A 109277-nucleotide genomic window follows, 5' to 3' on the forward strand; every position below is an offset into this window, starting at 1 on the left:
TGTTGAATCATCATCTCTAAAAAAAATCCTCCAGGCCAATTACCAATTCCTTTGGATGTCATTATGCTTGTGAAAATTAGATAAAATTATATACGACAAAAAATATAAAATGAAAACTCATTATAAAATCATTTTTTGTAAGAAATTGTTTAACAACGAGTGTTTCTGATTTTTTCCAGGCCAATTACCAATTTCTTTGATGTCATTATTCTTGTGAAAATTAGATAAGACAAAAATTATAAAATAAAAACTCATTATAAAATCATTTTTTTGTAAGAAATTGTTTAACTGCGAGTATTTTTTATTTTTTCCAGGTACCAATCCCTTTATGCTTGTGAAAATTATATAAAATTAGATAAGACAAAAATTATAAAATGAAAACTCATTATAAAATCTTTTTATGTAAGATTGTTTAACAGCCAGTGTTTCTGATTTTTTTTCAGTTGGGGCTACCATAGGATGACAGAGAAAATGTTGGAGTGAGAGAGATGAAAGAGAAATGGTTGAGAGGAATGAGGGAGGTGAGCAAGGGTTTGGCGGTTTTTTTTTTTAAGTTTTGATAATGAAAATTATTAAAATACCCTTAACCTTAAAACTTAGAATCCATAATATATAAGGGTATTTTTGTCTACTAAAACCCGGTACACATTGCTAAAATGTACCAACTGAAAAACAGGCATACGCACGTTAGCAAACCCCCCCCCCCCCCCCACACACACACACACACACACACACACACACACATATATATATATATATATATATATATATATATATATATATATATATTGAGGGAAGATGTATGAGAAGATACGATAAGTTAGTTGGTGGTGATAGTGGCGATGGTGACAATGGAAGCATGACGACACATGATGATACGACAGGCCAGACAACAATGATATTCAACGTCGAAGGAGGAGAAATAATAAGAAGAAGAGGAAAATGATAAAAAATAATAAGAAAAGGAGAAAGAGGAGGGAGAATAGGAAGAGGAAGAGAAAGATGAAGAGTTAGAGGTGACAACTGAAAGGACCTAGAAAATAGAAGTAATGGAGTAAATAGATGTATTAAAATAATAGAACCGAGCTTTTGGTGGTAAAATACACCAATAGTATAAAATAGGAAATTTTAACAAACGGTTCATTATCTTAAAATTGTCTATCTCTCTAAAACCTTCATTTCTTACCTTTGCTCTCCCTTCTCTCTAGATTTCTTCAATCTTAGTTCATCTTTTCAACAATTAGGCAGTGTACAATCAATCTTGGCACCAAGAGCTTCCATTCCACCGATCAATTTCGTGTTTATAGCCGATAAGTTTGTCTCTCTTTGATTCTTGAAATTTCTACAAATTCTGGTACATGCAAGCACTGTCCGATTTGCATGTGTTCTTCGACTCTTCATCTGAGTCCTGATTATGTTTTTGGTTCAATGGTTGGTTTTCTTTCACCGATCCAAAGTCTGTAGGTTGTCCTAGAATCACTTGCGGGTTAACAAGACTGTGAAGAAGGTTAAATCTGTCAAGTAGTGCAGTTTGGTTAAGAGGTAAGGGAAGTTAGTTAATTTAATTGATTGGTTTATGATGTATGGAAATGTTGTTTGATGATGTTGCATGTATGAAAAATTGAATGTTTGTGTGTTCGGCAATGTTCGTGTAGGCTGTTGAATGCTATGGTCATGTTATTTTCATTTCTGCAGAATTTTGGGTACTTGCCGAGAGAACTGTGAGGAAGTGAAATGGTAAAAATGGGGAATTTGTGTTCAATGTGGTTTTGGTCTGTAGGGAGAATATGGGCAAGTTTTTTAGAATTGGTTAGAGCCTTTGAATTACTCAAAATTGTACCAAGAGTAGAAAATCAGATTTTTGGCCTTTGAGTTGATGATTCTACAGAATTGACTCTCAAATATGAGATGAAACTCTCTAAATAATGTGAGGAATGTTAGATGTTCTTAGAGAAGTGTATAGGTTTGTAAAATATAAATTAGGGATTAGAAGTTGGGAAGAATGAAGGAAATAGGTTAAGATTGGTCTTGATCATAATTCTACAATCATTATGCAGAATTATGCAGTTTGCTGAAGGTACTTCGTTGACCGTTCGGCCTAGTTGTGTTCGGTCTTAACTGAGTTCTGATTCCGTGGAGCTTCAGTTAATGACCGACCGGTCTCATACTAGTATTCGATTTAACTATAGAGTTCGATCTTGTGCTGGTGTTGTCTTAACTATGTTCGGCTCGCTCGGTCATGCGCTGATTGGCCGCTCGGCCAAGTTCAGGTACTTGGTCATTAACTAGGTTTGGTCTCTTTAGTCTTACCCGTTCATGACCATTCGGTCTTAGGTGGGTAGTCGGTCTCTTAGTGATCGGTCTTGTACTATCACTCGGTCTTTGTAGTGCTCGATTTTGTATTGGTGTTCGGTCTTAACTACGTTCGGTCTCTCTTCCTTCAACATCATTGTTCGCCCCTTTTCCTTCCTACTACTGTTCGACATCTTCTATTTTATTCCTAACAAACTGTATTAGGCTTATGCTTGAGCCTTAAATGACCGTTCGATCATGTTCGTGTGTTGTAAGTATTTTCCCGTTCGATTTTGTTCATAGGTTATGTTGATCTTTTCCGCTAGGTCAGATTCATGGGTGGTAGTCGTCATCGTTCGGTTCGATATTACTAATAAGTTTTCCGTCTGTAAAGGATTATGGTTATATTGTATTGTGAGTGTTTATTTCAGTGTTTAAATGTGTTATGCATGAGAAATAATGTTGATATTGTAATTGGGCATGAGATTTCTAAAGTTTGATATGAAAGAGAATTCCAAGGAGGAATGTCTCAATGATTGGTTTTCAAGGTAATAGTATGGTATGAATATGGATAGTGGAATCCACGGCGTTCATCCTGACATTCTAATGGTTACCAAATCTCAAGTAGAGATGAGTAATTAATGTCGTGAGAGTAGCAGGAGGTCCTAGTCTAAGGGAGAAGACCTTAGGTGAGGTATAAAGGGCTAACCTCGTGTAGCAACTGATGGGTTTCCAGTTACTACACCCACGAATGCACGAACGGTCAAAGCTATATATTCATACCAGTCCGGACAGTCAAAGTAGAGTGGTCGGTCAATATGTGTGTATGTGTTTTATGCACATGTATGAGTGTTTTTATTTGTTTATTGAATTGTATGTTAACCTGATTGTTAAATTATACTAGCTTACCCTGCTTTTTTTGTTTTGCCATGTTTACCCATTCAGTTTATCCTTTGCAATGATCATCCGGTGGATGTGAGCAGAAGAAGAAGAGGTCTCGGTGGAGCAAACTCTAGAAGGAGAAAATCCACTAGTTTAGTACAGACTGTTCGGTCTTGTACACAATTTTGTGTAGAATAGGTATCTATTTCAAAGTTTTAATTTTATAGTTATTTAGGGATAACTGTATTATTAACTCTTTATTACTAAGTGGATAACTGGTCTAACATATCAATTTATGTAAATATTCTACTATGTAGTTTATGCTATATTTTGGGATGTTACAACAACAAGGGTGATACATATATAATGGAGAATGAGAAAAATAACAAAATGAAAGAAAAAAGTAAGAGCAAGTAGAAGAACACAATCACAACTTTTACTCTTTTACTAACAAACATAACCAATGGATAATTAACATATATACCAATAAAATTGTGATCATCGATAATTAGTGATGAATTTATTGATGTATGGAAGAAAGTTATAGATATTATTTTAATATTTTGAGTATTATGTTTCAAAATGTAATTCCTAAAAAAAACTACTCTTCATAGAAATTGTCACATTAAAAATTGCTAACAAATAAATAGAAAAATTGAAATATATATAGATTAAATATATTTTTAATTCTTTTTTAATTTTGATGTGAAATTGAAATTCGTTTTTATCTCTCAAAATGAAAAGACATAGTTCTTCTAACATAAAATCATCAACATTATTATTTTTTTCCTAACTACTCAATAATGTAATATGTTTCTAAATATATAACAATATTTATGATTTTATTTCTTTAAACATATATAACAAATATCTTTTTACCAAAATATACTTTTAGTTAATTAGATTTGATGATTTAGAAAATAATATAATAATATTTCATTCAAAAGTTATCATTTATTTGATATATTAAAATTTAGTGTTAAATATGTTTTTAGTCCCTAAACTATTGGTTGTTTCTGGTTTTCGTCCCTCTTTCAAAATAAGGTACAATTTAGTCCTCATTATTTTCGAAACGTTCGTTTTAGTCCTTAAAAACTAACACCGTTAAAAATTTGGTCCTCGTTTAGTCAACAAAACGAGGACTAAAACCAAAGTTTCGAGGACTAAAACGAACGTTTCGAAAAGAATGAGGAACAAATTGTACCTTATTTTGAAAGAGGGACGAAAACCAGAAACAGCCAATAGTTTAGGGACTAAAAACATATTTAACCCTAAAATTTATAATTTAACAATTAAATATAAACTCTCTTTTTTTTTCTAGCGAATAATATAACATTTGTTTATGTGTAAGTTCATGTATTCAAAACTAAGTTAATATACACGCGCGCGCACGTTCTCAAATTTCGAATATAATACGGATTGTCAAATTTACAACATATTTTGATTTAGTTAACATACTAAATTTTACAATTCATAATCTGTTTTCGAATTCACAATACTATCACATTGTATAATCCTTAATATCAAAGAAGGTGTTCCCTTCGAGCAATGGAGGTGCAAAATCTATATGGAAATACGGTGATGAATTCTGTTAGGTGTTTTTAATATTAAGATTTTTAATATTTTATTAAAAATAAAGGTTACTTAGGTCATTTTAAATTAGGCTATGACGTGCTGGTAGAAAAAGAAAATATGGGGTAAAGGAAGAACCAGCCTTAGAAAAATAAGAGAGGCATGAATGAGAAAGGAAAGAGAGTTGCTCCCTCCACCACCCAATAGCTCATGCACCTCTTCCAACTTTTTTTTTTAATTACAAAACTATTCATTTTACTTTAATTTTTTACATTTTTACCTTTTTATCAAAATCCTAAATCCCAACTTCATTTTCAGTCACAGTGTCGCAACTTCGTGTATGAGTATATTATGCACATTTTTTCTTTGATCCACCAGAGAGGTTGGTCATGATAGATATTTGATTTTAATTTTAATGTATTGGAATATGTTGTGTGTTGGATGTTTGATCTTTGTCTGTACGTTTTCTATGTTTGCTAGCTGTGCGTTTGGCCTTGAACAGATGTTGATATTCGTTTACGGATGTTGACATCCGTTTAAGACTCCAGCGAATACCTACATCATTCTCCAGCGAATACCCACATCCATTACAGTGATAGGTTTATATATTCAAAAAATCTGTGAAGAACGCGTACCACCTTCAACTACAAGAACCTTCTTGCACCTTTTTTCTCTTGCACCACTCCAAAGCTTTTTTTGCTACTTCCTCTAATTACCGGAGAACCTTCTTGCACAATCAATTCTATCTCTAACCAAAGACACCACAATATCCTACGCTACACCACCACATTTTCAGCAACAAAAATTAGAGGGAGAAAAAGATCAATGTTGTGGAGGTGCATTGATACAGAGACATTAACGAAAGTGGATAGTTGTTAAATAAAAAATTAAAAACATAAATTAAATATTACTGAGGGCAAAAAGGGAATGGGGAGATGGAGGGCAAAAAGGAAATGGGGAGGTGGAGGGAGTGATGCGTGGTGGTGGAGGGAGCAACTCCCAAAAGGAAAATGATTATATAAAGGGTGTTGTTCCCTCCACCACCACAACTTTTTCCCTCCACCTCCCCTTTATTATTTTGTTCCTCAGTAAAATTTTATTTTTAGGGTTATTATTTTTTAATTTTACCCATTCACAACCTATTTCACTAATAACCTATTCTAGTCTCGTACATGAGTAAAATACTTTTCTTTTATTTTAACATTATACTTATTCCTCTCTTTCTTTCGTCGTTGTGAGATACTACGAGTTGCAAAGGTTGGTAGTGGTGGAAAGAATTATCAAGCAGTCTCCCTCTCGTGGTGCAGTGTCGCTCTCGTGGTGCAGTGCGTGGAGTGGTGCAATGTGTGTCGTGCTTCCTCGTATTCGAATAAACCTTGAAATAAAACCCTAAAATAACAAACGTAATCTTTAAACGGAGGTGACATCCTTCAACGGATGTCAACATCCTTCAACGGATGTCAACATCCTTCAACGGATGTCAACATCCTTCAACGGATGTCAACATCCTTCAACGGATGTCAACATCCTTCAACGGATGTCAACATCCGTTTAAGGAAAAACGGATGTCGACATCCGTTTTACCTTAAACGGATGTTGACATCCGTTGAAGATGTCACTTCCGTTTAAAGGTTACTTTTTTTTTTATTTTAGAGTTTGTTTTATTAGGGTTGATGTATACTTCCTCACGCTGGTTGATGCTCTGGACGCTCCTCGATGTTCCTCCACACCACGGTGGCGACGCTCCTTCATACCACGACAACAATGGAAGCTTTCAAACCAAAAAAAAAACTGGGAAGAAAAAAGAATGGAAGTGCGGGAGGTGGGGAGGTGAAACGAAAATGGAGAAAAGGAAAGAGAGTTCTGTAGGTGGGTGCTGGGAAAGTAAAATTAGGGTTTCAAATTATTTAAAATAAGGTAAAAGTAAAAATCTTTTTAACTTAAGTATATAATTGTATTTAAAATAATGTGGGGAGGTGGAAGAAGTATAGGGTGGTGGTGGAGGGAGCAACACCCTTATATAAAGGGCCTTAAGGTTGTGTAGCCCAGCAATATACATTAAGTGTTAGTTTCTACTTACTGCACTCCCACAATTTCGTTGTGCACCAACGAAATATTTGAAAATGATCATTTTACTATACACCTTCGACTACATGTTTTGAAAATCTTTTGAACAAACTTTTCAGAATTTTCAAAATAAGATTTCTGAAACAATTTTCTAACTGCATGAAATACATACTGGAAAAGAAATTCTTAAATAGGATTTTTGGAACAAGTTTTCATTACGAAATACATTCCGAAAAAGAGTTTTCTGTAACGAGCTATCGTTTGCATTTTCTTTCTTCTTCCTGTACGACAATGGAAACGATAACGGGGTGGTTGAAGCAACGGTGAAAGATAATTTGATCTTTTTCTGTTAGTAATTGTGGGAGTGCATGAAGCAATAACCTAAGCTGTTTGTTTAGTTATTAAAACACAATTAAGTTTGCTTTATATGTTCATAAATCCTTTGTTCAAACCTAAACTAGACTTAATGACTATAAATTAATGATTAACCAAATTATTACATATTTGAGATGAATAACAATCAAGAAAAATTCCTTTCATATATAAATGTATATACATACTTCTATAACTTCTGAAGTTGAAATATACCATAAACATCTCTATCATTTATAGCAAATTATCCTATGGCTCATGAATCCCTTTTTCATCACGCCAAGAACAAGTTATATCTTAAAAGATGGAAATGATACTATATATATTACACAACCTTATTTACCTCATGAGATTTAACTTTGTTATCAGAATTAAGAAAATAGGAGACAAAAACAAACTCAGGATCACCATTTAAACTGTTTTTGTTACATGTCAATAATGAAGTTTCCAAAAGTTTCCAAAATTTATGAATGATATTATATCTAATATTCCAACCATCTTCTTTTAAGATATACACTTAAATAATGTCCAATTTCAATGATAAAAAATAATTAATTAATAATTAATTTAAATACTAATTTATAAATTAAAATTTATTTATGATTAAAATAGTTTCTATTATGAATAATAAATTATAATTGATTTGTGAATTAATTTTTAAATTATTAACAAATAGCAAAGTTTTGACTACCAAAGAATTTGTTTTTAAATTGGTCACTAAATTAATTATGTAGAGACCAATTATAAATCTTTAGTAGCCATTGATAATTAATATTAATGACCAATTTAAAGACTCATTCATTAATCAATTATAAATTTTTATTTATAATAAAAATTATTTTAGTTACTAATAATTTTTAATTTATAAATTAATATCTAAAATTGATCATTATAATAATTAATTACTTTTTTATCACTAAAATTAATAATTATTTAAATATTTTACAGTGAGAATCAACGTAGAAAAGATATAGATACACCTCAAGAACTCGCTATATATAGTTGGTTTTTCCAGAAAAATCACCCATGATAGGAACTTCATGATAATATTCTCTAATTGGTTTAATGAAGTTGTAATTAAGTATATTTAGAGAATCTGATAGCTGGCTCTTCTGTCACCATTTCTGAAAAAAGTCCTTCTCAAAGCAAAACTTACACTCATCGTTCATTCGACTTGGAGTAATATGAGTTAATTACTAGTGTGGTTGTCCAACTGTTTAAATACACAATTGGTTAATTAAAATGTTAGAACCCAGAAAATTCCAACCAATTATACGACCCAATTTTGGGCAATCTTAATTAAAATCTATATTTAGACACAAGGAAGCTTAACCTTTGGTTAAATAGTTTTATAATTTATAGGAAATTCAAATACACATTTAATTTCAAATATCAAATTTATTAAATTTTATAGTTTTTTTTTTCATAAAGTATTTCAATTACCATCGACCATAGAAAATATTCAATCCAACATCGATAACAAAAATGACGAATACAAACTTCAACAAAGAAATTTTGATTAATATTCACCGAAAAACAATATCATTAACAACGATTAAGAAAACTAAAATAAACATCAATTAAAAAATAATGATGATGTCTTATCTAATGATATATCTATCAAGGCGTGATTAGAAATAAAGTTTAGAATTTTTATTGCATTTTTTTCGTTGTCTTTTACTGAATATTAAAAGTATACTATGTTAATATATTATAATTCTTTTAAATATATTTAAAACACCAAAATGAGTGTAAAGTCGGTATATTTTGAAAATAGTGAAAGTATAAAAAAATTTAAAAAAAATATAAGAAAAAATATATACAAATTTAAACTGAAAAGAGAGACTCAAAGTTATTACTTATGGAAAAAAAATTAAAAATGATCGAATTTAAATATTAAAATTAGACTATAAATTTATAGAGTTTCAATCTCTTAACATTCTTTATATGTATGCTTTCATGAGAAAACATAAAGTTGTTTATAAAAAGAATTGCCCTAAAAACATTGTTGATTGAAATATAAGGTGAAAGTGAGATGACGATGTTATTAAGAGAAGATGATTGAGAGGATTATTAAGGGTGAAAATGAAAGTGAAGGAATCCAAGTTGCCACCTGGTCATAGGGTACCCCCACCTTTTTGAAAGAAACATATATATATATATATATATATATATATATATATATATATATATATATATATATATATATATATATATATATATATATATATATATATTTGATGGAAGTGTTTGTCCCGAAATGAAAAAGAGAAACAAGTTATAAAAGAAAGGGTTAGAAGACATAGGTGAAGACAGAATATATGTTTAGTCTTCCATAACTAGTTATGATTGCTTTCCTGGTTTGTCCTCAACTTAGCTTTACAGTTTTGGACTATGCGTGTGTGGTGCATGTTATCCTTTTCCGATCATATATGGAACCTTTTGTTTCACCCATTTCACATCAAACCCTACCTACCCCACATCATTAACCATTCAAGAAAAGGTCAAGTACCTTACTGTGTGGACGAAACCAATGGAAAACAAGATAACCAGTTTCAGACTTCTTCTTTTTCTCGAGGACCACAATTCCTTTATTTCCAATTAACCCTATAGTACTACTGCATTTTCCCACTCACATTTATTATGTACTACTATCAAAATACGTATACTATACACTATGTATATACTTCTGCAGGTACAAAGAAATTTTCATATGGGCTGGTGTTTGTGATGTTAAGTATAGAGTATAGAAATCGATAACGCCAATGCGCAGCATTTGGGTTGGACAACTCATGCAGCTCTGAAACACTGGATTCTTGCTCAGAAGGGAAAATGGCTAGGTTAAACCTGCAAATAAGTTGACACTTCTTGTCATTACACAGTTCACACGAGTTTTCCTTTTTTGTTTTTGGTGCACATTAAAGTTCAAATACAGAGGAAAATTGAGTTAGAACAGCTGCCTCCACTGTGCCTGAATGCATTGTTAAATGAACTGGCTAGGGTTTTCACATTTTCATTCACAGACTTAGGTAAAACCCAATAGAAAATTTATAGTAAATAATGTATGATTCATGTAATAATGATAAGATGAAAAAAAATAGAAAGATTTCACATCTATTTTATAAATTGATTTTGTAAGAATTAAACTTAGAATCTATTTTTTAAAATCATAGCTATCAGAAACTTATCCTATAATAAGATTTGTGTGGTTTATTTAGGTCTATCGTATTATCATTATGGGAGCATCTATTTATTTTATGTTTAAGATATATATATTTCTTTACATAAATAATTACGAATATCATTTTAAAAATAGGATTAATTAGACTTTTGTTACTATTTATAAGAGTAAAAATCACCAAAATGGTTAGTGCATATTTTCTTATACTCACCACCTAAAATAATTCTCATGATGATAATGCTAAAAGGATATCCATCAATTCCTAGTTATGGATTTTGTTGGTATAGTTGGGAAGTAAAAGATGATGTATGATGTTCTCATAATCTAAGAATAAATCAAGGCTATGCTATTTCAGGAATGACGAGTGAATTAGAGTGCTAATACAATGAAAACTAAACTACTAATTGGTGAAAAAAAAAAGGTAAAAATAGAAAATAATGATTAGCAACGAGGTTGAAGCATTAGGTAAGAATGCATAAATTCACAAAAGCTTGAGTTTAGACGCACTTTATGGAATAGAGAGCAGCGTCAAGTGTCACCATCGTGATTTATGAATGTGGACCAATGTTCAGTGATTGAAGTAAATGAAGGGAACATTATTCATGTGAACGTCGTTAACTTACAACTACCAAATTCAGATACTATACTGTACTGCTTTTAATGTCAAACTCAAAAACAACATACAAATGTGAATGAATTTCCACCTCACATGATTCTCTGTCGTTAACAGCAACAGGTAAATGAAAGTTACTACAGTTAAATTTGGTAGCATTTTTGTTTGAGGTAAAACTTATGTATGACTTTTGAATATCAAATCATGTCATTAATGGAAGACAAAGATATAATTAATGATTTGTGGCTTGTCCGACCCATCCACTTCTTCTCACATTGTAATCATGTGTAGAATTATGTCTCGGGAACCACGAATCTATATTGATGGACTCTGCATATGATCAACCACTCGTTATCCGTCGCAGCGAATCCATTAAAATCTGTAGAAAATGATAAGATGATGGAAACACATGTGGAAGATTAACAAACGGTGGTCAACCAGACATTTCAAAAGGCTCCACCTTTCCTTTTCTCCTTTAAATCATCAAACCAAAATTTTCCACTGCACTCTATTTTTTTATCTCTTCTTTCTCATCGTTTGGTACCATCCAAGTAAGTTTGGCAATGTTTCCAAAAAATTTACATCAACAAGAGTTCAGAATAATTAATGCCGATTTATTAGTATACTCTTTACTTAATATATATACTTACTAATATTTAAAAAACAAATTTGGCATGAGTAAATTTATTTATGATAACTCTGTTTAGACATAAAGTTCAAAATTTAAGTCTGATACAAGGATATAAGTGATCGATTTAGATTATTTACAAAATCATCATGAGTTATTTTTTTATATTTGGTCTTTATGGATTAAAAGTAAATTTAGTGATGTGATAGGTGAATTATGTGTTAGTGATGATTACATATGATAAAGTTTAATTAAAAATATTTATCTTGATATGGATTTTTTCAAATAAAATATACTGACAGACTTTTAATTATTTTATCAGTTTATTGTTGTCGAGAGATTATACTTTTCAGCAATATACGATTTTTTTTACCGTGATACTTCTATCACTTAAAAATTGATTTGAATACTATGTATACATCATTCCATAACAAACTGAGTATGAAAAGGAATATTATTTTCCCAAAGAACATCTTTTTGGGTTTGATTAGAGTTTCAAAAGCATATATACATGAATTCCTTCTGATCTGCATCTTTTACTATTTTCCCAAAGAATTTTTTAGGGGTTTGATTTGAGTTTAGGGCACAAATTTTGCAGATGATGTGCAATGGTGTGCAGAAAACTGAGATTTGTTTATATAAGAACATGATAATGATGTAATGGTTATGATGATTAAATAAAAACAAAGGAAAGCATATATATCACGTAATATAGATGGCCCCCACAATGCTAATTCAATATCTGAAAAGATGCCCCCATTGTGGTCCATTCCCTCTAGTTTCAGAAAACAATGATATCATACCCATCAAGCTTTTTAAGTCGAGGAATTCAAAGAACTATCCATTTATTTGACAGTTAAGGGTCTTGCTTGTAGAAAAAAACCACATTGCATCATGATCACTATGTTAGGTCCATGCATATACATGTTATTACCTTGTTTTTGTGAGTGATGGTGCTATCTATCTATAACTTTTATCCTTCAAGTCCACAAATGGTGGGTTCTCATGTTTTCTCTGCCACACGCATCACTTTTCTATCATCCACATTCTTCCATTCTGTTTTCTTCTACGATAAAATATCCAATAATCAGTTTTATTTTTATTTTTTTCTTAATTCCAAAAATTTTATTAGTGTAAAATAGATATATTAGATGGTTATGGAGTGCATATTATATTAGTTCTAGAGTACATATTAAATCAAGTTTCACAATCCATCTAATGTGTCGAAGTAATATATCCAAGAGATATTAGATTTATTATGAAACATCTAATCTAATACCTTTAATTGTAAAAAATATCAAAAGTGATTTATGCGTACATTATTGGCATATCTGTTATAATGGTTCGCGGTGGCTGATGATAATGCTCGTGTCTGCTTTGATATAGGTTGACGATGGCATGATGCTAGTTTGTTGCCTTCTGATTCCAGGTTTGTTGTTGGCGAGGTGACGTTCGCGGTGATGAGACACTTTGACTGATAGGTAGCATTAGTGTTGAGGACGAAGCTAACGTTGTCGCGGTGGTGGAGATCTAACATACCAACATTGGTGACAAACGAGAACGGGCTACACTGAAAGAGAATATTACAAGAAAAACAGGTATTACCGATGACTAATATTCATCGAAAAAGTGAAAAATCTGTCGATAATGACTTTTTCTAACAAATTTCTGACAAGTCAAAATCTGTCGATGATAGTGTTGTCGAAAAATTTATTGATAGAATTTTCTATCCGTCGATAATTATCGAAAGAAAAATTCATCGAAAATTACAGGAAAAATTCGGTAGCAATTATTGAATCAAAAATGCGTCATAAATTTCATTGGTAAATATTGCAACAGTAGTGTTAGTTGAAATAGGAAATCGAGGAAGATGGGGGCTGCCTCACAGGAAAGAAAAGAAGATAAAGACCTCACGAGAGAAAAATAGGTTAGACTTAGTCTGACCAAGACTAAATCAAGTGAAGTCTAAGTCAAGCTGAGTTAGCTTTATTCCTAGTCGAGTTGAGCCACAACAAGTCTAAATCGAATCAAATTGGTCTGAACCTAAGTCAAATTCAGTCAACTCGAACCCTAATCAAGTCGAGTAAACATGGACTCAGATTAAATCAAGTCAATCAAAGTCAAACTAGTATTAATAAGTAGTTAAAACCTTTATAACTAATGTTGGATAGCAACTTAAATTCTATGCACACACTGATTATAATTTTTATTAATAATATAAACTATTTTAGTTATAAAAATTTTTAATTTATAAAATAGAGTCTAAGTCAATATAATATCTAATTACTTTTATTTTTAAATTAATTACTATTGAATAATTTTCTTATAATAGTGTAGCTTCCGTTACTATTTAGCTTGGCAAATTATTAAACCAATTAAAGTGATTATTCATGCCACCTTCAATACTTACATCTCTCCCTATGGTAGATGTACACTTGTAAGAAAGTCAAACCATTTTTCAATGCTTCTAATATTGAACACCAAATATAATTTGTGTAATGATACATGTTCCATGATCATTTAGCTAACAATGCCTTATTAAAATGGCTTACATCCTTCCAAACGGTCTCTTTTTTAAGACCACATAAATATCCTTTTTCCTTACCCATATTTATTTATGCCCTTTTACTTCTCATGAGAAACCAATCTATATGCTCTTAATCTTTCTCATCACTTCACTTGGAATTTTATAAAAAAGCAAAATAAGTAAAGAGAAAAGACATCGTAAAACGGAATTGTTTGTAATTCTTAAAGATTTTTTTTCCTTATAATTTCAAGACAATTGGGTTCCATGTTACCTTCTTTTCATAATTATTAGTTCCAATAGGAATTCCCAATTTTTTTGTTAAAGGTTAAAATCTTATAATTTAATACAACTTTGGCACTTACACTAATTTTCTTTTTATCTTCACCACAATAGTATCACATCTTTCTTAGAAAAAAATACTTTTGACATCTACACTAGTGCAAAAACAACATATAATGTTACGCGTTCAACGTCCAACCACTGAATAGCCAACATTAAAAATGACCGGTGACATTTTTGTAAATAAATGAAATCATTAAACATCATTTAGAATTGTAATTCGACGTAAACGGATATAAAATGTCGAATGTCCCAGCGTTTGACGTCAAAAGGTTAGTGAATTCAATAAAAATTTGAGTAGGGGATTGAAAATTCATTCAGTTTATCTTAGCGCACGAGACTCTCTTCTCTTCTCAAACTTTTCTCAAACGAAGTTTGACGACCATCACATGTAATCTTTCTTTCATTTGATACAAATGCATGTTAATTAACTACTTTATGTATGATTTTCGTTTGTTTTGACCGATTATTTTTTAGCTCTTGTCCTTCATAGACACATTCTGTTTTTTCTTACTGGTGACAACACTTTATTCCGACGAATCCACCTTTTGAAGGTTACTTTTGTTAGAATAAACAATAAACATTTCAGTTTTCAATTACATTCAGTTCATTTCATGTGTATAAAAGCTGTAAACACATACTGTTACTGCTAATGAAATTTTGAGAAGTTATTCAGTACCTTGAGTGCCTTCATTTACTCTCTGTCTCATTCTCTGTGTGCTCCGGTGTGTGGTGGCTCTGGCCGTCGCTGGTGGAAGAGGGAAACCCAAGCAGAGCGTCTCACTCTACCCTCTCTCTCTCAAACTCTCGATTTACTTTCTCTCTCTTGTCACGTGGTTGCATTACTTTTATCATCAGAGATATCTGAGTTGGTGTTTTCTCGCTTTTGCCCCTAAGTCTAATAAGTTTCCGTTTTCGTTTTGAAGAACTTATTTGTTGAACATGTTTGTTGTTTGTTGTTGATACTACACTACACGTTCATAGTTCATGCTTTATAAAATACCAAAAACTGAAATTTGTTATTTTTCTACTTTGTCTCGTAAAGTTGTAAAAAAGGATCACAATTAATTAAAAAAACAAAAAAATTGATTAACGTCGTATATTGACAAAATTCGATGTTAAACTAGCGTTGAATTTTTTAAGTTTGACGTCAATTTAACGTCTCATAATATGACGTCGTTCGCGAATTCGCCGTTAAAAACCCAAAATATTCAACGTTATACGCGATTTTTATAGTAGTGCCGAAACTAATTTAAAGATTTTCATCAAACTTTTAATCACAATAACGTTATATGTACACACATCTACTAGAAAAAAATATGTATCATAGTGAATTGAAATAGTCTATCTTATACAGGTAAAAATCCCTTTTTTAGCTTACTTCCTTTATCTAGCCAAAACTCTTGGTATGACTAAGGAGGATGGAGACATAGTGAAAAACAAAATTAGAATAAAAGTAAAAGGAATTGGGCTGCAATGAAAACAAGCATTCGTTCTACAACTACCTCTTTACTGTTGTTTTTCTTTTGGATAAAAGTTCTGAATTCAAATTTAACCTCTATCACTTTCTTTAGGAGTTTTCTTCTTCTAAAGGTTTTAGCCTCTCATAGTTTACCTTCAGTGGTTGCCAGCAAATATTACTCTTAGAATGATGAATGTCATCTAAGAACAGAAAATTTGCTTTATTCAAGTAATGAGATTGGAACCACAATGCAGTTTTCTTCCCTGTAAGGAACTTCTATTTAGTATTTAACAAAAGTCCTAAAGATAACTTTTTCATAAATTAAAATTATTCATACGTAATTTTAAAATAAAATTAAGATATTAATGAGAAATTGTTTATAAATTGACATATATAATTTAATTTGCACTCATAATTTTTTTTTCTTTATCAGAAATATTTCTAGATAAGTTTTCCAACTGTAGAAAAAGGTTTTGACATCGATTATTTTACACATTGTGTTTTGGTTGTAGAACCGAAGCATATCAAAGCAAGATAAAATTGGTGACTTTTTGGCTTTGATTATAAACCAAAGCATAAAGGTTTCTATTATACTTTGACTTCTTTATAATCGAAACATAAGACCATAAATAAATAATAGAAAATTAAAACAATGTGGATTTGGCTACGGTTCGCATAGTAACCTAAGCCTAAACTCTTTTTGATTAAAAAAAAATAATTTTAAAGGTATCACTGACAACCGTGTGTAAACTTAGTTGAACCGACATATAATGGAGTCTCTACATAAGTAGACATCGCCTCATACACATACACTTGGGAAAAGCTTTTGTGCCAACATAACATATAATGTCCTCTAATTTGTCTTCTTCTAGTTGATCTTCCATGATGAAATCAACATGTTCAATTCGGAAGACAATTGAGAAGTCTATTAATTCACTGTATCATGTCCATGTTGTATAACATCGAAGGAAACCATCATTGATAAGATGTTCCTTAATTTTGGTTGCATTCAACTTTCTTCCATTCAAACAATTGACACATGAACATATAAACTTCACTTCATCATCACTTATACCCTTATTAAGTTGCGCAAATTGTATAAATTATTCTACTCTTCTCTCATACTCAGCATCGATGCATGATGAATTAATATAATCTCGATCCATATGTATATATACTAAACTTGTATGAAAAATTTCAGTAATCTTTAAATAAATAATTACCTCAATTTTTGTATTCAATGTGTGACCCTATCCATTCAACAAAATTCACCTATTTTAGTTTATTGGAACATTTTGTGAGTATTTCACGTTAGTCTTCAAGTTACAAGAAATGAAAGTGTTTCAGTAGGAATTTGTGTAAGACCGAGAGACTAACCTTTATGACGTGGCTTTGCTGCTTTCCGATGCTTGAGTTGCGTGTGCTGCTCGGTTGGGCTCTGGATGTCGTTCGGCTGGACTCTGGATGCCATTCGGTTGTACTCTTGATGGGGAAGGTACCTGCAAAAGGCACTCTGACGCTCAAGTTAGGAGCGGTTTTATGAACTATTTATCACAATTTAATATTTAAGTCCTGATTAGACGTAAGTAGAACATAGTGGAGTGTCAGTTAAATGTCCTTAGCTTTTGGCTCTGTCATTGTATTTATAAGTGCTTCATAGACGAAATAATAACAAACTTACTTGAAGATTCGGTTAATTATTCATCAACAGCTTTATCAATATCTCTAATCAGATATCTTTGGTTATTTTAACCGTCTGCTGGTCCCATTATGACCCAACACATTTAAGCTGGTTGAACTTAGTTGGTGTACATAGCGTCTGGATCGAACAGTCCTGAATGGTAACTGTTCGGCCCATACTCTATAGGTACAGAAAGTATTATCAACCATAATCAAATATGCATTCAAAGATCAATACAAGAGTTGAAAAATATTCATAAATTTTAAGACATGTATATTAAAAATATATATGCACTAATAAACTATGAAAAAGTAATTAATCTTCTTAAGCGGTCCAACTGGACAATTCAAGATTCAATGCATATAAATTATTAGCATTGTCTCCGTTTATATTAATTTTTTAAAAAAAAACTTTTCAAAAAACTAGAAGTGTAACTCAATATGACAATAATCTTAAATAAACAAAATAAATTAATATATTTAAACATATATTTAATCACACATTTAACATACAGCAAATAGACAACATATTTTTTTGGTCTTTTGTAATTATTTTTACATAATCATATTATTCTTTTTAATATTAACCTTAACATTTATACAATTACTTATAGTATTAAGTGCAACTTTGATTTAAATCTTAAAATTATTAGAAAAACATTTTAATAAATACACATTCATCCTAGTAAAAGGAAAATAATTTTTGGGTTTAAATTTTGAATATGATAATATAGGAACTTGGAAGCGTGAACACGAGCAACAATTGAGAAGATGCAACACCACAATGCAATGTACCTACACATAAATGGTAGCAAAAAGGCAAATTTTTACCAACAATAAACTCGAGAAAGACAAGAGCATCACAAAAAACACAAAAATTAAGATGAATTCGAATAATATCTACGTAGGTTATTTTCATCCCAAACATGTCTCACATATTGTTCAAATTAATATCTATCAATATTTGATCCGAAAATGCATAAAACTAATATTCAATTTTATCACAATGAGATTATAGTTGAAAGCTAGCTAAGTGAAAAAATATTATGTACCTTTATCAAAATAACAAGAGAAATAGATAAACCTTCGTCATCAATATACCCAGGTATTGGTGTTTGACAATACTTTATTGCAAAGGCAAAGTTTAGAAACAAATTTTGAGCACACACAAATATTATATACACACACAACTAAAATATATATTTTTAGCTCATACATATTTTGGACAGTTTTAATATCTCTAAGCGTTGAGCGTAAAGAAATAAATAAAGAGAGAAATTCTATTTATTCTTTACTAAATACTTGTTATGCACGTTATCATAAAAATTAAATTTATGTTATCCACATCGTTACTTGAATTTTATATATATTGATTGTAAAATATTCTAAGTAATTCGTTTTCCATTCTCTTTTGAAAAAAAAAATGTTATACACGTATTACATGTCTCAAACCTTTTGTGAGGTTCATTTTTAATATAGAGAGAAAGTGAGAGACTAAAAATGGACAAAATAAAAAAAAAATTCCAAAGGTAAGTATTAAATTATGTAGTTGATTTCAGGTTTATTAAGAAAAATCTCTTGAATATTTTTTGTTCTCTTCATATCAGTATTGAAATGAGAGAGAAAGAGATAGAAAGATAACACAATGAAAGGTAAAACAAGAAGATTGGGAGGTTCGAAGTTGTAGTTATGGGAAAGCAATGTGACAGTGATGAGAAAAAGAGATAAGAATGAACAAATAGACAGTGACCCTTATTGTTGTTTTTCCATTAAGCGTACACAGAAGAAGAAACAATTAACCTAAGTATGGATGCTAGCCAGAAAATAGAGAATTAAAGTATATATATATATATATATAATAAGCCAACGACGAAGAAAACACCAAAATTCTGACCCAACCCAGACCAACATGCTTATTCTCTGAAAGAGAACTATACTGACCTATATATATATATATATATATCTAGGGTTTGGTTTATTTTTTGTTTTCTTCAATGTTTCTCTAATAATTATATAAAAATTATTCCATTTTCACCTTGCTTTTAATTTTTAAGATGCTGTTTATTTGTTAGTATAATATATAATATATACAATGTTTTCATTATTTTAAATGCTTGAATTATGTTTTTCTCGTAGTGTTAGTAAATGACAATTTTTGGAAGTGATTTTCTATTAAAATAATTACAAAAACAAAGATGATATCTCCACTGTGTGTTTAAATGGTGAACAGATTAATTTTATTATTGAAATAAAATTCTAACCAAAGCTAATAGAGACTGTAACAAATGTATAACACTTTTGTTTGCGGTTATTGCCAAAAGTATAGACAAAATATATGCCAAAAGACCATGTTAGGTTTTTGATTTTGTTGTCGATTATTCTGTGTTCTGACTCTGACCCTTGTCTGGAGGGTACATTGTGTGGATGAGTGCCAAATTTGGACACATACATGGTCACAACTCACATGTCTTCGAGTAATTATTCCCAATAAGGACGTGGAGAATTTATGACATTTGGCTTTTAGGTTGTATTCATTGTAGACATCTTTAACTAGGATATTAGTTTAGTATTAGGCTTAAATATATATATATTAGACTTTAAATAGATTCAAGAGAGTGACTTCTTTCAAGTGAAATTGTTTGATTTTATTGTTATATTTAAAGAGTGTGACTTTAAATAGATCCAAACCTACATTATTTTAAATTTAAAACTTTTTAAAATGAATCAACTTACATGGTTAGCTCAAAACAAATTTAATTAAAAACAAGTAAGTTTTGTCTAATTTATTTTTAGACGAACTATTGTAACTTGATTCAATCCATTACAGGTTGTTGAATTAAGTGAATTGATTTATTTAAATATATTTAGGTCTTCCAATTTGTTTCATATATATGTTACAATTTAATAAAAAAGAATTGACTCAAATTATTTATTTATAACATTATCATGTAAGTATTCGTTTATTTCATTAAGTATTAACCACAACTAAGAAGTAATATTATATAAATATAATAAATAAAAATCACAGTTGTTAACTTAAATAATTGGAAAAATAAATAGATTAGCATTCAAACCATTCAAATATTGTTAAACAATATTGGAGGTTTAAACATACAACTATAAGACTCAATCTCACTTTATCAATCATGAGCTCTCCAATAGGCTTCAAATATGGACGCTGGCTAAGACGCGGGCGGAGACGCAACTTGAGAGGGCGGTAGGGGAGAGAACGAAGATGGTGAGGGAGATTGAGGAGCTCAGGCGCCAGAGAGATGTGCTTAACCGAAGGATCGAGTTCTCACTACCATCGCACATCTTCGAGAAAAAGGAGAAGAGGAGGGGTGCTAGGTTTTTGGGGAAAAGTTTTCTCTTTCACTACTGAGAGGCTAGGTTTTACTGGCTTTAAGTCCCATTAGAAAGACTTATATGCCTCGGTCCATCTGCCAAATGAGGTAGTATCTTTGCCACGTGAGGTTTATGCCTCGGTTCACCCTACCAACTGAGGCAGTATTCTCTTTAGACACCGGTTACTTTAGAATCGAGGTATATAGTGTTTTCCAAATTAAGAGACTGCCACCACGTTTTGATACGCTTCGGTTCCAGAAAAACCGAAGCATAATGTGCGAGTTAAAAATGCAATTTTTTACCAGTGAAGGTATAGTCGCTTACTCAATGCCCTTGATATTTAATTTGTTATGTAAAAAACATTCTATGATGAAAGTAATGAGCTACGAGTGCTTGTTTTGAATCAAAGAACATCCAATACAAAATAAAATAGTAGAACATTTACTGAATATTAGAGTTGGTTGAGAATTTTTTAGGGAATTGGACCAATGTAAAAAAGTAGTCATGAAAAACCATGATGATGTGCAGTCATATAAGAAGTCAATAATCAATTGAAAAATTAAGGGTGCAATATTTATGATTGGATTGGATAATAGTTTTGTGTAAGTTTAAGGACAATTATTGAGAAAGGAAGTGATGCCCCTGATATAGAAGAATGTTATGCTTTCATCAAGAGAGAAACCGTGTGATGAACAATTTTGAAAACAAAAGATATGATTTTTAATTCCATAAGTTTGAAAGCAAAAGGATATGATTTATGATTCCAAAGCAATAAAAATATTTCAAAAATGGTACACTAGGGAACCAATGTAATGAAATCATAAGATACTCTAAGTCGTAGGATCACAGTCTCCTAAGAATTCTAAAAGAAATTCAACTACTACAATAACTACCAATGAAAGAGGATGTCAAAGATATCATGTTTGTTACAACTGTAGCTAGTGGTGATTCTAATGGTAAGACCTTAATAAGCATATCTAATAATGCATGGAAAATTCATCTTGTGTGTTTTATTGTGACTTTTGATCCTAAACAAGTTGTTTTGCACAGTGGGATCGAGAATTATTCCTTCAGTTATATGATGTGCTTCTCTGCTCTATCTGAGGTTATTCTTATAAGGTCTTTTTGTTTCTTACTTCTTCAAAGTCTAAACTGAGCGGGTGGGTACCTGTCAAAGACACTCTGACGCTCAAGTTAGTTAATTATACCAATCAGTTATCACAGGTAAGTTTTAAATGTTTAATAAATGCAATCACCTACATTTTTACCTTACCTCTGTATTTATAGGTTTTTGAATGAGCTTTTGGTTAGGATTGACCCAATTATGTGCTTTATTTTTTTAATCCTATTGAGCTTTTGTTGATGCTTCTAATCAGTTTGTGACCAAGCAGTCATCTGCGAAAATGAGACCGATTGGTCGACGGTGCCTCTAAGGTCCTAAAAAACATTTTGGTGAAGATTGACTGACCGATCATGTGGTGGATGCATTGACCAAACGGTTTATATGGTCCACACAAGTAAAAAAAAAAACCTTAAACTTTCTTTAAAAAAAGTATTTTAATTGTCAATGTATGGAAGTAAATTCACAATTATTGGAGAAGAAATTGTCTTTGTTTCAAACAATTTGACTATTGGTAATTGCCCTTGTTGTTTATTCTCTAAACCATAACTTATTGTCAATCTCTTAAACAAACAAATATCTCCTACATTTTATAACTTTTGGATTCGATTTTTATGTTTTTAAGGACATCCATAAAGATTATGTTTATCTTTCATGTGTGCATGCATGTGGTGTAGAAGATAAATTTACTTAAAAGTTGTTTGAAATTTTTTAAGAAATATTCTCTAAAATATGTTTTTATGGTATATAATACCTACCGAACGTTTAGCATCCATGACCGTTCGGTCCATCCGCTACATCAACAATGTTGGGCCATAATTGGGCCAGCGTTTAAGTTATTATTGGGTCAATAGTCCAACAGACGATAAAATAATCAAAGATATCTGATTAGAGATATTGATAATCTGTTTATTAGTAACTAACAGAATCTCAAGGTAAATTTGTTTTTATTTGATCTATGAAACACTTATAAATATAATGACAGGGCCAAAAGTCAGGTACGTTCAACCAGAACTCAAATACTCAATTGTGATAAACAATTCACTAAACCACTCCTAACTTGAGCGTCAGAGTGTCTTTTGCAAATACCTCCCCCCTTGGTCAAGAATACAAGCGAGCGGAGCAGGCGACTCAAGCACTGGAAAACAGGAAAGTCACATCAGAAAGGTACGTCTCTCGGTCCTACATATTTTATGCAAGAACAATGTTGATTCATAGATAACTTAGTTTTATTATCATCGGAAGATATATGATGTAAAACTCTTGTTATTGTACAAAGCTATATATAAATTTATATGTTGTCTTTGTTATATATTTTAAATAACTATAGACATGTAAAATGTTAAGATGCACATATATGTCTAAGATTATGTTATGATTAAAAAAAATTTATAACAAAATCTCCCTGAATTCTTTTTCTCTAAATATCCTAAGTGCACTTTATGAATTTAAATTAACCAGTAAAGAAACATAGATTTACCATAAGAAAAGTAAATTTATTGACAACCAAAATTTGTCGATACATCAAAATCATTAATAACAACAATTTGTCGGTAAAATGATCAATGATAAATTTTACCAACAAAAAGGAAAATTTGTTGGTAAAACTCTATCTCAATGACTAAAATTCATCATTAATTACCTATAAAAAAATTTTTGTTGGTAAAACCTTAAAATATCGTGATTTATTCTTTTTCCTGTTTCTCATCTTTTTTTTTTCTTTCTTCTTGTTTTTTCTTCCTCTTTCTTCTCGTCTGTCACATCCACCATTGTTACCACTAGAACATTTATGTTATAGTCATCGCATCTAACTCCTCCTTCTCATTTTCTTCTCCTTCTTTCCCCTCTTTCTACATGTTATTGTGTCACATTTGCCTCTACTGTCACCGCCTATTCTTCCTCTTTCCTTCCTCATTCCCCTTATTTTCCTTTTTCTTCTTCTCTCATTCTCATCCATCTCCATTTAATTTATAACAAATATTTCATCAAATATTTGATGAAAAATTAACATCCATTTTATTGATGAATTTATTAACAAAATATTAACAAATTTAAGAAAAAATATAATTATCAATAGATTTATCGATAGATTTAAAAAAAAGTTGAATTATTATTAATTTATCAATAATTGTTAAAATAACAATTATTAATATTTTTTTAAAAGAAATCATTACTTATAAATTTATCGACATATATAAAAAATGTTCATTGCTAATTTATTGGTGAAGTTTAAAAAGAATTTATTATCGACAAATTTTATTAGGACAAGATCAATATTCAAAAATGAAAATTTCAATATCTATTTTATCAATAAAATTTATAAATGGTCGATGTAAATATCCTTCGGCAATAAACCTTATAATTTATCAATGTATATTTTATCATATATTTTGATCAGTAACAAAAGTGTTAATTTAGTGAAAAATTTTACATACAAATCTATTACTTGACAAAAGTAAATGTTTGATAATTAAAATTCTATAATTTATCAATAAAATTTATTGATAAAATTGTTTTTAAAAAAATCGATAACTTAGTATTTTCTTATAGAAAGTAGTTATTGTGATATACGCAAATATATGTATTGTAACTATTTTTTCTTAAAATATATTGGAGAAAGTTGTCTATATAAAATATATACGTCACCATAAGATATATTACATCACTTTCGATTTAATTCCAACGTATTTTTTCAGAATGATAAAATAAAACTTTGAACTTATACTTATTTATTTATAATAATAATAATAATAATAATAATAATAATAATAATAATAATAATAATAATAATAATAATAATAATAATAATAATAATAATAATAATAATAATAATAATAATAATAATAATAATAATAATAATAATAATAATAATAATAATAATAATAATAATAATAATAATAATAATAATAATAATAATAATAATAATAATAATAATAATAATAATAATAATAATAATAATAATAATAATAATAATAATAATAATAATAATAATAATAATAATAATAATAATAATAATAATAATAATAATAATAATAATAATAATAATAATAATAATAATAATAATAATAATAATAATAATAATAATAATAATAATAATAATAATAATAATAATAATAATAATAATAATAATAATAATAATAATAATAATAATAATAATAATAATAATAATAATAATAATAATAATAATAATAATAATAATAATAATAATAATAATAATAATAATAATAATAATAATAATAATAATAATAATAATAATAATAATAATAATAATAATAATAATAATAATAATAATAATAATAATAATAATAATAATAATAATAATAATAATAATAATAATAATAATATAATAATAATAATAATAATAATAATAATAATAATAATAATAATAATAATAATAATAATAATAATAATAATAATAATAATAATAATAATAATAATAATAATAATAATAATAATAATAATAATAATAATAATAATAATACTAATAATAATAATAATATAATAATAATAATAATAATAATAATAATAATAATAATAATAATAATAATAATAATAATAATAATAATAATAATAATAATAATAATAATAATAATAATAATAATAATAATAATAATAATAATAATAATAATAATAATAATAATAATAATAATAATAATAATAATAATAATATAATAATAATAATAATAATAATAATAATAATAATAATATATAATATATAATAATAATAATAATAATAATAATAATAATAATAATCATAATAATAATAATAATAATAATAATAATAATAATAATAATAATAATAATAATAATAATAATAATAATAATAATAATAATAATAATAATAATAATAATAATAATAATAATAATAATAATAATAATAATATAATAATAATAATAATAATAATAATAATTAATAACTAATAATAATAATAATAATAATAATAATAATAAATAATAATAATAATAGTTGGGCAGAAAAAAAGTACATCTGCGCTCTGCTACAGAAAAAGCCGGTAAGTTGATGTACAGTGGATCCAAGATGCAAAGCTCATGTTCTGCAATCAAATGTGCATGTGCATTTAACGATCCCTGTTGCTGCAAAGCTATTCTGTTTTCTTCGATGGAGCTCATCCAAAGACAACCTCATGTGTAATCTCAACCTTGGCCTATGCCAAGATGGGTTTCTCAATTTTTTATTATTTTCATTTCTTTTCAAATCTAAATTCAACAGATCAGTGGTACTACCCTCTGTGTGTCGTACAATAGGTAGGGTACTTTAGCATTCAATCCTGTGTTTTCGCATTGAATCCTGTGTTGAGAGGATCATCACCATTTCCAACATACCTTGCATTTAGGTTTTAGGTTTTGTGGCCTTTTCTATAACGGTCGAGACATCCTGGTATCTCTTTGTCCATTAAAAAAAGTTTAATTTTTTTTATATCTAATTAATTATGTAGTATGAATTTTATCGTGCCCAACACTTTGAGCAAAATCAGGTTTTAATTTTATTAAATAAAAACAATAGAAAAGGTGAAAAACTATACACCCATCCCATGATTGAATTTGAAGGGTGGATTTTTAGTTTACTAAGTTTAGGAATTCGGTCATTGCTAAAAAAAGTGATATTTTAAAATAATATGCAAATAATTGGATAAAGCCTCTTACTATTAAAGAGGTGTTTACGTAATAACTTAATTAAAAGAATGGTGAAGATATATATAAATATAAAAATAATTGAAGTAAAGTGGTGTCGTTTTCTAAGATTGATGAAACGTCGCTGATGATGTTGCCATATGAAGAGGCAAAGCAAATAGGCAACTGGTGATCTGGTAATTTTCTACTTTATTAGGACATGAAAGTGGCGCAATTGCATTGAAACCCCATATGTTAAGAATGGTCCCCTCTCTCGTGAATGTGACCTTATTGCCAAAGCCCTTTGCATCACTTCTTGTTCCTATTAAGGGAGGGGATGTCATGTGACCTTTCAACCCCTTCTTGCTAATCACTCCTCAAAACCTCCACTTTCAAAAATGTTTCTTCAAATAAAACAACACAATAACACCTTCTCTTCATTCATTATTCATTATATAAGTATATTTACAGCCTTATAAACATCGCATACCCAAATATACTACAAATCGAATTATAAGATGAAGTTTACGTTATGATACAAACAAAAGATGGACATAGGTTCATATATACATAAGATATCTTTCTTTATAAGAGGCCTTTTGAAGGGATACCAAAAGCAAATCAGTAAGGGCTTGACCTAGAGTGAACAATAGCTTACCAGTGTGAAAATTTATGTGTGTTGAACATCTCTACAGTTAAGATTATATTTTCATGGACAGTCTGATAAAATATTATAAACTCAACAAACAACAAATTTTGCTAGAAAATATTTTTATATAATTCTGATATCATCTTAAGAGGTGAATTGTAAACATAATATAACTCTATAAAATATCTTAAGAGGTGAAGTGTAAACCTAATATAACTCTATAAAATAAAGGTTTGTATTTATATATATAGTATACATTTTTCTTAATGTCTAGAGAAGAGATAAGTAATTTAGATATTGATGAAATAAATAGTAAAATATTTAAAAACTCTAGACCTAAAAGAAAGTTGGTAGTTAGATAGATTGATTAGATCTTTAGTATGAGAAGTAGAACATCAAGTATATGCTAGAAAAAAGGGTTATGAGGAGGATGGATTGATGATGATGATAACGAAGAGAGGGAAGAGTGAGAGAGAAAATGAATATTTTGTAGAGAAAGAAAGTGTGGATGGTGACATGTCTTGAATATGGGGAAGAAAGGGTTAGAATTATGCAAGAGTGAGAGAAAGTTGGGTTGGGGCAAATGTATATGGCAAAGCGAGTCAAACATTGATGAATAAAGACTGTTCTGTTTTATGCACAAAAGAAAGGAAAACAAAAAGTGAAGAAAAATATCATTAAATTACCATTTCAGATTAATTGTGTGAAAAAACTCACTGACAAATCAATGAATCCTCTCTCTCTCTCTTTTTCAATTAAGAGTGATTTTTAAGCAAACAAAAGATAAAAGTGGACATGGTCACTGCAGTTATTGAAAGAATTGAAAGAAAAACAGGTTGACATCTTTAACTCTTCTCTTTTTGTATATGGCACAGTATATATTTATGGAACAAATTCAAATACAGAAAAGTTGAATACGACTAATCGATCCACCCCTATAAATAAATAAATATATATTTAAATGAGTGTACTTAAAATTAGCACTAGCCAACAAATATATATATATATATATATCTTCTGCATTGCAACCATATTTTTATGTCAAGTAAATAAAAAAATTTAAATATTTTTTATGTACTTTTTACATTTTACATAATTTAAAACTCATTTAAATTTCAAACATTTATACTTTGACCTTTCTCTTCTGATTTTCTCAGCTAAATATATATGCATGTCAATATTGTATAATTTTAAATATTTTTATGCCTACATTTTAAACTTCTGAACGAGTCAATTATCTTGGCCTCATCTGTAATTTTTTTTTCACGATTCTCATAAAATGTTTTTATTTTATGGTTCTTTTAAAATTCAAATTTATATAATTAGTTCGTGTACAATGTATAATAAGAATACTTGCTTATTTTTTGTGAGTAAAGTATTTTTTTAATCTATAATCAAATTACAAAATTTTCGAGTAAACATGAAGCACTGCCTGATTTGTTTTAAACCTTGTCGAATATCTAACTTTATTCAAATCTATAATATCATCAAAATTAAAAGAAAAACCTGCAGACCAAAACATAATTCAAATAATCATACCGTAATAATTAAAAAGACAAAAAAACTTGCACATATTTTATTCATATAAGTTGTATTAATTAATTAATTAATTAATTATTTGTTCTTAATTAGTACCCCTCTTAAATTCCCCCTCCCCCTAGATTTATTTGTTCTGATTACTATAATTTTTAATTGAAAATATATTTTCTCTTTTAACTTTTCCAGTTTGCGTGCTAAATTATCCCATAGTGTATATTTTTTTTTTTAATTTTCAATGCTTCGTCAATATAGAAGTTGAGATTTGGAAACTAAGACATGTCTTTTTGTACGTATATCAGAAACAATGATATAATCTTTTCAACTTTGAAAGTGCTCCTGTAAGAAAAAAAAAAAGCTTTGAAAGTACCAAATTGCTTCTCATTTCTGGCACCGTAGTGTTTCCTTTTTTTCGTCGAAATGAAAGAAAAAATATCTATTTTGCTATTCAATATTATAAATATATATATGAAAACAATAATTAATCTAAAATCATAACTACCTTAGTTCTTAAACTTAAATCTAAAATTGAATTTTTTTTCTAATATAAACTTTAATACTTTATCCTTAAACATAAACGTACATCAAACTTTTGTTTACATGTTAAACATTATTATATTTAACATTTGAGTTAAAATACATTAAATAGTATAAATAAATGTTAATTTAAAACGTTTGATACATTAAATTTTTTTGACTGTATTAAATTAAAATAATTATATTTATTGATTTTTTAAGTTTAAAGATGAAATTATATAAAAATTTAAAAGATTAAAAATATATTTAGTGATTTAAGTGTGAGGAGGAAGATGATGATGATTTTTGATGGAGGACCACGTCTGGAAAAACCTGCAATAGATATAAAATGAGGGAAGAAAGAAATAAAGAAGGGACACCAACTAGTAGTACCATGCACACAAAACATGGTCCTAGAAAGAGAGAGCAACCTCATTTCTTAGTCATTCTAAACTTAGAATTCATTATCCAACTCAATCGCTGCTTTCTCATCAATACACGTACATATTATAACACCACCGATTGACGTGTGCAAACCAAAACCAAGTACTGCTAAATCTCTCTCTTACCATATACTTCTGCAGCAAACTCAGAAAGCTGGATCCAATCACCAACATCAATCTCTTTTTTTTCCACATAGAGGGATATTTTAATATTAGGGTTCTTCACAATGCTTAGATTTCATACCCATTTTTGTTATCACAAACAACAAGAAAATTAAAAAGCTACAAAACATAACATTCACATAAGACTAAACTATAAATTACATTTACTTTTAAATGAGTTTTGATGTTTTTTCTTTTCAAATAAAAGAAGTTAGGAAGAGATTATTTATATCATTACAACAATCTAAAGTAATCAATAAGACAAATCTGATACTGCTAATAATTTTTTTTAAAAATATTTACTAGAAAGATTATATATGTGTCTTTATTTCAATTCACATTACTTTTAATCCAAAACTATAAAGTATTTGGTTTATGATTTTTTTTTCTTTTATGGTATTTAATTTTGTGATTTCTACTCAACTTGATATTTAAACTCATACTTCAATTATTTCTAATAAGTCCCAATAACATATTCAAAAGTAGACCATTCATATATATATGTATGTATTCAAATAGTTACAGGATTTAGAAGTCAAATTTCATTTTCATCTAGTGTGGAATTTATAACTTACCACTAGTAGGTTTCTCCAGGAGAGACGCACGTGAAAAAAACAATAAAAAGTTAAGATATTTCTAATCCGAAATCTCAAGATAATAGATTTATGGATCTTTTTATTTATATATTGTTTATTTTACTTATTTTTATTCTGAAAGATTTTCTGCTCACTTTGAATTTTAAACATTAAACTCTAGACAAATTTTCACAAACTTCACAAATCAAATTATCCTGATGAATTTTATACTATAAAATATTCAGTTTTGTATTCAATTGTTTTTTTAAGAGTCTTATCTATATTGTATATTTCCCTTTAAATAAGAACTTTTTGGAGTGTGGAATATGAAAATAATATCTTTTATAATGTATTTGATGAATTTGAAATTATTTAGAGTAAAATAAGTTGTTTTCATTTGAAAGTTAAAATTTAAAATTTAAAATTCCCAAAAACAAATTGAAATTTTATAACTAATCACTCCTCATTATAAACAATAACACAATATACACATGTATATTGAAAATTTTAAATTGTTAAATATTGTTAAAGGAAACCTTAAGGTTGGATCACCAAAACATAATTGAGTCATAAGAAGGAAGAAGAAACCTCAAAGGTGAGTACCCAAGAGCTGATTATTAGTTTATTTTTTTAGAGAGACTATATTCATATTGTAAATACTATGTATAGATGTTGTTAAATTTGTATTGTAACATTCTATTCCATGGATAGTTGATTTCTGTGATGTGATATCATTGAAACAATAAATTTCTTATGTTTTCCTTTATACAATTATCTTTAGATGTTTATGCTTCCATTGTTTGGATTTATGCTTAATGTTTGAATCTAAATATATGAATTAATCTTTAGTCTCTACTTCACTCAACCTATACCATATATATTATTATCCATAAAAAAAACTAAAAATCAATTACCAATATCTTTGCTATTTTATGTGGATACCATAACTTCCGTTTGACTGTATTAAAACAAATTTTGTGCACTTGTTAATAGATCAGATAATTGAATGACTCTATTAAAACTTATTATCTCATGGACACAATCTTCCAACAAATTTGTGTCCCATGAATAAGCTAGTGAAACTCATTTAATGCATCCATCAGCACATTAAAAACATGCAAAATGGAGAAGAGAAAAAAACAAGAAGAGGAAAACAGAACACTCTTTTGCAAATCATAATTTGTATCTTTTTTTCAAGCACACAAGTTTTTCTCTTTTGTATAAATATCTCTTATATCATTTTAGTGCCTTGAGATAAGACTTAGCGAATAAACCTTCAAACTCTTCTACTAATCTGAGTAATACACTTATATCAAGAAATAGATAGCTGAATTAAAGTTCAAACAAAAATGAGTTAAAGAACTGCTTTAAAATCGTAAGTATATGCAAATAGGATCCAAATGGAATAACCTACCTTCATGGACCATTTACGAGATAAAAATAAATACATATTCATGTCACTAACATATATGATCCCACTCAATTTATTCCTTTGAATCGTTTTTGGTTGTTACCCTCTTCAGCTTTAGCTCTGTATCTGAAAATTTGACCATCTTTTAAACTCTTTTTGTCTATTTGTTTTTCCTCTAAATATCGATCGATATGCTTACAACCTCTTTGGCATCCTTCAAATGATATCTGTTTCAACTTGTTTTATCGTATTTCATTCCTAAATGTCATAACAGTCTAGCAAAATCTAAAACTGCTTATGTAATCATGGCACTCATTCTCACGTCTACAAAAAAGACAATAACACATGAATACTCCAAAACATATCCCAAAAAAAAACCTTAAAACAAATATTGATGTTTCTTACTATTAAAACAACTTCCAATACCGTTTTGACATATTTATCACATTGGATGAAATTTAAGTAGATTTTTCCGTTAAAATTTTTGCATTTACTCTCCAATCAAACAAAAAAAAAATTGGACTTTTCTTATCCCCGATTTCTTTTATTTTATATTTTATCTCTTCCTATACATAATGTGATGTCATTATATGGCAGAAGTATACGAATTATCATGATAGAAAAATATCAAATATTTTAAGAATAACTTAAAAGGACAAAAATTATGTTTTTTATTTACCAAATGAAAATTATTTTTTTAGGAAATAAATAAAACATTATTACAAATTAAATGTAAAAATTTTAAATTTTCTAAGATCCAAAACGTATATAAACCATATAAAAGTTATATTTTATGTTGGTTTAATCGTTGATACACAGAATAAAATGGTTGTACTGATTAGGGATGGCAACGGATCGGGTTGGACACGGATAGTGTCTACCCACAATCCGATCCGGCAAAAAAAATTCACCCACTACCCGATCCGCTACTCGCACGGATATCCGCAGATAGTAAATATCTACGGATAACAACTATCTGTCGCAATTTTATCCATCCCTATTATTGATAATGGATGAAAATGAAAATAAACGTCTATTTTTTAATTTTTTATTTACTTTTAGAATGTGAATAAAAAAGTGTATTATTATTCATCATATTTATATAAAATTAACCTTTTATATACCACCGCCTCTTTGAAAAATGACCTGTGCACAAACATCCAGTAGTATCAACATCTCTAGAGAGAGGACCAAATTGTTTAAACTCAAACATTCCTATTTCTTAACTTTTTTTCATATAGGGTGTCAAAAAAAATAAATATTTCTTCTACAATAAACAAAAGAAGAAAATCTTAAAATTAATGTTGTATCATGCACAAAATATGTAAAGAAAATATATAAAAAGTATATATATTTTAATACACACAAAATTTTATATTTATTTTAATTTTTATATTTAAAAAAATAAATATTTTTTTACTATTTTATCTTTATAATATATGTCAAATAAATATAAATGTGTTAGTTTATCATTGTTTAAAAATATAAAAAAATTCAATATTATATATATATATATAGATATTTATGTATCAGAGGAAAAGTCTTGAAAAAAGAGAGAGTCTTAAAGAATAAGAAAAAAAAGAAATCAACGACATAAGAATATAAGAATTTAATGTGGTGATTGAGTATACAAATGTTTAGTTCGCAGTTACACTAATAAGAAATATATTTATATTTTTAGTATATTTCTGGAACTTTACGGAAGATCTTATATAGCTAAATAGATAAAATATGGCATAATAATAATAATAATAATAATAATAATAATAATAATAATAATAATAATGTAAGATTAAATTATATTATTTTTTTATAGTGTTAAAAAAACAGAGACTTTGGTGGTGTTGGTGATGGTATGGAAAAAAAAGGTGGCTAAATGCATATAGATGTATATAGATGGATGTGGATCCAAAATGAAGTGAAAGGGAGTGAAGGTGGTACTTTGAGAAGGCGAAGGCAGTCTGAGAGTTTGTGGCCTTGTCAGGCTTCACTCTGAGATGGATCAGACCCAATTGTCCTCAGATCAGTCCCCACTCTCCCTCTGTTTATAGGACCCACCACACCCCTTCTTCTCCTTCTACACACACTCTCACCACAACGCAACAACACCTTCACTCTCCTACTTTTCTCTTTCTCTTTCTCTGCCTCTCTACTCTTCTACTCTCTTCTCTCTCTCTCTTCTTATGGACAAGACAACGTCAACAACAACAACCTCAGACAGAGAAGTCCACGACTTCATGAACGTGGACTCCTTCTCCCAACTACCCTTCATCCGTCCTGCTCCTCTCGCCAAGGAGAAGTCCGCCATTCGTCTCTTCGGCATAGAATTCGCCGGCGGAAACAACACTGCTGTTTCGCCGGAGGACTCTGACTCTGCAGAAACGTTAACCAACACCAACAGTAACAGTAACAACCTTAACTCCTTCGAACTCGATGCTACCAAGGACGATACCACTACCACCACTGTCACCGTTACTGATAACAACGGCGAAACCAGTCGCAGGTTCGAGTGTCACTACTGCTGCCGGAACTTCCCCACCTCCCAAGCCCTCGGCGGTCACCAAAACGCGCACAAACGGGAACGCCAACACGCCAAACGCGCCCACCTTCAGTCAACGATGGTGCACGGAAGCACCTTCTCTGACGCTCACCATGTCTACAATCTCATGAACTACCGCTTTGGTTCCGCTCCGACACCGCCAATGCCGTATCCAACGTGGAACAACGCCCCCGCGTCCACCGCCACCAACACGAGGTTCTACGGAACGACACCGTTTTCTCACAGCCACCACCAGCACCAGCAGCCTATTAACGGAAACCCTTTGGCTCTGTGGCGAATTCCGAGCAATAACCCTAGTTTCAGCCACGAACGGTCGTCGTTGCCGCCTTTGTTCGCGTCGCAGGAGATAACGAACGTGAGAGCCTCGCAGGTTGTGGGATCGTCGGGGTCGCAAAATCGCTACGCGTATGACTCCAAACGCGGAAGTGTGCACGACCATGTGAGTTTGGATCTTCATCTGTAGTAACATGTTTCCATAGTTTTCGTACATAGTATTATCGTGAGCCAGTAATAACCTATGGTGGCACTACGAGAATCGAGGGATTCGGCAGCGACTCTTTCTAGAGCGACTTTGGGGACAGAATCCATAAAATATGAGAAATTTCTACCCGTGAGGGAGGAATTGTTTCCATTTCTAATTCTTTCCTTCTTTCTTTTTTATTTCATTTCACATTAACAGTTGAATTTTAGATCATATATATGTGGTTTCATCATCACAAATCAAACCTTAATTTATGTTCAAATCATGATTATCTGATCTCGTCTTTCTACTGTTTTGCTTTTTGTTCTGTAACCGGAAAACAATCGTTAGAGACCACAATTAACAAAACATTTGTTCTGTGATTATGACCACGGTGGTGCGTGTGTCTGTCATAGGTTCACTGAAAGAAACTGTATATATATATATATGTGTGTGTGTGTGTGTGAAGTCACGTCGTCGTTTCATGGTGAGACCTGCGAGAACTGTTTCACACGTGTGGGATTATGGAAAGGGTAAGAGACAGTGTGAGCGCATGAACAATTTGTGGAGACACACGTGTGCCGAAATCCATCATGTTGTCCAGGCAGGTGGGGTGATGAGAGAGGTGGGTTCTGATTCAATGTAATGTAATTGTGAGAAGGCAATGATGATAAGGTTTGATGGGTCTGCTCAAGTTTTTGCAGAAAGAAAGTGATATTTCCATGCCATTAGCAGGCACCATTGCTCCCATATACAATTAATTAATTGCAAAATTACGTGTGTGGCGGATGCTTCTTCTTTTTTTTTTTCATTCACTTATTTACACCAGTGCAAAGTATGCAGAGAGAGAATTAATGAGTGACAGGTATATGAAGATGAAGAATTGAAGATTCACAGATATGTTTCTATATATGTGTGTGCCTGTATTGATTTGTGCACATATGGATGAGTTTAATAATGTTATCATGTGTGTCTAATATGTATATGCATGGGAACCTAGCCAACTCCCACCTAGGGCTTAAGACACAAAGTGAGCAAAATCAAGGTAGCAAAAACATGGTATATTTTTGTGTTCTCTCAATAAATGGTGAAGGAATATATCTTGGTTGAGAGCATGTGTTGGTTCTTGAAGAACATGTTGGAGCTTTTTCTGTGTTGTGTGGCTAGCTAGGTTGACCCCAGATGACTGAAGTGGGTATAGAGGTTGAAGAAAGTGGTCCTGGTGTTTGGAAAAATTGATAACGGTTTGGGAGGATGTAGAGAGTAGAATTAGAGTTGATGCATATATGTAATGAGTATTAATGATTCAAAAAAATTGAAGTGACAAAAGGGTGAATAATTTAGCAAGTTGATGAGTAGTGTTGACCCACAAGATGGGTTACTTCTTTTATGCCCTTGTTTCCAAAACACAGATCTGATGATTCAAAGGAAGTGGTACCAAAGGGTTTTTGATATATGGGTTTAAAATGGCAAAACCAACCCTCAGAAAAGGATGTGTCTTCCTTTTGGTCTCAGGACTTTATGGAACATATGAACATGGTAGTTACACTGCCATCTTTATTTTTCCATCTTCTGTACCCATTGCTTTTATGTCTGATATACATAGAAAGATAGAGAGAGAAAGAGATGTTAGGTGGGTTAGTTTTGGTGTTGTGAGTGGAAATATAGGACTTGGAGATTCCTTCTCTAGGGAAAGAGGGAGGAGGACATGTTCTCCTTAACAATAATAGACTGATAGTTAGTACTCATGCTTCTGTCTACTTTAATCGTCTGTTATTTTGGCAGCACAAAGGGTCAGAGATTTATTTGCCACAATGCCCACTACCCAATCTATTACCATACCTATCAAATTCAGACACTCACACTCACACACACATGCCATTTTTACCACCATTTCAGATTTTCTTTTCTGCTGTGTCTTTTTGCTCATGTTGGTATATCAAAATCCTTTAAGAAAACATCATGGTTCTTAATAATGCTTATTTTATGGTTATTTTATAAACAGTGTAACCAGAGACAAAACCACTTTAATGTGAGCGAAAACTTAAACCAGTTGTGAGGTGACTGGTAAACAATAAATGTGATTGCATTATCAATATATTGGTCTCCTGAATTAACTAGGTGAACATGTTTAATCAGTTCCCACACTAATGGTCAACACTTAATTAGGTAGGATATACGATCCTTTGTCTTGTCACATATTTCCTCCTTCTATAACCCTCTGATGTTTCTTAAAAAAAGTTAAAACAAAAAAAAACAGCAAACAGTGTTATAATGAGCAATAATGCTTAGTATTTGAAACATCGATCAGTTACAGAATGTTTGAAAGGTCGTCAGAGAGTATATAATATATAAGCCTTGTTTACAATGTAAATACTATAGTTATATGCTTGAAATTATATCTGACATACAAAAGTCACATTAATTATAAGAGGTGGAACAAAAAACATCATTAATCACATGCTAAACATTAACAATTGTTGTTCGAATTCAGATGAAACAAAAAAAAAGTTCATTCAACTCAGGATATTTAAAACTACTTGTTTGACTCAAGTACTTTTCCACCATTCCATTTCTTACAAGTATGGAGAACCTCTGCAATCTTCTAAGGGTGATGAATATTTAATTTGGCTACAGTTCGTGTTGGCCATTTCATCTGCTTCTCAAGGCAATTGTACAAGCAACTCTTCAATGCCGTGATGAATCAGATTTGAGGTACACATGCATACATCATATCCTGACAATAAGACTTCAGAAAAAATACATATCATAAGTAATTACTCATTAATTGCCTCAATGTGCTGCTGTATGATTCGGTTTTATGTGCTAGAAAATACAAATAATGCAAGTATGAAAGATATTTTAGTGACAGTCCATTCCCATGAAAAAGTATTTAGCTGTATATTTTTTTTAATATTTAGATTAACTGTTTGCATTATATTATAAATAACATATCACAAAAATTATTATAAACAATTAATATGTAAGAAAATCATTTAAGAAAAAATCAAAACAATCATTTTGTTTATGTTGTCTATATGTTAAACACGATCTTTTTTGTTATCGACAATAAAAAAATATATTAGTGAAACAATAAGATATTCTAGTTCAAAAGGGTTACATACAATAGCATAAAATACAAAAAATATAAACACAAACTTATTACATCTTAGTGGAATTAGTTGAACTTGAATTCTTAATATGATTATAATTTTTATATATACATATATTTGACCAATATATAATCATGCATATTCGATGCTCTCGTAAAAATATGTTTTTGGATTTTAAAAATAAATATTGAAAGATTAAAATCAAATTCGTATTTACAAAGATGAAAATAATGTCTAAGACTTTTTATGTTTATAAAGCTTATCTATGGATCAAATACTGTTTGGAATATTTATTCTAAAATAAATCAAATTACCTTTCTCCTTTGTTGTATATCTTAGTTTTGTTGTGGGAGAAAAATAACTTTTCATTTTCACTTAACAAAAGAAAATTCAGTGAGAAAGAGAATTTAGAGTAGACGGGTGCCCAATCCTTACAATAGCACAACCTTTACAGAATACTAACTATATCTATGAATTCTCTAACCCAGTATGATTATTTGCTCTTAATGTTACATACGAGGTACATATTCACTATTCAAGAAAGCTAAATTACGTGTTAAAAATAATTTTAAGATTAATTCAATCTTATAAAATTAACTTATTAAGTTAAATTAAATTTAAAATTTACTTTTTTATAATTATAAATTAGAATATATTCGTAGTGATATTTATTATATATTGGATCTATTATTTAATATGTAATCAAATTATTTATTAATATATAATTTTATAATTGAGATATAAATATTTTAATGTGAAAAAATATATTAAAAATCACACATCTAATAAAAATAAAATTAATTTACAAAAGTAAAAACTTCATCTTACAAATGTATAAGTTTTAATTATATAAATATTATTTTTCATTTTGCAGATAACGAGTTTTTTAAAGGAGGAGATGGACAACAAACATAATAATCGCTTAAATTCCATTAATTAGTTTGCATATACCATAAGTGAAGCCAATAATATTGCGTAAGAAGGCATAAAATACCTGCATTAATTACAGAATGATCTACTGAACCTACAATTAGCTAGATATATGCTTCAAAGAAAAGCATTAAGAAAGATATTGTTTGCAAGTAGTTTTGCAAGAACAAAAAGATAATAAGATGAATGAATCATTGATGAAGACATTGTCGACAAACTTCAGTGGTGGTGGACTCATTTGTCTGTTGTTTTCCACCGAACAAGTACATATGAACAAATGACCTTAAACGTAAATAATGGCTCAACCAACCATGCATATGTACTTCTTCATAGGATTATATAGGCATTCCTTAATATTTCAAATACGATTAATTTTAATTCATTAATTTACTAACATATTTAAGTACCCAAGTGTCTGCTAATTAAAGCCTACTTTTTTGTTTCATGGATCAAATGTCAGACGTATTTATTTTTTAATGTCTTAAAGTCACAGAAAGAGGAATTCATCAAACAGAAATAAAGCTTGCTTTCTATATTTAATTTAATTAATCACTGCTATCATAAAATGAGAAAATAAGTTGCCTTTTTTTTCAAAATCATATATTCGTTTGCATATGTATAATCATATATATATTAGTTTCCACAGATAAAATAACAGCAGACACAACAGTCATACACAGAATTTCATTGTGATGAGTTTATAATTTTGAAAAATACATGCAATAATAATGGAGAAAAGAAAATGATTAACATTGACATATATATATATATATATATATATATATATATATATATATATATATATATATATATATGAGAATTGATCACAGATGATGGTGAATAAAAATGACAAAATCTCCTGCAAAAAGTAAAAAAGGTGAAAAGTGCAGAATTTGAATACAATTATTTATATGTATATGTATATATATATATATATATGATGTAACCCTTTGAGATTATATTTTTACTAGAAGAAGCCATAAAAGTAAGAATACTATCTTTGTTATGATTAGAATTAGTAAACGAGGGGAAGCAGTGAGTGAGAAGTTGAGAAGGGTGTTGATGGGAATTAAAGGCAATGTATTATTAGATGCTGTCATGACCTATGTTAAGTACTATATGTGTGTCTTTCTGACTGTTACTATATTTCCTTTTACAAAATGAAAAGAGATCTTTCTTCCCTATAATTCTGCTCAGTTCTCTCAACAAACAGGTGAAATAAAAGGGATGTGCAGAACTCTTTTTTCTAGTACAAAACACTGCTCATCATGACTTTGTTGTGATATAATTAAGGACTCTTCTTTTCACCAGTTAGATTCTGCAATCTGCATGTATACTATATATATATATATATATATATATATGTATATATATATATACACACATATATAAACATGTGTTTAGGTCCTCACCTGACTTCATGTTTTGGAATCTATTATGCAGAGATCTTAAATGTTCATAAATTTCAATGCCTTTACCACAAAATGAATAAACAATTTGCTTCCATATCAACTTTGCTCGGTACATGACATAAAAACAAATTTCGCTTTTGAGGCAGATTTCACTCTTTTTTCAAATTTTTGTATAGTCAAACACCAGTCACGATTTGCCATTGAAAAACCAAGAATTTGAAATCCCACCAGCGATTTCTATCTCCTAAACCGATCCAAATATGTTGATTGATCTTTCCATGAAGAGAGTTTAAGGTTCCATCGTACAACAAGACTTGGAAAAAAGAATTGCACAGTAAAAAACAAACCACCTTTTATATACTGTACATAAAAAAACCTTAAAATATATTGTTTGTTTGATTGTATGGTCCATGTATATATATATATATAGAGAGAGAGAGAGAGATGATTTAGGAAGTTGATATATAGAAGTGGTAGCTAGAAAGGTAGGTTGGTTTTGGTTTTGGTTTAGATTGAAAAGGAGAAATATAAAAGTGAGTTTGAAAAGGAGAAATATAAAGAAAGACAATCCCTGAATAGCGCCGTGGTGTTAACATCAGTCCAACTAGGGAAGACCCCACAAGTAAATGTAACATATAAAAGCGCATGTGAGGGAGCAAAGGTGATAAAGCCCACAATGAAGACACACACAGAGAGAAGAGTACACACATTATGACTCCTTAGGACCACTCCTTCTTATTTTCTTATTTTCTTATTTTCTTATTTTCTTATTTTCTTATTTTCTTATTTTCTTATTTTCTTATACAGAGAGGGAAACAACAGTCCAATTTAAGGAACATCGCCCCCACATCTCCATAAATTTCTTTTATCACTAAAATCAACATAGCCTTCTCTCTTTTCAAGTCTTTCATTCAACTCTTACACACACTAATCATCACCACATGAGCTACTTCTCACTCACTCACACCATGCTTAACATTGTTTTTTCATGACTTTTGTTTCCACATTTTCTCTCTTTTTCTTTCTCATGTTGGATCATTGTTGATGTTAGTCTCAATGAATGTTGAATGTAACTCGTATAATAATTATACCAACAAATATAACATTTAGAGAATAATAATATCAATTGAATGAATTAAAGTTACTACAAGATTAAAACAACACTAATAGAATTATGTATTAAGAAGATTTTCCACATCACAAAAATTTTTGAATTCACAGATTGATCTTTAAATACATCTGTCTTGTATGACTACGAAAGTTTATTTCTTTTTTGTCTATGAAAGTTTATATTAAACAAGCTATTAAAATTAGAATAAGGTTATATAATACTTGTAGAAGTAATAATACTAAGGGAGTTTATAAGTCATATTCTTATATTAAGAATGATATTTAAATAAGCAATCTTATATATAATGACTAAAATGAATTTTTCAATTGGAAACAAAAACTACAAACACGATTAAACCGTTCTTTATCTTAGAATTAATTTGGAACCCCACAAAGAATGGATGCTAAGAGAAAGTATAATAGTTTTGAAGGTAAGGAATGATGGGAATGGTAGTCCCTAGCTAGGGTCACCCCTAGAAGCTACCATCTCTGGGTCTTAGGAGCTGCCAAGTTTTTTTATTCATTAATTGATCCAAATGTACAATGTAGGACCACAGCAAGTGAATGCTCGGTAGGCACACCCACACACAACCCTATCTCATGCCTTATTGGTTAAGTGAGTTTGATTCACAGCTACATGTGATATCCACCTAAACAAATCAATTTCATGTTCAGTTTCTGTCCACTTGTCATAACACAACTCCATTATGACATCTACTGAACAAACAAATTTACATAATTTTATTATTATTGTTGTTGTTTCTCTCATCCCATCTGTCCAATGTTAATTCTTCCTACTACCACTTCCTTCACATTATCACTACTAATCACCATTTTTTCATCTCACAAATATGCTTCTAATAATAACAATTTCTCTCCCACTCTTTCCATTTTCATCAATTTTATTCCTTTAATTATGGAAGTTTCCCTCTTCACACACAAATCAGAAATGGAATCTTCAATTGGCTTTACTTCAAAATCTGTTGCTGTCATTTTGTCCATTACATTAATTCTAGGTCTCAGAAACTCATGCTAATGTTTATCATGATGGTGATGGATTTAAATTTCAACTTAGAAATTAACCCTTTTGACTATTTCTATGTTGTGACAATTTACATTTTGAATGACTATTTTGTCAATTGTACCATTCTTGAACTATAAAATATTACCTCCTAAAAAAATATCTATGGTATGCATATAGGTATGACTAAAGGGGCTAAGATAATAGCACTGTATGATTCCAATTATTTATTTTCTCTTTAGATAAACTTTAATTTTTTTTTCACTGATTGGGAAAAAGATCTGACCCACTTGGTTCATTAGGTTATCATAATGTTAAATAGGATCTTGGATTGGCCAATTGAACTTTTAGGAAGTCTTTCAGTGATTCCAATCAACTCTCAAAAATAGGAATTTTTAAAACTGTTGAAACTGTGTCAATCTTCTGATTAAGTTAACCTGTAATTTCTATTAAAAATTATTAACTTTTTTTACTGCTTTAATTATTTAAATTTTCTTTCTGTATATGTCGAATTTGTAAATATGTGCTATATATAGATAATAAATTAAAGATTTTAATGATAATGAGTTTGACTTCAATCTAGAATAAGAATACTGTCCCATAAGAAGTTTTATTTTTTTAATGTTAATCCCTTATATTGGAATGAGTGGAAAAAGAAATAGAAGGATAAAAAGAGGGCAGAAATGAGATAATTTAAATGAAAGGAGAGAAATTGTATAGTTGAAGAAAATAAGTGAAAAGTTTAAGAATGATTTAATTCATGTAATAAAATAAATTATAATAATTAATACATTTAGAAAATAATTAAAATAGTATTGTGTTAGAAATAAAATTAGATTGAATATTAAAAAATATTTTAATATCTACTTTTGAAAGAGTAGCAAATTCGTATTATTGTTGAAATGTATTGCTGATGCTTAGTCTACAAAATGAAAACAATAAAATGCATAGAATTAATATTGTGATAATTATTTACTAAAGTAGTATGGTCCCCTGTAGCATAATTTTAAAACTGAATTTAATGTGGCTCATATGTTTTCACTTTAAGACCAAAATATACGATTTCATGGACAAATTGTGTTTCCTTAAAATATTGGTATAAAATTGATATGTTTTTTAACATATAAAAGATTTACAATGTCACAGCAAAACATGTTTTCATGGACAAATTGTGTTTCCTTAAAATATTGGTATAAAATTGATATGTTTTTTAACATATAAAAGATTTACAATGTCACAGCAAAACATGTTCCATATATATTGTGGTTCTTATTCTTCAATTCTTTTTTTCCTACATTATCTCTTCTATCTCATTTATGATCTGTTATATAAAGTTACTTTGATATAACTTTACCTTTAATGTTAATAATCATTTCTCGAATTTATTTTACATTAATTTTTTTAAATCATTATTAATCATAATAAATGTTTTTAAAATAATTTTAACAATATTTATTACTAATTTATATTTAAATATTTGTCTAAATCATTATAACTTTTAATATTAATAATTAATATTTTTTAAAGAGTATTAATTAATTAACGTTAAAATTATATATTAAATATTTAATTAATATATTCCTAAACTCTTTTAAATAAATGCTTTAATTAACAACATACGTTAAAATATTTATTATTTTTAAATCACAAACAGTATATGGAATTCTTATTTTTCAAGTAATTCGCTTAAAAAATTAATAAGTTGTTGAGGGATCTTTTAGTTTCTTTATAATTTTTATCTTTTAATTAAATATAAGAAATAAGTATTCATGCAATATTAATTAATATTAAATATTAGTTATTGAAAATTAATATAAAATGTAAAAGAATTTGTTTAAATCATTTTTGAATAAAAATTCAGTTGTAATACAAATAGAATATATATATTAATTTGATAGAAAATGAGATTTTTATTTGTGAGATGCTTCTAGAATTCTAAATTATAAAAATCAATTTTGATCTTACTAGGTAAAATGTTACGATTATCCTCATCACTCATTTTCTCATTTTTATTAAGTATAGCATCAATATGCTTCTTTAAACTGAATATCAAAACAATCCGTACTGATTTCTCATCCGTTGGTATGAGAAGCTTAGGCTTTTAATGTGAGTTTTTTTTCATAAATAATTTTAATTTTTATTTGTATTTTCAAATTTATTAGAGGTATTAGTACTAAAAGTGTCCTTCAACTTGATACATACCACAAGTTGTTTGACAAATTGTTTGTTGTTGAGTTTCTTTCACATATGGAGAGAAAATTGAAAGAAAATTTTGAGGAAAGAAAAGAAAGAGCATAACTATAGAAATTAAATGAAATATTGAAGAAGAAATACTCAAATTGTGATGAAAAAGGAAAAGATGAAAAAAAAAGAAAAACATAAAAAATAAAATTAGTGAAGTGAAAGAAACTAAAGCAAAAGAGTTGAGAGAGAAAGAAATTAAAGAAAAAGAGTTGAGAAAGAAATTAAATCACAGATCAAAATAATCACATTTAATTTCTAAATATACTATTAATTTAATTTCAAAAATTTGATGTGTGATTTAATTTCTTTTTAAATCATTATTTTTAATTTAATTTCTAAATATGTTATTAACTTATTTTAATATATGATTAAAATTTCCATATATATTATGTTATATGTTATGTAAATAACTTAATAAGTTTTCTTTATTTTGATTAGTTAGTTTGATATTAATTTCTTTGTTTTGTTAATTATATTATTTGATTCAAAATCTAATTTTATTTTCTGTAATTTAGTAATCTGGTTACCACATTTGTTTCAAGTGTTGATAACCAAAATAAGAACCAGAATTAAACTGTTCGAGAATCGAATATTTTAAGTACATAGTAAATGTATTATGTTGATAAATAATAAAAGGCATAACGTGTTACTTGAGAATTGATGTAGGCCAATGGGTTAGTTAGGGGAAAAATTGATGAAACTTCTTCAATCTTCTACAAAACAGGCCAAAATTATTCTACACCTGCTTTTTCAATCTTACAACAAAAATATTATCTTCATTCTTTCAATCTAGCTACTGCCCTATTTACAATAACTATATATTTGAGAATAGTTTTTTTTTAAGACTAAGGTTTTGCTTGAAAAGAAAATACCCTTTTAAATTGACTAATCTATCAAATATTTTAGAAGATACCCTTTGAAAAATCCCTCTAAATTTAGGTGTGTTCTATTTACTATGTATCATTTTTGGTATAACCTTATCTCTGTTACATTGACAGCTTTAATCATGTTATCCGCTACACAATCCTCTTTTAAGTACTTTCTTTCTGTGAATGATTCTCAGCACATCCTACAACTACCAAATAATAAGGAAAATGACACTTGAACAACCATTTTTGACAACATTTAGACACGCGCACACGTGTCAAAATCTGAGTGGTCCATTTTCATTTAATTTTTCCAACTGGACCACTCAGATTTTGACACGTGTGCGCGTGTCTAAATGTTGTCAAAAATGGTTGTTCAAGTATCATTTTCCAAATAATAATAATGAACATCCCAAAGTATATTTAAACATTCCTTTTAGGTTTTCTTTAGTCATATTCGTAATTTCTTCTCTCGTCCCATATTATAACAAAAATTACCATTATCATGTTATTTACTCTTTATAATCAATTTCAAACTATATTCTAAAGTAAGTAATCCAAAACCTTTAGATTATGCAATTCAAAACCATCTAAAATACATTTCTCTCAAATTATATAATGTAAACAGATTCAGATTTTGTGATATAAAGCTATATCTCGTACTACATAATTCAGAACTATACAATCGTATTGTAAATTATGCAAACCAAAAATATAATATCAAATTACCTAATTCAAAACCACATTTCGGATTGTACAATCTCATTCTAAAATTATACAATCTAAAATATTCTTCCAAATTACACAATTTAAAATTCTAAATTATGTATAATATTAAATACGAACGCATTCACTTCCGTAACCTAAACAAATTAAATTACGAGAAAAGGCATGTCAATCATGTTTTATATTATGAGTAAGAATAAAGTACAGAGATAGAGAAACAATAACTAAATCATTTAGGAGAGTAGAACCACCAATATACCCTAGCAGAGCATGTGAGGCCCATTCAACTGCTGCAGACTAGAATTAGTTTTATGTAAATTAACCTTACAGATAAAATTACTAAAAAAATAAGGTTGACTAGATTTTTTGTTAATTATTTTTCATAGTTGCTAGCCCTTGAAACACTACACACTACAGTTAAATAAATGGACTTCTTATTACCAAAGCTTAATAGTAAAATATAAACAAGGATTATTCACATATAAGCATTTCCGTAAGGAGAAACAAAAATGTTACTAGGGTTTAACAATCCTAACCATCCACAGGACGTTTATGCAGACAAAATTGCCAGGTAATGTATTTTCCTTGTAAGTACACCCGAAAGGAATATCATCAGAGCCTCTTGAGATGCTGAGTTTTGGAGCTGTAGTTCTCTTCAATATGTCGGGTAACAAGAGAGATTCCATAATGTGAGGCACTCGATGCAGCATAATAGGATGTTACGGTGAGTTGAGTGAACTTTGGAAGCACATATCCTAAAATTTCCACATGTATCCACATTACTAAAAGGTATTTAAAGCATATAGTATCATCGACACAATAAACTACAAGACTTAAAAGACCTCTAAGTGATTTTTCTTATGAAAGGTGTATGACATACCACATGGCAAGTAACATATTCTACTGTAAACATCAGTTCAATCTATAAGTAATATCGATAGTAGAGTCTGTATTTCATGCATCAATTACCAAATATTACATCTTAATGCTAAAGTAGTCAATTCAAGCAAATAAAAGCGCAATTGCAGCGAAGCTATGCCATTTAGGGACACCAACTACTGCAAAGCTCCACTAAGATTCACCTATTTCGGTTGTCAAGTTTTTGCATGAATAGTCATATACCCTAAACACAGCATTACAACCACAATGCTTCCTCAAAATTGGAGTCTATTGTCTATTTCATTTCTTTTTAAACAAAAAACCCTTTTCTATTTTGCTCTTGGAGTCTATGAAGATGGCAAGACTTCTATTTTGCTCTTGCATATGCTAAAGGAAGTTTCTACTTTGTTCTCACTTAAACCTATTTTCCACCAACCCATTAATTTTTTTAATTTAAGGGGGTAACTCCTTTATACTCTTCAAACAGTCAGGTTCGCATGTATGGTCAATTGTTCATGACTGCAGGATGCAAGATGGTAAGGGCTGACTTGTAACGAACTAAATATACTGGACAGAAAAGCAAAATACTAGGCAAAACGCCAAGAACTGAAAGAAAAATCCCCAGTATTATAGTAAGCTTCAGTGAAATATACGTAAACCAGAAGCAAAAAAGAGAGGCTCGGACAGACCTTGGAGAAGAAGCTCTTTACACATCGTTACAGGAGTATTATAAAATTCAAATCTCTCCCTCTCAAACCCACCTGACGCTACCCCTAATTTTGGCATAACAAAATGTTTAACCTCAGCCTAGCCATTTATTGAATCTCCGCTAGTAACCCCTTCTGCACTCCTCTGGTAAACCCTCCAAAATTCAGGCCTTATATCATTACCTCTCCTTCAGATTCATGGACCCTATCACTGCCCTCCTGTTGAAGAATTTCCTTGTCCTCAAGACAAAATGTGGGGAATTGACTAAGTGATCAACAGATTTCCCCTTCCATTTCACTAATCACTGGTGTACAGCCTCTCCATGCTTGAGGTTGTACATTCTCACTGTCGTCCCTAAAAGTTGTTACGATCACTAACTGTAGTCCCTAAGATTTATAAATTTAGAAATTAGTCCTTGAGATTCAAAACTGCAATATCTTTCATCCGACATCAGTTCACATCAGCATGAACGTGGAGCAATGCCTAACAAGTAAAATGCCCCATGTCCATGGTGAACCTTCAACCAATTTTTGTTTGTAATTTTCCAATGCTCATCAGGCTGCAGCCACTCCAACAAAAGTTTATATACTGCTATGGCAAGTGGAATGACGTGGATCAAAAGATATTAGCTTCAATTTTTTGATAAATTGTTCAATAGACCCCCCTTTGCCTTAGGTTAAGAAACTCCTCAAAAGGATTTTCGAATTTCCTAATGTAACGAGCAATTAAAAGCTTTCTAGAATTTTCCCCATGTAACGATCTACTAAAAGCTCTCTTTTGAATCTTACTACAGGAAGACAATATCCTTGTTCCACACTCCAGCAGAGAAATACTACTCACTTCAATGGCCTCCGCTTTCCACATCTCTTCCCCATAAACCATCCAGTCCCTCACTTCTGACAACTAGAGCATCACTGACTAACTACCATCTCACTTACCTTTTTCTTTCTTCTAGAATATACCAGTGGATTGTTAACTCTTCCGTCTTTAGCTTGAGCAACTAATCCTGAATGTTCCCTCAGGTATTTTGGACTTCAAAATAAACTTCAACTCAGGCTATCCATCCAACACATCCAACAGGCTATGGGTTTCTAATGCATGTACAATACTCCTCCGTATGGTGTACATTGCATCCCAACTAAGAAGGAGCACAATCCTCCAAGTATTTGGAAGGATCCTGATGTTCTACTAAGAAACTATCAATAACGGTGACCTTAGCCTAAACAACAGGGATAAAGAATTTCTCTTTGTTTACCCAAGGCAATGCAGTCACCCATAATAGCAAATTTGCATGATCTGAATGAAAACTTTCCAGTATTTAGTTTTCAGTGGAATATACATACTTACCTAAACTTAATTCAACAAAAACAGTTTATAAGATGAAGATTTTACCCCACTTATATTATATACTATATTTTGGCATTATTTTAAGTTGATGTGAAACTTCGGTTTTTTTCCCAATCCAGATGATTATAGACGTAAAAGAACATGTCTCTTTTGTTCTTTTGTTACTAAAACTAATGTCTTTGATATCATCAGTTACACCTTAAACTTGAACTGAGTCATTATCTTTTCATGCATTTTCAATAGTAGCTAGACGATATGTTATTTGTGACTCTTAAGGCTATTTTTTCCATTTCAGTCATCATAAATGCTTTTTATATTTGTTTGAATATTATTTCATACACTGGGAGTATATACTCCATGTTACTAGCACACATACCCAAGGCTGAGATTTACAAAACTGATTCAAGTAAACCAATTGGCAAAAGCAGAAACAAATGGGGGTATAACCTATCCGTTCATGTTTCCTTTTATGTTAAAGCCACTACCATCAAATAGTTGTCAAATATTTAGCTGTGACTCAGTAAGCCCTATTAAAAATATAAGTAACCAAATATAAACCTAAGATGTAGGCATGTGCAGAAGTTACCTCCAAAAGCAGAACTTATGCCTGAGAATATCAACAATGGAGGAATCTGTGAACAAACCATAAAAGAAACAAGATAACTATAGTATAAAACAGAACTCTATGGTACATCAAAACATCAAATATGCTCAGTATAAAAGGAAGGCGTTTGAAACCAACTTCTATGCTATGTTTATTCACGGCAGAAACAGAGCATAAAGCCAAGTAATTTCAATATGCAAAGCAAACTCAAAAGTCAATCAAGGCCTACATACCCCAACGACGAGAGGAAGCCACTTCGGTCCCTTCACAGCATTTAGAAGATATGGCAAACCTACACCCAAAGATAATTAGCAATATCCTCAACAAGAAGGAAGATGAATTCTAATTTTAATCCATTAGCAGCACAAACGATTTAACATCATCTCTAAATATTATAATACAACAACAAAGCCTTATCCCCCAGCGTGAGGGCGGCTACATATGGATCCGACGACAGCATTTGGCTCCACCACAGACCAAAATTTCAAAGATATTAAAATGTCCTACTATATTATAATTCTTAACTAAAAAACAAATACTTAAAACATTTTCTAAATTAAATGGCCTGAGATTAATACAGAAAAGAAATTACATATCAAATCTAATATAATCCCCAACGGTATACCACAAAGAAGAAAACAAATAAATAAGCTTACCTGTATTGAAACCATGAACTACACTAAGCATAGCGCCAATCCCCAAGCCAGCCTATTTAACAGCAAGCACAAAGACAATAAGGAGCCAGAAAGAATACTCATAAAACAAAAGCACAGTCCGAACTCGAGCCCAAAATAAGTCAGTTCGAACTTTGAATCCTAAAAACAAAATTCGCAATGTTTCAACAACCTCGTCTGCATTACAGAATTAAAATCAATATATAATGATACGATAACCCCAAAGCGGATCCAATTGGGAAGGAAGGAACTTACGACAGCAGTGGCGTCGTGCAAGACGGGAGTGATGGTCCACTCGCCTCTTTCCTGATCGTAAAACAAAGACAGATTCGTAGAGTCAATTCATCGAACACCTTAAGCGCAGTTATAAACAAACACTTAGAGAAAAAGAAAGTGAGAAAAATACTAACGGAATTAGGGTTGAGAAGCGAGAGACAACGAGGGCATCGTGGGGAACCAAGGCCGGGGTTGAGAGTAGGATCGCGATCGAGATTTCCCCTCCTTAGTTTCTCTTCGTAGACCTCTCGAGTACCCATTCCTCTCTCTCTCTGTGCTGCTACGAAAGGGTTTACAAAGATGAAGAAGAATAATGAATACTCTCGCAATTTACTTTATTTAAAATAAATTTGTGACATCTTTTTCATATCATTTTTGTTATGATTTGTTTATCTTCTACATAATTTCCTTTTTTATTCGTTTAGTGATAACGATTTATTCAAAGATCTCCAAATACCTTAAGATAGAAAAATTATTCGAATATTTTTTTAGAACAAATTATATATTTTCTAAGTAGTGGTGATTTTTCGAAAATAGAAAATGGCGCGTTAGATATTGTAGAAGTAATTCCTTTAGGGAAAAAAAGGATTTTTTTTTCAAAATTAATACATGTTTTAAAATAAATTCTTAAGTAAACCAACAACTACTTGTCTGTTTATATTTTCTGATCTTTTTTCTAAAGAAAACTTAAATTAAAATAACTATTTACAATAAAATTATCTCCAAAATAAATAAAAATTTATACAATAAAAATTAAAAGTTATTGTTACCAACTTACAAAATCTGGAACATATTATTACCTTATAATATTAAATTGTAAAAATAAATATTATTGTTACTTAGTTTGTACAAGATTATGGAACTATAGTAGAACTTGAATTTATAAAATAAAAAAATAAAAAAATATTCAGTGTAAATAATGAACTTTTAATTATTTTTTTTTTTGTAATTTTGTCTGCGTAAAAGATATATATGAAACTTTATTAAAATACCTCATACTCAATAAAAATAATTAAAATTAAGTTCTTTAGTTTAATAAAAATATAAGAAAAATAAACGAGAAGTTTAATCATATGGATAGTCATAGTGACTTTTCTTAAATAAGTTTTTTATTTTTTCTTTATCTCAATTGAATTTCTATTTTTAAAAAATTAAAGTAATTAGATTATTACTAATAGTTTTATACTAAATCGTTAAGAAAAATATCAGTTGTCACTTCGTGCTTTTGTTGAATTTTTTTAAATATATTTTAATTATTTTTTTATTTATTTTTTAAATAAATAAAATACTATGTGTCAAACTAACATTATGTGTATAGTAAGTATCATGTGTCATTGTCAAGCCACATGTTATTGCATTAGAGTTACTTTGATTCTTGTATTTTGATTCTGTCTTAATTTAGTTTTGATATTTTTATTTTGTCCCTACTTTTAGGAGTTTGGTTCAAAGTAATCATATTTTTTAAAAAGTTCAGTAACACCCCATATTTCGTTAAAAAATGTTCAATTCGGTCATTTTTCGCTCACGCCGTTAAGAACATAACGGTGCAAATGTCACATCATCATCACCATCTCCACACAAACTGTAATTTCTCTCTAAGAAACCCTAGCCGCCGCACGATCCAGCGTCGTCACCGTCATCCTCACCGGCAGCCGTCCTCTCCAACACATCACGCACCACCACCAAAGCGTCTTCTCCCTTCTGTTGCACCTCCATCACTTTCGCATCTCACATTTGTTCTCGCGCCACCACCCAACACGATCTCTTGCTATGCCGCGACCACCAATCTTCACCATTTTCATTCTCGCACCAGCCAAATCGTCGTCGCGCTAGCAGCATTGCCATCCAATCTCCACCATAGAATCGTCCACCACTAACCACCAGCCAAATCGCCAGCTGCTGTAGATCGCGAATCACCACTCTTCTCCACCACTAATCGCGCCGCTGCTTGCCTCCACCTACAACCACAATCAGACCTGCAAGCAAACTGTGGAGACTTAGGGTTTCTCGCGTTCTTGTCGCATAGCTTTGGTGGTGGTGTGTGATGTGTTGGAGAGGACGACTGCCGGCGAGGATGACAGTGACGGTGCTGGATGGTGCGACGGCTAGGGTTTCTTGGACAGAAATTAGGTTTTGTCTGGAGATGGTGATGATGATGTGGCAGGGATTTTTTTTTTTTAAATTAAAAAATCATTTAAGTCCACCTATTAATGTATGCCACGTGCTTTTGAGATTATGAGATGCCACGGTGACATTTGCACAGTTATGTTTTAAACAGCGTGAGCGAAAAGGACCAAATTGAACATTTTTTTAACAAAATATGGGTCTTACTGAACTTTTTTAAAAGGTAGGATTACTTTAAACCAAACCCCTACAAGTAGGGACCAAATGATGTATTAAACCTTATTTTGTCTTAATTCAGTCTAATATTTTTAAAAACTAAACAATTGTCCTTCCTAAATTTAAACAAAATTTAATTATATTCTTTAAAAATACTTATAAGAATTAAAAAAAACAATGAACAAATTAATAACATGGAATTTCATTTTCTTAAAATAAAAAATTAAAGAAAATGTCGTGAAAATTTTAATTAATGTGGAAGATCAAGAAAGAATGAACTATCTTTAATTATTGTTTCAATGAAAATTTTCTCTAAATTTGTATTTTTAAAAAGTTAAATTTCATATCAATGACATAAAATTTCATTTTCACATCAATAATTTATTCACTAAGTCACTCCACCCTAGCATATCATGTTAATGTTTTTTTCTAAACATAATTAACATTTATATAACTAACTAAATATAAATATAAATAAACTTAATCTTGTTAAAAATATTTAATAAAAATATTTGCAAAGGTTTATATACAAATTAAATTTTGTTTGAATTTAGAGAGGAACAAAATTGTTTAATTTTTTAAAGAAAAAAATAGAACTATATTAAAATAAAATAAAAATACACAGACCAAATTGAGACAAAATAGAAATACAAGGACCAAATTAACATTAATGCAATGACAAGGGGCATAACAATGGCATGTGGCATTGTTAGTGTCACGTCACACTGTCATTGTCATGTGGCACAATGTCAGTTTGATGTGTGACAATTTTTTAAAATTTATAAAAAGTAAAAATAAAAAATAATTTAAAAGATATTTAAAAAAAAAACTAACACATGACATTCTCTTTAACCGTGTTAGTACAAAACTAGAGGCAAGACCTTAATCACTTTAATTTATCAAAAATTGAGACCCAATTGAGACAAAAAAAATAAGGGAGAAACCTATTTAAGAAAAGCACCAAAAAATAAGATTTTATGTATAATTAACCTAAATGAAATAATAGAGAAAAATAAAGAGCGGATTGTATAATATGAGAAAATTAAAAGGCACCAACTATTTCAACATGGTATTCTAAAAACAAAATTATGTAACTAATTTAAACCATTCAATATTTAGTCATTAAACTCTTACAAAAATAAGTTAATCAATGTTCATTTGCTTGGAATTTAGGTATAGAAATGTGGTTTGTGAATTTGAATTTGCATTAAGTCTGTGAACATAACTAGTCGAATGATTTGTCCTTATGCGATATTTTTTTTTAATAATTGTTTTCATTTTTGTATATAAAAATAATATATTAATAAAATTACTATGTAATGAGATATGATAAAACTCGTTTGGTTAAGTTTCTTCAATTGAGTTCTTTTAAATCAAGTTCTTTAGGTCAATTTTTTTCAGTCTAAACTTCCACAAGTTGACCTCTTTCAAGCCAACTTCATATAAGTTGAGTTCTTCAAATCGACTTCCTCTAGGTGAAGCTCCTACAAACATACTTCTTTCATAACGAAGTCTTTAGACTGAGCTTTTACGGGTTGAGCTCCTACAAGATGATCTATTAAATGGGTGAGTATTTATATTTTAAAAGAAGTGAACAGTCAAATCAACACATATGCAAATGATCAAAAAATCCATGGTTTTGGACAAGTGTCAATCAATTACAATGGATATTTTAGAATAAGTTGATCTCTCCAAGATGACTCGTCGTCTAACAACTCAGTCTGGCCCCAAGCGATCCAGGTGTCACTAAATTACAATGGGTATTTTGGAACAAGCTGATTTATCCAAGATGACCCATCCTCTAACAACTCGGCCTCACCTTCAAATGACCCATTATCATCGTCTAACAACTCAGTTATACTCCCAAACGACCCATCGTCTAACAACTTAATTACATCCTTAAACAATTCATGTCTAACAATTCAGTTACACTCTCAAGTGACTCATCGTCTAACAACTCAATTACACCTGAGACGATCCATCCACACCTTTAAAAACTCAATTACACTACAAATGATCTATCATCTAACAACTTAGTTACACCCCTTGATACTCATTGTATAATAATTCAATTACACCTCCATATGATCTGTTACTATGGGCTCATAGTCGACCGAACGGTAAAGATGCAGAAGAGCCTCTAAGTTATTTTGGGCTCATGGCTGACCGATGATACCTCTCAGGCCAATGAACCGAGCGGACAAACAATTAACCGATCGGTAAAAATAGTCGTTAAGGTAATCAATAATAATAATTACCGTTGATGGGGAGTTAATGAAAATAATTGTCATTTATTGACAATTAATAGGAATAATGTCATTTATTGGTGATTAATGAGTCAGACCTAATGGTAAGTTAATCATAATTTATAAATATTTGTCTGACAAGGGGGACATGTAACTTTGAACTCTGATAACTAATCTTGATTACAAGATTATTACGGAAAGTCACTGGTGCGTCGGAGTGTCTTTTGCATGCACTCTTCCCCCACAGCTTGGACAAGAAAAAGAGAGAAGACAGAACGTAACTGAATGATGAAGCGGATAACTTTAAATGTTTTGGATTAGGGATCTAAATTCATTATCTAATTACTCAATTACACTCTAAACAACTTATCATTTAACAACTCAACTACATTCATGAACAACCCATCATCTAACAACTCAGTTATAACTTTGCATCTATATCGAGCTCTCTTACTCTTACACTAACACAGAAGTGATGTGTTTGGATCAATCAAATGAATGCAATGGACATAAAAATCAATATTGATTAAAAGAGATTTATTTGGAATAGTTGTCAAGCATGTACAATTATTTTCATCAACGATTTGTTTTCTCATATTAATATATTGATGCAGCTAGTTGATTTGATATTTGGTAGTCTTTGACAACTTTTTTTTTAATTTATTTTCAACAAATAAAAGAGTAACTAATATGGTCCTGCCACATTTGTCCTCTTCATATTTTAAAAGAATTATTTCCCTTAATTATATTTGAAAAGAGAGTGTTAAGAGAATACTTTATTTTATAAAAAATGTAAATATTTTACGATAAAATATATCATTTAAATAACGTTTTTAAACAAAATTAAAATTTTAAAATAGAAAAAATGTATTAAAATTAATAATTTAAAGTTGCTCATATTTTTAAATTTATGTTTTTATTATTTTTCAATTCAAATTTAATGTAACATCATTTATATGATTAAGGTTGAAATATTTCTAACATAGTTTTGTTTATAAATTTTAACATTGTTTTTTTATGAAATATAGTCTAATTTTTTTAATCTCAAGGTTGATTATTTTTTGTCAACATTTAAACATTAATTACAATTATTATTATTTTTCAATGTCAATTAAGAAAATCATTGAATTGACATCAATTAAACGGTTTTTTATTAACAATAAAAACTATTTATATAAATATATATAAAGAGTATATTGTGTTTATATATATATATATATATATATATATATATATATATATATATATATATATATATATATATATCGTAGAAAGGTTTTAAACAAAGATGATGATAAATATATGAAAAAGAACTTGGATCCACATATTTTTTTGGTAATACAAAAACCCTTCAATAATGTAAAACATAAACGTCGTACTCCACAACAGCTTCCCACATAATCATAGAATGCGTCTTGGCCTGCGCATACCCGCGGGCAAACCGGAACAGCCCGCTGCCGCCCACCACCGGCATCTCCCTCACGGCTGATTCCACCGTGTTCCGCCCCAAAACGGCCAGGCTGCTCCCGTTGTACTTCCCCTGCGTGAATGCGAAGTTCATGGCCATCAGAAACCCTAATTCAGTTGTCGACGCCGACGCGTAGATCCCCTGCGCCCTCCCGACCACTGTGGAGTCAGCATCTGGGAGCTCCGTTAGCGGGTCGTCCATCATCACCACCGCGCCGAACAACGTCGAGGACTTGTCTGTGGTGGGTGCCGCCGCGACCCGCACCGCGGTCTGGTTGCGGCCGCCGACAACGTCGTGGAAGAAGAAGTGGAGGTGGCTGAGCTTCTGCGGCTGGTGGAGGCCTAAGGAGGAAGGAGGAATGCTTTGCACGAAACGGTGCGTTTTAGCGACGGTGACGGACGAGAAAAAGAAGAAGAAGAAGAGGAGAGAAGTGGTAACCAATGGAATAATCACCATTGTTTTGTGAGAGTTGTTTGAAGAAGAAAACTCTGAAGTGAGCAATGATTAAGCACTTCTTATATATGCACATAATTATCATTATTATAATAATAAATAATAAAATAAAGTCTCTTTGGAAAATATTATATAGTAAAGAATAAGCACTTCTCACACCACCACTCTTACAAAAACTTAAAAATAGTATACGATAATTATTCTCCATATTACATAGAAACATATAATTTAGTATTAATATTAAATTGTTATAACTAATATTTTCAGACACAGTGAAAATTTAGTTTGCTCATTTATTTTTCTAAAATTTAAAATCATCACTTTTTTATTATTAATATCGTAAGATATTAACTAATTAGTTATGTGTTCAATAAATATTACTGCTTTAATATAATATCGATGTGCGTTAACTTAAAAAATCTTAAATTTTGTAAAAGAAAGGCTGTTAATTCATCTCGAAGTAAATATTAAAATTAAAACAAATATTAAAACATTTGGAGGGAAAAAAATCGAAATATAAACTTTTCTGAATTAAAACAAAAAGTCTATATATTTTGTAAGCACTGAAAAAGAGTTATTTTAAATTTTATAGGAATAAGAAAAAGGAAAAATTTTCTTTGATAGAAAACAAAAGCAAAGGTCATTAACTTTACAAACTAAAAACATATTTAAGACAGTAAACTCAATATTAGTTTAATTTTTAAAAATAAAACTTGGTTTAAAATTAAATCGGATTCTTAAATATCATAACATGGTGACGAGATAATCAAACAAAAATATTACAGTAAGTAATTATGGCATTTCTTACACAATAAAGGACGAATCGGTATATATAAATATAAATATTATAGAATTAATCTTTAAAGTAAAGTTTTTTTTTTAAATGTATTTTCATTTTATAACTATTTAATCAATAGATTGATTTGAAAATTTAGACACCTTTCATCATCTAGAACTAATGAATCTAGTTGAAATATTGAAATTATTGGTTCTTATTTCATACAAAACTACGTAACAATTAAATATCCAATACGTTCCTTTTTTTTTTCTTCCAAATAAATACCTTGATTTGGCTTAGGGTTAAGTAGATCAGCTCGCAGACACCCTTGATTTTGAATTTATCTACTACGACTTTTTTTTTATTCTTAAAGTGTTAGTTTAAGAATATCTAGTAACTTCTATTAAGCAAGTTTAACTTTTTAATTATTAAATAATTTCTTTAATACTTCCTGTCGTGTACCACGTTTTATTATTATTATTATTTATTGAAAAGGTTACGACGCACTTCAAGGCATTAATTATAAAAACAAATACTAAATCTCTGTACCAAAAGATTAAAAACCACTAACTCTTATTTACAAATAGTGATCAGGAACAGTAGATATCAATAATAAGTAAACAACAAATAAAGTGTACAATATTTTATCAATTTTATCGATTAACTTGTGCTATAATGTACTCTTATATCAATTAAACAATTTAAATTTGTTCTTTTCTTCAACCCAAGTGCGTTTGTCTTCAATCAATCACAAAAATTATAAATATATAAAAACTAAGAATCAATCAATAAAGTGAAACCAAACCAAACCACTATCATTGTTTAACAGAGCTATAATGGCACATATCACCATATTTTATATATATCAAAAGAGACTGCACTAACAAGGGTTTGCTTGAGATTATATTTACTTACTTTTGCAACTTTAATTCTTGTTTTATCATCATGAGAGTTTGTACACTCGTTTTGTTTAAAACTAGAGGAACAATTTCAAATAGTCTTGATAACACCATATTAGCAACTTCCTAACTCATGCACATAATTTATTGTTGTTTTTTTTTTTTCTTTATAAAAGTGTGTATATTCCTTTGTTTAAAATTGGAGTAACAATTTAAAAGTTGTTTGATATCATCATATTAATAACTTTCCAGTTAGACATAACATAGTTATCTCTCATCTACATAAGTCACATTGCTCCTAGGTGATAATGAAATTCGGAGGTTGTTGTAATATATGTAAGATTGAACCAAAAGTTTTATCATGACACTTTAAAAAATGTTAAGGTATTTTTAGGACGAGATAAAAGTTTTACTCATAATTTTGTGTGTTGGTGATGAATAATTTTGTGAATGTCAAATAAGTTACTCAAATCATCTCAAAATTTGTGTACGGATATATTACTCAAGTCACATAGGAGATTTTACACAAATAGACAAAAGTTTAATTTTCAAAATTTTGTCAATTAATAAAACTATGTTTTTATTTGCCAATTAAGCTACCTAATGTGGATTAATAAATATAAGTCTATATGACAAAATGAAAGAAAGCTTAAAAGAAGTATCATTAAACTACTCAAATACTAAACACATATTTTAATAGGATTTTTTTACCTTAATTATATTTGAAAAGAGAATGCGAAGACAAAATTTTCTTTTATAAGAAAAATAAAATATTTTACGATAAAATATATCATTTAAATAATGTTCTTAAACAAAATTAAAATCTTAAAATTAAAAAAAATGTATTTAAAAATTAAAAATTTAAAGTTTTTCATATTTTTAATTTTATGTTTTTATTCCTTTTTCAATTCAAAGTTAATGGAATGTCATTTATATGATTAAGATTGAAATATTTCTAAGTTAGTTTTGTTTATAAATTTTAACATTGTTTTATGTGATAATTTTTTAATTTCAAGGTTGATTATTTTTTGTCAACATTCTGTCACTAGAGCAAAAATCACATTTTATGATGTACAAAAATGATCTATTATGACGTAGTTGTTGGGGACATAGTTATGGGTGATATAGTATGTCTGTGCATATTATAATGTAATAGAAATTTACATGCTCGAAAGTTTCTGTAATTAATCATACACAGTTTATTATGACAAATTTTTATTTGTCCGTTATAATATGACAATGTATTATGAGGTAGATATTTTTATCAGTCATAATATGTTCAATGTATTATGACGTACAATTTTTCACCTATGATAATAAATGGTTAGGATCAATGTATTATGACGTATATTGTTTAGTATTATTATGATGCCTAAACATTTAAATACAATTATTATTATTTTTCAATGTCAATTAAGAAATCTACGAATTGACATTAATTAGAAAGTTAATAAAGAGGCTATCGAAGGGACGCTTGAGATTATATTTTACTTATGTTTCCAATGTTGTAACTTTAAATGTTGTCTTCATCTTTTTGAAAGTTTATACACTCCTTTTGTTTAAAACTAGATGAATACTTCAATGTTGCTTAGTTCCAATGAGACATAATGAAGTTATCTCTTATGCATATAATTTACTATTGTCTTTTGTCTTCTGTCCAAAGTGTATATACTCTTTTTGTTTAAAATTGGAGGGACAATTTAAAAGTTGATTGATATCACCATGTTAATAGTTTTCCATTGAGACATGATGGAGTTATCTCTCATGTACACAAGTCACGTTGCTCTTAGGTGGATAAAGAAATTTTTGAAGTTATTATAAAATATGTAAGATTGTGACGAAAAGTTTTATCATGACACTTTAAAAAATATTAAGGTATGTTTGGGATGAGATAAAATTTTTACTAACAATTTTGTGTGATGAATAATTGTGTAAATGTCAAGTAGGGTTACTCAAATTATCTCGATGTTTGTGTAGGATATATTGAGTTTTTGAAGTAGGAAAAGGAGACGATGTTAAAACACATGAAATTTCACACAAATAGACAATAGTCTAATTTTAAAAACTTTATTGATATAAATAAAACTTTGTTGATAATAAATAAAGCTATGTTTTTATTTGCCTCTGGATCAATAAATATAAGTTTATATGACAAAATGAAAAAAAGCTTAAAATAAATTTTATTAGACTACTTAAGTACTAAAACACAATACACTTTTATGAAGAGTAAATATTTTTAAAGCTTATACAAAGTTTACATGAAAAAAAAATATAATAGACATTATTTAATGAATAGATGATAAAAATAACATGAAGATCATACGACAATAACAAATTGAGTATACACAATGATTAACAAATTACAATATTGTTTATGAATGTTGACTCACATAGCCCTAGGGGTGACAAAGTAGGTTATAATCCATGAATTTGCTTGGCAACCCACCAAAATTTGACTAGTTGGTTGGAATTCTTAACTTACAAGTTTGGTTTGACTTGTTCGTCTAACTCGCTAAATTGGCAGACCAAAGGCGAGTCAGGGTGGGTTGACACGTTTTTTTAAATTAAAAATTAAAATATTAAAATTGTCACATTATATCACTTAAAGATGCAAGCATGCAATAATATTGTAATTTAAGTTATTAACACTTACAAGTTAAATTTCAATAACTTATTATAATGAAGTAAATATACATATAAACAATTTCTTTAGACAAATAATGATAGGTTTGTCCACCCATTGGCAAGATAGGTCAAAATTTTCAACTCATTTTAGTATAGTGAACTAGCCAAGCTTGTCTCGTTTTTGTGGGTGAGTGGCGGGATGGACCAAAACGAGGTTGACTAATCCGTTTTGCCATTTTTACACGTATGGAAGTTGATTATGACACTAGAAACCAAATTTTTGAGTTTGAATGCTTACTTCAACTTGTGGAGTTTTAAATATGTCCAATATTAACTATGTTGAGTTTTATATAGTAAAGATATATAACATGTCCATGCTTAAAAATTATTTAATATAAGACCAATTAAGCAAACACACAACCTCCAAATGCTCCTTTGTAAGACACATATAAATAAAGTAATTCTATACATACATGACTTACCTACAATTTTATGTGCATAACATGAAAAAGTTGAAAAACTTGTAAGTTCTAAAAGTAAGATTGTCTACTTCATGACTTAAGAGCGTAAATGTCATTTTGTAAATCATAATCATTTATTATGTTAAATTAGAATACAATAAGGTTTAAAATTTTCAAAGAAAGTAAAGTTGTTATAGTCAACTTGTGAAAATAATGTGACAAGGTATTAAAAGTATTTAATGAATTTAGATAAACACACTATAAATGGACATGTTATATTAGTGAAGTTTTAACAAAACCAAATAGGCAACTTTCCACTAATGAAATATTGATTAAAGGAATCAACTTTTTTTAAAAACAACTTTATCCTTTAACTTAATGTTTAATTGAATTATAATACAGTGTTGATCAGTGTTCAAAAAGAGGTCAATGATAAAAACATAATCCTATTTGATCTTTGTCAATATAGGACTCAAAGTCGATTACACAAAAACTAAAGAGTGTTCCTTCTAAATTGAAAAAATTTCTATATTTCAAATTTCTTATATTAATCTCACCGTGTAAGACTTAACTTGAATTATATTATCTGTACTAGGGAACCATAATGAAACCTACAAAGGCATAAGTTGAAAATCATTTTACCAAGTTTCACAACAATAACTTTACTTAATAGCTTGGTTTTTTTCTACTAGTGTGAGGTTGCTAGATGATTACGATTGATAAGATAAAAAGAGGAATAAGCCAAAAGAGAAAGAAAAAAAAAAGTAATGACCACTAAGATATGAATAGCGATTCGATCTTTTGATCACCCATTTATGAACACCATATTGAAGTTTCAACCTCTTCTAAATTGAAAAAATTTCTATATTTCAAATTTCTTATATTAATCTCACCGTGTAAGACTTAACTTGAATTATATTATCTATACTAGGGAACCATAATGAAACCTACAAAGGCATAAGTTGAAAATCATTTTACCAAGTTTCACAACAATAACTTTACTTAATAGCTTGGTTTTTTTCTACTAGTGTGAGGTTGCTAGATGATTACGATTGATAAGATAAAAAGAGGAATAAGCCAAAAAGAGAAAGAAAAAAAAAAGTAATGACCACTAAGATATGAATAGCGATTCGATCTTTTGATCACCCATTTATGAACACCATATTGAAGTTTCAGCCTTATTGGAATGTCTATTGTTAAATCAAGCACTCACCACTAGGTCAAAAGTTATAACTATTAGTCAGGGTGCAATTCTTTCTACTTAAGAGTGTAACAACAAAAACATCATGATTCATCATGATTCAGCCTACTTGGCCTCGTCATAAGACAATTGATGCTATTTGCAATAATCTCTCTCTCAACCATTGTTCCACTAGGAATCTCACTATTTGATTGAGTTCTAATACTAATGATTGGATCAAACACGTACCACTAAGCCAAAAATCCTGTATATGAAATTACATTAACATCCGATAAAAAGGTTAAGTGAACAATTTAAGATAGAAGTAAAAAAAACTTATGATAAAAGAAAATATAAATTTGTCTGAAACATTTCTCTTGCATAAGTAATGTTAAACGATTTATATAATTTATAAAATTTTATTCTCATATATTAAGTTTTTAATAAAGAATGACATAGTATACTCATGTATTACTAGACGAGATAAATGAATAAATAAAAATAATTTTATAAAGATAAATAAGTTAAAAATAGTCTTTAAAATTAGTAAAGAAAAATTAAACATAAATAAATTAAGATAAACTAATATCAAAGTAACAAAAAATATTACATTACTAATTAATTTCATATACCAGCCATATAAGTGAAATAATCACCTTTCTTTAATACTATCTCCAAAAATGACATTCTATATATATTTGGTTTAAATGCTGAATTGAATTTTTAATGAGATTTATAATACTAATCTCAATCATATATATGATGAATATTGTCTATCCACTCATTGTGTACAAATGGTTAAATGGTTGTGTAAGATATGAAATTTGAGCATAACAATTTTTAGTTGTAGTGTACATTGCACATAAAATAAGAATTTTATTTTATTATGTAATTAAATCAAACTAATTATTATAATATGACATATGTAATTATCAGGCTTACACAAAATTAAGAACATAAGTTATCTCCCTAGAAGATATATATTCCTTTCTCCTAGTAGACAACCCTGGAGTTATTTAAAACATTATCATCATTGAGCCATTTAAAAACATTATCATCATTGTTCAAAATATCTAAACACTATACATTTAATAATAAAAAACTTACCTAATTTTTTAAAAACCATTATTATAATCTTAATATAATTTTTTTTTCACTCACCTAACTTCATTTTAGCCCCCATACCATAAAAAACCTAATGATTTAATATGAACATTTATTAACTACTCAACCAAAAGTAGCTATGGATTATATTTCTCCAACCAGGAAGCACAAAAATTATATTGATCATATGAACCCTTATAACAAGCTCTGTTATATATTGATAGAAATATGGTAAAAATAAATAAAAATAAATCAAATATATAAACTCATCACTTTTTTCCAATTAAGACCTAAATATGACTTATATAAAAATAAAAAATATTATCTATTTTCCAAATCTTAACAAGTCTAAGGATTAATAAAGATGTGTGAAAGTCCATAATCCAATATCTCAATAATAAAAAAAACAGATATTTTATATAATTTTAGACTGCTTTTATAAATATCTTAAAATTTTATTTTATGTTATTTATTCATATTAAGGTGATATATATATATATATATATATATATATATATATATATATATATATATATATAAAGTTAGTCTATGAATGAAAAATAAAATAAATATGAGTCTTAATATAAATCGTATAATGATAAAACTAACATTTCTTTAAAGTAATAAATATACAAATTAAATTAAACACGTAGAATTAATATATTATAATATGTGACTAAATTATTTTTAAAAATGAGTTTTTTTTGTTAGATGATCTAATTCCAATAAAACTCAATAGAAACTAATTTACATCATAAACTTATTTTTTGTTTTTTGTTTCTTTCCTTTTATTGTTTTTTTTTCTGAACAAATTAAAATAAAAGAAGTTGACAGTGTCTTTCATTATTATTATCATCAAACATCAAACATATTGTCCATGTGTGTCCTCATAAATAATTGAATAATAGAGTCTGCCATAAAAATAATTGAATAACTTTTTTGATATTTATACTTTTAAATAATTAAATATATAGTAATTTTTGTCTGCTATGTTTTCTCATATAATAAGTTATAAATTATTTAAACACCACACCCACTTAACATGACACCTATGTTTCTTCGACTTACTTATAGCTGGTCGGATTATAAGACCTCCTTATATTATTCCACCATTGTTTTCACTTATTTATTTATTTTTAAATACTTTTGTAGTTATTTTGTCTTCCTATTATTTAGTTTTTCTCATTCCATCATCTATTGGTTTTTTATATATGTTTTTTATTAGTGAAGTTTATTTGATCTTTTTATAGTGTTTCCGTTTCTATCTTATCTACTTTATATATACCTACTGAATTATCATAAATAAATGTTTAAAATAAAATAAAATTGGTTCAGTTTAAGGAATGAAGATTTAGTCTTAAATTCTGTGCAGTTGTGTGTGATTACATCACCAAATGTTATGTATTAATTAATTAAAACAATAACTTTATTTTAAAATAATTACATAAATATTTTGAAGTTAATAACTACATACTATTGGTGTTTTATTTTCTTTAATATTCTTAATACTATTTTTAAAATTTAAATAATTATTCATAATAAAAATTATTTTCAATTTCATCGTTGTAGTAATTATTTTTTAAATTCAAATAATTAGTTATAAAGTAATTACTTTCACTCTCATTATTTTAGTAATTGTTGTTTCAAATTTAAATAATCATTCATAATAAAAATCTATTTACATAATATTATTTGTAATATTTTTTTATTTCAATAATTAAAATTTATTTTATCTATAATAATATATATAACTTGATATATTTTTTGTTTTTTCAATTTTATTCTTTTAATAACTACTTTTAAAATTTAAATAATATTTATAATAATACATAAATTCTGGTAAATATATCTTAATAAATATATAAATTTATTTTATATATTAATTTAATAACATTGTAATATTATTACCTACTAATATAATATTATAAATATTAAAAAATGTGTACATATATACACGATAACACATGTCTTTTTGTTAATATACTATAAATTATATTGTTTTTTAATTAATTATTTATGAAAAGTAATAAAAATATAATTTTTAATGTAATAAAAATATCAATACAATTACACACAAACTTATTTATGTTTGTTAATAATTTGAATATTATTACAACATTTATTTATATTTGTTTATTATAAATTGTTACTATAATCACATGTAGACAAGAGGCTTCATGCAATTTCAGCCATTTTGGAATATTCCACAGTGCACCATACCACCAGAAAATCCAATCCAATAATTTGCCCTAAAAAATATCTTCCTAATCTAATCTTCCAAAACATCTAAAACATCACAGCGTCGTCGTATCGTATGCCTTCTCCCTTAACAAAATCTCCCTAAAAAAATTTGGAGAAAAGGAAAAGAAAAAACAAACCCTGGAAGAGAAAACACAATTACTTGCACTCTCTCTTCTTCTTCTGCAGTAAAACCCTAGCAATCGATCCTCACCGTTTCCTCTTCCTTTCTAGAACCTTCTATTCGAATCCTCAGATCCATTTGCAAGGCTGGCGGGTATTTGGGTCAAGTAATGGCGGATCCGCCAGGTATCCGCCGCGACTTTCGATTATCCATCATAGGGTTATCCCGTTTTCAAGATTGTTTTCGCTGTTGTCAAGAAGAAGAGAACGAAGAAGAAGAAGAAAAGTAAAGCATGCTGAGCGTGGTGCGCGTGCACCTGCCCTCGGAAATTCCTATTGTAGGTTGCGAACTCACACCCTACGTCCTCCTTCGTCGTCCTGATAAGACCATCTCTACCGACGATGTTTCCGAAATCGCCCCTTTAGATGGTCATTTCCTTCGTTACAAATGGTCTGTTCCTCCCTCCGTGCACTCTTTTATTTCCTTTCTGTTTCCTTCTCTGTTTATGAAATAGTCGGGATTGACTTTCGGTCAAACAAAAGGGGATTATTAGGATTTCACAAAATTAACCTCTTAGTTTTTGGTTGACATGATTAGTTTGCCAGGGTGTTGTAACAAAACCTGTTTTTCGGTTTTGTGTCCGAGTTGAAAAGAAGTGTGCTGTCGTTTGATTTTTGTAATATTATGAGTTAAAGTAAGAGTATGTGGTTTTACAAAGATTTTAAAAAGTGATAATGGTTGTGGTGGTTTTTAAATTGCACTTGGGACCTAGTTCGATTGTTTTGGCATTGTGGGAAACTGGGGATATGGTCAAGGTTCCAAATTTTGTCATTGTGTACAATTATGGATAAAAGTTTAATATGGGCTGGGAGCTCAACAACCTTGATACGTGATCACAACCAAAAACCTTGACGGCTTGGATGGCCCGGATGGTGGTATTGTTTTTGAAAGCTTGGATGTTACTGCTATCTTCTTCTTTTCTTTTTGTTATAATGATGGGAGTTCTGTAAGTAAAGGTTAAGAGTTTTTGAGGGTATGATGGAAGATGCCACTTATAGATTGAATGATATAATAGGCACTAGGACTTTCCTGTGTTGGGTCCATTTTCATGTGTTGTGTGTAATAGAATGTGTCACAATTTTGGGTTGTGTAGACCCCAAAATCTTGATGCCAAGAACAGCTGAAATCCTGATTGCAGCTGTTTTAAAAAGCTTTGGGTGTTATTATAATTCTTTTAGTTTGTATTATGTAAGACTAAAAGATTTTGAGAATAGGATGAAAGCCTTGTGCTGCATTGATGCAAATTAGTTGAATGATATACTAGGCGCAATGATTGTCGGTTAATGCATTCTCAGGCATTGGGATGCAATTGTATGCGGAACTGCACCTGTGCACTTTCTCAGTTCCCATAGAAAATAAATAGCTTCTCTTGTAGACCTTCCCAGCACAAATCTAAGTTAATTCTTCGCAATTTCAGTCTCATCTCTTGATCTATGCACAGCCACTGTTACCATAAGTTCATAGCGTAGGTCATATGTTTAATCCCTATGTAATTTAACACAATTCTGAATGTTTCCCATTTTTCTTATATATTGGAGTCAAAGTTCTCATTCCCTATTCATCTATCATGTTTAAATCTTGAAATCTCATTAAATAACCATGATTGATCTGTGTTGTGCTTTTGACAAGTTTTATGCTTATTCCTGGGAGCCTAACACAATCCTCCTCCTCCCCAGCTTAGGACTGGCTATGAGATCATGGGTAGAGTTTTCTCTTTTTTAAAATTAGCCTTCATAAAGTTATGTTTTGTTAACTATTCATCAAAGTTTCTCTCTAAGCTTTGAATTTTGGGTTATGGGATAATTCATCCTCTTATAGTTTTTCCTAGACGTGGAATTGAGTTTAAATATAGTTAACAGTGAAAGATATCACACTAAAATTTTTGTTGTTTCTATAGTTTTACTGAATTATGTTATTGTACTTCTATTTTTTGTTGTGAATGAGAAATTTGGTAGTTCATCAACCTCTTATAGGTATGTGAGATATTCTGCTATCCAATTTTATGTTAGGTGCAGCAACTCAAAGTAACTAAAAACTATTTGATAAGTAATAAAGGATGTGGAGACATCCTGGATTCCTATTTCCTTGGTCTCCAAAATGTCAATGAGTACTTGCAGCATCACAATAGGAATCCAAAATATTGGGGTTATCCTGTGTGCCTGTATATAGAGGCAGACACAGTGTCACACACCAACACCCTCCAAAGAAGCAAAGCTGGAAGCATTCTTGTGTCCAACTTGCATATGTAATACCCAGTCTTGTTACCATGAGCATGGAAAATTTTATAGGGAATATGCTTTGTATTTAATTAATGATTCTAGATATTTTGTAGGGTAGTTTAACATATACATTGTATCTGCTCTTGCCTTTGTAAGTGATGTGTTCAATTATATATAAACTATGGTTAATGTCTATATTTGTTGAGGAAACTGTGTTACTGCCTATCTATACATGACATACTTATAAAAAATGACACTGTTACTTGCTTAGTTTTTAAATGTTATGTAGATAGTTCTTGGGCTTTATAGGTTCGTAGTTAATTTGTCTGCATTCAAATGGTCAAGTGGAGAAAGATATAACTTCAGGTTTTTCTGTGCTGATGATCGTATTACTTGTAACTGTCTCATGCAGTCTGGGTTTTGCCTGTAAGTTTAATTTAAAAGTTGTTTGTGGGTGAAAGGTTGTACTTGTAGTAGTATGTGTATGTACTAAGGTTCAAATTCTTTATCTTGATACTCCCTCTTTTTTTTTTCATATTTTGGTTTTGGGTTAATTGGTATGTCCTGGATTCTTAATTTATCACTCATGAATCATTCACATATTTGTTTGCTTATTCACTTTATTTAATATATATTTCATCCCAAGTATGTTACCTTTATACACTTTCTATTAGTCTGATTTTAACGTTTGATATTTTACATTGTCTGATTCTGTCCTTTGGCCCTTACATTTGGCAGGTATCGTGTACAGAGTGATAAAAAAGTTGCTGTCTGTAGCATACATCCATCAGAGCAAGCCACACTGCAATGCCTAGGTTGTGTTAAGGCCAAAATTCCTCTATCTAAGAGTTACCATTGCACCACAAAGTGTTTTTCAGATGCATGGCAGCATCATCGTGTCTTACATGATCGTGCTGCAAGTGCTCTTAATGAAAATGGAAATGAGGAGGAAGAGGTATTTGGGCGCTTTAATAGTACTGGGTCTGGGACAATCAATTCCAGCTTATCTGCTTCTGCTTCAAGTGCTAGCTTGACAAATGGGTCTGCAACAAATTTGTATCCAGCTGGTATTACACAAAGAAGTGGTGAAACTTGGTTTGAAGTTGGACGATCTAAGACTTATACCCCTACCGCAGATGATGTTGGTCATGTCCTTAAGTTTGAGTGTGTTGTAGTTGATGCAGAGACGAAGCTGCCTTTGGGGCCTGTTAACACTATACTAACTTCACGTGTCATTCCTGCTCCTTCACCTATTCCACGCCGGCAGATACGTGTTGATGGAGTGGGGCATTTAGATGTTGATGCGAGAATGACAACTTCAGGAACTTTTACTGTTTTATCCTACAATATATTGTCTGAAGCGTATGCCTCAAGTGACCTATACAATTACTGCCCTTCTTGGGCACTTTCTTGGCCATATCGCCGGCAAAATTTGTTACGAGAAATTGTTGGTTACCGTGCAGACATTATTTGTCTTCAGGAGGTACATGAGCATGTTCTTGCTTCTGATTTTGGTTGAATAAACTTGTTTTATTTACTTGGCACCTTAACTATTTATTTTGACGAGAATGGTGTTGAATTAACTGGCAGGGAAGTTAGAGTTGCAGTTACTATATACACACTTCTTGAAAAACTATGGAAGAAAATTATTAAAAAGGATTTAGGGGTCTGTTGTTTGTTGTCTATAACCATAGCACATTGTGACATCATGTAATCCATATTGATGACCTACATAATGGGAAAAGGGTTGGTTATTTATTTGGTATTTAAATTAATTATTTCGCTTTGTTGGCATAATCTCTTTAGTTGATTTTTTTATTGTGAATTATTAAGTAACAGTAAACATTACCATAATTTCCATGCATGTGTATGTTTGCGGTTTTTCTCCTTATTTTTGGGAGGGAGGGGTCTGTTATTCTGAAAATTTAAGTTCTAGTTCTTTATTCTCTTCTGATCTTAATATCCTCATAGCCAGCTTCAAAATTTATGGTTTCAATAGCTTCTGTATTAGCTAATGGACAACCTTTTTCCCCTCCAGGTTCAAAGCGATCATTATGATGAATTTTTTTCTCCTGAACTGGACAAACATGGCTATTATGGTCTTTACAAGAGAAAAACCAATGAGGTTGTTGCAATATTCTGGTCCTTGTGATCATAAACTTCAAAATATTTTATATGCTAAACACTTTCTGTGGGCTACAGGTGTACAGTAGCAACACAAATACAATTGATGGTTGTGCAACATTTTTCCGCAGAGACAGATTTTCACATGTGAAGAAATATGAGGTTGGACATTGATTTTGCACATGGCTGTTCAGTTATGTTTCTATACACATTAGAATGATATGTGCTTGCGTGCAGGTTGAATTTAACAAGGCTGCACAGTCTTTGACAGAGGCTACAATTCCAACCACTCAGAAAAAAAGTGCCTTGAACAGACTGGTTAAGGTGGCTTATTTTGTGAAAGATTACATTTCACTTTTTATGTTCAGAAGGAAAAAAATTACTGTCTCGTATAATTGTTACTTACCAAGTTTTTTTGGTATTAGGATAATGTTGCACTAATTGTTGTTCTAGAAGCAAAAGTTAACAATCAACCTTTTGATAATCCTGGGAAAAGGCAGCTTCTTTGTGTGGTAAGCTCTTTCATGTACAATGATGTGTATCTTTTATTTGACATTTTCTTTCATTGCTTATTGCATTTGTTTATTGTTCCCCAGTTTCCTGGTTGTTACTGCATTTAGGAATTTTTCATCTGGTGACCATTTTGTATAGTACGGGTCCTGGATGTTCCCTCATGCCCTTTTTCCATTATTACTATATAAATACTACCCAACTACCATTTTTTACGCATGTCATTTGGTGATGCATTGGGGGGACCCACTCTTTTACTTTTATCTCCTCTTCTGTTTTATTTTATTTTTTTCCATTGAGCAAAAGAAAAATATCTTATTCTGGTAGTTATAAAAATAAAATAGATGAAGTTAATGGGTAATTTTCTTGAAACCATAATTTTGATCTCCCTCTATGATAGATATGCTATATCTCCCATGTACCTACCCCCTTTTAGATCTATGTTGAACTACTTTTGTAGGGGTTGTACTTGTAACTCCTAATACATATTTCTTGTGAACTTTAGGCAAACACACATGTAAATGTCCCCCAAGATTTAAAGGATGTGAAACTCTGGCAGGTATAATTATTTTCTAGTCTGTTCTTATCAAGAAGATTGTTTTGGACATTACTCTATCTAATTGTTTTCTCTCCTATTTTAGGTTCACACTCTCTTAAAAGGGTTGGAGAAAATAGCTGCAAGCGCAGACATTCCAATGTTGGTTTGTGGAGATTTTAATTCAGTTCCGGGAAGGTTTGATGAATACTTTCCTTTATACTTTTTCTTTAGTTTTTTTTTTTTTTTTTTTTTGGAAGGATATTGTATTTATAATGGTTAATCTGAACTTTGTTGCAGTGCTCCTCATGCACTTCTTGCAATGGGGAAAGTAGACCCTTCACATCCCGATTTAGCAGTTGACCCACTTAACATTTTACGTCCTCACAGCAAGTTGGTTCATCAGTTACCACTGGTAATTTGTTGGACTGCATCCCATTATGGAATGGGATATTCAAAATTTGCTCGTTTACCTATTTTAGTTCTGTTTTTGTATCATTTGTCCCATTGAATATGCTGTTCGTGTCATAAATTTAGGTCAGTGCATACTCATCTTTTGCGAGAACAGTTAGCCTTGGATATGATCAGCATAAAAGGAGACTGGACAGTGGAACAAATGAACCTTTATTCACAAATGTCACTAGAGATTTTATCGGCACTCTAGATTATATATTTTACACAGGTGGGCATGTTGTATATCATTTTGCTAAATTTAAAGTCTATATATTAGTCACCTTTTTATGAAGCGATATGACTTGTGGTTTCAGCGGATTCTTTAGTTGTGGAGTCATTATTGGAGTTACTGGACGAGGAGAGTTTGAGGAAGGACACTGCACTTCCTTCACCTGAATGGTCCTCAGATCACATAGCTCTCTTAGCTGAGTTCCGCTGCTGCAAGAATAAATCTAGGCGTTGACGTTTAAGGTAGTTGCCATCCTCTGCCTCCACCCCTTCCACAAGCATGTAGCATACTTGATTAGTTATTATTGAAGAAGATTAATGTCATGAACTTTCTTTTGGTGCTTGGTTCCTTTAAAGTGTAAAGGCTGTCAAGTCTCCTGTTTATTAGCAGAAAAAATGGTGATAGGGTTGTGTCATTTAGAATGAGGGTTGGGAAGAAGGATGTAATGGATGAAAATAATGAGAGGTGGTGGAACTAGGTAGTAATTTACAATTTTGAATTATCAGAGAGAGGACATTTGCTGTCAGTGTCCTAAAATTGCAAACAAACCGTGTAGCACCCATGTAATGCCACCGTGTATCTGACTCCTTAGAATGCAGTTTTAACATTGACATTGAGGAATTTCTTGTATAGGCAGCCTTTGAATTTGTATGTTCCCTTGTGAACTTGTTAAAGATGCTCGCATGAGCAACATGCGTATTATTCTGCGGCAGCCCTGCAAAGAAATTTTAACTGTCATGAAGACAGACATTGTCATGATATTAGGAGCTACTCTGTGTTCTGAGATTATTCACACTAGTATGCTCGGGGGCATAAGATGGTTTTAAACATGGTTTAAGAGTAAAAGAATGTTAAGTACTGATTGAACAAATTTGTTGTCTTTTCCTGTCTATTTCACATCCTGCTCCAGTATGACATTGGTTGGGTGTATTGTTTGCATGCTTTTCAAGGATCGTTTAATTTTTTTTTGATGATCACTTCCATTCCTTGTAGGTCAGTTTCAGACATACATAAAGAAAAAGGCTCAAAGAAGCATTTGGTTGGTAAGTTTTTTGTAAAAATGGTAGATCATGCCTGTCTTTTTCAGGTATCTCCATGTGGGGATTATAGCAATGATCTGCTATGTATCATCATGTCACCTTTATCTCATAGAAAAAATTATGATTTTCTGCCTTATTGACTTGTCTCTTTCTTGACCCCCTCTCCCCTAATCTCCTAGTTTTTCTTTTCCCTTTAAAAGGGAATTTTCTCATAGATGCCCATTGGGGCTCCATACTCCTTACATCTTATTACTAGCAATAGTAAAGAACTAGTGACCCCTTCCAACCTAGTTGCCGCCTCCGAGCCCTATGCCTGGAGCTCCAAATTCTCACGTATCTGTCCTGTTAATCTTCGAAACTTGATAATTGTTTTCGTTTAGCTCTGTCCATCAGAAACTTGACAAATTTGGTATGGCGTAATTGATAATGATGTAGAATAGAATTTAAAATGGGATGAGATCTGAACTGTTGCAATGATTATATATTGGCAAAATAGGAAGAGATGCTTACAACTAGTGATTGTAAGAAAGGGCTTGATCAGTATTCTTCTTGTGTTGCTTAAAAAAACATTAACATTCTATTTTTCATCACAGTACGACAAAATGAATGTTGTGTTTTTGCAGAATGTTTTGTTGGGGAATTATTTATTTTCATTACACCTTTGATCAATAAAGTTATTTCGAACAGATCTTTTTCAATTAAAGAAACAATAGAGTTGAGGTGTTCGGAAAATGCTTAATGAAAGATATATCTGTTTAAATAAGAAAAATAGGACTGTTCAGAATATTTTTTTCTAAGAGAAGAAAATAAAACTGTAAAATGATTTTAGTTTTTTTTAAGTATAATTATCCATCCTAACCACCACATCATTCGTGGAATTTTAATGGACCTAAATAATTATAAAAAAAATTTAATACGTCATACTAGCTTACTAGGTGGTATGGGTAATTGATTGTAAAATTAAACACAACATTGTTAAAAGCCTTTGTAATTATGGATGTTCATTACCATATAATTCCTACCATTGTATTGTAGTTTTATTTTATGTGCATGTTGAGTTATTATACTACCAAAAGGTCCAAATTTTCGCGTGAAAATATTAATCAAAGCAATCAAATCATCAATTTTAGCGATCTTATCGATGGTCTCTACGATTTATCTAAACAAAATCACTAGCTCCACGCTTTACTTCATAATCAATTTTATATTTCAGATTATAGTGTAAAATGAGACTAAGATAACTTGCAACATGCGATGGCTTATGTAATTGGTTGTTTCATCTTTGATCAACGATTTTCCAAAAGGAAGTGTTCATAAGAAAAATAAAAGTAATTAAATTAGAAAATCAAATAAGTGAAAAATAATTAGTTATCATTACACAATCCAAAGAAGGATTAGGAAGAACTCCATCATTCCACTATATTTTCACAATGTCAAAGATTTATCTTGATTTCATAATAAATACTTATAAAATAAATAAATCAAACTTCTTTCATAAATTAACCTCAACTTTCACTTTCCAATTTTAGGAGAAGTTACATATAAGACTTATAAAAAACGGTTAAAATTCGTAGGTTGATTTATAAATAGGAAAACACTTTCCACTTAAGCTTGTCATTTTCTTATCGAGAACTCAGTTTTGTTGTTCGCTTACACTCGGGCTTCTTGTGTCGAAATTGTAGCTGTAGAATAAGGCATAATCATTCAAATTAACAAAAATTACTTCCACACGGTTTTTTAACACCCCAAAATACACAAATTTACTACCGTTTAAATTGATAACCTAAAAAAGGCACCATATGAAGAAAGAAATAGCAAAAAAATTGTGTTTAAATTTGCAAATTTCAAGGTTAATATGTCCTAATTGTCAAAAGGACTGTTTTTAGTACCAAATTTTCTTCTTTTCTCTACCAACTCATTAGCTATGCACTTTAAAGCATTTCAAATAGGGAAACAATTGTAGCAAGTATTCACGGCTTCGGTTCTGCAAGGGAATAAAGGAACTGTTAGAAAAACCAGTCCAGCAAATAATTGGAATTTTTCACTAGAGGAATGCTACCAATATACTCTTTTGAACAAGCTATAATTGGTTAAAATTTATTGAAAATCGCAATTTTTTATAAGTCTGACTCTTCATTTCTTCAAGAATTATAACCAATCAGAAATAGTGTGTTAAAGAGTATGTTGCTAGCATTCCTTTTATACAGAAATAGTGCTATGTTCAGGTAGGAATTTGCCTTGATGCCAATACATCCATACACGTCAAGGGTCGTAATTTTGTTGGAACAGGACTTTGAGAGTTCCTCCAGACTTTTGTCAGTCACACCAACTATTCCAAACAAGCTACATATGCCTTTCAACAAATCAGTAAGAGAAATGATTTTTGGATAACACAAAGCATAGTATGAAAGAAGTAAATATGCACTATATAATAGAAATTTTAGTTAAGATTAATTAAAAAAATGTCATGTACAAGTGTTGCAAAAGTGAATGTCATAGTCCTCACTGGAACAAAAAAATGAACATTCAAACCCCTTATCCAACCATATATCATGAGAAGAATTTAGGTTCATAGTATGACAAGAACAAAAAAATTTCAGAAGTCAAGACTGCACCTCCCAGTACTGTAAATTCAAGTGCTACAAATTTCTCAAATTAATATACCTTAGAAACTGAAGATAGGTGCAACCCTTTGCAATGGATATGACCCCTTCATCAGTCACACGTGTGCACCTATCATGCAAAATCATGAATACAAGCACTTTACTTTAATATGACAGATAGATGTTTAGATTGAAGATTCATTTACCATGTCAGATTGAGGGATTCAAGGTTCTTGCACTTAGAAATACAGGAGAGTCCTTCATCTGAAAGATTCTGCAAGCAAAATTGTATCCATTAGTTGTCTGCATTAGATAGGGTTGCCCAGAGATAATAGCAGAAACCCAATACTTTTTACCTGGGCACCACAGAGATCCAAAAACTTCAGACGTGATAGAAGACCTAAGTTCCTGTAAGCTGCACCTGTGAAACTGAATAATAGTAATGATATGAATTAATGAAATTCCAGGGCAGTACAACTTGAATTTAGCGTCAAGTTTCAAGGCCAACCTTGACAGTGCATAGAGATTCAAACTCCGAAGAGAAAGACATTTTGGCAACAAACTCATCAAACTTTCATCTGTTAATTTGACGCACCTAAATATCAAATTATGAGACAAGCATCAGAAGATAGGTATAATTGACCCCAGTGTTCATCATAATCCTCCCACCCCAAACCATCACTTTACTGATCCATGATCTGGGAAATAATATTTACAATCTCATAGCATGCAAGATGTTACAAAATCTGTTATAATTTACTGGCGATACCTTGTCAAATTTAGTGACTCTAGTTCTGGATAATTGTCAGCAATAACTTGTACACCTTGGTCTGAAATATTCTGCAATTATCATAAAAGTGCTTTGTTCAGACATCAGAGGATACAAGTGCCAACTCTCAATAGATAATTTTCAATTTATCATAAACTATAAATATGAAGTTGCATTAAGGCACAAAATACCATTTCTTATCGAGATAAAGCAAAGAGAACAAGGATTTGTTGTGTTAGAATAATTACATCTATGTATTATCATTAAGTCTAGGTATAGGGGTTAGAATGTTGGGAACTTCTATCAGTTGTACCTATAGTTCTACACCTAGGTGTCTAGGGCAGGACAGGCCCTTACTCTTCCATGGATTCTTGTATATGTTTTTCATTATAAATAGAAGATTGAGAGACGGGGTCTTTTAAAAATCCCTCTAAACATATATCTTCTCTTTGTTTGAATCTCAAGTTGGTATTAAAGTGGGTCGATCATGCTCTAGTTTTTGTCTCATCTAATTCGTCGACACTAGTTAGCGCTGTCTGTGGCTATCCAACTCCATTGTTGTTCACCACTGTCTGCAATTGTCCTGTACTGCTTGACATTGTCCAACGCTGTCAACCACTATTCACTGTCCATTCATCCCCATCTACCATCGGCAACCACCAGATTTGGATTGCCACTCCGAGAGACGACCAACGCCACCAGCCCCGAAGCCTACATTAGTCCCATATGCCACACGCACCATGTCTATCCACATTGACACTCTACGTGTGAAGCTCACGCACCACCTTCCTCTCACCCGAGCAACAATGTTGCTTTGGTTGTGTTTGTCGGCCCTTCCTCTATTGTTCTGGTCCTTGGTTGCCTTTTACAAGCAAGGTTTAACGGGCTATCTAGGGTTTCCTAGTTAAAACTTGTTTTGTTCCTGAGTGGCTGTTTTGCTACTGTTGTCTCATTCCCTGGAAGTCCTTCCATTTCCTCTGAAAAATTAAATGCAAAAAATACCTCTCTTGGTCTGGAACTGTTGAAATGTGGTTTCTTGGCCAATGTCATCATGACCACCTTGAGCAAGATGGAAGCCATGTGCCTCCCGGAAAAGCTGAACCGTGGAAACAAGTTGATTTCCAACTTTGTGCTCTATTGTGGCAGTATGTAGAACCAAGACTTTTAATGTCCCTTAGAGCTTTCACAACATGCCACTCCTTTTGGAAGAAAGCTCAAAACATTTATATCAATTATATCCAATGCCTCTATATTATGCAAACAAGCTTGCATCTCTCAAAATGACTGACCATGATATGGTCTCTTTCATGACTAATGCCCTATCTGCAATAGAAGAACTAAAAATGTTCTTGGAAATAGAATTTTTTGGAAGAAATCAAGAAGAAACTTGACAAATATTATATTGAGGTAGTTCAATCAAAAGAGGTACACTATTGACATACTACAAGAGACAAGTATGCTTGATTGTAATCTAGTAGATAGTCCTATGGACCAAAATCATAAACTAATAATGGAAGAAGGTGAACATTTCCTAATCCAGGAAGATATAGGCAGCTGGTTGGAAAGCTAATTTATCTTACTATTAAGAGGCATGATCTATCTTTTGCAGGTGGAGTAATTAGTCAGTTTATGCAGGCACCATGTATTGGCCATTGGAATGCCATCATTAGTATTTTAAGGTACCTCATAAAGGCTCCAGGACAAGGTTTGCTATACGAAGATAAAGAAAATATTCAAGTCTCTGGGTACTATTATGCTAATTGGGCAAGCTCCTCCAGTGACAGATGCTCTACTATAAGATATTGTGTCTTCCTCGGAGGAAATATTATCTCATAGAAAAGTAAAAAGCAAAATGTAGTGGCCCGATGTTGAAGCTAAAGATCGAGCAATGGTGTCTCTTACTTGTGAACTTATATGGTAGAAATTTGTCAGCCTAACCCAGCTTACTTTTTGATGAGTTAGAAATTTCGTAACCTGGCTTGACCCACCACAAGTTCGTGGATTAGTGAGTTGTCTCACTTAAGAATATTTTGTTCTTTCAATTTATTTTATATATTTAGTGCAATACAATCAAAGCGGATTGACCCAACTCATTTCTTTATACCAATACAATCAAAGTGTTCACCTATTTCACCAAACTTATTATAAAAATAGTGGGTAGAAATTAAAGTGTCAACCTGCATAACTTGGCAAACAAATAAATTAAACATCCAAACTATTCAAAAATTATTGGATAATATTGTAGTATTTAAAAAAATCAAATTGTTAACTTACACGATTAGAAGTAACAAATAATTATAATAAAAAACTTATGAAAAATGGTAAAAAAACTAATAAAGGGTTTTTATTAGTGGGTTATGCGTCAACCCACCTTCAACTCAGCTCGAACACATTTAACACGGTTAAGTGAGTTGGATTAAGTTTGATCCTCGTTTAAAAAACTAACTTTTTTCCAGCCGTGGTGAGCTAAGTTAGCTCACGGCTTGGAACATATTTTGACATCTCTACATTTCATCCCTGACCGAGAATAGATAAACCCATACCTAGCCCTTTAATGTTTCAAATATTAATTAAATAATTACTTTACAAAAAATAAAAATCATAGTAAATAAAACGTGATATTATCAAGTATTCAATATCAAAAGAAAATACATTTTCTTTTCTCCAATATTAAATATCAAGAAAGACATTATAACTATATAAATATCTAATAAGTGTATCAAATAACAATTGGATAAACTTCAACTAATTATATAAATGAGTAAAAATGATAAAATTTATGCCTTAGAAATACGTTACACAACTAAAGACCAAAGAAAATTTAATATAAACTAGCAACAAGAATATAAAATGAAGGAATGCATAGTAAATGTACATACATGCAATACTAAATCAATAACACTGAATAAATTAATTACAAAACCAAGGCATACCTTACATCCACTTATGTTCAAGTCAACTATATGTTTGCAGTTCTTCACTATATATTGTAGTCCTAGGTCTGATACCCTGCAATTCGTATTTCAGTACTAATGATAAGGATTGACTTTTGAATGCAAATAAAGATTACCAGCTGCAAACATAAACATCAAACATTAAGAAAAGTTTAAAGCACCTGATATTCCAGTAGATCGAAAAGCTTTTGAGCTGGGGGCAACAACTGGTTATTGCTTCAATTCCTGTATCTGATATTTTTTGGCAGGCATTCAAATTTAAAGACTCCAAGCTTTGAAGAGAACTAAAACACTAGAAATGCTTCAAAATATTTGGTTAGAAACGCAGACAACATATATTCCATAACATAAAGTAGATGTTATTATGAGAGGATAATCAGATAAGACTTTTACATTTTAACTGCAACCAGGTAGATTTAGCCCATCAATATGCAATCAGTTATTGGTAGCCAATTCACAATCCAGGACAGTGGTTTCAGTTCGATGGTACCCATATCTTAATGTTTTTTTTTTCTCTTAGATACAATAAATTCTTATTTCTTCAATCCATGATCTGCATTCCCATGACCAGAATATAGCTGTAAATTTATGCTATCGTCTTTCTATTTATTATCCAATAAATTCACAATGACACAAGTTATATTTGGGACATGTGATATCTCAACATGATATAATAACCAAAATTTTAAAAAGAGAAAGAAATACTAAAACTAGACTATACCATATTAGTTTCATCTTTCACGCTCTTTAATTTTATCAAGCTCGATGAGGTTAGAAAAATTTTCCACTTTCAAATATATTAGCAACTGTTTGAAGCAAAATTCAGTATAGTGAAGTTAGAAAATATAAGAATACAAGATTTTGCAAATTGATTGGTGGACACTTCGCACTGTAGACACTTTTCGATCTCTATCATATCAAATCACCAAACATTCCCACACTTTTCTCTCTTTCTCTCTTAGTTGAGGCATCACACTAATCAATCTTGCTGTACACAACAGAGTAACAAATTTCTATGACGATATTTCGGTTAAACCAGCAGGCTACTTCCATCCTTAACATTCAAAGGTAAATATACAAAAAAGTATAAAATAGTAAAAATAAATACACGTGTTACCTTATCCTTAATAAGAATGAGATGCGTGTCTTCAACATCTCTCGCAAACTCAAGGTTAATCTGCTTCACATGGCTGTATCTAGGCTACAAGAATGCATCAAATTACACCCCCAAATAACCGCAAAATGTTAAACAAAAAGCCATAAAATAACAAATTTTAAAAACAAGGAAGCCATTATTTTTAAAATTCATCACCTAACATACGTTTTTTCATACATATGGATCAAGGATCAACAAGTTCAATAGAAAATGTTTATTATTGACTCTCACAATCAAGACACACTATACATAATGGTAATAAAGCCTTGTATTATTGATCTTGACACCTTAACAAACTCTTGCACTCACTTGACATCCATTATTTCGGCCTTCCTCCTCTCTATTACTTTACAATTACAAAAGTTTAATTTTTTTGATGACCAGATTACCCTTAAAACATGTTATCAAGTAGGTATTTCGGAGTCAAAAAAGATCATTTTTTTATTATTACATAGTTAACATACTTCACCATATTCTTCAACCAAAACCAAACACAAGTTAAATAAATCAAAAAAGAAAAGAAAAAAATACTAACCAAAGAAAGAGCAGCTATAAGGCGATTCCCCGCATTCTTTAACTCGCGCAAATTGAGAAACTAATTACAACAGAAAATAAAAAAAAAGATTGATACCAAGAAATGAAAATGTAATTTGGTAAAAAAAAAAGACAATTGCTTAGAAGTAGATACCTCCCAAAGGGGTTGGCAAGAGAGAAGGGTTCGATGAACTGAAGGCGATACAAGAAGGAGCAAAACGAGGTCTGTGTTAGAAAGAGGTAATGTGCAGCAGACAATTTTGAAAACCTTTGGCACTGTTTCTCTGCACCAAATATTCTCCTTCGATTCTGCCTCTGCTGCGCCGTATTCCTCCATTCGCGTAAACTCGAGTTCCTGCTTCTGGTTTTTCAAATTCGAAACGTTTCGTTCCTAATGCACAAGTAAACTATGTTTTCTGATAAATGCAGAAACTGTGATAGAACTTAAAGCGTTTACTTTAATCCTTCATACATACCACAAATAAAATTTTAAATTTAATTTTTATAATTTTATACCTCTCTTAAGTAAATTCGAGCCATGTCCAATAATTTTTTTTCTATTAAAATGAGTTAAATTTTAATTTTGTTGTTGAATCATTAAGATTATTATAAATGGAAGAGAGAAACTGAAACTAAAACCTAACAAATGAATTAATTTTGACGGTTTATTACAAAACATCTAATCAAATGAATGTTTGAGTTTGTATGTTTTGATCGAGCTTCTACCCCCTTTACTATTTAAAAATACATATTCTATCATAGGTTTTATGAATTTTGTAGGAAATTCAAAATTCATTCCAAAATCTTTATATAATTTCTTTCTTAAACCTTAAATATTTATATTTATCATCTTCATCCATTAATTCTTCACCATATAACTTTTCATTCACATAATCATCCTTTATGGTACAATTTTCATAATTTCGATAATTATCTTTATTTTTTTTTTGTCGAACGTTAATAAATTCAATATCTTTTCTATTGATACTTTTCCTTGCCATTCCATAACTTTGGTTTGCACTTCCAAAATTACATTCTTATCCTTTGATTTGCACGGGTGTGATAGAGTTATGATTGAGTAATGATGGTGTTGTTTTTTATCAACCAAATAAATGAACTTGTAAATATATATCTACACCCTCCGTGTTTTCAAATTCACTTGTACACTTTTGTTTTCCTTACTTCTTTATCTTTTTCCATTGTGCATTGGTGGTAGTTTCGATGGTGGTGGTTGTTGTCGTACTGTTATTATTTTTTATTCGTGGTTGTTTTTCGTTGAAGTTGACTCTCGAGATAAGATTTACTTTTATAAGACCTTTAATCAGCTTTCAAATGTCAGTTAAGGGTTTGCCAGCTTTCGAAAGTCAGCGAGACCTTAACCGTATTTTGAAGTACGATTAAGACTTCTGAACTTCATTTTACATACATTTATCTATCAGCGCAAAACGTACATTTCAATCTAATCCAATACAATGATCTATACATTTTAATCTAAAGCATACCAATGAATCCAAAGCATACAAATGAGCAGGGAAGGAAGGGAGGGAGACCAACCTTTAGTAGCACAATAATAGGAAGAACATGCGAGAGGAGATCCATCACACTACCACTAAGGAAGACCACCACACCACCATCACCCGCTTCAAAACCAAAAGAGGAGAAAGGAAGTCGTGATGGAGGAGAAAAGGAGAAAACAAGGGAGAAGGTGCAACAGAGGAGAAAGTAAGGAGGCAAGGGTGGAGATGTGAGAGAGAAAGTAAGGCTCAAGGATGTAAGATTTCAATTTTTAAGATGCACAAAAAATTCTTTTGGTCAAAGATTCTTATTTCATGTTGTCGCAACAGGAATCGTGACGGGATGACGATCCAAAAAAAAAGGACGGGTTTTGAAAAGAGATTTGGAGTCGCCACCATAGTTTATTTTGGAAAACTACGGAAAAACCATAAAAGGATAAGGCATGGTCTATGAAAAACCAGATTCTGGGTTCGGGAGTCGGTTACGTGTAGGGAAGGTATTAACACCCTACAACGTCTGCCCTCAGGCAATACCTTTCACTAAATACGCGAATATGATGTGGTTTTCAAAATGTTTAACTATCCCCTAAAATAAAACTCTAAAGAAACAAAATATATTTTTTAGTTTTTTGGGCCCGACAAGGATTGACCTTGCTCCTACGTATTCTCATTCAAAATGAGAAATCAAGGTTACGTAGTTCTTTTGAAACTGTTTGAGAAGTTTGTTTGGAAATTGTTTGAAAATTTGTTTTGTTTGAGAAGTTTGTTTGGAAATTGTTTGAAAATTTGTTTTGAAATGATGGATTTTTGGGAAGTGAAACTGACAAGGATTAGTCTTGCTCCTACGTATCTCCACTTTTGATGGAGAATCAAGGATTACGTAGTTCTAGCTAAAGATTGTTGTTCGAAAATGTAGATGTTTTTAGTTTTTAAAGATTTTATATTTTTTGGTATTTTTATAAAAGAAAGAGAAAAGGTTTTCGGCACAAGGATGATACGCTTAACCTTTAAAATATTTTTTTTGGTTATTTTTTATTTTGTGCTTTTATGTATTTTTCACATATTATTATATATATTTTTAAAAGGGTAAACATTCAAAATAAAGATGGAATAGATGTCAAAAACAAAAAGGGTCAAAAATAAAATAAAAAAAAAGGAAAGGATCAAAATAGTAGGTAAAAACAAATGGGCTGTGTAGAGGAAGCAGATTTAAACCCAAAACATTTTTTGTTTGTGGAAACAGAATGGGCTTAAGCCCAAACGAAATGATGGTGTGAATGGGAAACGGGTGTGCAAAAAGTAGAAAAGGTTTTTTTATTTTAAAAGAAGGAATTGGCCCAGCAACTTAGGACCAAGGGTTTAGGTTCTCTCCCTCACTTAGAAGCATTAGGGGTCTCCCACTCTTTACTCCATTTGATGAAATCCAAATCAACGAAATCCAAATCAACGAAATCCAAATCCTCTTCTCTAGAGCAAGGAAGAACGACATTTGCTGCACACCTGCGCCACAGCCTCTGCCGAATCGGCCGTCGAGAGCCATCCCCACCTCGCATCCTTGCTGCCGCGACGACCTTCGTGCTCGACCTGAGGTGCTGCCGGCGATGCGGGTCGCCACCGCAATCTTAGCCAGCCGCCGTGTGTCACGGCCCAAGGCGTCGCGAGCACCACCGCTCACCGTCGGGATCGCCGTCGGCCACAGCTCCAGGCCCTTCTTTCCTCCTCCTCTTCCAGCACGAGAAAAGCTTTCTCGCTCCTTCGTCAAACACTGCCTGAGCGAGCCCAGCCGTCTCGAACCAGGGCACCACCAGCGCCACAAGTCACGACCAAAGTTGCTGCCAGTCATCGCGTCGACCTCCTTTACTCCGACGATCGAATCCATCTCTACCTCTAAAATTGCCATCGTCACTGCCACCACTGAAAACGCTATCGCGTCCTCCACCTCTGGGAGGTCTCATTGTCTAATTAACAGAGAATACAGAACCTTTGGGGGGTCTCATTGTTTAATCAACAGAGAACACGGCCACAGAGGCTTGCCAAGACGATGTTTGGGGATTCTATGTGATGGGTTTTCTGGTTTCTGTCGTGTATGCGTTTCCTGCTCAACGATTCAACTCCTTTGTTGGTGATTGGAGATGAAAGGAGGCATGAAGGCTTGGTTTCAATATCTGGTTTGGCTCTTGGGATTCTTGGTGGTTGGTGGGTGGATATGGGCCATGGGCGTTGACAGAGAATGGAGGGATCAACTGAAGCAAAACTTTTGCGAGCGATGAAGCGAAGGAGAACTTACCTTCTATGTTTACGTTTTTCTCTCGTAAGTCCTTGTAATCCTTTTTCTTGTGATTCAACTTCACTTCTTTTCTTCAGTCCCCTCAACATTAGACACAGGGAGGCACTTTAAAGAAACACTATTTTTTTGCTTCGTAAGTAACAGGGAGAATGGTCATGAGAGTGAACTCGAGTTGATGGTGATATCCGACGAGAGAATTGAGGAGGATTTTGTTTTTGTAGTTAATGGTGTAGGTTGAGGGAATAGTGGGTTCCTGCGATGTGCGTGATGGAGGAAATAGAGAAGAGGGTGAGAGGTGAATGATGGATGTAACGGAGGAGAAAGTGGTTTCATCAGAAGTCCACAAGTTTTAGTATATATGCTTCTCTGTGTTGAGGCCTTGACAATGGTTATTGGAATGCTAGATGAATTCGTTCAACGAATGGTTAGGGGTTTAGGCCTTGTTCACTTGAATGGATTTGGAGGAGAGTAATTGAGGGGATTTGAGAGGATTTGAAGATAAATTTTTTTGTTGTTTATTTGAGTGAATTTGAAGGTAAATGAAAGTGAATTTGAAAGTAAATTTTTTTAATCTGTCACGTAAATCAAATCCTACACTAATTCTCACAAACTTTACTTCTAAATTCATTCTCACTTACCTCCAAATTCACTCAAATAAACAACAAAAAAATTTATCTTTAAATCCTCTCAAATCCCCTTAATTACTCTCCCCCAAATCCATTCAAGTAAACAAGGCCTTAATCTTTCAGGTTCTTTGGGAAAACGGAGATATGAAGAGAAACTCAGAATCCGTTTTGTCTGTGCCCCAGTGGTTCTTGATGGGTCCCACATGAATAATATGTGAAGGGTGAGTACCGGACCCCAGGGAATATTGCTCCCAGGATGAAGCCAAAGTCAAAAGCGTGGCCCTGTTAAATGGTTACTTCCTACAACGGCCCCCTATTCTGTTATGTTGTGTTTCCTCTTAAGGTAAGCTAGCTTAAGGCAGTGTAGATGCATGCATGGCGTAGCAGAAAATGGGAGATAGCCTGGAAACGAAGAAAAAGAAAGCAGGCCGAGAAAGTTGACCTTTGCCATTTTTTTGTTTCTTTTTGTCTAGTTTTAACATTTGGCAAATAAATTAAAGTAAAAGAAATAAATTGATCTAAAAATAGATTAAAATAAAACATAATAAAATAACTCTAAATAAAAAAAGAATAACCAAAATAAGATTAAAATAGAATAAATGAAATAAAATACAATATAATAAAATAGACTCAAATACAATAACTCAAAATAACAAAGTAAAATAATCATAAAATAAAGGTTTAATACCTCTTTTGGTCCCTATTTTGGTCAAGTGCGTTCGTTTTGGTCCCTGTTTATTTTTTTTATTCAAGGTGGTCCTAAAGAATGTAAAATCTGTTTAATTTGGTCCTTTTTGGAAACGCCGTTTAAATCGTTAACGGCAGACAGTTCAAGTGTGCACAACAGTGTTGAGATGGCATTTAACGTGGATTCCCTATAAGCAAAGTGAGGTGGATTTTATGTTTTTTTGAAAGTGTATTTCTGATATTTAATGAAACTCATCACTCTCCTTCTCTCCCCTATACTAACCAAACCCCAATCCTCTGGTCTCTTCCGCTTCAGCTTCTCTAACTCGAGCCCACCACCTCAAACACTGCCAAAATGCTTCCTCAGTCGCCACAACCCAAGTCTAACCCAAGTCTCCCTCAGTTGGGTTGTGGCGATTGAGGGAGCATTTTGGTGGTGTTTGAGGTGGTGGGCTCGAGTTAGAGAAGCTCAAGCGGAAGAGACCAGAGGATTGGGGTTTGGTTAGTATAGGGGAGAGAAGGAAAGTGATGAGTTTCATTAAATATCAGAAATACACTTTCAAAAAAACATAAAATCCACCTCACTTTGCTTATAGGAAATCCACGTGGGCAGTTAAATGTCATCTCAACACTATTGTGCACACCTGGACTGTCTACCGTTAACGATTTAAATGACGTTTCCAAAAAGGACCAAATTGAACAAATTTTACATTCTTTAGGACCACCTTGAACAAAAAAAATAAACAGGGACCAAAACGAACACACTTGACCAAAATAGGGACCAAGAGAGGTATTAAGCCTAAAATAAAATTAGAATGACATAAAATAGAATAAAATAAAATAAATTTCACCAAAACTATATTATTTAGTCATCCGGACGAAATTGGGTGTTGACACATATCAAAAGTGTAGATGATCAAAGTTTAAATTTTTAATAAAGTTGAAGGTGCAGGACAAAGTTATGAAGGTACATGAAGAACACCTCTCATCTTTTTGTTTACCTTCTCTTCATTCACATTCTCCTTCACAATAAACATTTTTACTTACTTCATAGATATGACTTTTAGCAAAATTAACTAAGTCACTACATTCCTCTTCTACAAACTCATCTCTCACAAAATTTAATCAATAAGTGAATTACTTATTTCAAAAATATAAAATTATAAAATTACAAAACTATAAAAAAATAGTTATAAATTATAAATTAGAATTCTAAAATTATAAAGCACTTTATATTATGAAATTAACTGAAAGTTTCCAAATTTATGAGTTACTTAAAATATAATAAGTAAAAGAATTTAAGTCTATTAATTGATGATGTAATCCATGCAGGTTCTTTTATAATAATTTTTAAACACATTTGATTTGAAAAAAAAATGTTCGATTTTAGTAAATAAAAAAATATATCATATCTTTTAGATACAATTTTATTTGCATTTATTGTAATTATTTACTTATGTAAAATGCGTGTTAAACGAGGAAAATTAGAAAGTATAATAAGTTCCATTATAATTGCATAAAGTTTATTAAAACGTTTATAATAGGCTAAGTTATTTCATACTAATTGGTGGAAAAAATATTTTATGAAATTATTTGGAAAACAGCGTAAATTTAAAAAATAAATTATAATACTATAAATTCGTCTAGTTTTAGAGCTCTTCAAAAACGGTCTTTGTAATTTACATGTATAGTGATGCTTGTGTCTTTATTTTCCCGGTTTGTGACCCGAGGTAGATATGTTATTATTTTAAGGTAAATATTCATGTTTGTATCTTAATAGACTTGATTAATTATATATTTATGTGCTTTAATGAGATATAAAATGGAGTTACTTATAAAAAATGAAAAACTAAGTTTAAGAAAATAGAAAAAAAAAATTTAATGTCATATTAACTGTTAGTCTACCTTAAATTTCTTGATGGAATCCATATGGCATGTTCTAAATAAGTAATTATATCATAAAGTAATATAAATGTTTTTACACGTATTTTATATTATTTTTTACATAAAAAAGAATTATTGAGATTAGACAATAATCACAATACAGTTATTAAATCATTTTAAAGGATTAATGAGATCAAAAAATGATCTCATAAGGGTTCAATTAATTAAATATTGGACTGACGGCTCAAACACTAAAAAGATAGGAATTTATCTCGACTAATTAGTAATCTAAAATCGACTGAAATAGTTAATAGTGCAGCTACCTGAACTATATATGGTTATGACACATACAATAAATAAAAAGGAGAGTAACAAGAAAATATGGTGTTCTATTTTTTGATTGATTTAAAAAAAGTTGCTATTTCTAATTATGTATACAAATGAGTGAACAGATGACAGATATAAAAGGCGATACAAAGCATGATGACGATTTCCTTTCTCACCTTCGATCTCGAAAAGTTGGGTTAGTTATTTCATATAAAGGAAAAAATATATAATTTTAACGAGCTTACAAAATCAGCATATACTAATATCATAAGATGTAATATACAACCATTAAACTAACCACAACTTAAGGGTAACTTGGTTTTAAGGAAGAATTGTTAGTGAGTGTGTACTACTTACTAACTGATAGGGTAGAAAGGTACAGTGAGTAGCAGGAAAATAATTGAATGGACCCTTCTAGTAAGGGAAGACAAAATTAGGTAATTAAAGGCATAGAATAATGAAATCAACAATATGTGCATGCTAATTAAGGATAACTCCTGACTTAAGTGTCAAAGGCTAAGGACCTAACAAAAAAATACATAACACAGCATTACCCACCATTTAAACTCTCAGTAATATCAGTCCTTTCGTCCCCATCCAATCTGTTTACACCCTCTCCCTCTTCTTCTACAATACAGACTCAAACAAGTCATCCAGTCAGAAATTTTTGGGTTGCTTACAGATTTTGTCTTCTCCATATGCAGCATTTCCCCCACCTCATTTGCCTAACCAGCAAAACCAAGCCTATGATAAAAGATTCATCCAGTAAGGAATGCATGGGTGCAGGCAAACCATGGTTGAGAAGATACAGCTTTTCACCATTAAAGTCTGAAATTTATATACAATCAACGTGAGAATGAATTAGTGATGTGACACTAATCTAATCCCAAGCACTTGTCACACCTTGACCGTACCCTCCTCCTCCACCGTAATTGCCATATCCTCCAGCAGCTCCACCACCGTTTCCACCGCCATAGTACTCTGTTGATTTATTAAATGAGCCCTCCCTCCTAAAATCACGACCACCAAAACGGGATCCCCCTGACCTCCTGTTTCTGTTGCCACCACTGTAGGCAGCCCTTGCCGCATAACGGGTGAGCCAGGCAGGAACTTCTTGATTAGCCTCTTGCATCAGATCAGCCAATGGTTTGGCCAAGGATACATTACTTTCATTGAAAAAGGCCGTTGCTAGTCCCATTTTACCAGCTCGCCCCGTTCTTCCTATTCGGTGCACGTAATCATCAATGTCATTCGGAAGATCAAAATTTACCACATGTGCCACCCGAGGGATGTCCAGACCACGTGCTGCAACATCCGTTGCCACTAGAATTGGTGTGTTTCCAGTCTTGAACGATCTCAATGCTAGTTCTCTTTCCTGCATACAGAACCATTAGTACACGTTTATTTTCAGGAGTACACAACGAAAGAAATATATACAAGAACAACTACTAATTCAGAAGTTCTCTGGGAAAGCACTTTCTAAGCTGTAAATTGATTGTAAATAGAATCGTTGGCAAGCCTTTGTGGAAAGAGTTAAAATTACTACGACATTACGATAGATTTTAAGCGATTCAACTAGAAGTTCCCACAATTCAATCTTAACAGAAAAAGTGAGCACAACAACATCATGATTGCAAACAATTTGTAACTTCAAAAGCATAAATTCTATTGGATCTTCTGGAAAGAGGACATTATAAGTACTAAAAAAGTCGCCTGAGAGCCAAAGTGTCATTCAGTATTATTGAATGAAATGATAACAGGTGATTTTCTCCCCTTTTAAATTTAAATTTGAACGAAGACTTACTTGCAACTGCAATATAAAAAATATAAATTAAAGATGTTTCTTCAATGCAGTAAGTGGGTAAAAGATAAGCTTTCGTGGTTAATTTGAAACCCTCCTTTCAATTAAAGTAAAAATAAAATAGTAGATTTTTGTTCAAAGAAAAAATTAGCAAAGGCACGGAGAGCAATCATCATTTGTGCTTTTGCACCACTAAATTGGAGGCACTTGCGTAAGAAAAGTAGTAGGAAGATTTCGAGGGGTTAGTACAATGTACAAGGCATTCCATGAGAGGAAAAGATTTTCTTAGGCGAGGCTTTAAATAGATACGTTGGTAGTGATGTAAGGCAACTTTTAGGAGCTTATAGTGATTTTGGTTTTAAAGAACTAAACTAGGAAGGAAAAACTATTCATAATTTCTATGACTCGTGATTTTGGGATTATGAACACTAGTTTCAAAAAGTGAGGATCGTCTAATCACTTACAACAGTGGAGGTTTAGGGTCACAAATTGATTTCCTTTAAGCAAAAAGCATTAAAATGATTTGTAAAGATTGTAGGGTTATTTTGGGAGAGAATCTTACACAGCATAAGGTTATGATTCTTGATATTCATTTGCATAAACAAAAATACTAAAAAGTTTCAGATAAAAAAATCAAGTGATGGAGAGTAAGGGAGATAAATAATTGAATTTTAAGAAGAAATTATTGGAGAAAAGCAATTGGAAATTGCATGTTAATGTTTCTGGGATAATATGTCTAAAAGCAGTCTTAGGAGAACCAAAAATGTTTCAGACCAACAGATAAGGAATCATAAAGGTGGAATGAAAGTGTCCAACAATACAGGGTACATTAAATCAATATATGAGTGCAATAATGCCAAGAATTGGGTAAAGCATCATAATGTCAGAAATGGGATAAAAAATTGAGAATGTATATATAAGCTTGAAGTGTTCTAAAAAGATTTTGGGATGAAAAGGGAGAATGTATATCCAAGCTTGCCAAAAACAGAGAAAGGAAATCGATAGTTTTGGATCAGGCAAGATGTATTAAGGATAATAATGGGAAGTTATGATAACAGATCAATATATCATAGAGAGACGAGAAATACGTTTGTAAATTTTTCATTAATGGACAAGAATCGGCATTTAATATGGAAAAACTCGAAATCAAAGATGAGAAAATAATTGGCTTCCTACCAGAAAATTCAGACTGGAGTGGGAAAATAAACCCTTAGAAGATGTATAGTGTTAAAGTAATTGACCTAAACGGTATTCCCCTATTGAGGTTTGGAAGTGAGTAAGAGAACAAGGTATCCATTTGGCTTACCACAGTACTATTTAATGAGATTTGAGATTAAAGAAAATGTTACATGGAGGAAGGGAACTTTGGTCCGTCTAAGAGAAAAAAAAAGATGATCAAAAGTATATTAGCTACAGAAGTATAAAACTTACGAGTCACACTATGCAATTATGGGAAAAAGTGATTGAGCATAGATCAAGGGGGTAATCGAGGTCAAGAATTGTTTAGATTTTATGCCAGGAAGGCTTACAACAAAAGTCATTTCTCTTTTACAGGGATTGGTAGAAAGATACTGAAGCAAAGCAAGGTTCCATACGCTTTTTATTTATTGACCTGGAAAATAAGTATGATTGAGTGCCACGAGAAGTATTGTGGAAGACTTTGAAAAACAAAGGTGTTTGCATGGCTTACATCCACCCTATACAAGACATGTACGGGGGTAACTGCTAGTGTGAGAACACCAATAGGCAAAAATAAGGACTTTCTATGAAGATTAGATTACATCAAGGCTTAGCATTAGTCCTTAATTGTTTAGTCTATTCTTAGACGTGCTTACTACGGATATCCAAAACATTGTCCCTAATTTCACATTTTTTGCAAATGATATATCTGTGATTGAAGAATCAAGGGAAACAATAAACTTCAAACATGAGCTTTGGAGAGAGAAAAAAAGGGTTTTCACTTCGGTACAAGTACCACTATATGCATTGCAATTTTAGTAAGCGGTAAATATGAAAGAAAATTTCATACCAAAATTTGTATGCTTAAATAAATATATTGAACCAATAACACAAAATGATGAGAAAATTAATGAGAATATCACCACAAGAATACAAGGATGGTTAAAATGGATCTTGTTGTGTTTGTAGAAAAATTAGATACATCGTGTTAATCCTTTTTCTATGGTGATGGGGATTAAATTCGAGTCTTGGACAGGAAGTCTTAAATTTGATCCTTTATTTTTCTCTTTTATAAAAGTTGAGTTGCTCATATTTTTTAGCACCTTTAGTCGCATCAGGAGATGTAGAACTTCATAACACAAGTTAAACTCTCGTTACTACATCTATTTGGACTAAACCAATTCAATCCCCTAGTTACTACACTAAAGAAAAAGAGTAACATAAAATAAACAAAGAAAAAAAAAATACAATTTCAACGTAATAAAAATGTTGGCATGCTTTTCACTTCATACATAAACTGGACTAGGAAAACACTCACTTGTTGTGTTCTGTCACCATGAATGCTAGCTGCAGGAAATCCATTAACACACAAGCAGTGTTCCAAAGCATCAGCTCCTTTCTTCGTTTCCACAAAAACTAATGTCAGACCTTGCTGCAAAAAACAACCCAAAAATCCTTTATGAATATGATAATTAGCAACTCAGATTTACATACTCTTATGGAAACAGTTGTTTCAGTGCAGCACAAATGTATAAAAATAGTGAATTTCACTAGCAAAAAAATAACTAATCATGTCATACACAAATACAAGGCTGAAGATCAGCAATATGTACTGGTGACAACAAATTTACCTTGCCGTAAATTCCATTTTCCCTCTGAGCGTGAAGAAGATCCATGAGATGGCTTCTCTTGTCTGACTCAAGAACATATTCTACTCTTTGAGCAATTAGATCAGTACTTGAACCGACCCTTCCAACAGCCAGAAACACATAATTTGAAAGAAAATCTGATGCAAGTCTCTGCATTCAAATGAAAATTACAAAAGTTGTTATCTCAAACCCAGATTTTCAGAAGTCTTACAAACATTGTTCTATCGTGTAGCTAAGAGAAAATTACATCTAGCTGATTGCTACATGGTTGTCAACAACTCAAGCTTTATAGATTTTTTTATCGCACATACAAGGCATCAGCCTCATCACATATTATTAGTAAGCAAAACTTAAGAATCTTAGTGACAATTGACAACTAGAAAACATCACCCTCAACAACTCCCAAAAGCTATACCACCATCAATTGTTCAAATAAACTACTGATGCAACCACCGTACTACTCTACAATTAATATTTTATGTCGCCCAGTAAGAAACCAGTTTCACTGTTTGGATGAAGTTTGGTTATAGGCATCAGCACTTCCACCTTACCAAATCTAGTTCCACTTACAATGATATAAATTTTAAAACTGAATGGTTATAGAAACATAGGGGTCTACATAACAGACAGTTGCTTAAACACTTACTTTTCTCATTTAAAATTATATATACCCCAACAGTAAAAAACAAAAAGAAATACTAAAAAAATGTTACATTTGAAGTAAATGGTTTTGTTATCTTCATTAAACCTTCGAAGAGGGGAAAGAAATAGTGAGTGGAAGAGAAAAGAAATAGTGAGTGGAAGAGAAAAGAAAAGAGAAATACGTGAGAACCTTTATTTTTTAGCTCACTTCATAATCAATTACGTTACGTGCCAATAACGTGGGACCCACCTTTATTCACAATTTCCCATCATTTCCTTCCTCCCCCGCCCACTTTCAGAAGTAACAAACAAAATAAAAGGTGTTTCCAGCTTCAAGAAAAGGATGAGAAATTCAACTTCCCCAATTTATTTTCATTTCACAAAGGCTCGGCACAAGAGAAATTTTTTTGAGGGAAGGAGGACGGAGTTCTCAATGCAAAAACATAATTAAGTTATAGATATGAATGCGAGTCACAAAATACCTGTATCTCTTTTGGAAATGTGGCACTAAACAACAGTGTCTGTCTCATGCCCGGAGGAGGCATGTCCATTTGTTCAACTATCTTTCTTATTTGAGGCTCAAAACCCATGTCCAGCATCCGATCTGCCTCATCAAGTGCCAAATACCTTATCATCTGTAGTGACACCCGAGCCCTCTCGAGCAAATCCACCAATCTTCCTGGAGTAGCCACCAGAATATCAACTCCTCTCTCAAGCTCCCGTAACTGAACCATACAACACAATATTAATGGTGGATTTTTCTTGTCAAAGGCTAGTAATACTTATAGATTTAGAGGAACCAAGCCCAATTATTTAAACACATCTTTGTCCTTGCTAGAAATTTAAAAAAAAAAAAGCATGTTCTTCATTGAACAAGAAAAAAGCTATGTTGTTTTTTTCTTTAACAAGTTATATTCTTCACTAAAAAAGAAAAATCAACACATAATTATTGAATGCATCAGCCTAAACCCCAATGTTAAGGAAGTGATGATAAATAAAAACAATCAAAACAAAGTATATAGCAGCAGGGCATCATAAGGCTAAAATAAGTCAGAGTGATTTGAACAACATCAATGGGTGAAAATAACCTGTTGTGTGATTGGAGCTCCTCCATAAGCAACCACCACTTTCACACCTGTTTGGTAAGAAAACTTTTTGGCCTCATCGTGTATCTGCAAGATAAGGAAATTTTCGATTTTGAGGATATAGATACACCGGTATACATATAAAGCAGTATAAACCAGAATCTAAAATCAGAATAGCACCTGACATGAAAGTTCCCGTGTGGGGGAGAGGATAAGTGCCATCGGAAAAGCAGTTCTAGCCACACGTGGCCTTTGAACATATTGCTCCCTCATTATTCCACTTATAATAGGGAAGCAAAAGGCAGCTGTCTTTCCTGACCCGGTCTGAGCACAGGCCATCAAGTCTCGCCCAGAAAGGGAAATTGGAATGGCATACCTCTGAACCGGGGTTGGTTTCACATACTTGCATCTCTGTATATTATGATTCAATGCCTCGCCCAAATCTATTTCAGCAAATGTATTCACAGGCGGGGGCACATTGTCCCCACTAGTCTCCACAGGGATATCATCATAAGCCTCAAAGTTAATCCCACTGTTCTCTTGCTCCAGAGATTTATCATCAGCTTCATCATTCTCAAAAGGGTTCACCTCTCGCCTCCCACGGTCCCTCCCCGCCCCTCTACCATTCCAGCCACCACCAGTCTGATAACCAGAACCATATCCTTGTTGCCGCCCTTGATCAGCTTTAAAGTAACCACCTCCCTGATGAGGAGCTGCACCACCAGGATTCCCTCTGTCATTCGCCGGTAAAGGAGCCGGCGAGTGTGACACTGCAGGAACCTCCGACGACAGTGACCTGTTGCGAAGATGCGGAGGCACATATGCACCTCGGGGAGGGTGAGCCGAGAAATTGCCATTGCCAGAACCAATGGCTGAGTTGTCAGCAGAATCTGCCCACGAAGTTCTCATAGTTGCAGAAATCGCGACTTTGCTCTTGCAACAAGCAAATGCTGAACAGAACAAAACCAAAAAAAAAAATAACAAAACACAAAACTACGCTTCCCAATCCACGATCCTCTTATGCACGCTCTGTCACACAACCACGATCAACTACACAGAAAACGAAAAAAAAATTATCAAATCACACAATCAACAAAAAAAAAGGAGATCGCAGCAAGAAAAACTCAAACTAAAAACTCAATATCAACAAAATAAAAGAACATCAAATCACGAACACGAAATCCAGCAAAGTAAACCAACAAATCCTCAAATAATTATCCAAAAACCGAACAGTTTCAAATCGATAAACGCTCCTAAAATTTAAAAAAAAAATTACCAATCCGCAAGCAAACAGATCGAGAAGAAAAACGATAGCACACGATTTCTGAAAACAATGAGCAAATCGATATCAAATGAGAGAAGAAGAAGAAGAGAACCTGAACAAATGAGGGAAGAAAAAAAGTTGGATTGAGATTTTGTGTTTCGAATAACACCTTGGCGAGGATATCGGTGAAAGAAAAGGAGATTTTTCTCGGTGTTTTCCGAGTTGAATCAAAAAAATTTCCTAATTTTCTCTTCACGTTTTCTACGCTGCCTGCCAAACACAAAAGTTTTGTGCGCTGAAAATGAGACGAAGGTAAAAATATCTAAGTGAAAGAAAGAAAGAAATCCACCGGCGGAAATAAGCCTTTGCGTGTGAATATTCTATTCTATTATAATTGTGACTCTATGCGTTTACATCTCTAACCAAAATAGCATTTTCTTTTTTTCTTTTCTCTCACTTTCGTATCCGTTGATATCTTCATGACTTATTTTTACTTCTTTTCTTTTTAGAATATCACTAAACATATAATAATAGATCATTTTTCTTATAAAGAATATAACCAAAATTAGTTTTTTTTAAATATAAATGTTATTAGATTTTATTATATATTTTAAGTTTCCATTTTTTTAAATATTTAAGGGTAGAAAATTTTATGAACATGTTTAAAAGATAAAATAGAATTATAACAACTCCGTCCAATTAAAATCTTATATATTAAAATTAAATCGTTGCCAATTACCATCTAGAAAGTAGTCAATACAGGTTGACATATTTTAGGATTTATTGAATTGAGATTTTAAACAAAGAATAATGAGACTTTTAAATATATTTATGATACTCAATCAATAGTATAAAACCTGTTTTTAAACGATAATGTAATATTCAATTAAATCATAAATCTTTAACTATCTCTAATATTATCATCTAACGGTTAGGATTTATAGTTATCAATTAATTAAAAACATAATTTTGAATATATTGTTCACATCTAAAAAAACGAAAAAATAAACGATATTATAGTAGGGAAGACTTGCATTAACTTTAGATATGTTAAAATTATGTTACTTATAACGTTAAGCTATAATTGTATTTTATTTTTTTCAAATCTTCATATTCTTTTACCTTTAACGACTATAATTTTGAAAAACTTAAAAATATCATAAAGTTAGTTCAAATAATTAAAATTTTCGTTAAATAAACTTATTATAGACTATACAACTTTAACTTAAAAAAAAGACAAAATATATTATTTTATTTCTCAACTCTTAATATATTTATTATCAAGATAACTATAAAATTGACTTAAAAGTTTTTTTAAGTATGTTTTCACAAAAATTGTTTTGAGTTTATGAATAAAAGAATTAAAGTTGTTTTTTTTTTCAACAAATTATTGTTGATTTGCAGTGTGAAATAAAAAATGGGATTCTTTAAAAAGTAAATTACTTGTGTAAAGGGATAAATATTCAAAGCACGTGTTTATTCACATCACATATATCCAAATTACACTTATTTAAAATTGACCAAAACTTGACTCGTGCAATTCATGGGTTTATTGAAATAAATTTTTATTAGATACTTATAATAAAAAAAATCATAAAATTTATATAATTTTTGTCTCTTAGCAATGTGTGTTTGAATTTGTAATTTTTCTATGTAATTCAAAATAATATTTTTTTTCTGTAATATGTAATTCGAGTTTGAAAACTTTGCAACTTTTCTAAGCAATTTACAATGCTTGAAAGCTTTAAATTTGAGTTATAACGCGTTTATAATCATGGTAAATATATGCTTATTTACGCGTTTAATGCAAGTAAAATTAAGAATATATCAATTCCTATATTAAATGAAAATCCGTGTTTTATTTTATTTTTTAATAAAAAATGTCTATGTTTTATTTCATATTAAACAATTCAATACTTATACTAACCAAACCATGAATTAACAACTCATATACAATTCAATCATACAATTTAATGCAATCATAAGCTAAATTATTCAATCGTAGTAGATATTCAAACACATGTAATTCAGAAACCAACTCCAATACTTACAATTCAACTCAACAAACCAAAATTCACCGGACAATCCAATTATTCAAGTTAACTGTTATACAGTCATACAAACATGAGTTGAAATTTGTCTATGACTTAAAGTTAAAGTAACTAACTCTCCTTGCCTCAAGAAGAAGCTCTATCTACTCGTACAAACAACAAAAGCATGATCAAAATACAACGTTAGAACCACTAATCAACATAGACTCAAACTGAAGACTCAAAAGACACATGCAAGCTAAGCAAGATCTACATGCAACAAATATAATAAAAAGACTAGGAAAAAAGGTTGAAAACTCAACTTACTCAAACTGAAAAATTGTTTGATCTAGGTTAAAAAGTTCACCGCAAAGATCAATCCTACCGTTCCATTTCTTCAATCCGAACAGGGAAGAAAAACCCTAAAAGAGAAGTCCGAGAACTATAAAATTTTAAAATAATAAAACTCGTTTATAACAAAAATATTTATATTAATATAATTTAATATTAAAATAATTGAATCTCAATATTTTTAAATTACTGTCACTTCTAAAATGTCATTTTCTAAGTTTTTATATATAATATTTAAAGTAAATAATTTTTTATGTGTAATATTACATTATTATTTTCATTGAACAAAGTCTCTATAATTTACAAAAAATACTTATAAATCAAATTGCAAATTAGAAAGCAGAAGTTGTTCGATAAACATATAAATCACGAAAATCATAATCCAACATTAACAACAATATTGTTATTTTTTAACTGAATTATCCTCTTAAAAATGGTTAAGTGTAATTATAACTTAATTAAGCATTAAAGCGAGGGAATAAAGAAGATTATAAAGTTTTTGGATTAGATTGATTAATCATTCAGTGCCCATCTTTGTCAAAAGTTTTAACAATTAAAACATAATAATTTTATATGATATCATATTCATAAATTTACATTAGTGTACCATGTGATGTTGCATTCTATAGGTGGTGAAGAACGTCAACAAAATCCAAGTGTCATTTTCATTAAACATACGTATAATATATATATATATATATATATATATATATATATATATATATATATATATATATATATATATATATATATATATATGATAACATGTACCAAACTTGTTTCTTTTGTTAGGAGAAAAAATATGTTCAGTGACATGAATGAATGTGATTAAATGGTTGGTGTCATTTTCTTCAATGACATGTGGTCTCCAAAAGAGGATAAAAAATGGTTGCTTCTTCGTTAAGTAACTCTTTATGGGTTTTTTTTTATGTGAAAGATATGTAAGTATGGGATTAAGGTTTGGTATATTTCTCCTTTTCTTTGTAATAAAAAAGTTATATTTAGTTATGTCTTTAACATTTAATAACCATACAATTTTTCGTATACATATTTTATCAAACAATTTTTTTTTAAATCAACCAGAAGTACATGATATAATATACTAAGAATATAATGCATAAAGCTCATACTTTTAAAATTAGTATTAAATGAACAAAAGATTGTAACAAATATAAAATTTAAAATAAAATAAACAAATTAAATATCATAATAATTTTAAATGGAAATAAATATGAGAATAGAACTAACTACGTATTATTTATAATTATTTGAATATTTAAATATTATTTATACACAACCTAGCTCTAAACTTGTCTCCAAAGTCCAATTTGTGTTATTCTTTACTCTCCTTAGTCCTTATCCAAGTTGTGGGGTGGGTACTTGCACTAGTGCAAAAACAACCTATACGTCACGCGTTCAACGTCCAATCACTCAATAGTCAACGTTAAAAATGACTGGTGATATTGTTGTAAATAAATGCAATTATTAAATGTCATTTAGAATTGTAATTCGACGTAAAAGGATATAAAACGTCGAATGCCCCAGCGTTAGACGTTGAAAGGTTAGTGAATTCAATAAAAATTTGAATGGAGATTGAAAATTCATTCACTTTATCTTAGCGCGAAACCCTCTTCTCTGCTCAAACTTTTCTCGAACGAAGTTTGACGATCATCACATGTAATCTTTCTTTCATTTGATACAAATGCATGTTAATTAACTATTTTAGGTATGATTTTCGTTTGTTTTGACCGATTATTTTCGTGTTCTTGTCCTTCATAGGCACATTCTGCTTTCTCTCTCACTTGTAGCAACCCTTTATTCCGAACCAATGTTAGTTTTCGTTTTCGTTTTGGAGAACTTATTTGTTGTGTTTTTTGTTGAACATGTTTGTTGTTGTTTGGTTGAACTTGTTTGTTGTTGTTTGATTGAACTTGTTTGTTGTTTGTTATTGTTGTTTGTTATTGATATTATATTACACGTTCATAGTTCATGCTTTACAAAATACCAAAAACTGAAATTTGTTTTTTTGCGTTTCAGGTCTTGTAGAGTTGTAAAAAATGACCACAATTAATTAAAAAAATTTTTATTAACGTCGTATATTGATAAAATTCAACGATGTCAAATTTTTTAAATTCAACGTCAATTTAACGTCTCCCGATATGTTATCGCTCTGGAATTCGACGTGAAAGGTCCAAAATATTCGACGTTGTACGTTGTTTTTGTACTAGTGTTGTCAAAGGTACTATGATGCAAATCGTTCTATTAAGACAGTAAAGTCTAAATTTGCAATAAATGCAATCATTGACCTCGTTATCTCAAACTTGTGTTTATCAATTTCGGGGTAGGCTTACCATTAGCATAAGCCTAATTATGACTTGATAATCAATAAACATAATATTACTTATAAACTCAATTGTTAGTAAAGTTTAAGGATTTGGATGGTTGGTCGACTATACTCTTGACCGACCGGTTGTAAGAGTAGCAAACCTAAGGGTTGTTTTGACATTAACCAATTGTAACACACCATATGACTGTCCAGATAAACGCGGGTCATACGGTGTGTGTGTGTGTGTGTATTTAGGATAAGGATATATTGATACACTTTTTTGACAACTTTTTTACACTGTCATGTGTCAAAAGGTCATTGGTTCAGTTGGTAAGATTTCTTAAATGAAAAAGTGACGTGGAAAGCTCATTTTTGGGGATTTGGTTTCACAAGTTTGTGTTAAGAGTTTAAACTACATCTTCATTCTCAAACCTCGTTAACCGAGGAGCATTGTTCATCGAACCACCATTCCACCCCTATTTGTGTCGAAGTTTCATCGTTCCTTGGTCGTGGGTTTTCGTCTTTGTCTTTTGCTTTAGGTTTTCAATCCCTTTTTGGAAACGTCGGCAATTTTGTGTTGCTTTGTTTTGTTTAGCATTTTTCAAATCTTTTTTTTTCTGCGAGATTAGGTTTTTCTTCTTTCTTAGTTTTGAATTTTTGTGTGAGTTTGTTTTGTTCTTTCATAGTTGTGCATTTCGAGGTTTCTTTTTTGGTGCTTTCTTTCGTTGGTTTGACTATGTTTCCTCTTTGTGTGTTGAGGCATTATGGTTTTCTATTTTTACAACAATGGAGTCCATTCCAGAAAAAGCTGAAAGCAAGGTAAGTAACTATGTATAAGTGGAATTGTTTTTTTTATGTTGAATCTTGTTTTCTAATGGTTGATAGTTTTGTCTTTTGCACACGAAGGTCCACACATTTTGTCACAAATTTTTAATACAAATAAATATCAATTCTCATGTTAATGCACCCCTAAGGTCATGAATGGTGACAATTATGACCGCATAATAAACCAAATTTGTCAATAAAACATCCAAAATGAATAAAAACACACTGTAGAATTGGTTGGGGAACACAATTCAAATAAGTGGGTATCTACGTGTAAAATTTTGGATAAGAAGGTCCACCATATTTTTCACAAATGTTTGATAGAAAAAAAAATCATTCTCATGTTAGTGCACCCCTAAGGTCATTAATGGTGGGAATTATAAACACATAATAAACAAAATCTGTTAATAGAAAATCCAAAATGAAGAAAAAAGAATTGTGCTCCTTAACAATTCTATAGGTTTTTTTCTTCATATTGGATTTTATGCTAAGAGATTTGGTTTATTACGTGGTTATAATTCCCACCATTGATGACCTTAGTGGTGCATTAACATGTGAATGAAAATTTTTTCTATTAAACATTTGTAAAGAAGAGGGTGAACCTTGCTATCCAAAATTTTAGACGTAGGTCCCCACTTATTTGAACTACATTACCCACGAAAAACAAGCAGGGTTTTTTTTTCTCATTTTGGATTCTTTTGTTGATAAATTTGGTTTGTTATGTGGTTATAATTCCCACTATTGATGACCTTAGGTGTGCATAATGAGAATGAATATTTTTTCTATTAAACATTTATGAAGAAGAGGGTGGACCATCCTATCCAAAATTTTAGACACAGGTCCCTAGTTATTTAAACCATGCTCCTCACTCAATTTAGCAGGTTTTTTTACTCATTTAGAATGTTTTGTTGACATATTTCATTTGTTATGTAGTTTTAAATCCCATCATTGATGACTTTAGGGTTGCATTAACATGTAAATCAATATTTTTTTCAAACAATACTTGTGAACAAGTGTGTGGACCTTCTTGTGCAAAATTTTACACGTAGGTCCCAATTCTGCAAGTTTTTTTTCCATCATTTTGAATGTTCTATTGACACCTTTATTTTATTACCTGGTCATAATTGCCACCATTGATGTCTTTAAGGGTACATTAACTTGTGAATGAATATTTTTACTATTAAACATTTATGAAAAGGAAGATGGACCTTCTTGTCCAAAATTTTAGATGTAGGTCCTTACTTATTTGAATTGTGCTCTCCAACTAATTCTACAGTGTTTTTTTATTCATTTTGGATGTTTTGTTAACATATTTGGTTTATTATCTGACCATAATTGCCACCATTCATGACTTTAGGGGTGCATTAACATGAGAATGAATATTTTTTGTATTAAAAATTTGTGAACAATTTTGTGAATCTTTCTGTCCAAAAGACAAAACAATCAACCATTAGAAAACAAGATTCAACTTGAAAAAACCAATTCCACTTATACACAGTTACTTACCTTGCCTTCAACTTTTTTTGGAATGCACTTCATTGCTATAAAAACAGAAAACCATAATGCTCAAACACACAACGAAACATAATCAAACCAATGATAGAGGGCCCCGGACAAAAAACCCTATAATGCATAACTACGAAAGAACAAAACAAACCCATAAAAGAATTCAAAACCAAGAAAGAAGAAAAAACCTAATCTTGACGAAAAAAGGATTCAAAAAATGCACAACAAAGCAGAAAAACACAAAATTATCGACGTTTCTAAAAAGGGATTGAAAACCTAAAGCAGAAGACAAAAACGAAAACCCACGACCAAGGAACGATGGAACTTCAACACAAATAGGGGTGGAATGGTGGTTAGATGAACAATGCTCCTCAGTTAACAAGGTTTGAGAATGAAGATGTAGTTTAAACTCTTAACACAAACTCGCGAAACCAAATCCCAAAAATGAGCTTTCCACATCACTTTTTTCGTTTAAAAATCTTGCCAATTGGATCAATGACCTTTTGACATGTGACAGTGTAAAAAAGTTGTTGAAAAAGAGTGTCAATATATCATTACCCCTGTAGTTATGACTTGTTTACTTTAAGATTTTTACAAAATATCGACAATGTTGCTATATGAAATTCCATATATGAATAATGATCAATTATTTTGAGGACTCTCTCTTTTTATGATTTATTATTTAATTGTTGAAAAAAAAATTATTTTGAGGACTCTCTCTCTATAAATATCATTAGTCATACATGTAGGTTATGATATAATCCATTAGATATAAATTTATGCTTTCCTTTGAAACCAATTTAACCAAAGTCCGAAACATGGTTGCATCTAGATGAATATGTTTATTTTAAAATCAATGTAAAGTCTTTATGCAATGCTTTAAGTGACTAATATTAATTTATAAATTGTATTTCCAAAAGTCTTTCACTTATTAAGTGATTCTAATTTTTCTTTAATTGCATCTTTTTATTTTTACTAATTATTTATTTTCAAACAATTTTCAATGAATAATGTCGTTTATACTAATCTAACGAACATGACTTAATTGATCTGTTTTAACAAAAAATGAGATTTAATTAAAAAAACTATAAATGGACTCAATTAAATAATTAAAAGAAATCGAGAATAGAAAAATAATTTAGTTAGGAATTTAAATTCCATATCATGCCTAACGATTACTACGTGATGCTCAATCCTAACAAGTTAGTGAGTTCACTCTTTCTTTTGCACCCAACGATTTCAAAGTTTCGTCTAACGCAATTGAGACAACGAGGCACTATCTCGTTAGTGTCCAACAACATTACAAGAACATCTAACGTTGCACCAGAAATGTTGAGTTTCTTTATGAGATTTGATTGATAATGTGATTACTTTTGAGCTATTAACCTCTTAATATGTTTCATCTGAATGCATCATAACATTACTTTAGCTCAAAAAACACCACTTTTATCCATTTGATATCTGATAATGACATATTTTTACCATAAATTCAGTAATGAATTAAGAGAAAATGTCAACCATTCCTTAACTTTTTGCCTTGTAAATCCTAGTTTTCTTTTAGTTTGTTAAGTGGTTGCACCTTAAGCTTTAATGAAATATTCTTATCACCAATCCCTGCTTTCATGTGCTTGTTAAACTGTTTTTCGTCGCACAAAAACAGAACAAACTAAGTTTCCCCACTAATGAAGTATAGGGACAACCTAGGTATCAATCCAAAGACTCGGCTAAAATTAAGTCTAAAGTGTAGAGTTAAATCTTGTATTTATTTACTATCTAATAACTACTAAAGCAAGGTGGGGAAATGAAATATGAAACAATGAAATTAAAGAGAAAAGAATAAAGGAATCAAATCTGTATGAAAGAAAAAAAATCAAGAAATAAAATGCAAAGAAATAAAAACAAAACTGGAACCTAATCTAACTTGTAAAATAACTGCATAACAAAACAGAACCTAACTAAAATGAGAACTGAGTGCAATTAAAACTCACCTAATACAGCAAAATGAAACTAAAACTAAAACTGAACAAGATTCTAAGAGTAGACAGTTCAACATCTAATCTACTAAACTTAGTCTATTCATAGGAAAACAGAAATCAAAGGAAAATTAAAATGCAAAACAGATCACTCTATCCTAATCTATATATCACCAGAAATCAATCAATAACAGAATTTAGAATTGAAACAAATCAAAAACAGTACCTAAATTCTAAAAACAGTATCACAATAAAAAAAAACAGAATTGAAGTCATAGGTGAATTGCACATTGAACTGAATAAAAGAGTGCTTAGAGCTCTCAGGAAGACATCCTGATAATATGAATTCCAATACAGGATATTCTAAGTCATATTTCAGAACTTTAAATTGACTCTTTCCACTAATTTTTCCAATCAATGTTCATTAACCTATTCATCAATCTAAAATGCACAAACAAATTCAAGAAACACATATTTGAATCAATTTTTATGCATTGGACTGTTCTCTGTCTCGAGAAGACATCTCGATGAAGAATGCTCACTACGGAGACATTTAATTCCAAACGGAACCATAGAAGTGCAGAGTTACAGAATCCAAATCATTTTCTCAACACATAACAAGTACAGAAATCAAAAACAAAGAACAAAATCGAAACATAAACAAGAACAGAACAAGAACACAAAATCAACTTTATTAACATGAAAAGAAAATTTTACAAACTACCGGAAATCACCAAGACTCTCGCGGCCTGTCACCCTCGCGATCGTCTCAACAAAATCCAAAAGTCGAGAACTCTACTTTTACGAAAGCGGAAAGGAACCCTAACCTAAAGAGCTTAGAACTATGAACAGAGAGTGTATCTCAAAGTGTGTAAAGTATCCTATTTACAAGGTGAAAGCCCTTTTTATAGGGTCAGAAAAACAAAAGAAAACGAAAGAGGGAAAAGGAAAGGGGAAAAAGAAAAATGGGAGATGGAGAACCTTGAAAGAAAAATGGGAGATGGAGAACCTTGCTGTGACGCTTCGAGCTCTCCACGTGGCAGCTCCGGTCAGCTCTTCTTTCTCACTGGTCAGCTCCAGTCATCTTCTCCGGGCAGGTAATGTGTTCCTCTCTTCAACTCTCTTCACTCATGGGAGCCCTAGCTTAGCTCGAAGGTTCTTTTCTTTTACTCAAATGCACGAAGACTTCTTCATTTTGCCAAAATGATTTGCAAACCTGAGACCCCCAATGACAGCCTCTGAAACGCAACGTTTCATTAAAGGAGAATTGGCCCAATTGTTGCTCCCTGCTGTTCAATAGATTCAGCCACAAAATAGCCCAAAGATGGATCAGAGCCCAGTGTTTCTGCTGGCTGTTCAAGCCCAAACTAGATCCTAAAATAATAAAAGAGTTAGAAAAAAAATATTATGAGATTAAAACCTATTTAAAACCAAACATTTTTATTAAAAGAATTTCAAAAACATACTAATTTCCTAATTATTATCAAAGATTAAAAATTACATCTAAAAACCTATTTTTAACTAAAATTTTACAATTCTAAAGTATTAAAAGAAAAACATAAAACTAGCCTAATTCTAAGATATTAAAAACTAAAGAAATCTAAGAAATGATTTTTAACAAAGAAAAATATGTAAATCTAGAGTGTTATCACACCCCCACACTTAGACAACTGCCCTCCTGGGCAGGGACAAACTAAAAAGAAAAAAGGAAAAGAAAGACTCAATCTATAAAGGAAAAGACTAAACACACACAACAAGAAACACTAGACTCTTATCACAAGCAACTCAACTCTGCTAATTCACATACCATCCAGCCATTTTTCTCTAATAAGAACTGCACAAACAGAATCACCAACTCTAAATCTAAGTTTCAGTAACTCTAGCAAGTAAATAACAGTTAAATTCAACCCAAAACAAGCAGAAAATTACAATTCAGAGAAGTAGCAATCCAAGTTCAACCTCACAGGATAAAGTGTTTCCCTCAGATCACTCAAGTGTTTAGGTCAGCCTGTGTTTCACTCCACATAACATGATAGACCACAGTTCACAACTTTGGAAAAATTCTAATTGACACTGCTTGAATCAAGATAACTCTAGATCACTAGGACTTTCATGGCTTGTAATGTAATGGAGAATGGAAAGGCCAGATGGATGGGAAATAAAAGCAGAAACTGAAATGGATAAGAGAAATGTGAAAGAGAGGACAACTAGAACTCACTGCAGGTATTGCATTCTTTTCTTGGCCAGAATCTCTTTTTTTTTTTTCAGGTCTTTTTCTCAATCAATTTTCTCTTTTTCTCTTTTCCAAACCTTCTTCTTCTCTTTTTTTCAGATCAGATTTTTCTCTTTTTAGTGCTCTTTTTTTTTTCTTCTCAACTTCACCTCTGGCCTCACTCTTTTTCTGCTTTCTGAGTTCTAAATTCTCCCTACTTCTCACAAATCTCTCAAGGTTTTATGTGTATGATTGGGGAAAAGGTTTGTAATGGATGGAAAACAAAGAAAAGGCTAAGGCTCAAATGAGGGTACAATGGAAAGAAATGTGAATGGGAAGAAGAAAGAAGGCCTAGATCATCTCTAAAGTTCTACCAAGATCAAGCACACTCAAAGAGAATTAATACAAAATCAGAACTATGGCTACTATACATGCATGCATTCACACTAGAAAGAAAAAAATTGGCCCAAAACTCTCCAGGGTTAAAGATTTGTCAAAAATGGAATTGCTACTCTCTATCATGCAAAAACTGCTTATTTAGACTGAACTAACTGCAAAAATTACTGCTAGAGCTACATCTACTCAAATCTAGAGCTAAAGACACTATTGGCAATCTATCTTAAAGAAATAAAGCTAAGAGGTTAAGTAAGGTAGCAAAAAGTTAAGTAAAATGTGAAATAGAATCTAGAAATACCTGCACAACATTACCTAAAGCTATTTACAACCTAGACAAAGTAAAACTAAACAGAATGCAACCAGAAAGAATCTCAACTAAAGCTCTACAAAGTAAAACAGCAAAAGAGACATCTAAAGCAGAATGATATTAAGCTAACAAATCCTAATTACAAGTCTGGAAAGAAAACAGCAAAAGAAGAAAGAAAGAACTCTAAACATAACCTAAACCAACTCCCATCTAAAGCGCTTCTACGAAAGAAAGACAGTAAAATGAAAAAAAAAAAAAAAAAAAACAAAGAGTTAGCTCTAAACCTATCTAAACTAAAACAGACTCAAATTTGGAAGAAAAAGAGCCTAAAAAAAATCTAACAGTAGCAATGAATGGAAGAGATCCTAGA

The 109277-nt window shown here is 30.9% G+C and overlaps 5 protein-coding genes and 1 pseudogene across 6 annotated transcripts; 2 read left to right on the top strand and 4 right to left on the bottom strand.

Annotated features, from left to right (window-relative positions):
• The first annotated feature begins 33944 nt into the window (after positions 1-33944).
• On the top strand, positions 33945-35321 carry LOC124835803 (zinc finger protein 8). Its single transcript, XM_047310802.2, has one exon. It carries the CDS (start codon positions 34188-34190, stop codon positions 35025-35027), a length of 840 nt encoding a protein of 279 aa, XP_047166758.1. The 5' UTR covers positions 33945-34187; the 3' UTR covers positions 35028-35321.
• Positions 35322-46863: 11542 nt separating this feature from the next.
• Positions 46864-51278, bottom strand: LOC124835800 (uncharacterized). The gene is made up of 6 exons (XM_047310798.2): positions 51069-51278; positions 50914-50964; positions 50641-50692; positions 50218-50276; positions 49967-50012; positions 46864-47201 (listed from the first exon to the last, which is right to left on the bottom strand). The coding sequence occupies exons 1-6, from the start codon at positions 51192-51194 to the stop codon at positions 47059-47061; spliced, it is 477 nt and encodes a 158-aa protein (XP_047166754.1). The 5' UTR covers positions 51195-51278; the 3' UTR covers positions 46864-47058.
• Positions 51279-56796: 5518 nt separating this feature from the next.
• Positions 56797-57490, bottom strand: LOC124835799 (dirigent protein 22 pseudogene; annotated as a pseudogene).
• A 9296-nt stretch (positions 57491-66786) lies between these two features.
• LOC124835802 (carbon catabolite repressor protein 4 homolog 1) lies at positions 66787-74156 on the top strand. Its single transcript, XM_047310801.2, has 12 exons — positions 66787-67300; positions 69868-70612; positions 71168-71254; positions 71332-71415; positions 71491-71577; positions 71679-71765; positions 72269-72322; positions 72405-72496; positions 72599-72713; positions 72836-72980; positions 73066-73222; positions 73974-74156. Exons 1-11 carry the CDS (start codon positions 67143-67145, stop codon positions 73212-73214), a joined length of 1803 nt encoding a protein of 600 aa, XP_047166757.1. The 5' UTR covers positions 66787-67142; the 3' UTR covers positions 73215-73222; positions 73974-74156.
• A 1547-nt stretch (positions 74157-75703) lies between these two features.
• On the bottom strand, positions 75704-82496 carry LOC124835801 (RNI-like superfamily protein). 2 transcript variants are annotated; one of them, XM_047310799.2, is made up of 12 exons: positions 82191-82490; positions 82038-82097; positions 81464-81547; positions 80508-80638; positions 80326-80401; positions 77393-77463; positions 77132-77218; positions 76980-77052; positions 76830-76897; positions 76685-76753; positions 76258-76363; positions 75704-76004 (listed from the first exon to the last, which is right to left on the bottom strand). In XM_047310799.2, exons 1-12 carry the CDS (start codon positions 82371-82373, stop codon positions 75939-75941), a joined length of 1074 nt encoding a protein of 357 aa, XP_047166755.1. In that variant the 5' UTR covers positions 82374-82490; the 3' UTR covers positions 75704-75938. The 2 variants fall into 2 exon arrangements, 1 of the variants encoding a protein (XP_047166755.1); XR_015781476.1 differs by having other exon boundaries at positions 75983-76004; positions 76258-76373; positions 82191-82496.
• A 7323-nt stretch (positions 82497-89819) lies between these two features.
• LOC124835798 (DEAD-box ATP-dependent RNA helicase 37-like) lies at positions 89820-97346 on the bottom strand. The gene is made up of 7 exons (XM_047310796.2): positions 97094-97346; positions 95898-96767; positions 95721-95804; positions 95115-95357; positions 93973-94140; positions 93660-93773; positions 89820-90736 (listed from the first exon to the last, which is right to left on the bottom strand). The coding sequence occupies exons 2-7, from the start codon at positions 96624-96626 to the stop codon at positions 90242-90244; spliced, it is 1833 nt and encodes a 610-aa protein (XP_047166752.1). The 5' UTR covers positions 96627-96767; positions 97094-97346; the 3' UTR covers positions 89820-90241.
• Between the last annotated feature and the right edge of the window lie 11931 nt (positions 97347-109277).

Source organism: Vigna umbellata, chromosome 8, assembly GCF_029865625.1.
Source record: "Vigna umbellata cultivar VRB3 chromosome 8, Vumbellata_1.0, whole genome shotgun sequence".
In the NCBI taxonomy this organism is placed as follows: Eukaryota; Viridiplantae; Streptophyta; class Magnoliopsida; order Fabales; family Fabaceae; genus Vigna; species Vigna umbellata.

Excerpts from the sequence above, each read along its gene's own strand:
- LOC124835798 (XM_047310796.2), bottom strand. The coding sequence starts at position 96,626 with ATGAGAACTTCGTGGGCAGATTCTGCTGACAACTCAGCCATTGGTTCT. Across the intron at positions 95,805-95,897 it reads CACGGGAACTTTCATGTCAG|ATACACGATGAGGCCAAAAA; the intron begins GTGCTATTCTGA and ends CTTATCTTGCAG. Across the intron at positions 93,774-93,972 it reads AAAATGGAATTTACGGCAAG|CAAGGTCTGACATTAGTTTT; the intron begins GTAAATTTGTTG and ends TGTTTTTTGCAG.
- LOC124835802 (XM_047310801.2), top strand. The coding sequence starts at position 67,143 with ATGCTGAGCGTGGTGCGCGTGCACCTGCCCTCGGAAATTCCTATTGTA. Across the intron at positions 71,766-72,268 it reads AAAGGCAGCTTCTTTGTGTG|GCAAACACACATGTAAATGT; the intron begins GTAAGCTCTTTC and ends TGTGAACTTTAG. Across the intron at positions 72,323-72,404 it reads AGGATGTGAAACTCTGGCAG|GTTCACACTCTCTTAAAAGG; the intron begins GTATAATTATTT and ends CTCCTATTTTAG.
- LOC124835800 (XM_047310798.2), bottom strand. The coding sequence starts at position 51,194 with ATGGGTACTCGAGAGGTCTACGAAGAGAAACTAAGGAGGGGAAATCTC. Across the intron at positions 50,277-50,640 it reads AGTTCATGGTTTCAATACAG|GTTTGCCATATCTTCTAAAT; the intron begins GTAAGCTTATTT and ends CTTTGGGTGTAG. Across the intron at positions 47,202-49,966 it reads CATAAGTTCTGCTTTTGGAG|GATATGTGCTTCCAAAGTTC; the intron begins GTAACTTCTGCA and ends TGGAAATTTTAG.
- LOC124835801 (XM_047310799.2), bottom strand. The coding sequence starts at position 82,373 with ATGGAGGAATACGGCGCAGCAGAGGCAGAATCGAAGGAGAATATTTGG. Across the intron at positions 80,402-80,507 it reads TCGATCTACTGGAATATCAG|GGTATCAGACCTAGGACTAC; the intron begins GTGCTTTAAACT and ends TACGAATTGCAG. Across the intron at positions 77,464-80,325 it reads TGAACATAAGTGGATGTAAG|AATATTTCAGACCAAGGTGT; the intron begins GTATGCCTTGGT and ends TGATAATTGCAG.
- LOC124835803 (XM_047310802.2), top strand. The coding sequence starts at position 34,188 with ATGGACAAGACAACGTCAACAACAACAACCTCAGACAGAGAAGTCCAC.